This window comes from Rhinatrema bivittatum, chromosome 10 (assembly GCF_901001135.1).
Source record: "Rhinatrema bivittatum chromosome 10, aRhiBiv1.1, whole genome shotgun sequence".
Lineage (NCBI taxonomy): Eukaryota > Metazoa > Chordata > Amphibia > Gymnophiona > Rhinatrematidae > Rhinatrema > Rhinatrema bivittatum.
In genome coordinates, this window is record NC_042624.1 from 86744794 (window position 1) to 86849958 (window position 105165).

The following is a 105165-nucleotide window of genomic DNA, read 5'->3' on the forward strand; positions in this document are numbered from 1 at the left end:
CTTCCTCCTCTCCTGCTTGAAACGCAGGAACATGAAGTGCCGGCGCTGCTTGTTTTTGATCTCCGAGACGCTGAACGTTGGCGGGAAGAGAACTTCTCCCTGCGCCTGCTGTTCCGCAACATTATCCTTTGTGTTAGCTCCACTGCTGCCACTTGGCTCTGTCTTCTGCCACTTCTTCACCGACTCGTTTCCGGCCTGCACCTCGTCGCCCGCCATGCCAGCAGCTCCAGAGCTCTCAACATTATCGCCCTTCGACCTTTTCTCGCTTTCCCTTCCGAGGTTATCCCCTCCCGCCGAACTTCCGGCAGAGGTCAATTGAGGCGTGACGTCACGCACGACTGTTTGCAGACTGAGCCCTAGGCTTACGGCGTTACCACTCTCCTGTATTTCTTGGGAACAATTTTCTTTTTTGTGTTATAATACATTTACACCCTTGGTATCTATTTCTTTGCATATTTGGGAAGGCAGCCTCAATTTAAATACATTTGCAAATGTTGGGGAAGTATTGGAGGAGTACTATTTATTATTTCATTCTTGAGGTTTTTGAGGGTAGATTATGGGCTGTGTATTGCTATGCATTAGATTCAACATGAACTTTCATTGCCTAGATTGTGAAGAACTTGATATCTTGGGGTAGGCAGAATTACCTTAAAATGAATATTTTCCCATGCTTCTTGAGCCGCTTTCAGCATGTCCCCTGTAATGTTACTGATATAGTGTTCATTAATGACTATATTTTGCAGAATAAACATGCAAGAATTAAGCTTTGCACTCTCTGGTTGACTAAGCAGCAAGGTGGGATGGCATTACCCAATTTAAGAATGTATTACTAGACTAGATTGATGATGATAGTGACTCAGTTTGGCATTTGTTAGAAAAAGGGTAGGCGAATGAGGTGGAACTGATGACATTTGTCTGCATTTTCATGTAAGTAGCTCATACTCTTCAAATTGGTGTCAAGTTAGCAACTTTCTGGGTCTTGCAATTTTGCCTCGTCTCCAGTATTTAAGAATCCATGTATCTTGGGATGCACCTTTACATCAGAGGTGAAAGAGTGGCAGGCTAAAGGGTTTATTTTCATATTTTAGTTATGGGGTGATGAGGGTTTCAAATCTTTTCAATCTCTTTGACAAGAATTAGACATTGATGAAGAGTCTTCTTGCATTTATTTCAGCTGAAGCAAGCCCTGGAGGTAATAATGAATATATATGGGTCTTTCACATAACTTCAGTCTTGGGCCTTTTAGGAAGGTGGGATAAATCATTGGTACCCCCACAACAGGGGGGTGTTGGTCTCTCAGCTCCTGTTGGTTGGTTGTTTTATAGCTGCTACATTTTGGAAGTTTAATGTTTGTATTGGCATAGATAAATGCAGAAAATTACTGATACTGAAAGACTATGATTTGAGTTAGCTGGGGAAAATTTAAATACGAACAAATCTGGGTTTGTTACAGAGCTTATTATGGTCTAAATTGAAAGAAAAGTGTCTTACCTTTCCTATCCCTCTATCTCATCCCTTTCACCTCTTGTCCCTTAACTCTCTTCCAGCCCTCCAACACTTTCCTTATTGTCTCTTAGCCCTCCATTTTCCTGTCTCCAAACTCTTTTCCAATGATCCCTCCTCCCTTCCTCCTTTTTTGTTCATTCTTTTATGTTTCTTTCTTCTGATTCCTCCAATGTCTTTAATCTGCTTTCTGTATTCCTTTAATATTGTGAATTAGAAGTAATATTTTCTAGCTACATGCTATGGCACTTCCATCCTACTGCCTATGAATTTTTTCTAAATAAATTCTGTATTAATGCAGAAGCAAATTTGTTACTAGAATTAATATTTTTAGAAACATGATAGATTACAGATAGTGGCAATGACTCTTCATATAAAGGATTAAAAACTAAATACTGTAGGGCAGGGATAGGCAACTCCACACCTTGAGTGTCACAAACAGGACTGGTTTTCAGGATATCCACAATGAATATGCATGAGATAGATTTGCATGTACTGCCTCCATTGTATGCAAATATCTCATGCATGCTCATTGTGGATATCCTGAAAATCAAACCTGCCCCTACTGTAGGGGGTCCTGTGTCTATACAGAATTAGGAACAACCACCGTTAATCATTCGATTTGTAAACTAGCCAGTGTATTTTGGCAAACCTAGTCAATGACCCTTTGAAAGATGAAGCTGTAGGGGTAAAGTACAAAAACAATAGGTATGATTTCCTAGTTATTGAATCACTGATGCGGAATAAACTTGCAATGTAGGGTATAAAAGCAGCTCATGAAAACAGAAGTTTTAGCATCTTTCCTAATTTCTGCCTTTAAAATGCACACAGGATCTGCTAGAGAAATAGTAAGTGATTCAAATTCCTTGTATATTTTGATTTATTTTAAAAAAAAAAAGATTTGTAATACGCACATTTCACAGTCGTTCAAGGCAGCTCACATAGGAACATGCATAATTAAAAACAGTTAAGAAAAAAAACACAGAAAACGATACATTTCTATGTAGGGCAAAAAAAATCACTGCATTCAGTCCAAGTCATCTTTTTTAAAGCTAGAGAAAAAAAGGTACATTTTCAAAAGCTTTTTAAATGACTTTAGTGTTGCGCAGCAATTCTGGTATAGAGTTCCATAAGCATGGTCTGGCAACGGATATTGCACCTTACGTACTGTGTTCAATTCTGGTCATCCCATCTCAAAAAAGAAATAGATGCACTGGAGAAGGTACAGAGAAGGGCAATCAAAATGATAAAGGGAATGTAACAGTTATCTTATGAGGAAAGGCTAAAGTGGTTAGAGCTGTTCAGTTTGGAGAATAGATGGCTGAGGGCGGAAATGATAAAGGTCTACAAAATCATGAAAGGATTTGAATGGGTAAATGTGAACCAGTTGTTTACTCTTTCAGATAATAAAGGACTAGGGGGATACTCTCTGAAGTTAGCAAGTAGCACATTTAAAGCAAATTGGAGAAAATTATTTTTCACTCAATGAACAATTAAGCTTGAGAATTCATTGCCAGAGGATGTAGTTAGGGCAGTTAGCATAGCTGGATTTAAAAAAAAAAAGTTTGGACAAGTTCCTCAAGGGGAATTCCATAAACTGCTATTAGTCAAGCTGATTTAGGGACTAGCCACTGCTTATTACTGGAATTAGTAGCTTAGGATCTATTTAATGATTGGGTACTTACAGGTATTTGTGTTCTGGTTTGGCCACTCTTGGAAACAGGATGCTGGGCTTGATGGACCCTTGGTCTGACCCATTATGGCAACTTCTTATGTTCTTATGAGGTCTAATCATGCTAATTTAGCAGTTGGTACGTCCAGTAAATTCTTGGTTGTGGAATGCATTTGCTTGGAGGGTTTGTATAGTCATAGGTTTGTACTGAACCATAAAGACAAATTGTTATTGAGATTATAAATAAGAGTCAGCACCTTATATTGGGTATGATACACAATAGGAAGCCGATGGAGAGTATACAATACAGGAGTGATGTGATCACAGAGAGACGACACAGAATCCTGGATGCTGAGTTTTGCATTATTTGTAGAGGACAAATAGCATTGGAAGGCCAAGATACAAGGAATTGCAATAGTCAAGTAAATTTATAACCAAACTTTGTAGAACTGAGCAAAAATTTGGATTGGATTGGCATAACAGTTCATTTTAGACTGCAGTAATTCCCAATCCCTTATCCTCTCTGCTCCGGAGGGCAGCTTGGGTCAGTCTGAAAAGTCAGCCTCAGCAGACCCTGAAAGAAATGGAGTCAGCTATTGACCACAGGTACTGACTGATGAGAAGGCAACTTTAAACATGTTTGATGTCAACCAATGGCAGGGCAGCTTTAAAAATACTCTGTAACTTCACGCTGTTCTCTGCTCTCCCTGAGACTTCAACTGAACTGGACTATTTCTCTAGATAATATTCAAAGAAAAAGGAATTCTAAGTGTTGGGGGGGGGGGGGGCCTCGAGGGCACATGGAAATAGTTTGCGGAGGATAATTTGGAGTGGCATAAATCTGAATGAAACTGGATGAACAATTCATAAGTTATTGGGGGAGGGGGGGGGGAAGGACAACCACCACCAAGTAAAAGGGACAGCAAAACACATTTTTTTTTGGGGGGGGGGAATGAAACTGTGCAGTACATCAACTGCATGGCTCCTCTCTTTGGCATTCCTTTTCTAGATAAACACTCAGATTGCTCAGTTCTGCTTTCAGGAGCATTCTGTTCTGCGGTTGCCTTGGAAACCTAACTAAACATCCTTCCCAATGACCCTTCCTCCCTCCACCCCATCTCAGCACAGGCACAGAGGAGGGGGGTTGCTCCTAGCTGTGCTGATGTCCGGGGCCCCTGTGGTGCCAGGAGGTTAACGCCTCCCACGCTCTCTCTCCCCGAGCTGTCAGTTTCCAGATCTTCTTCCTGTTTTTGGTCTGGAAACTATGATGCTGTTTTTCAGCCCTGGCGGACCCTGAAAACAGGGCAGATTTGCCATGGTGGAGGGTTTAAGGAGGGATTAGTTCCAATAACTTGTTCTCTCTTATTAAAATGCTATTCTCTCATACCTTGGACTGATGCATATACAGCCCGCAAAGGTTTGTCTGTTTTATATTTGGAGAGGGCCAAAATTAAACCCCGTGGGACACTTCAGGCCCAAGAGTATTTTTAGCCGGGCACTTTTAAGACAGATCAGTCTATCTGGGTAAATGGCTTCGAAAAATGCTCGGCACAGAATTAGTCTTCCAAAATAAACATTGCACTTTCATGAGTTCTTTTTCCTCTCTTATACACCACCTCCCCCAATTCCACACCCCAGAGCGCAGGCCCATAGCACTGCCTCTCCGGCTAACAGGGGTCACCTCTTCATTTCTGGCTAGGGTTGCCAACTGTCCTGATTTTTTTCTGGACTGTACAGAATTTTGAGATATTGTACTGAAAAAAAGAGAGGGCCAAAATGTTCTTAAATGTCCTGTTCCATGAACGTACCCGGATCAGTCCAGACTCCTGGGTTTATTCATCCCTACCAGCAGATGGAGACAGAAAAGCCTCACTGATACTGCTTGAAAGCCCTGGTGCCACCTGCAGTAGCTCAGTATTTCTCTGTCTCCAGCAGATGGCAGGTGCATAAACCTGCAGTCCTTCTTTACCCTTGATTTTTTATAGATTTTTTTGGGTGAGCCTTCCTCCCAGGGGACTGGTTCTTTTTGGGAACCATTCTCTGTTCGGTCGAGGTGGACCACTTGAGGTCCAGTTTGTTCTGTGGGGTGTACATCTGGTGGTCCAAATCCCTCCCCTCACGAGGCCGGCTGCGTGGCTTTCAGCCCTTCTTTTCTTTCAGGGTTTTTTTCTCTCCTTTTTTTTCAGTGGCTGATTTGAGCTGGACAGCTCCTTTCAGCTCTAGGAGAGAAGCTTCCCTCTTAGTTTTTGATAGGTTTGTTAAAGTTAAAAAAAAAATTAATAAAGAAGTCTACTGCTGGTAAGGCTTCGGGACAACTCTCCCCCCCCCCCCCCCCCCCCCCCCCCGCGGTTCGTGCCGGTTAATTTCTTAGATTTTTTTATTTTACTTTCTTTCACTTTGTTGTTTTGCCGGCATGGTTCGCGGCTCAGCTTGCCGTGCGTAATGGGGAGGTCCCAGAGCATCTCAGTAGGGCAGGCCTCTGTCCCGGGAGCGTTTTCAGGAGGGGGGGGGGAGGGCGGAGGGTCCTCCCTCCTCCCGGGTGCCTCAAAATGTCAGCAGCTTTGCAAACACATGGCTACCACGATCGGGCCACTTTTTTAAGCTCATGTAGACTCCGGCTGTGCTGGCCCCCTCGAGTCGGGAGCGGTGGCCATTTTGACGTCAGATTTGCGCATGCCGCCATTTTTTAAGGGGGAGGGAGATCTTCCGCTGCTTTCCCCGGTCCACCCCGGCCCCTCTGAGGGGCAGAGGCCCTCCGGAGGTTCAAGTCTGCAGGCCCCCTTACCACAGGGGCCTGGGGGAGACCAGGTCCCAAGTCTTCCTCTGGGTTCATGTCCCTTTTCACCGGATTTTATTCTCCTGCTGCACCAGGCCTATCTGGCACAGCAGGAAGGGTTAGGGGGTCCACAGTTGCCTCTGACACCTCAGAGTCCGGGCCTGCAGCCTCCTGGGACAGAGTCAGGGGCCGCGGGACTTGGGAATCCCGGTGGTACCCAGCCCGGGGGGGGGGGGGCAAATGGGGGCTTACAGGTCCCAGTCCCTGCGGCAGGGGCAGTGACAATGTCCTTGGCGCAGGATCTGACATCCCCGGATGTTGATCAAGGGGATGATGTGGGGATACCTTCAGTGTCAGAGGGGGATGACCCCAAAATTCTCCGATTGTTCCGGAGGGAGGAGTTAGACCCTTTGCTTCCTCAAGTTCTTGAGAAGCTTGGTTTGAAGTTCCAGAATTGGATGGGGCGGACCCTGTCCTAGTCTTCGGGCTCCTCCTTCTGCCTTCCCTTATCATAGGTCAGTGCAGCAGTTGGTGGAACATGAGTGGGATTCTCCAGATTCCGGCTTGAGGGTGGGTAGAGCTATGGCCAAGCTCTACCCCTTGCCGGAACAAACCTTGGAGCTTTTTGCACTTCCGCAAATGGATGCGGCAGTTTCCGCAGTCACTAAGAAGACTACGATTCAGGTGGCGGGGGCCGCTGCACACAAGGACATCCAAGATCGGAAGTTAGAGCTTCACCTCAAGAGAATTTTTGAGGGGGCAGCCTTGGGACTCCGCTTTATGATTTGGTCCGTTCACTGTCTCATGTTATGAGTTCGGCGGTTGCGGCCCAACGTTTGCTATGGCTTCATCACTGGTCTGAGGACGTATCCTCTATGGCCCAGTTAGGTTCCTTGCCTTTTAAGGGTTGTCTCTTGTTTGGGGAACAGCTGGAACAGCTGATCAAACAATTGAGTGAAACAAAGGTAGATAAGTTAACGGAGGATAAGCCTAGAAATCGCCAGGCGTTTCAGGCCCGTTCCCATTTTAGGGACGGCAGGCGGTCGCGTCCTTCTAGAGGTCCTGTTGGGTCGCAGTCACAGAAGCCTTTTCAACCACGGGGCTTGAATTGGGGTCAGTCCTTTCGCGAAGGACAAAGGCCTTTCAGGGCTCCCTTGGCTGGGGAAGCAGCTATGGTCAAGTCCTCCCAATGAAGCGAAGCCGGTCCACTCCGCCGTTCCCTATATAAGGGGCCGGCTAGCAGAATTTTACAGGGAGTGGACCAAGGTTATACAGGATCAGTGGGTTCTCTCGGTGATAAGAGATGGTTACGCATTAGAGTTTGCACGTCCCATTCGCGACCTCCTCTTAGTCTCCTCCTGCGGGTTCTCAGCGAAGCGTCGGGCGGATCAGGAGATTTTGCGCAGGTTGCACGAGTTAGGGGCAGTGATCCCAGTATCTCCACACGAATGGGGCAGGGATCGTTACGCCATCTATTTCGTGGTGCCGAAAAAGGAGGGAATGTTTCGACCCATCCTGGACTTCGTCGGTCAACGCGTCCTCAAAGATACAATGCTTCCGAATGGAGACTTTACGGTCAATAATTGCGGCAGTGCGCTCTCGGGAGTTTTTTGCCTCCCTGGATCTGATGGAGGCGTTTTTTTGCATATTCCCATTCGTCCGGACCATCAGCGTTTTCTGAGATTCGCAGTGATGGGTCAGCATTTCCAACTTCAAGCTCTTCCCTTCGGACTGGCCATGGCTCCTCACACGTTCACCAAAGTAATGGTGGTGGTGGCGGCAGCTCTTCGTCGCGAGGGAGTGTTGGTGCACCCTTATCTCGACGATTGGTTGATTCTGGAGAAATCATTGGAGGCTTGCCGATCTGCGGTCCAGAAAGTTATTCGTCTGCTAGAATCTCTCGGCTAGGTGGTCAATCGGGCGAAGAGTCATCTAGAGCCGTTCCTCTGGGCTCATTTTGACACGAGGCAGGGCAGAGTGTTCCTCACAAAGGAGAGAATGATCAAGTTACAGTCACAAGTTTGCCGCTTGTTGGCGTTGAAGGTGCCCCGAGCCTGGGTTTTTTTTGCAGATTCTGGGATCGATGGCCTCAATGCTGGAGTTAGTGCCTTGGGCCTTGGCGCATATGCGCCCACTTCAGAGGGCCCTGTTGGAGAAATGGAATCCTCTGTCACAGACTTTTCATTTACCGGTCTTACTGGATGCGTTGGCATGGAGTAGCCTCTCGTGGTGGCTACAGTCGTCCAATCTGCAGCATGGTGTCTGTCAGTCTCGAGGTTCTGGAGTGGGTGGTTCTCACTACCGATGCCAGTCTCTCTGGGGGGGGGGGGGGGGGGGGCGGTCTGCGAGTGGCAGTCGGCCCAGGGCACTTGTTCGGCAGTAGAAGCCTTGTGGCCTATCAATCGGTTGGAGACCAGGGCGGTGCAGCTGGCACTCCTGATTTTAGCCCTGCAACTGCAGGCTAACATCCAAGCCTCCCCTGTGATAATACAATACAATGTGCGATTAGGTAGCTACGCTATATTCAGTATGCATTGGATACATTTATTTTGTGTCACTTGCTTAGACTTCGGTTCACGATTTAATCATAGGCCTAAATAATTTACAGAACAGTAGTTTGGCTCCTGGACTGATAAAAGCAAACCTTTTTTTGGAGTTAAAAGGTTTGAGAGCTAGTGGTAGCATCGGGAAAATATTTCTTCACAGAAAAGGGTGGTGGATGCGTGGAACGACTTCCCAGTGGGGCCAACAGAGGCAAAAACAATAGCAGTTAAGAAAGCACGGGACGCGTACAGAGGATCATTAATTGCAAAGAAGCGAGAGGAAAATCCGAGATCAACAGGAGTCTATGGCACTGTAGCAGCAAGTAAACCGGGTGGACAAAATGAGGTTTTATCTGCTATTATATTCTTTTTCTGTTTTTCTAATGGTGAAGATTGTCAATAAGTTGTATACGTGTAAACTTCATAAGTAAAGATACTGACCAGCTTCTCCAAACGTTTGGAAGTTTGACGGTGGAAAGTTGACAACCCTATTCCTGGCTCCTGCTGAATGGTTATAAAAGTGAAATGCAGGTGTAACACAAGCCATTCTATTTTCAGCAAACGAAGACCGAGACTGCGTTACCTCCGTTCATCATGCCTTGTGTTTCATGCACTGATCAAGTTACTTCTCCAGGTGTGTAACAGATACTTATCAAAAAACTTTACAGTTTACAAGCATGGTCCCGCTAGGGGACAGATTTTTGCTATTCATGAAGAAAAAATAAAAAAAAAAAAGAACAGAAAATGGTATTGTTGAATCCTTTATAGGTGCCCTATGGTTCTACTGCTCCTGACCTATCTATGCCTATGGGCCTGATTCATCAAGGTATTTTCCCATAGACACAGAATGAGAGAAAAGCCTTAGTGAAGCAGGCAGTATGTTTGTAAAAGGGGATGTGCCTTACAGCCCTTGCAGCCCGTGCCTGGAAACACTTTGCCATGTGAGTGCGTGGTGAAACTCTAGGGAAAGTAACAGGCCGATGCAATGTCGTGCGCTGAGCCCAGCGCACAGGTTAACGAGCATGTGGATGTGCGTCCCTAACCCTCAATGCAATAAGGGGATCGGCACATCATTAATAGCGCTCATCACATGTAAATTCCATGAAGATGAGGCTATTAGCTATTATCCCACAATGCAAAAGATCCCCATGCGCCTGAGGCACACTTTTTAACCCGTCAAATTTTAAGCCTGCCTGGAGCAGGTGTAAGGTCTTCCTGTGCATCAAGGGCTCAACCTAAAAACAAAAAAACTGCTTTTCTGTGCTTCCTCCTACTTAATATCGTGACAATACTAAGTAGGAAGACCCCCAGAAAGCAGCACCATGCAAAAAAAAAAGTCTTGACGTAAATAACCCAAAAACTCAGGGTGCAAAATATACACCCACAATATAAACTCTGGGCCGTGAATATTATGCGTGCGTATTGTGCCAGTAAATTAGCTGCTGCGGGATGAAACGGACGCTCATAAATTGAGCATCCGTTTTGGTAACCTGCACACACAGGACACTTAGGGGTAGATTTTACACATGTACGCCCAATTTTATAATATGCGTGCGCAGGTGCACACATGCTATAAAATCGGGGATTGGCGCGCTCAAGGGGGTGCACAATTGTGCAGCTTGTGCGCACCGAGCCGCACTGCCTTTACCCATTCCCTCCCCCCTAGCCTGACCTTCCCACCCCTTCCCCTAACCTTTCCCCCCCTAGCCCTATTCTAATTCCCCTTTGACCTTTGTCTTACCTTTTGCACCTGCCTCCGGGCAGGCGTGAGTTGCGCGCACCGGCAGCCTGCCGGTTCGCGATCCCCCGCACAGCGGCAAATGGCCGCTGTGCCAGGAGCCTCTGACCCCGCCCTGGACCGTCCCACCCCGCCCACGCTCTGCCCCCTTCCCACCCCTTTAGTAAAGCCCCGGGACTTACACACGTCCCGGGGCTTTACTCGCATCACCGGGCCTTTTGAAAATAAGCCTGGCGCGCATAAGCCTGGTTACATGCGTAACCTTTGAAAATCTGGCCCTTAAAATTAATTTATTCACTGCTTCACTTACTGCTGATTGGTCCATGCGCTGACACTGGTCAGTGAAAAGGACCAATAGGGAACAGCCATGCTGGGGGGTGGGGTGGGGAGGGAGCTCTGGCCAGGCTCTTGTGGACACACAGCCATTTCTCCTGGGTGCCTGATGCAGAGCAGTAGGGAAGCACAAATTATCCATTGTGCGTCCCTTTTAGCATGGCAGCTCATTTGCGTATTGCATCGAGCACCCAGGAGAGGTGGATGTGCACACGTTCAAAAAAACATGCCTCCACTTTGGATGCACATTTTTTATGTGCAGGATATTGCATCGGCCTGTTAGGGTTTTTTTTTTCTCGTTTAGAGGCTGCAGGAGGAAGTAATAGAATCAGTGCCTATTTTGCTATGCTCTTGGTTTTCCCAACAGGGAGAGTTTCCATTTAATTTCCAGCTCCTAAATTATAGCTAGGGACCTTCATTTTCAGTTTTCATTTTATTTTTCCTGAGAATTGATCAGTGCTTATCTTAACAAAATAAATAGGAAAAAATGAATCAATTTTTTGCACTGATTTTTCTCCTTTTTTTATCATTATAATAAATACTGATAAATTCCTGGGGAAAATGAAACCTGAAAACAAAGGTCACTAATTATAGCTTACTTCAATGGCCACCAGGTGAATAATGCAGAACAACCTCTGTGATAGTTTTCCCCAGTGCAGCAGAAGTTTCACCAGTCATGTCACCTGGGCGGAGAGAGATTGAGCTTCTGTATTCCGTGCTGCTATATTGTTTTTCCTAGATGGATTGTATTAGCCTGATTGTGAATTCCTGCAGATGTGAACATTATTTCTACTGTTGTTGAAAACAAACATGGAGTGCTTCCCTGCATGAAAATCCACATCTGGGTTTTTCTAGCACTTATTCTACTACCGAGGGTTTCGCCATCCCTAACTAGAAAAGTTACACCACAGATCTGTGCACCATACCACTTGTTGACCACGGCCATCTAAGAATCTTAGTAAGCAGAGGGGGGGTGGAACTCACTCACCAAAAGTCCCGTTATGTAGAGGTCATATGGATGCAGTTTGGCTAAGTTTGGTACATAGATGGACAAATTGTGAGTTTTAAAATTCACGCTGTGCCAACCATTGCTGATTTATCTGCGTATGTTTTTTTAGCTGGATAAAACTCATCCAGATACATCGGAGGCATTCCAGGGCAGGGCTAACTCATCCGGATGATGCTTGTATTCAGCGTTACCTAGGCTGCTCTGGTCATGCTGCAGGCAAGTCCTAAAGTTATCTGGAAAAACTTGGTTTTAACTGGGCAGCCATGCTGCTGAATATCTTAAGTTATCCGGATAATGTACCTGGATAACCCGTAACTGAATATGGACCTCCCAGCTAGGGAAAATCCAACAGAAACTTGTAATAAATCTTCTTAGCTCATGAGAAAAGACTGTTCCTAAACTAGAAAAGCCTTCTTAATTGAGTTCTATTGTTATAAGAATGCACATTTGCACTCAAATTTAAGAAGGCTCGAGTTTTCTACTCTATAACACTAACAAATTCTCCCATGTAGTATCTGCCTCTCGATCTGTTCCCAAAGCATCCTGCAATCAGAACTCTTCCAAGACTCTGCTATGGCCCTTACTGCTGGCCAGTTAGCATTCTTCAGAGCATGCACAAAGCCTGACAGCACCTAAAGGGAGGAGAGAGGACCGTAGTGAATATTTCCAGCCAAGCACATTGATGTAGATGGAACGATGGATAAAGGAAGGGATTTAAACATCGCTCCTATTATTTTTATAAAGATGGGTGAATTATTTAATAATTAGGTATAACACAAATTCATAAAATATTAAAATCATAAAACACCAAAAACAAACAAAAAAAAAATAACCACAAAAAACATAAAGCAGGTACATGGTGAAAGAATTGTTGAAGAAGAACACGATCTTGCATGTGAGTTTACAATGCACATTAGCTGACTGTCACTTCATTAGTTGGTGACATTACAGCTTTTGTAGTAGGAGACCAATCCCCTGAAAGCTTTATAGATGTTCTGATTCTGGGTGCAAATGAAGCCACCGCTTCTCCAAGTCTGCTGTGTGGCCCGGTTCAGGTCTCCAATGCATGTCCACTGGTCTTCATACCTCCATGAAACGCACCACTTGGAGTGGTCATAGTTAGAATAGAAATAGGAATGAAATGGGATCTTTATTTCTTTGACATTGTAGACATGACGTGGAAGAGAGCAGTTGGATGGAAGATCCTGTCCCTGGAGCTGCCAGCTCTCTGCTAATAAATCAGTTTCCAAATTTTGAGCCATCCATGCCACATAGATATCTGTAAATTATTACAGAAATAAATATTAGAAAAATGTGCTAAAGCATTAAGAATCAGCACTATGTTTTGAACATACTTGTTCTGGTGGGCCGTACTATACGCCTTCTTTAGGGAGGCCTGGCAAGTGGAACTAAAGGCAAAGGAGATGCAGCCTGCACCATGAGCATGTGGCTCAGTTACAGATGACTTTGATGTCAGCTGCTTTGAGTCACTGTGAAAAAAGTGGGTTATAAATCGAGGAACAGAAGAGACCTGTAAAGTTGCAGCTAGAGGAATATTGCTTGGTGTCTACAACTAAAACCCACAAATGTTTCTGTCTGCCCTTGTCATCCAGCTACCAGGAGTTGAGGTACTGGGTGCCCTAGCTGCGAAGTGATATTCTGAGACTGTAGTATAAAACCCTGGGAAGCCACAGGGGTAGAATATCTGTAATGGAAACGTAAGTCAGATTAGTTTTATTGATTAGATAGGTTTCAAAGCAAAATTTTAAGTTAGTTACATTATTTTTACTGAGTTACTGCCTGAAAGTTAATTATCGCAGTCTATTACTGAAACAAAGCCCCCCCAAATTGTAACCTTTTGCATCTCTGACTCATTTAGCAACACATATGGGAGCAGAGTTTTCACTTAGTTCCTCTTTGCTGAAAATGATTCAGCTGGAGACTGTGAATAGTTACAGTAGACATCAAATAGACACTGTACTGTCTGGTTCTTCTTGGCGTCATCAAGAAGTTTGTCATTTACCCAGCAGTGCTTTCCAGCTGGCTGCAGAGCCAGTTTAGAACCTGAAAACCTGAGCTCCATTCCTGCTGACACCAGAACCATTTGTTGCCTTCCACATGCCTTGCTGTAAGCTTTTTGGGATGGGGGTTAATTGTACCTGCATATGCATAGCTTATACAGTGTTTTGTAGGAATAAGGCGCATATTCAGTAAACCGTCAACTTTAACATACAGAGCAATACATTACAACTTAGGTAAACTGATGATAAACTTCACAAGTATAATACCCAAAGAATCATATGGTTTATAATATTTTCAGCTCAGACTATACTTTACCAATGGCAATCAGAATTCATTTGTAATCATTCTTTTTTACATTTGTTAGCTTGCTTTCCGATCCATACTTGGGGAGACGCTCATCCGCTGAGATCTATGCAGGAGGCTTTTGGCTGCCGTACATAAAATCTAATAGAGTATAGGAAGTTACTTGCTGATAAGTATCTAACGTCTCCATGCTCTCTCCCGAGAACACCGAGGATGGGCATGCATCTGCCTTTACTCTTACTCGGGAATGTTGAACTCACCAGAGAGCACTGCTGTGGTCTGCTAATTAAATATAGTGTTAATGCACTAGAAGGAAGGAATGCTTGATCTGTCTGATTCAGGAAAGCGGGCAGGCACACCCTGCAATCCTCCAGCTCATGCTGAGGGCAGAGAGACGGCTCTGCATCCACTGCAGGTCTGCAGTCTCTGCTACAATCTGCTGCCCTTGTCTCTTCTAGTCTGTGCTTTGACAAAATCAGTTTAACGTTAAGCTCGTCTGTCTGATCAGGCTCCACAATAATGTATTATTTAGCCTAAGCCACAATGCAGCATAAAATGACAAAAAAGGAGCAAAAGGAAAATATCCTCGAAAGGAATTACAGTGTAGAGAACATTCTGGAGAAATGTTTATTAATGTTTTTTCATGTCTCCCCCTTTTTTTTTTTTTTTTATATGCCCATTAACTCAGTTACCTTCAGCTATTCCCAATTGGGCAACTGTGCGTTTGGCAACGGGTCACCCTTCATGAAAGCCTGGTCTTGGCTGCTGACCTGTTTCTCTTACCGTCAACGAAGAAGTGAGATTTAGCGAAGTGGAGGAAGTTCTCTCCCCCGGCTGATTTCAGCTTGGTGAGGTGCTTGACCGTTATCCAAGGCAGGCTAGAGCCCAGGCACATCTTCTGTAGATTCGGCAGGGCCTGCTGAAAGGGATGAGGGATGGAACAGTTGTAGACGTTGGGATTGTAGTATAATAGCTGTGTGACTGCGTGAAAGGGAAATAAGAAGGCAGTGATTAGGAAAAGCTGAAGAAGAAGAAGACTTGCAGAGGAGCAGTGCGCCTCCATGCGTCCTAGGCCGAATCAGAATTTTAATGCTCTTGTTTGCTACGAGAAAAAAAAACCCTTTGTTCAGCATTCCAGTTATTTCAAGAAAATGTACGTGGGCTCTCAAGATCGCAGAGGTCCCTTCTTCAAATCAGAAGAAGGGGCATAGGGAATCTCTAAAGCTCATATACGTCATCATGTTTCATTAATTCTTATGTTAGATGGGATTAGTAATTCAGAAAGTAAGTTTGGTATTTTCAGTACATTTAGTACAGTCATTTCATCAGACTAAAGAGGAATGGGTAATTTCTTAGTGTTTGTTTGATTTTTTTTTTGTACCCAATCTGCTTAACATTTGACAGCACGATAACTGCTCCTTTCGCTTCCACTCATTAATAATCATTTTTTGGACTCATGTGCACCACACCCCCTACTCCTGCAGTTTTGAACCCTCCCTCCCCCCAGGATTCTCGGATTTAGGGGACATACACTCCTTATAGGCTGCCCGACGGTGGTGATGCGAAAGAGCCTCTCATAGCCAGGATCTATGCAGTAAAACACACTGGCACATCACCATGGGGCTGATGCAATAAAGTGAGCCTAGCCCAGCGCACAGGCTTACGCATGGCTGGATGCTCGTTTTGGACACGCCAGACCAGCACCCGATGCAATAAGGAGATTAGCGCATCCAATATTGTGCGCCCAAACAGCTGTGTAGCCGATAGCGCCCATCATATGTAAGTTCAATGTAGATGAGGCTATCAGCTATTACCCACTGATGCAGAAAATTGGCGGGCACCCAATGCACACTTTTTAATGCAGCAAATTTAATTCCAGCCCCAGTGCTGGCGTTAAGTCAATCTACGAGTCAAGGGCTCATGATAAATTAAAAATTACTATCCTCTGTGGTTCCTCCTACCTAGTATTGTCGTGACACTATAATTGGTGTTTAATAACAAAGGTAAAATGTAGTGGCTAGATGTAAAAAAATAAAATAAAATTCTGGAAGCACCCTTTATACACACACATTGTACACCCACAATATACGCACACAATAAACATGCACACACAGCCTAAAACAGGCGCCCGATACATTTGAACGCCAGGGACCCTAGTGCCTCCTTTTTAATGCAGCACCTCATTTTAGTACTGCATCGGGTGCCCAGGGGATGTGGATATGTGTTAGGAAAAGGGGTGCTCAATTCGAGCACCCATTTTAACACATGCTTTATTGCATCGGCCCCCATGAGCACTCGGAGCTCTGCTGCAGTTATGATGACAATTCAGGATAACTAGAGCGGTATAACAAACCCAGAGGTGGAGGGATTGATCGCCGAGTCTCATGGTGGGGAGGGGATAACTGGGCAGGAGGCGGACCCCCCAACTTTTGGAAGGGGCTTGTAGACATCAGCTGTGACTAATGAAACTGCTTTGGGGTGTCCTGCTTGGTGGCTGAAACACCCACTAACAAACTAAGACAAAAGCACTTGCCACTCCTGACAATATGCTGATTTCAGTAAAGCTGCAGGCAGGTAACATTAACCATCCCCCTGCCTGATCTGGAATGAGCTCCCCTTTGCAGTACCTATTTCTGGAAACTGGTCGTATGTGTACGTAACACAGATGGCAGTCTGTCCATTTCGCCTCCCGCTGGCTGGATAGCCGTAGCCTTGCTCAGGGAAGGGAGGGAATCTGGGAATACTGTGAATCAGCCAGAACCCTTGTGATCTGTCCAAAAGCAGGATTCCTGTAAAATACATCCATTTGCATTATGGAGAAGGCTAACTGGCTAGGCATAACACATTATAGCACTTCCACTTCAACTAAGCCTTCACATCTGTTGCACAATCCAATTTCATACTGCAAGAAGCAAACATACAGTCAGAGCTGAACTACAGAGTCAGAGATGTGCTAGGAATGATCGAGTGTGATTTTTTTTTTTTTTTCATGCTGAACATATCTGTTCTGTTACTCCTGTGATCCAGGTACACACCATGGGAAAACTGAGCTCCCCAGGCATACTGACATTTGCACAAACAATAGAAGATCTCTGTAAAAGAGTTCTATTATTCCAATGGTGTTAATGCCACAACGAAGTCTCAATGAATCTGATTCCCATCTCTGAATGAGGCAATTGCCAACATCAATACCAGGATTTTTTCGGGGGGTGCAGTTATATGCAGGGGTCGGAAATGTTGTGGACCAGCAAGGAAACTCCCAGCAGAGCTGCAGTGCTGAGTCCCTTAAATCACGGGCGGGGATTTTGAAATGCAATCCCCCCCCCCCCCCCCGCGCCTTGACTTCCAGCTCCGCCTTTCTCATGCTCCTGGCCCCGCCCCTTTGCAGCATGGGTAACGCTCATTTCACAGCATGAGCGCGTTTACCCCCATGGGGAAGGAGGTGGAGAGCAATTTTCAGCCTCTGATTTTTGCTTGGGGTAAGTGCTTAATTGCCTGGGTACAATCCTTTGACAATGATACTCCCCGTAAATTAAATACATATAAGAGACCAGCGAACAAGGAAAATCAATCGGCGTCTTTTCATAGATCAAAGACTGCTGCAGGCCTGGTGAGAACTGAAATGCGGAAGGATTTTGCATCAATGTGCGCAAGATTGACAACTTCCCCCTTTGAGTCAATCCCATGCACGCTTGAATGCTGCCACTGGAGCTGTCCACCACCCTCTCGGAGAAAAAATATTTTTCTCACTTTCCCTTCAGCTTCATTTGACAAGCCCTTGTCCTTCAGCTTTTCATTCTATGGATAATGTTACCTTCTGGCACTTCCTGGAAGCCAGCTAGATATTTGAATGCTTGTGTTCTAGCCCCCCTTTCCCTTCCTTCTAATCTAGAGAGTACATCTTTAGCGTCTTCGGTATCTCTGTGTATGGCATTTCGGTGGCTGTCCTTTAAATTGTCTCTGCCCTTTTGTTAACACAGTTCTAAAGGTGGAGGTTCCACCAGAGATCTGTAGAGAAGTAACATTACTTCCCTTTTTCTGCTAATGACTTCTCGCTTTATGTACTTCCCAAATACTTTGTCACACTAACTGACTGCTTTGGCGGTTGTCAGAGATGATGAGCCTCGAGTTTCTTTCTTGTTTGTTGATTGCTAGTGCTTCACTTCCAAAAAGGTATTTGGCCCTTGGATGTCTGCATCTCAAACATATGAAGGCATAGTTGCCATATCTTTGACCGTATTTGAGTCTTCAGTCATCTTTTCAACCACTTCTGGCATGTCTACTCTGTTACACATTGTAATATCATTGGCAAACAGGCACATTTTTCCTCCCAGTCCTTCCCAAAGGTCACATATAAAGTCACTGAAGAGGATTAGGTCATCACAGATGCTTGTGGCACCAGGGCTGGTGCGAGGGAATTAGGCACCTTACAGCCATGCGCCCCTTCCCACCCCATCCTGAGCCTCACTACACACATTTTACATAAAAGAATATTCTGAGGTTTAAAAAAAAAATGACCTAAATGCTTACAGCAACTTGTATATCATATTTACATGCATGCACTACTATGGAGTCAGCTGGAAAGCCCTGCAAAAAAAAAAAAAAAAATCACTTGGAAACCACATGGTTTTAGGCCTCTTGTAATGCATGCTGGATGTGGGCTTAGCCCTCAGAAAGCCATGAGTAAACTGAATTGCAATTATAATATAGTAATCCTCCAATGCCAAAGTAGCACTAACTGCCAGCACTCGAAACGTTAATAACCCTCTCTATGAAAAGACAACAGCCCCCCACAACACCAATACACCTCCTGTTAGGAAAACAGAACAAGCCAAGATGCTATAGACCCCCTACATAGAAACCAAAAGTTAGCAAAATGCCTACCTCAGTCGCACATGCAGAACAGAATGAAAAGACCATAAAGAACAAACAGAAATGTGCAGTCCAAAATTGAATTGGAAACCACAGCACTGTCAGTCCAACAATGGAAAAATGGAATTATCATCATTTCTCAAAAAAGAACAAGAAAATGAAGAAATATAAAACATCAGCCATATTAATAAAACCATTCTAATAAAAGGGATAAATATTTCAAAACAGCTGACAAATATAATATTCTCCAACAATTAAAAATCCACACGCAATTTTTTAAAAATATTTCAAACACCAATAAAATATTTCAAAACAGCGGACAAGTCAAAGATCCAATAATTAAAATAAGATCCAATATATATAAAAAAAAGTATCCCTTGTTCTTCTTACCTGGGAACCTTTGATTTCCAGTCACCCTGAGATTGTCATAGATTAGTAGGTTGGGGGGAGGGGCACACTACCTTTCTCCACTCTCTCTCATCTATACACTCTCTCCAACACACATGCATACACACACGCTTTCTCTCTTCCACACAAACATACAAACACACACACACAAACATCGACTCTTTTTCTTACCTGCATACACACATGCTGTTTTTCTCCCCACACATAAACTTCTCTCCCTCCCATGCATAAACGTCTCTCTCTCCCACATATACACACACATGCTCTCTCTCTCTCCAAGTTACACATACTCTCTCCCACATGCTTTCAGATGCACACTCTCTCCCACATATTCAAACACATGCCTGCTCTCTTTCCCATAAAAACACACATCTGCTTTCCTTCTCCTCCACATATACAAATACATGCCTGCTGTCATCCCACATACATACACACATGCCAACTCTTCCCCCCCCACAAATACACATTCATGCCTGCTCCCACTCTCCCCACCATATACACAAACATGCCTGCTCTCTCTCCCACTTATTTAATTATTTCAAGTTATTTAGCAATTGCACACTCCAAAAGATTATGGTGGCTTACACGCATACATATATACACACGCTTTTGCTCACATATGCTGTCTCACATATACCCTTACATACACGCACACACATACTGTTCACACATGCTATTTCTCACACATACACAATGCAGTGCTTTTCTCTCAGCAGGTTCAGTTCGGGTAGAGGTTAAGGATCACATCCATACAGACCTGAGGGTTACACTTGTGGCTATTTATATATTTTAAGTGTGATCCTTAGGTCATTATGGATGTGAGCCTTAACTTCTTCCCAAATCATTATTAACCTTGTTGAACAGTAGGGATTAAAAAACTAATTAGGTTCTAGATCTCATTAACAATAAAACAAACTCCCTCCACTTGTAGGCATATTGCAATACACCATACAGCCCTTCCAAAAACATACTCAGAAACTTTGTAGTAAAGCTGCCATTATTTAAAATAAAATAATCATTCTCCCTTGCTGTTTTTACCACATACATATTGTGGCTGTGAACCAGGGAAACCAGGGTTCAAATCCCACTGCTGCTCCCACTTTACCCTCCATTGCCTCAGGTACAAACTTAGGGGGCTTTTCTCCCATTCTGCTTAGTACATCAGGCCCTCTGGGGACAGGGAAATACCTACAGTACCCAGAATATAAATCAAATAAATAAATATTACTAAATCTGGATTAGCCGAAAACAAAAAAGATTAAGCCGTTACATTATGCAGCCTTAAAAGGCATTCAGACAGTCTATAACATTATTCAATATATATTATTTTCCACAGGCGAAGAATAGACAAAAAAAAAAGAAAAAAGGAGCCTGTTCTGAAGATGGCTGTTCATCTCACTTAATCAGGGTCAGTGCACGCATGGTTTGCTGTGGTGCTGTGCTAGCTAACGAACGGGAGAGGGCAATGCCTCTACCGCTGACCCAGCTGGTCTTCACTCCCAGAAAAGAGGGGTCAGTGCAGGAGCTCCAAGGTTAAAAAACTTGCGGTCGCTTGCACAATGTTAACATTTCTTGGCCTTCAGCAGTTTCTCTTTAACCAAAACATGAAACAGTTACTGGATGTTCTATAACTGAGGCGGCGGGGACAGGTGAGGGGGGTAGTTCCTTTAAGCACTGTACTACTTGGTGCGATGCACTCTTTCAAAAATACCCATGTCTTATTTTAACTAGACAAACAATCTAATGTGAGCAAAAGCCAAAATAAAATGATGGAGCAAATAGCTGAATTAGTTTTCAAAAACCTAATCAGTATCCAGAATGTTCCCTTCGGGTGAGCCTTTTCACTAAGTGTGAAGGAGAACATAGTAATGACGGCAGGAAAAGACCAAAATGGTCCAGCTCGTCTGCCCAGCTTCCCAAAGCAGTCACTGCTGCTCCGTGCAGGTTACCCCCATGTTTCTCTTAAGGGGTAGTAACTGCCACTCCGTGCTGGTTAAGCTTTTTTATTTATTCCCATCCTTTTAGGGATCCACAGTGTTTATCCCAAGAGAGGGAATAAGGATGTGAATGTAAGGAAAAGTATATTCAGCTTATAATAAAAAAAAGATATTGTGCATGTTATAAATGAAATTCTAGTTAGGAGGGCACGCAAAACGGTTATTAATAGATGAGTGGTACAATCCCCAGCAGAAAAAGAAATATTGACCCTTTAAAAATGACCTTTGCTTGGGACAATTTAGCCAGCATTCAAAAATGGGGTAAGGTTACTAAAATATGATTATAGGTGTTAAGTAAAAGAGACAATTTGGAAGGTTTGCTACTGTATGGGGCAGGAGCCTTTATGCACAACTCCCTAGGCTTTTTGGCTCTATTTTATATTTCCCCCTCCCCATTTACTATAGCCCAGCCATCACAGCAACAGTGGCAAGGGACCACACACCATAGCTCTCCTTCAGGACATTTAATCGTTGACCCTTAATATGGCCACTAGGTGTCACCAAAGAGTGATGGCTGGAACTCCCTTCCTCTGGGGGCTCTGGATGCTACTGCCAGGCATCCCGAGTCCCAGCTAGGTCAGGAAGCAGATGGATTTTCCATTTCAGATGCACTGTTGATTAATATTAATAAATGTCACCAGATACTAACAACAACGATACATTTTGTAGTGCCTTTTGAAGCACACATTATGATTGCTTCCCTTTTTATCAGTCTAGAAACCCGCTTTGGGTATATTTTCCTGCAGCCTGCAAGTCGTGTGATTGCTTAGGTGCACTTTTAAAATGGTTTTGTTGCATATAAAAGTTTATGAAACACTTCATACATAAATGGTCAGTCCAAAAGCATTATAATGTTTTTCTCTGAATTTTAAACTATACCACCACAGATAAATGTATTTGCCTGACATCATTTTAGGAAGCGTACATCTTAAAATGAATGAGCATCATTGAGTAATTAGCGTAAGTAAAATTGTATCGGCTGCGCGGTCTCACTTATAAAAACGAAAGGAAGTGAAACCTTTGGTGTGTCCTCGCCTGGTGCTGTAATTTTTTGAGGAAGGGATGGCATCGTTGTATATCATGTAGGCGCCGGCGGTACTGTTTTCCTGAAAAAAAGAAACAAACACAGAAAATATTATTTGAAGGGGCTCAACCTGACACAAAATGAGAAATCCCAGGGTTTAATCCCAGTTCGTTTTATTCTTTGTTCTTGCATAAAATCAGCATGAAAGATCTACTCGTGTTTTTGTCTTTTCCAGTAACTGAACTGTATAAAAAAGATTATACCTAAGGTATTCGTTATTCTCACAAACCTCTGTTTTGCCAAGTTGGCATTGTCCTTTCTGGGGATTCCTAGGTACCTGGGGGTTACTTTCCTCTCTGGCTTGTTGTGAGCTGGAGCCTGGGGCTGTTTACTGGAAATGCGACCCCGTCTGTTTGTGGGATTATAGCATTGTATATCATTGTCTGTTTGACTCATTGTCTGTATTTGTATTTTATGCTACTTTGGATCCAGTTTTGGGAGTTTACATAGAAACATAGAAAAGGACGGGAGAAAAGGACCAAACGGTCCATCCAGTCTGCCCAGCAAGCTTATGGTAGTATCTGCCATGCCATACAAGTCACCTTTATAATTATCAGTTTCCCAGACCATCAAAGTCTGGGCCCGTGTGGGTTGCTGTTTGAGTCCAGTTCCCTGTTACCTCTTGCTGTTGAAGCAGAGAACAATGTTGGAGTGGCATCCAAAGTATCAGGCATGTTGGTTAAGAGTAGTAACTGCCACACCAGCAAGTTACCCCCATGCTTATTTATTTTACCCCATGCTTATTTGTTTCCCCAGACCGTAAAATCCAATGTTTTTGTTGGTTGCTAACTGAATCTAATTCCTTTTTTCTCTTTTCCCCCTACCGTAAAAGCAGAGAGCAATAATGAAGTTGCATCAATAGTATGAAGGCTTATTGGTTAAGGGTAGTAACCGCCACACCAGCAAGTTACCCCCATGCACTCTTTTCTTAATTTCCATCCTCTAGCCTTTAGGAATCCGCAGTGTTTATCCCATGCCCCTTTGAAATCTTTCACCATTTTTGTCTTCACCACCTCTTCCGGAAGGGCATTCCAGGCATCCACCACCCTCTCCGTGAAGAAATATTTCCTGACGTTGGTTCTGTGTCATCCTCCTTGGAGTTTCATGTCGTGACCCCTAGTTCTACTGATTTCTTTCCAATGGAAAAGGTTTGAGGATCGTGCGTCATTAAAACACTTCAGGTATCTGAAGGTCTATATCATATCTCCCCTGCACCCCCTCTCCTCCAGGGTATACATATTTAGGTCCTTCAACCTCTCCTCCTAAGTCATTTGATGGAAACCCCCCACCATCTCTGTCACCCTTCTCTGGACCGCCTCCATCCTGTCTCTGTCCCTTTTGAGATTCGGTCTCCAGAACTGAACACAGTACGCCAGGTGAGGCCTCACCAAGGCCCTGCAAAAGGGGATTATCACCTCCTTTTCCTTACTGGTTATTCCTCTCTCTATGCACCCAGCATTCTTCTGGCTTTAGCTATCACCTTTTCACATTGTTTCACCATCTTCAGTTCGCAAGACACTATCACCCCCAAGGTGCTCCATGCACAACAGCCCTTCACCCCCCAAGACGTACAGCTCTTTTGGATTACCGCACCCCAGCTGCATGACTCTGCACTTCTTGGCATTGACTCCCAGCTGCCATATCTATGAGAGAGACAGGATAAAAAATAAATAAAATGAACTCAAGTTCTGCATCCGTGGGGAGGGCTGAATATCTGGAAGCATTCAGCCTGGAGCGTTTATTTTCATGTTGCAGGAACAGACATTTAGGCTGGTTCAGGGGGAATGCTTCACTTTCTAGAGGAGATTTAGTGCCGTGTGCCATTTTTGTACTCCTCAGATCTTCACAGAATGGAGGCTTTAAATATATATATATATTTTCACTCAACTCTTTCCTCTTGATCCTTTGGGCTTCCAGATCATGTGAAACCAAGGCTGGGATTGAACATTATGAGCCTTCATTTGCAACTTCATGGGGATTTCCACCCTAATTTCTATCCCCTCCCAACTCATCGGACCCAATCATTCCAGTGACAGTCCTGGGCCAGGACGCGACTGCCAGAGCCTGCAGTCGCGTCCCTAAATCCGGCCACTAGGTGTCAGCATTGTGAAACAACCATAACTCCCTTTCCCCCCAACCCCCTCCATACTATGCACAGCCCTGACTGGCCCAGCAAAGAGAGAACTGAAGGACGAGAATTGAACCTGGAACTCTCTGCAGGGCAGTGTGCGGTAGTCCCCGGGCCAGCTCTGAGAGCCTTATTATTTATCTCTCGGGTTTATAGCCCAGCTTTTTTGCACTCGAGATTCACTCAAAGCGGGTTGCAGCACATTAGAAAAATTAGCTTACAAATGCATCATTTGTAGCGTCACATTATAATGGTGCTTAAATATTAAGCCATCCGGACTTTGGGGACGTGTTGTTTTTATTTCTTACATTGCCTCACCATCATAGGAACTTGATGAGGACAGGAGAGTTTCCTAAGAGCTTAACATGAGTTAAAGAGTAACCAGTGTCCAACATAAAAGATACCCTTCAACCTTTTTTTTTTTTTTTTTAGCAATGAACACTCAGCTTATGTTATAACCAACCTTTGTAAATTAATGCAAACTTCCTCAGCCATACAAGTGACTCTCTTGATATTTGGCCGGCAGCCTCTTTCTCCCCTGCTCAGATTTACTTCTGTATGCAAGTCTTTGCTTGCAGTGCAGAGGCCCTGAGGAGCGCTGCTGTATTTGCAAATCTCATTGCATGACTTTAAAATCATTGCATTTAAAGCAACGCAGCAATAGAAGGAGGTTGCTGCCTCCTCTTCATACCCAGGCGCCCCATCCGGGAGTTCATTGCTGCTGTTAGCAGAGCAGACTTTAGAATATGTGCACAGTGTATATGGATTGTATATCCATTATCCTTTTTTCCTCTTTACAGCTGATCTGGTTTAAAAAACCTAATTGCCTTGGGAATTTTTCTCGAGGACCAGGAGTAATTACAGTAATCCTAACTGGGGACTAATTACCTGCCAGAGCAAGGCTCTTGAAAAACAAAAGAGTTTTTAAGGGCTGGTGACAACGGCCCTCCCGTGTCCGTTTTCCTGGTGGCGTTGGACTGGAGTAGTGTAAAGCGAGGAGGGGCCACTTGCCTGGTCTTTATAGGTCCGGTAAAGCTGGTCTAAGGTTTGCCCCAGAGCACTCTGGCTTGTGTTGATGAAGTGTCTGCTCAGCTCCCAGTTCCTGCTGGACGGGTCCAGGTACATGTAGTCCAGTCCGCTTCCCGCACTCGCGTTCATTGTATATCTCGGCAGTTTATAGACAACGAACCTGCAGAAAGCAGAGCACACAGAAGTGCATACAACAGCCCATGGAGATAACCTCTGGTGCCCACGCTAACGGGATGGCACTGAAGGATTTCAGCAGCTCGGGCATCAGCAGGAGCGTTCGGCCGGGTCGCTGCTTGGCTGGCAGGCGGCACAACCCCATTTCCCCCACAGGACCCGGAGCGATTTACTCCACAGGGTGGGGAGAGAGCCATAGAAAGCCCTGCAGGCTTCATTTGGCCTCTTGCTTACAGCTTGGCAATGGAAATTTTAAAAAAACCCCGTGGCTCTGCCAGTGCCAGAGAGCTCTTTATAAATTCAAGATCAGAGATGGGCTTACTTCTACGCACTTCACTTATTGGCTTCCCAGATTGGGTCTTCCACAACCCGGGCCTGCTGGGGATGCTGCAGAGACAGTGAGCAAAAGATCCAGTGGGGGGCAGGGAGTCAGAGTCATTGTTACTGGTGTTAACCTTTAGATCCATGCCACCTCTGTGGCTGATTGTTTATTTGTTTATTAAAATATTTATTATCTGCCTATAACATAACAGTGCTAAGCGGAGTACAAACATTCATAATACAATCTTAAAATAGAATTTGTGACAAAATATAAAACTAAAACTTAAACATTTTAAAAAATTGAACAAAAATTTTATATTTCACTGTTTTTACTTCCAGCCTGTATTGTTAATTTAACCTTCTGCTGGATAATACAGTGCAACACAGCAGCCCTTCACTAGCAGCTTTCAGTTGTCTTATTTCTAAATTTGAAATGGTCATTGTTAAAGGTGATGCCAGGTGGATGGATTTAAAGCCCGTGATAAAGAGCTCTGGAAGGTGCCTGGCTCTCAGCCTCAGGACCTTTGTTGCAATGACCAGACTAGGAATATTGGGAGACAGGGTCTATTAAAATGAGGAGAAAATCACCAGAAGTTATGAATGAAGGCTCCTGGAGCCAGAATCCCAGCCCTGGTTCAGACTGAGCTGGAAAAAAAAAAAAAGAGAGAGACAGGAGAAGCTAGCAGGCCAAAAAAAAAAAGATAGACCAGCTATAGTCAGGAGATAATCCCATTTTGGAGCCGATGCAATACAGTGCGCTCAAGCGAGCACACTGTTTAACCCGTGGTTGGACGCGCGTTTCGGATGTGCGTCCACAGCGCCTTATGCTACAAGGGGATTACCATGTTCAAAATGCACGTCCAAACCCCCCACCCCCGCGAAACTAATAATGCTCATCACATGCAAATGCATGTTGATGAGGCTATTAGCTAGTACCTCTGATCTAAAAAACAAATGTGTGCTTGAATGGCACATTTTAATGCTCAAAAATTAACGCCAGCCCAGAGCTGGTATTAAGTTTTGAGGCTCCCAAAGCCATGCTCAGAAGAGCAGAAAAGAGAGCTTTTCTGTGGGTCCTCTTGCTTAATATTGCTGTGATACTAGGCAGGAGGAACCACAGAAAGCTGCAACAAAAAAAAACCCCAACAACAAAAAAAGAGACTTGACAGTGGTCAGGTTAGAGAAAGGGATGCTCAATGGCATGGACAAGCTAGGGATGCACAAATAATCCATTGCGCGTCCCTTTTAGCGCACCGACTCACTAGACTATTAGATCGAGCGCCCAAGAGCGGGGACGCGTGGGCATTAAAATACGTGCGTCCAAGTTGGACGTACGTTTTTTGGTGCGCGTGATATTGCATCGGCCCCTTTGAGCCTCTGAGTAGTTGCTTAGAACCTCGGGTCCTGGAGGACACATGTTTTAAGGTCTTGCTCTTTCAGAAACAAAAAAACAAGTGCTTTTTTTTTTATCAGAAAAGAAAGGACTCCTTTCTGATTCTAATAAAAAAACAACATATAGTTCTTATTTAAGCATGTTAAAACAATCCCTAATCTCTAATTTACACTTTGAGGAAACGGAATAGCTTTCACATATCTGAGTACTATTAGTCGCTCCCTGCCCTATGGAGCCACTGGGACAATTTGTACGAATAGCACCTACAGTCTTGGAGAAAGAGTGACAACAAGGCACAGACTCTATGTTGGCTGCAGTCAAGGCACAGTGGTCAGATCCTAACAGCACACACTGCAAACACAGTTTACAAGACCACAAAGAAAGTCAACACGAGTGAAGGAGGTTATCTGCCTGACATGCTCAGAAGCCATTTCTTGTTCTTTCTTTCTTTTCCCAGCCAAACAAATACAGATTGTGCTCACTGACACTCTGGGCACGCTGATCATCCCTCACCAGTGCTGGTGATTTGACAAAACAGAAGCGGGGAGCGACGACGCTCGTCCAGGAAAAATTGCAAGCTGCGGACATGAATGGCAGAAGAGACAGCAGTGGAAGGTGCCTGGCCCTCAGGAGTCTTCCAGTGCCTGCGAAGCTCCCTAAGCTTTGTACACAAGACATGAGGGCAGCTTTCCTTAATGCCATGTGACCGAGGTGAACTTAATGTAAATCGCACCAGCCCTACCCTGCACTCCTGTGCTCTCTGTAAGTGACTTTGCTGCACCTGCCATCCCTTGCCTTCCTGCTTCTCTGCATACACCGGTACCTACCAATCCACAGCCTCCCCTGCTTCATTTCTACAGGAAATCCGAGCTGCCCAGAGGAGCACATCAGGCATTAGCACCAGCAGGGACAATCGGTACCAAACAGCTCCTGCACTCATCTTCTCTTCCTGCTGACAGATGGAACTATTTGAAAAAGAGAAGTTACGCTCTTTCTCTTCCTTCTTGCGACTTACGAATCCTGACGTTTGGCTTGGTTTCATTGTCTTGTGTAGGGATGTGATTTCACCACATTGTGGTAAAGCAGCTCTTGGTTTCTCTTGGCTCAGATACTCCGGTGAGAAGAGCCCCCCCGCCAATAAATAAATAGGCAGCGGATCCGGTTCTGGTGAGCTGGCTTAGATTAAATCAAACTCCCCCTGTTCCAGAGCTGCCAGCTGGTTCCATCCCCTGAATGGCGTGGAGCCGGTTCTGATTCTGAAACGCCCTATGTGCAGTAGTGGCAGGCAAGTCCAGTCCTTGAGGGCTGCAAACAGGTTGGGATTTCAGGATTTCAATAATGAATAATATGCGTGCCCTGTATCTCATGCACATTCACAATCACTGGGGATAAGCCAAAACCCAGGCAAGTTTGTGGCCCCTGAGGACTGGAATTCTCCATCAACAAACTGCGGTGGCAGAGCAGAAAAACATCCCAGAACGCTTGCCAAAGGGAGCCTGAGCCCTAAACCTGGTGTGGAGTGCCACTGGTGGCTTGGTGTTAGCGGCTCTCACAACCACCTGAGTTGGATATGGAAGCCTTTGGCCTCTCTTAAACATCTTTTTGAATGTGGCAGCCCTTTGGGATCACCCAGTGTCGGGACTAGGGGGAGGCAAACGGGGCGGCTGCCCCTGGGGTGCAGCACCCACAGGGGTGTCAGCGGTGTCCTTCCCACCTTGCTTTATGCATCTCTATAGGGCGGGCATCAGCATGGCCATGGGCTTCAGAACAGGAAGGACTGCAAGGGCCGTCCCTGACAATGACGACAACTCTGCCCCTGCCCCCTCCCTCTCTCCTCCCCTCCTCCCGTGCTTGTGATCAGACGGGTGGAAGCAGCCACAACTCCTACAATCCCTTTCCTCTTCCCCACTTGAGCTACGGCTTGCTCTCAGGGGAAGTTACATTTTTAAAGACTTAACTTCCTGCGTGCAAGTTTAAAATAGAGCCTGGAGCACGCGTAGGCCCTTTTCTTGGTACTGGTGTGTGCACCCTGCTGACCGTCGTGCCGCTGGGACTCGGGAGGGACTGCCGCCGCCGCCGGGCCGGTTACTGTAGCTCCCCTTTGAACCTGCAGAGCATTGCACCTCGTTTTGCAGCCATACAAAAATAAGTTCAACGTTGCAAAAGGTTCTGAGGGACGAAAAGTGGCGGCAAACCCAGAAGCCCTGCCAGCCGCCTTGAGCCACTGTCATTCCCTCTCCATCTCTCTCTCGCACACGCGCGCATGGCTCTTGCCTGCATGGAGCGGCTGTCTGAAGCACTGCTCTTTCCTTCCAGGCTGCCGCGTATCTCTCCAGGGACTTCCCCAACTACAGGGGGAGCCCAGCGGGAGTGTTCCCGCTGCTTATCAGTTCCTCGGACGTGGGGTGCTGACTCTGTTATAGCTGCTGGTCTCTTTCCCTTGGCCAGAATGTGGAGAGGGAGAGAGAAAGAGATGAGGCAGAGTGTGTGGGTAGGGGCAGAGCATAAGAGAGGGTGGGCAGAGTATGAGGATGGGGAGAGGCTGGGCAGAGTGAGGGAGTGGGGAGGAGAGAGAGAAGCTGGACAGAGAATGGAAAGACAGGCTGGACAGGGTGTGGAGGTAGGGGAGAAACATGATAACAGAAAAAGACTGTATAGCCCATTCGCCCAGAGAGAGAGGCTGGACAGCGGGTAGGGAGTGATGGGGACAGAGAGAGGCTGGACAGACAGAGTGAAAGAGGCTGGGCAGAGTGTGGGGGGAGAGACAGGCTGGCAAAGTGTGGAGAGACAAAGAACGAGAGAGAGGTTGAGCAGAGTGGTGGATGGGAAAGACAGAGGGACAGAGAAGCTGGATAGAGTGTGGGGAGAGACAGACAAACTGCAGGCAATTTTTATGACAAACCTGGATTATTGTAATTCACTATATATCAGTTTGACAGCCATAGCATATAGAGCGTTACAGTTATGAGAGAATACAGCAGCAAGATTTATTTCTGGGAAATAAATGAGAGAGCGTATCTCTCCAATACTTTGCAAGCTTCATAGCTCCCATTTCAGTCAAAAGTCATTTATAAGGTGTCCATCCTTGTACATAAATTGTTAGCATGTGATTCCCGCCCTTGGGTGAATGTACTCCTATGTATTTACAATCCAACCAGTGAGCTGTGCTCTTCCTAAAGGGGACAACTAGAAGTTCTGACAGAACGTCAAGCCCGGTTAGTAGAGAGAAGAGAACGATTGTTTTCTGTGGCTGCTCCAATCTAATGGAACTCAACTCCCTTACAAACTGCGAGTAACATTCGTGGACCCTTCTGCTGTGGCAAGGTTGGCTCAGCCTACAGGGAAGGTCCCATAGGTCCTCACTGCCGGCTGGCAGAGCTACGCTGGGAAGAAATGTATCAGGAACTTCACCTATACCAACTCCTTTCCCCTTAGGTTGAACTCTTGGCTTCCGGGGACCGGCAGGTCTTAAGCGGGAATCTCATAGGAGATGGCGTGGGCGTAGGTCCAGTACCAAGCGAGGGTCAGAGGCAGGCGGCAAACTAGAAGGTTCAATGTCCAGGCAGGAGTCTGACGCGGGCAGCAGGCAAGAATGGTCAGTGTCCGGGCAAAGGTCAGATCTAGAAGTCTGTCCAAGGGCAGGCAGAGGAGAGAAGGAGGAGGACAGACACAGAAGGGCGGGAAAGAAGGCAAGGCTGGATAGGACGAGGCAGGGTTACAACAAGCCGGCACACGGAACACTGCACATGATAATCTGTACAAAGACATTTAAGGCAATGTTACAAACCCATCTTTATCGGTTAGAGTTATTAGCCGTGATATGGCTGAGTTGGGCTGATGACATGCTAGGATGCACTGACTTTGAGCAGTTTTTTATTGCTTTGTTTGATAGAGGTTTTTGTTTTGAGTTGTTTTAATTTATCTTTGTTTTAATTATGTATTTTCTTCCTTTTCACTGCATAGGGCCTTGGCATGGGCAGTTTATAAATATCAATAAATAAATAAATCACATGTAGGATCAAAAATACCCAAACAGAGCAGCTAATTAGTCCTCTCAATCGAGTAGGCTATGCGCATCGATTTTAGTTTGTGACGGTGGTTTATCCTTATTATTAATATATGGGTAGTTGTGTTTTACAGTTCATAAACAAAAATAATTGCCCAGTTGTGGTTATACACCAACATCACTTTCGCTACCTGCGGGCATAGCAAAACTCCTACTAACCACTCGCATGGTTCCTGGCTCCTGAGAGTGTTCACAGCATGAGAAAAGCAAACTTTTGTGTTGTAAATACCCTTGGTGACTGCCAAGTGAAAATATGTGCTTTCATCAGTAGAGCAGGTAGTGGGCTGGCTGAAGCAAGAAAGATAAATATTGATACTCTGGTGTAGTCCTTAGGAAGTTTCAGCAGCCTGTCTTTGGAGAAGATACTAGCACTCCCTTCTGAGTCCATCCCACTCGCAGCTCAGGAAAAATGTCCCGCTACTACACAGGAGCTAAGGTGAGCGGGTGAAACCCAACAGGATTATTATTTATTTATTTAGTTCCCACCTTTTCCGTGGTTTCTCAAGGTGAGTTCCATTCGGGTACTGCAGGTATTTCCCAGAAGGCTTGCAATCTAAGGATCCTATTTACTAAAGCTTTTTGCCCATTCTTTCCTATTGGGGAAAACACAGCTTAGTAAATCAGATCCTAAATTCATACCTGGGGCAATGGAGAGTGAGGTGACTTGCCCAAGGTCACAAGGAGCAGCAGTGGGATTTGAACCCTGGTCTGTAGCCTGCTGCTCTAACCACTAGGCTGCTCCTCCACTCCAGGTGCAGGATACAAAATTTAGCTCTCCCATATGACCATATCTTGTTAACATTCATTCCACACTTCACAGCTTTGCAAAATGTTGCACTGAGGTGCCGTTTGGTTCATTCATGTGTTTGAAGGAATAATACCGGTAATAATTAACTGGTCTCAGGACATTGTTACACCTTTTTTATTTTATAGTCCGAAGTGTACTGATTGTTACACGTCTACATACATAAGCCATAACTGTTCAGGGACTTTTCAGTGCCCTATTTTCCATCAAGGATAGCCATGAAATCTTGAGAGGGGAAGAGGCGGATGCCATTGCAGTAACAGAGCGGGACACCTCGGGCCTTGCCAATGTGGTCACTCCCTATTTGATTGGAACTGTGCTGAGAGCTTTCAGGAATGTTTGGTGCAGCAGCAGAGAAGCAGAATCACGATGTCCTCTAGCGAGAAAAGAGGCCACAGGCTTGGGGGGGAGAGCATGGCGATCAATAACTTGGTTAGTTTATAGTAAAGAAAAGGAGGTCAAGGTAGACAAGACGATGCAGTGCAGGAAGGCCGAAGAAACAACAGGAGTATGGTCATGAGAAGATAACGATCCTGATCCAAGGTCCAGCGAAAGTACCGATCAGTGAATCCTGGGGAAGGAGAACAGGAATTTCTGTAAGCAAGCAACGTGCCAGTGATCAAACAGCGCTTCTCTAAAATCAACAATGATCTTTGGAATACATAAGCAGAGAGGTCTAAATTAGAAGGGCACACTCCAGTTTGAATACTTTCACAATCACCAAACCCATTAACCATATGTAAGTATTGCCTTGAAAACCGGGTTACAATTTTATTCCCACTGATTGTCCTATATTGAAAATGCATGTAAAAACGAAGCGAACTTGAATTATTTCTTTTCCTCACAATGTCTTGTTCTAATTTTTTTTTTTCAGAAGCTAAAGTCTGTTTTGCCAGAAAGACTGGCAGTGTGGGAGAGAGTACAGCAGAAATCAATGACAAGATATAAAATTCCAAACAGTAAGAAAGTTCTTAGCAATGGAAAAAGAGTTATTTCTTTGACCTGGAGGCTTCCTCCTGTTGCCTTCTACTTGCAAGTCAGTTGGAGCCAGGATTGGGTTCTGACACCAAGAGCTTTCATTTGCAAATCCCAGGGAATTTTCCCCTATTTTATATCTCCTCCTGGAACCCTGTGATCATGGGCCCTGAATCTGACCACCAGGTGTCACCGCCGCGCGACTGACCGACTCCCTTTCCCCAGGGGCTGTGAATACTGACCCCGTTGCAACCTCAGCCCTGGCTGACCCAAGCAGCAGAAAGCCTGAGCCCAAGTCCCACTCTGTGGCAGCTGTACCACTGGGCCAGTCTCAAAGGATTTTTTTTGTTGGAATATAAGTTTTAGCCAGTTTCTCCAGCTGAACTAACCCAGCTATCGCTGATATGGTAGTGCATGGGCCTGACTCTGGCCGCGGTGAGCACGGTAGTCGATCACGCCTTCCCCTCTACATACATGATCTATTTTAGCAAGAGAAGCCCAGAAAACATCTTCTTTCGTTTCCTTTAAACTTGCACAGCACAGCTGTTTCACTTCCTTACAGTGATCACGCTGATCTTTACTGTGGCTACAGAAGAAGCAGTGGGTGTATTATTTACAGACTTTCTGTTTCAGCAAGTGCAGAACTTGCATCCTTTCACCTATTCATTCTGTAGTCACCTCCTCCCAGTTACAGGGGTCATGGAGGTGCTGAATTGGACCTGAGGGCAGGGAGCCAAGAACAGCAGCAGGGACGTACTCCCCATGGCTTGCGATTATTTTGAGGTAGCAAGGTCCAGATATTTGCATTAGTAGGAGAAAACAGTTTATTTACAGTCGATAATTCTTATCCGCACTGATCAGGGTTTTCTATGCCTCTTGCCTCTTTGCCACAACTGTGAGGGCCTCTACTTTCACTAGTCAGGAAAGGGTTTGGAGTGAGCTTCCCCGAGCACAGGGAATATCTGTTTGGTCAGGGCAGCACAGATTCCATATGTGTCCAACCCACAAGATGCCCTCCAGGAATATGCTGCTTTCTGGCCACCATACCAGTACGTGTGGATTGTCCCCTTTGTCCTTCAGAAGTAGAGACGGGAACTTCAGGGATACTGGGGCCCAGATGTCAACTACTCAGTTCCCCACTTCTCTATGCAAAAACATTTTAATTTTTATCTTCAAATATTTCTCTTAACAGAAGTCAGTCATCTAGCCCAATATTTAAAAAAATGGTAAAAGAAGAAATGGTAAAGGAAGGGGAAAGCATACCCATTGAATGTCAGACTGATGATTTCTAATGGTGCATGAAGCCACTTTGAGCTGCCATCACTGGAAGAAAAAAACCTTCTGCATCTATCCACTTCAACATAACCATTGCTTTAATCAATCTTTATAACTTTCATTTACTTTTTGTCTTCTGATTGTGATGCAACTCCATGTATAGTTCTTTTAGATGCAATGCAATTCAGTCTTATTGAGCCAACAGTATTCAAACACAAATACTTATCTTTTCAAAGCTTATGCAGACTTCTGGAAAACGAACAACGCCGACATGGCCAATGTTTCGCAACTTTAAACCGCTACTTCAGGGCGTTCCGTTTACTTACTTCATTTCCAGCCACTCGAGGGAGTCTGAAAAAGAGAGTCTACTTCAAAGACTTCACAAGTTCGCATTTTAGCCAATCAGAGAGCTCTGGAACCCCCAGAGCCAATGAGAACCTTCCCTTAAGTTTAAAGCCCACTCAGAAGTACCGACCATGTACTCACTCCATACGCACAAGTATTTGAACTTAATACAATATGATCTTGCTTAAAAGGCGATATCAAAGCTTATCTTTTTTCAAAAACTTATAAAAGCTTCTGATGAAACACCACCAAAATTAGCTTTTATTTAAAGTGATGCCACTCAATAAACGCATTCAACCCAGCAGGGGACACTGGACCTAGTCAAAAAATCCAATCTATGATTGACTATTTATAATAAACAATTATTCTAAATGGCTGTATATAAATTTGCTCTTGCTTTGAATGTAAATTCACTCTCACTTTGTATACAAATGCTATCTATGGGCCTGCAACTAGGCTAAAGTGCCAGCACGACTTTGGTATGTTTTAAACATGACTCTGAAATACTGTGGCCTAATAATTTTTAGCTTGTACAACACTTTCTATCTAGCATTTTCCCTTCTGCAGCAACTGTCTGTCTAGCAAAGGCAAAGCACAAAACTGAAGATAGCTAGAGGTTTATAAAATAATGAGTGAAATGGAATGAGTAAACGTTAATCAGTTGTATACACTTTGAAAAAATGCAAAGACATTAAAAAATGATAATAGAAAATACTTTTTTACTCAATGCATAATTAAGCTCTGGAATTTGTTGCTAGAGGATGTGATGAAAGATGTTAGTGTAGCTGTGTTTAAAAACAGTTTGGACAAGTTCCTGGAGGAAAAGTCCATAAATCATTATTAAGGTGGAGTTGCAGAAATCCACTGCTTATTCTTGGGATAAGCAGCTTGGAATCTCTCTGCCCCTTGGGATCCTGCCAGGTACTTGTAACCTGGATTGGTCACTGTTGGAAACAGGATGCTGGGCTTGATGGGCCCTTGGTCTGACCCAGTATGGCAAGTCTTATATTCTTAAATGCCATAGAATGCTTCTAAGTAATTATAAAGCTACTTATGATCAAAAATAAAAAAAAAAACTTAGGAGAACAAGAATAATAACTTCTCGTGTGACATGGCAAAAAGTGTTTCACTGTCTCTTTACTGCACTCCTTCACAAGTTTTAAATGTTATAGGGCCCTAAGCACTACATCATCACACTTAAGAGAATCAGGAACATAAACAAAGAGCCTAGTGATGGATACCGATGCATGGATAGATAGGATAGGGCTAGTGCAAGGAATCTCAGGTAACAGATAACAGCCCTCTGCTTTCTTATCCAGCCCCTTCCCTCCCGGGTAGTCTGTAGGGAACAGGAGAGGAGGTGGTAAGGCTGAGGTTGGAGTAGACTGAACAGAAAGGAGAAGAATCACTCTGCTCCCTAATCCAGCCCCACTTTTCCTGTTGCTCCCCCCCTCCCCTACTGTCCTACAGGCAACAGGAGAAGAGGGGTGACTTTGGAGTGGACAGAGCAGAGCAAAGAATGGAACACCCACCGTTCCCTCATCCAGCCTCTCCTCTCCTGTTTACTCCTCCTCCCAGGCAGCCTGTAGGAAACAGGAGAGAAGGGGGGTCAGATTTCCCAGGTATGTGCACACACCCTGAGCAGCAGAGGCACTGGTTATTGATGGTGACACCCAGACTGGATTAGGGAGCAGAGTGGTTCTTCTCGTGTCTGTTCAGTCTCTGATTCTTACAAGACCAACAAAAAAATCCAGCATCTCAGTCTCCTTCCATGAATTATTACCAAGTTTTCTCATAATCCACACAGATGCCAAAACTAGCAAGCCATTGTTCAGAAGTATTTGGCCTCCACAAGCTCCTTGAAGTTTAGGTTTTAACCATGGCCACTCTGTATAGATTATCTCAGTACGTTTTTGGTAGCCTGATACTGTCATACCATTGCTATGGCTAGAAGGAAATGAAGAGCTGAGGTAACCTGTGGTCATTTTGGTGTAATATTTCTGCATAAAAGTGACCTGTGGGGGTGCGGCAGTTTCAACCCTAAATCAAAGGCACGGGGTAACTTGCACAGAGCGGCAGTGACAACCCTAAACACTTTGCTGGGAAGACTGGATGGACCTTTTTGGACTTTATCTGCCGCCATTTACTATATGTTGTGTTACTACAATAGAAGTAAACTTGTTGCTTCATGCAGGTTGCTCTGTGGCTACCCTCATAACCTGTGGTACCAATTAAGTCATGCTTCCTTGTAGCCACTGTAGTTCTAGGTGAGTGTGACTGCCTGTACTGGTTCTGCTGGCTGTGTAGCCTCAAGTTAATGAGCTGCCATGATCTAGGAGATGGAACATGTCTAATAACTCCATGTTGCACACACACCTAGGTATTAATTGTAGGGGAGATGTACAATATGTAACTGGAATGCATCTTTATTTTAGAAAATACAGTAGCTTATAAGTCTACACTGTTTTGGAAGATGAGTGTGTGCTTCATTAAATTCATATTATATGAGTTCAAATCAATATTTGTTATTTTGTATACCAAATTGCCAGTGAATGTACAAGTGATGGGTGAAAGACCCAATTCTGTCCCACCATTGTTGCAACATAGACCTACAGAAATTAACTCACACAAATGTTTAACAATTGATTGAGTTCTGCAGTTTGGCCAGTTCCACACTATGCATTGTTGATTGTGAAGTTTTGGGTTAAAAAATTGTGCCTCCAGATTTTCACGACAGGTTGATCCAGTCCTACTTTTTACCACGCTGCATGCATGAACGTGTAGTCTTGCACTTCTTAATGAATACAAAGGTAAATCAGAACCACAAGTCCTAGCAATCGATGGGGGTTAACCAGGCCTGGAATAGCCTGTCCTGAAAATCTGCAGCCAGTTGGCAACCCTAGCATAATAAGTGCCCACCTCGGACAATTGCCTGAGATTTTGTTTTTCTCACTTTTGAAAGGAGCACAGATCTCTAAGAACTTCACATGTCTTATTCTGACAGATAGTTATCACTGTGGCTAGATGTCAACATGGGCCACACCCATACATTCCTACAATATTATTCATGTTAACTCTGTGATCTGGAAATTCAAGTTTTCATGAAAATCTGGGACAAAGGTGTTGCCCATTTATTTAAGCCTGATACAATACGGCCAGAGCTTCATTCCTAAAGCATCGGCTTTCTTCTTTCGATCAACCTCTTAGGTGCTTGGCAATGGTAAGGCTATTTGGTAAAATTGCATCCTATTGCAAAACCATTGAAGAGTTCATCGTGTGTGCATGTGTGTATATATGTATGTATATTTGTTGTTATAGGAAAGTAAGTCTCCTGTTTTGAATTAGAGCATAAATGGCTATATATGTGAATATACTTTTGTGAATATAATCAAATTGTTTGAATATAATCAAATTGTTGAAATATAATCCACAGTGACTAGAGTTATACCTCCATTCATTCTTGCGAACAGGGTTGGATTACTGTACTGGGACACCAGGGCATTTTGCAGTTGGACGGTGCTGTGGACAAGCCCTGCTCACAGACCCCATTCGATATCAGAAGTGTGCCTTTTCCATCTTTTATCGTCTGTTCTCCACTCCCTTCTCAGTCCCTGGTCTGGCCCTCACATTCCGCCACCTTCTCCTCTTTCCTGCAGTTAAAGTCCTAGAGTGTGCTTTGATCCATGCAGAACCTGGTAGATCTCGCATCGTTCCCTCAGACACGGTTAGCGCTAAGAGACTGGCATGAATGGAGATCAGAAGCAATTCAGCACATTTTTCTCCTGCCGGTTCAGAGTAGCAAGGAATGAGATATTAGCAGAAAGAGGAAACTGGACCAGGAAATGATGGGGGGGGTAAGAGGAAGCGGGACGGGAAAGGAGAGCAAGGAAGGAACGGATGGATTTGGAAAATAGAAAGGAGGGTGAAGAGGGGACTGGACTTGGAATCAATGAGGGGAAGAGGGAAAAGAGGACTGAGGATTGAGATGGTGTGCTTATGTTGGGGGAGGACCTGAAATTAGCAAGGAGGGAGAGAGAGTTGTAAATTGAATTGGAGGTGTAACAGGAGGAGCAGAGTGATAGGGAACATGAGAGAGAGATCAGGAATCAGTTTGGCAATGATGGGGAAGAAGAGAGCTCTGGGGGATCAAGTTGCTGGAAAATAGAGGAGGAAAGATGATGGGGGACCAAACTGAGGAGAGAGGACTGAGGATCAGGTTGGTGGGACATGAGGGAGACAAGACCAAAAACTGAGCTGGGCGGAGGAGAAGGGAAAGGAGATAATATTGAGCAGAGTGAGGAACATGAAAGAGGCAATGGGGAAAGAGGTGAGAGTGATGGTAGGAATGGGTGAGACATGAAGGGATGGGATCATGGGGAAGGAGGAAGAGATGAAGGCTGTGAGGGGCAGAGGATATTAAGTGAGGAGATGGAGTCTGGAATGGGGATGATGAGAGAGTAAGGGCTGAGAAGCAGATGAGAAGTAGAGATCAGGAAATGGAAGGTTGGATGGGGTCATAGACGAGGACTGAGGAACTGGGAGGGGATGATGACAAATTACTGATACAAGCAATGGAGGAAAATATTCAGAAGAGGAAAAGAAGTAAAAGAGGAGGAGGGGAGAAGAGGGCAGAGAAGAGAAAAAGATGGTGAGAAGTGAAATATAAGAAGTTGAATGAATGTAGGAGGGATACATGAAAGGAAAAGTAGAAATGGAAAAAGATGAAAGAAGCAAAAGAGAACAAAGAAAAGGAATTGTAGAAGATAAAAACAAGGGAGAGATTGAGAAAAGTAAAATGATAAAAATACTACTGACAATTGGTGGGTAAAAACCTTTATTTTTTCAATTTAAATACTGGATTATTTGACTTTTGAAAGTTTTAAAATTCATATCTACACCTTTAGTTTTTTTCATAGGCTGTATTGCTTTACTCAGGTTAATTCTGTCTCCTGCTCTAGTTAGCACATTTGTGACATATTTTTCCAGGGGACAGAGTCATTCTGTATTAACTTTCCTCTCCTTCAGCCCCTGAAGTCAAGAGGTGGAATTTGAGCTGTCTGGAAGTGGAGGAGAGAGGGTGATGGAAGAGTGAGATGAGTAGTGAGGGAAAAAGGGGGAAAGAAGTGAGGAATATAGACAATGGGGGTAGAGGGGTAAGACAATGGGGGTAGAGGGGAAGAGAGGAATATAGGACAATGGGGGTAGAGGGGTAAGAGAGGGAGGGGTTCGGATAAGACAAGGCAGAAGCACTGGTGGCGCGTAGGGGCCTAAGGAGAGGTGTTGTGGCAGAGAGCAGTTGGGGGGAAGGGGAAAGAGTGGATGAGAAGGGCTGGCCCTGTGGCTCATTTGGTAAATGCAGTGCCCTGCCATGTGGAAGCTGCCCAGCTCAGCCCCACAATTAGGTCTCCCGCCGCAGAGGGGGATGGGCTGGAAAAGAGGGCCATGGAGCCAGGAAGGAGAGGGAAAATAGCAAGGTTGCTCTGAGCAGGTTATGTCAGAGTACGGATTGGGGAGATGAGATTACAGGGTTCAGGCTTAAAGTGGTGAAGGTGTCAAATGTCTGGGACGGAGGTGATGGGAAGGGGGATGGGGGTGTGCTGGGGTCTGGAAGCGAGGGGGTTCAGAGTGTGCTGGGGCTGGGCTGGGGAAGGGGGGAGAGTTCTGGGATCAGAATGGGGAGGGTGGGAGTTCTGGGCTGAAGCCAGGAAGGGGGCCTGGCATGTGCTGGGCTTAAGCTGGGGAGGGGATCAGAATGAGCTGGGGCTGGACTGAATAGCATATCAGCTAGTTTGCCTCGATATTTGCCAACGCCACTACTTGACATTTAGTATTACTATTAATATCCTATCTAAAATCAAGGGGGCAGTTTACAAAATGGGGCAAAATTATATTAAAGGAAATTGATTTTACAAGCAAAAACTGCACGTAGACACACAGAAAGCTATGTAACGTGCACAGTCCTCAAACAGGGCTTCTTGTGACTTATTCATGGGTACGCCGAGGGTGGGCAAACTACAACCTGCGAGCCAGAACCCGTCTGCTACCTCCTTTTTTTGTGGCCCACCTAGCTCCTTTTCAATCTCCATTCGCTCCAGGCCACCGATGTTCTGACCCAGGGCGATCATCAGTGGCCTGACATAGCCTGCGTTAGTGGGTCATCTGGGGCCTTCGAAGCTGATGTCGGGCTGGCAGATCTAGGGTGTCGTGGGCATGGGCGAGGAGCCAGCCGCCGCCAACGTGTTCCAGAAGAAATGGGGAGCCAGCTGCTGCTGCTGCCGTGCGGAAGAAAAGAGACGGCCATTGGGGGGGGGGGGGGGGGGGGGGGGGGGGGCAGGAAGAAAGGAAGCAAGCGTGGGAAGTATCAGGCTGGATCCTGTTATCTAGATGGGAGTGTACTGGGGGCCAGGGAGGGGAGAGTATCCCAGGGTCTGGCTGGGGAAAGTGGGGGGGGCTGTATCTATGGGGGATGGGGAAGAAAACTATAGTCAATCAGGTCCAAAGTGGTAAAGCATTGCTGTTTCTTTGCCAGGATGTCACTGGCCCTGCAGCATCCAGGCGCCCAGCGGCTCCGGGGTCAGGGCAATAGCCTGACTGGAGCTCTGCGGGGACCCCCCCCCCCCCCCCCCCATCTCCCCAACCTGCTCCATGACTGAAGATCCGAATGGGACTGCCTTCTGGCCCCTGGTGCACTTGAGAGCCATAAATGTGGCCCAGCGTAAAATAAGTTTTCACACCCCTGAGTTAGAAGCAGCGTTGCAATATCCTTCTCGCATTCATGGCTATTGTACTACCTATGCATTTTACTGTTAACCGCTTAGCACAGTTTTTTGGCTAGTGACAGTATTAAAAAAAAACCTGTAAATAAATAAATGTAACGAATCCCTTGAGGCAGAAGAAACGTGTTAATGCACAGGAGCCTGAGATGGCCTGTTCACTTCCTGCACGTGGACTAAAACAGTTGCTGGTTTATTTACTGTCTGTGAGTACCACCCTCCTTTTCGAGACAATTGCTGGCGTTGGGTCTGGAGCATCAAGTGAGAACCCCGAATAGGATGCCGGCAATTCCTGTTCATGCATTGTCTTCTCTTGTAGGACGGGGATGTGGAATTTGTGTGCACTGCCTATGGAAAGAATGCGGTGAAGGTGCTGCACATTAAGAGAGATGGGAAGCGGCACGCTATCAAGGAGGTGGAAGCCTCGGTGCAACTCACCTTGAAATCCAAGAAAGATTATCTGCATGGAGACAACTCTGACATCATCCCCACCGACACCATGAAGAACACCGTGTATGCCTTGGCCAAACTGAAAGGGGTACTCTCTGTAACTTTTCCCTTCATCCTACGCTGGTTTCTATTTAAGGCCGTAATGCCTCATGTGTAGTGAAAAATTAGCATTTTCATTGTATTACAGGTTAAACCTATGGGGGTGGAATTTTGAAAAGGTCTTCTGCAGGTAAAACAGTGCCCTACACGCAGAATGGCCTTTTACAAAACTGCATGCTCAATATGGGGGAAACATAGGCATGGACAGGACCTACGTGCGTAAGTTTCCCTGGACTGTGTGGAGGCGTTTTTTGGATTTGAAAAAGTGCATGCATAAATATTTCAGGGAACACCTGTGTGCATGTTTTAGCGGGAGTAGCTTGTGTGGGTAAATTTGGTGGGATAATGTTCGTTAGGTCCGCTTTGAAAATCAGTGTAACTTGTGGGCATATTTATGTGGGATGTAAGTGCACTGTGAGGAATTTCCTGACTCTGCAGTTTTAGAGGATCAGCATAAAACACACATTGCTTCTCCCTGAATTAGTGAGGAAGTAGGGGCAACCTTTCTTTACTGCTTGAACTTGTCAGACTTTGTCAGGGTCCTGGTATTTTTTTTGGGGGGGGGCTACAGGAGGCCCCATCTGTGGCCTTGGCGTGGATAAGATGAGTTTGGCCCAAATGTTCTTCAGGCACTTGGGATTAACTAAAAGCCATACGCTATAGTTCAGCCCGATGAACGTGAGTCACGCGATTGATCATTTCTTTACAAGTTGTTTGGGGCAGGTTTAGTTTTAATGTAGCACACACTTTCCACCTTCTAAACAGTGGCTATATATAAGCATAGAGAGACTGACCGATTACGCAAACCCAGCAGATTAGGGTGCCATGTGCAGTTTACTAGTAACACATACACTTCTTATACAAACCCCAAGATGACTACAAATGTACCTTTTAACATTTTTATTTGTAAAGTTCTCAAGTTGCTCCCCTTCAATGTTCACAAACCATCTTTCAAACACTGTCACAAACTACATCATGCACACTGTATTGGATTAGCTCCTGGAAGCTACTTTATGAAATGTTATCATATACATGCACCAGGAGCCAATCAGATCGCATCCTGTGTGATGCAGTTGGGTATTGTGGCCACCCCCATGAGTATAGAAGGAATACAGAACTGAGTAACACAAAGTATTTGATACAGGATAGGTAATGTACATCGATAATATCCCTGGTCTAATGCATGTAATACCTTAGTTGACTCCTTGTCTGCCTTAGGGTTTGAATTAATTATATCTGGTCCTACACATAAAGCAGGGCATTCTCTTGATTTAATGTTTATTAATTTTAAACCAGATTGCACCCCATCCATGAAATATACTCATGTACCTTGGTCAGACCATTATCTAATGCAATCCTCATATATAATTAAAACATGTCCCACAGCTGTAAGCGATTATCACGAATCTTTTTCCTATCATCCGCCGATAAACACTGAGGACCTTTCAGTGGGAACAGAGCAAAATTTAAATAGCATAAATTACTTACATAGCGAAAATGCCACCATGTCTTGGCTGCACTTTTCTAATAATACAGCTGATAAACTAACTCTCGTGAAAACTGTAACTAGAAAAAATAAAATAAAAGAGCACAAACCATAGTACAATAAAGAAATTAAATGCACAAAAAAATCCTTGCGTAAAAAGGAAAAAGCTTGGAGGAAAAATCCCACAAATTTGAACTTGGCAGCATATAGAAGTCTCCTGGCCTATTATAAGAAGCTTATTAATGAATCTAAAAAAGAATTCTTTAGTAAAAAAAATTCAAAATTATCTTCATAATCCAAAAATCCTGTTTTCGACGGTTCAGAATCTCATTAGAAATCCATCTGAAGATAGTGGCTCTCTGCCAGAATCAAAATGAACAGAAATTGTCAATTTCTTTAAACAAAAAATAGTACATTTACTAAATGGATTAGATAACAACACATCGGATAGAATTACCATGGGTATCAGGGATTACACGAAGTGGTCCAGCTTTGAGGAGGTTTCATCTCTAGAAATAGAAAATTTGATTAAAAAAAACATGAATCCTGCAACGCATCCTCTTGACGACATCCCTATCACGGCATTAAAAGCAACAGCTCATCTGATCTCCACTCCTATAGCAAAAATAATCAATCTTTCACTTCAGGAAGGTCACTACCCCCCAAATACTGAAAAGTGCAATAATTAAACCAATTCTAAAAAAACCTTCTCTCGATCCTTCATTACTAAACAATTACCGCTCAATTTCAAATGTATCTTTCCTAGCAAAATTAATAGAAAAAGTAGTACAAAAACAACTAACAGATCATCTTGAATGCAATAATATTTTATTCCCCTCACAATTCGGCTTCAGAAAGCACCATAGTACTGAAACATTACTTCTGGCACTCACTGATACAATCCTCAGAGGATTCAATAGCGGACAAACTTATTTCCTTATATTGTTAGACCTTTCTGCAGCTTTCGATATGGTGAATCATTCAATACTCATTGATAGATTAACTGAAATAGGGCTGGCTGACAACACAATCAAATGGTTCTCCTCTTACATTAAAAACCGACATTTTCAAGTTAAAATTAAAAATACAATTTCAGATGAAATAGAACTGAGCACAGGAGTCCCACAAGGGTCTTCCCTATCAGCCACCTTGTTTAATATTTACATGATTCCAATTTGTCATTTCCTAAGTGGACTAGGACTTCTGCATTATGTATATGCGGATGACATTCAAATTCTAATTCCAATAAATTCCTCTATTGAGTGAGTCTACTATAAATCTGATAGCTATGTATCTTGCCATGATTAAAACACTTTTGACTAACTTGAAATTAATACTGAACGTAGAAAAAAACTAAATCATTTATTTGGATAGGAGAACATGCCATGCTAAACTCCCGAACGTAACACTTGAAGATAACGACATCAATCTTGAAATCGGAAGCAACACACGTGATTTAGGAGTTATTATTGACTGCGAACTCAATTTCAAAAAACACATCTCTATTAAGTTAAAAGAAGGCTACAACAAATTGCATACACTTATGGGCGGATTTTCAAAGCCCTGCTCACGTAAATCCGCCCGGATTTACGCGAGCAGGGCCTTGCGCGCCGGCACGCCTATTTTCCATAGGCCTGCCGGCGTGCGCAGAGCCCCAGGACTCGCATAAGTCCCGGGGTTTTTTGTCGGGGGCGTGTCGGGGGCGGGGCCAATCGACGCAGGTATAGAACTAAATTGGCTCTTGTAGAATGTCAGTACAACAAAGAAATTATCACTGTATAACATTTTTATTTCTGTTTTAATAGATACAAACTATAGAAGGATTTGCCATGGACATCTGTGAACACTTTCTCTCATCCTTTAACCATGTCACCAAAGTCAGAATCCTTATTACGGAGGCTCCCTGGAAGGGCCTGGAGAAGGTATAACCGCAGAGTGTCGTCCCCCTGAATAATCTGTCCTGACTTCTTGTGTGACCGTTTACAAGGCAGCAAGCCCTTGTAGCACAGCACACATGGTCTTAGGCTATAGTACAGCTGGAGATCAGAACACTCTGGAGTCCATGGAGCAGTTCTTTATTCACAGTGCAGAAAAGGTAGAAGCATAAGTAGTCTGTTATCTCAGCAACACAATTCAAAGTGACAGCACTCATGGTTAGGACAGAAATGTTGATGGAGCTGCCTTCTCCTTATCCCCAGGGCCTGTCTGACCCCTCCTGGGTTTACTCTCTTATTCCCCTGCTTAGGGAAATGCCCTGGGACAAGAATTCCCTTCTGGGCTGTCTTAGGGTGGACAAGACTGGTCTTTTAAGGGGGTCTTGATATGCCCTCCTTTACACCCCTTTGGATACACATACACGTCACTTTATGTCTGGTTTATTATTTTGTATGTGTGTTTGCAGAATGGCAGAGGTCACATCCACGCGTTTATCTACACTCCTGATGGAATTCGTTTTTGCGAAGTGGAACAAAATCGAGGAGGTGAGCCAAAGATTTTCTCAGATTATCCACAATTACTGCCCGAAAAAGTTTTGTTTGCTGGGAAGGAAGCATAGAGACAGGAGAATTACTCCTCCTTCTTCATGAGGAGATAGTATTCAGTACTCACACTCTTCATATCTCTTCTTTGCTGGTCAAGGAATGAGTTCCGGCCAACTTGGTAGTCCATGATTCCTCCCAGATGGTTCGGTGGCACTGCCCAGGAGTCTACCATTGATACCCTGGAGCCATGGCCATGCTGGACACTAGCTAGATAGCTGCAAGGAAGGAGAGAGAGAGAGACTCCTCTACTCTGACTTCACTCCAGCTTTTAGCCCCTAAAGAAAGACCCATTTCCGCTCTGAGCACCATCCTAAATGGATTCTCAAGGAAATTCCCTCAAGCGGTTCTCCCTCAAAGCAATCACTTAAAGAAATATACCAAACCCCTTTAATAAACCTCTGCCATAATGACACGTCACCATAATCCCAAAAGCACAGGTTATGTGACAACCTTTAGAATTCCTTCAAGGTCAAATTTAAAGTGACAAGGATCTGATTTAAGGCCTCCATCACACAGGGGACAAGGGTGAGGCCAGGATGGGCTGGGGCTCTTCCCAGCAAAGTATGTGTGGTGAGTTAAAAATAAACTCCCCACGCATGCTTTCTGGTAGGGAGTTTGCATCTGCAAACTCTGCAGTTACTTTTGAACCCATGGTCGCTTGCAGGCTGAAAGTAGCCGTGGACTTGCAAGCTTACATGGAGCGTGTGAAAATTGTCTTCTTAGGGGGTAATTTTCAAATAGCCCATATAAGAAAGTCGGCAATGCCGCATGTGAGTTAGACCAATTTACAAAGCGGACTTACACACATAACTGCTCTGAAAATGATGGTTGTTCGCCATGTTTGAGGAGTTTGAATGTTGTGTATTGTGAGAGACTTGAGACGGTGTTATTTGGTGAGCTTTCACCCCTGATGAAGGATTGAATCCAAAACTTGGCCATGTTGGGAAGAGGAAACGGTGCTACTAAGTAATTTTACAAGCGTCTACCAACAACAATAGTTACAGACATTTGAGGAACATCACTCACATAACAGCTAAGTAACATCAAAGATATTCTATATGGAAAAACTATTGTATTTTGGGACTATTACAGTTGGATTTTTCACGGTTCCAATTTAGTGTGTTCAACACTTTTGATTCACATTTGATTTATACATATATAAAAAAAGGGGGGACGGTGGTCTGTTCATGATTATAATCATATCGTGGGTAATCTGGATGGTAACTGTATATTCATTATATGAAACTACCACTGTTCTCACTCAAAGAATTTTTGGAAATTTTTTTTTTTTTGATATAATGGCTGAAAATTATCCTTGCAAATTTATTCCTGCTAAAATGGGCGCACAAATTTTCCATGAAAATTTACATGTGCATATTTTAAAATCCAAATATATGCCCCTCCCCAACTCTGCGCCTAGGAATACTTGCATTCAGTCCAGGTACCCTACTGCGTCAACCTGACATATGTGCAATCGGAGCAGGTTATTAAGTAAAAGTCTGTTTTATCTGCAGACGTCCCTCCCTGTGCATGGCAGCCCAGAAATCTTATCTCGTATGCCTCATCTGTGTGAAGCTGCTCAGGACTAACCTAGGCAATGTGAACAAATGACAGTCCTCCGGGTGTTTCAACATTATGCTCTATGAAATGCATACATATAATATTTGTTGGATATTCAAATAAAAACTCAAACTCTCATTTTCTTTATTATGTAATCCGCACAGTGTTCCATCAGAAGATCGAAAAAGATGGACATACTTGATTTTTCAACTAGCTTCCATGAGGCCGAGGCTCAAACTTCAAAAATCAGTCTCATTGTTTATGATGTGTAAGAATGGAGCTGGTCTTTCTATTTTTCATAAAAATGGAGCTAATCTTTTTTTATCTTGAGAGTATCATCTGACAGTTTCTTCTTGCTCTTTTGAGCTTCCAACTCAATTGAAATTGGCCTGTATTAGACTGGACCTTTCATTTGAAACTTCCCGGGGTTCCTTTTCTGTATCCTTCTCCCAATTCAGCCTAGTCATCGCAGACACAATCCACACACAGGGGCCAGAAAGCATGGTTCCCTCCAGAACCCAGCTAACATGGATCCTAACTAGGTGTCTCCATTGAGCATTAACAGGAACTTCCCCCACCCACAGAGGCTGTGAAGGCTATCGCTGCAGTATCCCCAGTCCTGGTCAGCCCAAGGAGTGGACAAGCTGACCCAGCAACCGAAAGCAGGTCTCCTGCATGTCAGCGCACAGCATTTGCCACTGTACCACCAGACCTACTTCAAGATTCTAGATTCTGTAGCACATTATGCGATGAGATTCTGGGCAGGGTTTGTTTTGATGATTAAAACTGAATGTTCATGGAATATTGCAAGGAAAAAGTGCTAGAATTGTGTTTGGCAAAGATGGATTAATGGAGCAGGTGTACTACCATTTTTCAACTGTTTTTATGCACAGAGCCTCCTGTCATTCGATCTGGAATTAAAGACTTGAAGGTCCTGAAGACAACGCAGTCTGGGTTTGAAGGCTTCATTAAAGACCGTTTCACCACACTTCCTGAGGTGAAGGACCGCTGCTTCTCTACAGTTGTAAACTGCAAGTGGACCTACAGCCATTCTCAAGGCATAAATTTTGATGCTGCATGGTGTGTGCACTCAATATACTGAATTAAATGCTACTTTTAGCTAATTATCCTAAACTTTATTACATAGATGCCTATGCACTAAAACTTAGCTTCTACAAAAATTAGCAAGCTATGCCCAAAGGCGCTTGCATGCATGCTAAACCAGACCAAAAAAGACATGTTAGTATTAGCATCAGATTTATTGGATGCATACAAATATCATGGTACGCTGTCCTCCACAGGCTAACTGTGAGGGCAGTTCTTACCTTCCACCAGCAGTGGGCCTTATTGACTATCTGGGTAGTCCTCCAGCACTATGGCCTGTTGGTTAGACACTCTAGGTACTCTTGGCTCTATGGCATGTTCATCCTTCTAAAGGCCACGTTTGGCCTGTTGTTTCACATTTAACCCAGACTCTCTATGCACATTGCCATAGCTTGGTTGGTCTCAGATCCAGTTCCTGAAATGGTTCTAGTTTTGCTCTCATGTTTTGTCTTGCTTATGTATTCTTGATTCTTGCCTGTCTAGTCTGCTTCTGCCAGAGCCTTGGATCCTAGTCATAGGCTTGTCTTGCTTTTTGTCTTCACTATACACTCAGACTATAGTTCTTGTGGCTTTAATCTGAAGCTTTTCATTGGCCATACTCTCAGGCCATATATTCTGTTTTGTCTTGTCCTTTTCTGTTCTGTTTCTTTGTCCATGTCTGTGTAGGTATGCTTCTGTTCTCATTCCTGCAGCAGATTTGTCCTGCTCCTCAGAGTGCCTTTCAGTACCCTTATGTGTGTCTTTGCTTCCTATCTTAAGTCCTGCCAGCTACTAACATCTGAGGCTCAACCCAAGATGAAGATGGCCAGTATAGACAGAAGACTTCAGTTTCAGCATGCTCTATCAGCATCCAGCTCTGATCCTGTCCCTGGGGTAAACACGAGCAATATGCCCTTAAACTAGTTTGCACTTGGTAATCCATAATAGTTAATACCTGTCTCAGATCAGATGTCAATATTTAGCATATATTATCGAAAGAGTTTAGCTGCCAACAATCATTGTGGCGGAAATATGAAGGTGATGTAACACTCTACAAGGTTTTTAGGGGGCAATTTTCAAAACAATTTCCACTGGTAGAACAATGTGGGTAAAAGTAAGTTTCCCTGTACGTACCAGGATCAGTCCAGACGGTGGGTTATGTCCCCCGTCCAGCAGATGGAGTCAGACGAAGCTTCGGAGGGTGCTGCCTTATAAACCAGTGCACCCTCTGACACTCTTCAGTATCTTTCTGACTCCAGCAGATAGGAGCAGGGGAACCTCTGTTTCCCCAGTACTTGGATAGAGTACCTGTTTCTTTCCTTTCTTCTCTTAAGCTTTGTTAGATGGATCAAGTTATTTAAAAAAAAGAAAAAGATCATACTGCTTTAACTTGCCGACAGAACTGTTCCTTCTCTCTTGTCTGTCTACTTTCCCTCATTGGCTGTTGGGGTACGTTTTTGTGTGATTATTTGCTTCTTTTAGGGTTTTTTTCTCTAACGCAGCTCTACTGGGGGTGCACGTTGGAGGTTTCAACCTCTGCCCCCCCTCCTGCTGCGTCCCAACCCGCAGCCCCAAGAAAGCGCATTCCTTGGGGCTGCTGACCGCAGAGAGGTAACATTCCTTTGCTGGCGCTAGTGCATCTCCCGGGTCGGTGAGTTTGTAAGTGGAGGCGCTTTCCCGCTCCCCGCAGCACTGCCTGTTATTCCTTGCGGCTCTCCCCCCCCCCCCCCCCCTCCTTCCATGCCGAGGGCTTTCAGATGTGCAGCATGCGGGGAGCCGGGATCACGGCTCTCCCGCAAGGGGATCTGCACGAGGTGTCTCCCTGGTGGGGAGGGCACCTTGCAGCTGATGGGACGTTCTGTTTCGCGCGTCCAAGCGCGCCTGCACAGGCAGAGGCCGGCTCCAATCCCACTTAGCGCGGGAATGGTGGCCATTTTGGATTCAGAGCCAGCTGCATCGCCGCTCTCAGGAGAGGATTCGGAAGATGTTTCTGCACTTTTAGGACCTTTTTACCTCCTGGGGATCCCCCTGCTTTGCCCCCCCCCCCCAGGGCCCGCCTCCGTTTTCCACAGACTTTGTGCTCCTCATGCACAATGCATATCTGGCCAGAATGTCCCAGCCCCTGGATTCCGCGACAGGGTCTCCGCCTCCCAAAGTACTCAGGGAAGCTGATCCTCCTTCTGTGGGAGTTCCCCAGGGAGTAGAGGCCCCAGTTGGGGGGGCACTGGGGGCCCCTCAGGGGTCTTCCCGGGTGGTCTGGCTCTCTCCCCTGCGGGAGGGGTAGACTTGGTGCCAGACCCTGCATTGGATGATCCCCTGCTTGCGGCCCAGATGGAAGGGGACGACAGTAGGGTGCTCCGCATCTTTCAGAGAGATGAGTTGGACACCCTTATCCCACATATCCTACAAGAACTGGACATTGAGGACCCCAAGGATCCACCTGGCCCCACTACTTTGGGGAAGAAGTGAGACCCAGTGCTGGCGGGTCTCCGCCCTCCGACCAGGGCCTTTCCTACCCATCCTACCTTCCTTCAATTGTTGGCTAGGGAAAGGGATTCGCCTGAAGCCTCACTGAAGGTCAGCAGGGCAATGGACAAACTATACCCTTTCCCTGAGGACTTCATAGAACTACTTAAGGTCCCAAAGGTCGATTCCACAGTTTCGGCTGTCACGAAGCATACGACCATTCCGGTGACAGGAGGCATGGCTCTGCGAGATCAGCAGGACAGGAAGCTAGAAGTCTATCTCAAAAGGATGTTTGAGGTTTCCGTGCTGGGAGTCCGAGCCACCATCTGTAGCTCGCTTGCACAAAGAGTGGGACTTCGCTGGGTTCAGCAGCTCCTTACCTCACAGGAGCTACCGCCGGAGGAAGCAAGATAGGCAGACCATCTGGAGGCCATCATAGTCTATGGAGCAAATGCCCTGTATGACCTCCTCAGAGTTCTAGCCATATCACTGGTCTCGGCAGTCTCGGCCCGCCGTCTCCTCTGACTCCGCAACTGGTCGGTAGATTCCTCATCCAAGACGCGGTTGGGATCTCTTCCATTTAAAGGGAAATTCCTTTTTGGGGATGATTTGGACCAGATTATCAAGTCCCTCGGAGAGAATACGGTACATCGACTTCCAGAAGATCGGCCCCGAGCCTCGAGATCGTTCAATACCTCCAGAAACTGGTCCTTCGGTCAACGCCGTTTCCGCACCACTAGACAGACGATGCCTCGGACGCCTCTTCCCGATCTCAGTCTTGGTCCCGTTCCTTTCAAGGCCACAGACCGGCAAGGGACGGGGTGGCCCAAGGGGCTCCCTCCAAGTCCTCGCAATGATGCCAGACTGACCCACTCCCCGACCCCCAGGATCGGGGGACGTATTTCTCTTTTCTACGAGGAGTGGATCCAGATCACGTTGGATTTGTGGGTCCTAGACATTTTAAGGCACGGCTACACACTGGATTTTGCTCAACCCCCAAGAGACAGATTTCTCTTCTCTCCTTGCGGACCACCCCAAAAGCAGCTCATTGTACGACAGACTCTCGACAGACTTCTAGCTCTCGGAGCAATCCTTCCAGTACTGCCCATGGAACTGGGCTCAGGCCATTATTCGGTCTACTTTGTGGTCCCCAAAAAAGAGGGATCCTTCCGCCCAATTTTGGACTTCAAGGTGGTCAACAAGTCACTCAAGGTCCCTCATTATAGGATGGAGATTTTACACTCGGTGATCGCTGCAGTGCATCAGGGAGAATTCCTTGCCTCCCTGGATCTGACTGAGGCTTATCTTCACATTCTCATCCTCAAAGCGCACCAGCATTTCCTCCGCTTCAAGATTCTAGTTCAGCATTTTCAGTTTCAAGCTCTACCTTTTGGCTGGCTACCGCTCCCCATATATTCACGAAGGTAATGTTGGTGGTGGAGGCAGCTCTCCGACGAGAGGGAATTCTGGTTCACCCATATCTGGACGACTGGCTCATCTGAGCAAAGACCTTGAATCAGGGTCACAGGGTGGTCGACAGAGTTGAACATCTCCTACAATCTCTCGGTTGGGTTGTCAACTTCGCCAAGAGCAGTCTTGTTCCATCACAATCTCTGGATTTCCTGGGAGCGCTGTTCGATACGGCGATGGGCAAAGTCTTTCTGTGACCAGATCGGCCCCAGTCGCTCTTGGTGCAGGTTCAGCGCTTCTCTTGCTTCTCCTCTCCCACAGCCTGGAATTATCTACAGGTCCTGGGATCCATGGCATCCACTATCGATCTAGTACCCTGGGCATTTGCGCATATGCGTCCACTGCAGACAGCGTTACTCTCTCGCTGGAAACTGGTGTCGCAGGAGTATCAGACCATCCTCCCACTCCCCCAGCAGGCCAGAGGCAGCCTGCTTTGGTGGCTCAACCCGTTCCACTTGGTGCAGGGAATGCCCTTGGAAATTCCAGACTAGGTGGTAGTCACCACAGATGCCAGTCTCTCCAGCTGGGGGGTAGTGTGCCAGACGAGTTCAGTTCAGGGGCAGTGGATGAAGTCTCAGGCAACTTGGCCGATCAATCGCTTGGAAACAAGAGCAGTCTGTCTGGCACTGAGAAACTTCCTACTCCTCGTTCATCATCGGGCAGTCAGGATTCTCTCGGACAACGCGACCACTGTAGCATATATCAAGCGCCAGGGGGGCACAAGAAGTCATCATGTCTCGTTGGAAATGGACAAGTTGATGGCGTGGGCGGAGGTCCATCTCTCTCGACTGGCGGCCTCCCACATTGCGGAGTAGACAACATACAGGCAGACTTCTTAAGTCGACAATGTTTAGATCCCGGGGAGTGGGAACTCTCTGAAGAGGCGATGCAGCTTCTCATTCATCATTGGGGGACCCCTCGTCTGGATCTCATGGCCACCTTCCACAATACAAATGCACCGCGGTTCTTCAGTCGCAGAAGGGAGCATGGGGCAGAAGGCATGGATGCGCTAGTCCTTCCATGGCCACATCACCTCCTCCTCTACGTGTTCCCACTGTGGCCCTTAGTGAGCAAGGTTCTCCGGAGAATAGAGGCCCACCAAGGTCTGGTGATTCAGGTGGCACCGGAATGGCCCCGACGCCCTTGGTTCGCGGTGGATGGTCCTCTCCATCTGGGACACCTGTCACACCTACTTCATCAAGGTCCAGTATTTTTCGACCAGGCTTTTGATAGGCGTAGACTGAGATGCCGTGGATACCCGGAGGCCGTAGTTTTGACTCTTCTCAAGACTAGGAAGACTTCAACGTCCATCGCTTATGTACGAGTTTGGAAGGTCTTCGAATCCTGGTGCACTTCCCAGGCAGCAGACTGCGTACGGCTTCAGTGCCTCAGATTCTCGCATTCCTCCAGGCAGGTCTAGAGAAGGGCCTCACTTAGAACTCTCTGAGGGTCCAGGTTTCTGCCCTTGGATCCTTGGTCCATCTCCAGGAGGGACTCTCGCTTTCCTCTCACCCAGATATTGTCCGGTTCCTCAAGGGAGTGAAACACCTGAGGCCCCCGGTTCAGGCTCCTTGTCCTTCCTGGAACCTCAACTTAGTTCTCCGGATTTTGGGCGGCCCTCCCTTCGAGCCTATGCACGCTGCTACCCTCAAGGACCTCACCCTAAAGACTATTTTCCTCATGGCCATTTGTTCTGCCCGCTGGGTTTCCGAACTCCAGGCACTGTCCTGCAGAGAACCTTACCTCCGTTTCACAGACCCTGGTGTCTCCTTGCGCACAGTGCCCTCGTTCCTGCCTAAGGAGGTTTCTGCATTTCATATGAATCAGACTGTGGAACTCCCATCTTTCTCCGCCGATGATCCACGAGATCTCCTTAAACTTGATATCAAGCGCATCCTGATTCATTACCTGGAGGTCACTAATGATTTTCGTCTGTCGGACCATTTGTTTGTCCTTTGGTCTAGCCCAAAGAAAGGATTCAAGCCTACGAAGACAACGATCGCTTGCTGGCTCAAAGAGGCTAGTGTGACAGTGTGTATAGGTGCGGGTCGACAGCCCCCCTTGGGCATCAGGGCGCATTCTCTTCGGTCTCAGGCTGCATCCTGGGCAGAGCACCAGTCCGTCTCATCTCAGGAGATCTGTCGAGCGGTGACCTGGAAATTGTTGCATACCTTTGCTAGGCACTACCGTTTACATCTCCAGTCGCCGACTTTCAGCTACTTTGGCGACAGAGTCATTTGAGCAGGGCTATCAAGGGCCCACCCTACGTAGGGAAGCTTTGGTACATCCCACCGTCTGGACTGATCCTGGTACGTACAGGAAAAAGAAAATTATTCCTTACCTGCTAATTTTCGTTCCTGTAGTACAATGGATCAGTCCAGATGCCCTCCCTAAGGATTCTGGGAATTTTTTGGGGTCTACTGCTCGACTTTCCTTCGCGTTCGCTCCTCTGTTTTCACCTACTCCTGTGGTAGCCGCTCTGTTATGGGGCTGTTCAATAGTTCTTTTTGCGAGTTTGCTATTTGGCACCAGTTGGTGTTTTTATTAGATATGCACTGTTTTTCGTAGTTATACGTTGGTTTTCTTGATCCATCCTCTTCTGTGTCTACTGCTTTGATATTCTGTATACTGAAGAGTGTCAGAGGGTGCACTGGTTTATAAGGCAGCACCCTCCGAAGCTTTGTCTGACTCCATCTGCTGGATGGGGGATATAACCCACCGTCTCGACTGATCCATGGTACTACAGGAACGAAAATTAGCAGGTAAGGAATAATTTTCTTATATAATTCCACATGTATACTTTTCCCAGCATTGTAGTGGAGGCATTCCTGGGGCAAGGTTGTCTAGGAAGGACCGACATGTATAATTTTGGATTTTCAAAACTATGTATATTGTTTTAGTCAGAAAATATATGCACAGCAGAAGTAGGTGAAAATCTTTGTGGATAAATTTTCCTTGGGTGGTTTTCATAGTGAAACTACACACATAATTTCACTGAAAATTGGTGCAAAGACTGAGTAAAAAGTACCTGTGGACTGTGCAGTTATGTAGGTAGTATGAAAATCAGCCCCTTAATGGGGCCAATGCAGTAAAACATGCACACAGCCACATCCCCTGGGCGCCCGCTGCAACATTTAAATGAGAGGCAACATTAAAACGGGTGCGCTAAAGGAAAACCATGCGTCTGAAGCGCTCAATAGTTTATTGCATTGGGCGCCCGATTGTAATGGGTTTCTTTTAATCAAGTCAAAATATACTTTTATTTTTTTCCACTGCAAGTAGAAAACTAAACTGTCACGTTGATTCTAAGGAGGACACACAGAGAACCCTATTTTTTATTTTTTTTCATGAGCCCTTGACTGCGAGTTGACTTTAATCCACCTCTGAGGCTGGAGTTAAATTTGCTGCATTAAAAGGTGTGCATTGGACGTCCAGCATGGGGGGAGGGGGGGTAATATTTAATGCCCTTATCTAAATGGAATTTACATCTGCCGGGCGCTATTGGGTACACATTTGTTAGGGAGCGCGTTTTGGATGCTCTAATCTCCTTACTGCATCGGGCACTAGTCTAGCGTGTCCAAAATGAGCACCCAACCACACTTAAACCCTTGGGCTAGGCTGGGTGCTCTTTATTGCATCAGCCCCACCGTGTCTAATGAAGAGCTGTTCCACAATACAGTGGCATGATTATAATGATTGTTGTTTTTATGAATGTGGTTAGTTCATTCAAAGAATGGTACAAGCATTCTAAATCTTGAGCCAGAACAGTAGTGTGGGCATTGAAAGTTTCTTTGAGGGCAACAATTTTTGTTTTGATTGAATACATAGCTTTTTTTGTTTTCTTTTAGACCATTGAGGCTCTCCCAGAATGTGTTATTTAGCATTCTCTCTCCCATGCAAGCCTAGCACCATATTGGGGGGGGGGGGGGGGGGCACCTTCAACTGATTCTCTGTTCCCATGGGGCTGCCCCAGAGAAGCCCACCAATTCTTCATATCATCCACACAGGGCATCACCAGGGCTACAACCAGTTCTAGCTTCAACATTATAGGGCATGTTGAGTGGGATGGTTGGATGCTTGTGGCCTCCAGAATCAGGGCTGTCAGATTTCCCTTTCTGGCATCAGCAGGATGGATGTGGCATGATAGGGATGTTTTGAGAGAATAAATGAAGGAGATGTAGCTGCTGCAACATGAGATGATATGGGCGATACAGAATAGAGGACAGGCAGAGGCAAAGGAGGAGAGAGTGGCAGAGAGAGAGGAGGAGGTGACAGAGGAGAGACACCAACACACCTGAGCACTTCAAAAATATATCCATATTTATTACACAGTGCAAATGTACTTCCAAGCACTAAGTTAACAGAAAACAAAGATCTTTGCTACCATTGACATTGTTAAAGACCACAGTAGCATTCTAAGACTTGACCTTGGCCTCCAGAATCAGTGGTTTAAGCCTCAAAAGCTTCTTTGAGCTGTCCAATTGCATTGATTTGAGTACAGAACTTTGTTCTGTCAGCATTGAGGCCCTGGTTGCCTGTGTCATTGCTGGATCTATATTACATGATGTTCATGAGTTCAGGGAATGATCAAATGTTAGTGATCTTCTGAATCAGGGCAGCCAGATTACTTCCTGGGTCAGCTCTTCCATGCTTCTCTTACCAACCCCATTTTATCACTCAACTCTGTTAAGATCCTTATTGACTCGGTAGATGTAGAAAACCACCCTCATATCTGGTTTGTCCTCTCCTGCAGCTCTCTGTTCTCTTTTCACCTCCATCCCAGAGGTCCAGATGCTCTCCCACTTTTGCCTTCAAGCAGCCCCAAGTGCTAGGCTTATTTTTATACAAGATTTCAGCAAGGGGACAGAGCCATAAAGAAAATAAATTACACATGCTCAATTTAACACATCTATCCTATTTAGCTCACAGACACCTAGAAGTTACATGTTCATGGGCTAATGTGTGTGATAATAGCTTGTACTCACTGCTGTCATTTTTTTACTGCTCCTTTGCAATTACACAAAAGCGTGTTATGCATTAGAAAGCAAAAATGCACATTATGTAGGACAGCACCCATTATTTCTAATAGGACCTATTCATTACAAACATGCATTTTAACGTGCACGGTAAATGTTTAGTGATCGCACATCATTTTTGGAGTGCATAGGCTCCTTAATCAATAAACAAGTAGAACATCAGTCTCTATTGGAGCAGAAAACAATGCTGAAAAGCAACTGGCATGGCCTGTGTGGTACCTTTTTTAAATCTTCTGTTGTGCTGAACTTGATAATCGTTGTGACTATCTAATATTGGTCTATAGAAAGCCATTACAGAATATTTTAGCACAATAAACATTGTATAACACTGATTAAATACATACAATTAAAATGCCAAGCTGCAGTTCTGAAAAAGGAAGGAGTAAGATGCGAGTCAGTTTCTTTCATACTTACTTACCAATGTCTAACTCTTGTCATGGTAAGAATAATTGTTTTAGTCCGTGCTACATCTGAATTTTAATGTTGTTTTTTCACCCTTGGCCAATGCTTTCCTATTACAAAGAAGCTCTATAAATCAGTAAATAACAAAGAAAGCACTATTAAAGGAAACCATTAGGTGTCTGAGGGAGATTGATGGAGATACAGAATGGGAGGCAAAGCTTATTGAATGGGGCCTTGGAAAAAGGGACAGTAGAGTCACTCTTTTGTTATTATTATAATTATTTTTTAAACCTTCATGCTCACAAATTTGGCGGCATGCAAAATGTCATGCACAAGGTTATTCAAGGGAACTGCGAATGTGTATTAGATTCAAATATAGGACCCAAGAGATGAGGTGCAGCAAAGTAGTCTCAGCGTTCATGTGGCTTACAAGCCCCCGTCTCTGCTCTAACCCACGGAGTATTTTAAATGTGCCGTGAGAAAGGAAGAGGCCTGGCTTGTGTCTTATGCATACCCCCCCGCGCCCCCCCCCCATGATTTGAGAAGCAATGGCAGGAAACTGTGTGAGGGACAGCGGCTGCATCCTCTCTCATGACGAACTTTGAAGTGCTGTAGTGCTGCCACGGTGTTTTTATAAGGAAGGGGGGGGAAGGCAAAGGACAGAAGGAAGAAGGACAGAGGGCTACAGGGGTGAGAAGGGAAGAAGAGAGAGAGAGAGTCAGAGGAGCACATGGCAGGGAGGAAGCAGGGCAGAGGAGAGAAGGGAAGAGAGAGCAGAAATTGCCTGTCTCAGTTTGTTGCAGTTATAACACCCGTCATCTGAATTTCAGATACCACAAGGTCAACATGATATGTATGTGCCTTATTTTCAAGGAAAACGGTGTGGGAGAGTGTTCTAGAGAAGTTTGCTGGCCCCTCTGACACAGGAGAATACTCGCCCTCTGTCCAGAAGACGCTCTATGATATTCAGGTGCTGTGCCTGAAAAGAATCCCCGAGGTAGGTGTTTCTCTGTACTGAAGTGCACAAGCTTCCTGATCATTCGGCCCCCACACACAGCCTGCTCAGTCTGTCCCGATGCACACACTCCATGCGCTGAAAATGTGCATAAAAGCTGCTGTGAAGCCAAAAGAAACCAGTTCTTTAATTAGCAGCGTTCTGTGGCTAGCTTCTAATTTTCTTAATTTAAACCTGATTTGAAAAGCTCTCAGATCATTTCCACACTCAAAATATATTTCAATACTTTGTCCTCGGTGACTCTTTGCTCCTGAAAATGGTTTCTTTTTCTTAATGCCTACCGTTGGTCCATGAATAATAATTCACTATCATACAGGTCAATACAGTAAAGTGCGGCCGCGGTTACCCCGCTCTTAACCCGCTTTCTACTCACTTTCCGGCCGTGTTAGCCCTTCCTGCGATACACAATCCCCTTTAACCGATTCTTACCGCCTCTTTAAATCACCGGGTAACCCCTTCCGCCCGCGGCATGTATATTAGATGTAAACGATCGAATTAGCTATTCCCTCCCATACAGTAACGCGCGCCCCGACTATCGCTTTTTTACCCTGCCATTTTGCCACGCGTTTAACCTGCTAACTTACTGCCTACCCTTACCCCTGCGTTAAGAGGCAGGGGTAAGGGTAGGCAGCAAACTTACCCCCAGCCCCCGCTCACCTGCCCTGGCCGCGTCAATGGGTGCTGGTCTCCGGGGCAGCCCCAGTCCTCTCCCCCCTCCTCCCGAAGCAACAAAAGTGGAAAACATCTAAAAAAGCGAAAAAGCGAAAAAAAAAAAAAGTTGCAACAAAGTGGACGGTTCTCCTATGCTTGGGATTGCCAGTCCTCTCTCCCCTCCTCCCAAAGCAAGGCGCGTAAAGCAGCCTTGCTTCCGGGAGGAGGGGAGAGAGGACTGGCAGTGTAAAGCAATGACTTACTTTTCGCAGCCCTCCTCCGGAGACAGACATCGGCAGAGACGGGTCGCGGCTCCCCTGCCTCCCGGAGGCGAAGATGGATGCCTGCACAGGCGAAAGCGGCCCCTGTGCGTGCAATTGGGCTGCTCAAGGCGTGACGTCACGACGTTTGGCGTCACGACATGTGACATCACGTCTTGAGCGGCCCAATTGCACGCACAGGGGCCGCTTTCGCCCGTGCAGGCATCCATCTTCGCCGGGAGGCAGGGGAGCCGCGATCCATCTCCGTCGATGTCCGTCTCTGGAGGAGGGCTGCGAAAAAAGTAAGTCATTGCTTTACACTGCCAGTCCTCTCTCCCCTCCATTTCCTGGAGTATCCTCTAGTCTTTTTTTTTTTTTTTTATTCTTGGTCTTTTTCTGCTGTCATTTTCTGTGTTATAATACTATGACCTACCTCATTTTTTTTCCATCAGCACACAGCATGCCCAACACATGACTTCCATTTTGTCTTCCTTCCGCATGAGCACAGAATATACTGGTATCTTCCAGCTACCTATGCCCAGACTTTGGCATAGGCAGCTGCCTACGGTGCCAGATTTTAAAGATGCTATGCTGCCATCCATGCCTATGGTCAGTTGGCATTCCTCGTAGCAAGAAAAAAGAAACGTCAGCATGGTGCCTGTGAGCTGGCACACGCTCTGCAGCTGCCCTGCCCCTTGCACAGACTTCCTAGGTAACAGTAAGCCTGTGGGATGGGGACTGCTGCTGGGAACATCCACCGATGAGGGAAGACACGGGACCATGGGGAAGTCCCAGGTGGGGCAGGGAGCATTTAGGAAGGGGAGGATTCAGGTGAAGGGAGGGAGGGTGTCTCCCTAAATGCCCATAGGCACCAAACTTTTAAATCCAACCCTGCCTGTTGTTCTCAAAGCAGCCAAGAACCAGTCCCCAGAGGGCAGTACTCGGCTCAAAACCGCTCAGGGTCTGTGAGCGCTATCTTCTGCAACCCTGCATGAGGCCTGAACAAGGAGAAAACCCAGGTTTTCCGGCAGGCAGCACCAGCACCAATCACTGGACAGGGTTAAAGATTCTTCATAAGTAACCAAGCAGCATATGTTTGAATTTCAGATTGAAAGCATTGAAATCGTCTTGCCAAACAAACATTACTTTACCATTGACATGTCAAAGTTTGGACTGGACAACAAAGATGAGGTAAGACAATGATGTTAAATGACACTGCATCATAACAGCCTAACGTTTAAAACTGCTTTAAATAGAGCTGAGCAGACTAGAAATTTAACCCAACTAGCTTGTGAACTTCGCTTTAGAAAGGTGTTATTGTCAAAGAATTATAACTTACCCTGTCATGCATTATAGGCTAGTGGTTAGAGCAGTGGGCTATAAAACCAGGTGACCAGGGTTCAAGTCCTGCTGTCGCTCCTTGTGACCTTGGGCAAGTCACTTTACCCTCCATTGCCTCAGGTACAAACTTAGGGGCCGATGCAATACAGTGTGCTCAGCTGAGTGCACTGTATAACCCACAGTCGGACGCAGGTTAAATAGGTGCTAATCCACCCCCTAATGCAATAGGGGGATTAGTGCCTGTTGGACGCAGAGTGAGTGAGATAGCGCTCATCAAATGCATATGAATGAGCCTGGAGCAGGCGTTAATAGCTGAGCACAGGTAAAAAAAAAAAAAAAGTGCAGAAAAAACTGCTTTTCTGTACTTCTTTTATAAAGTAAAAAAAATAAAATAAACTAACTCGGCAGACCCCGAGTTATGAAGACCAACGCCGGTAAACTCGGCTTCGGTTTTCATGACTGCCCTTCTGCCAGAAATGAAAATGGCCACCGATAAACTCGGTGGCCATTTTCATTACTGGCAGACAGGCAGGTTATGAAAACAGAGGCCGAGTTTACCGGTGTCGGTCTTTATAACCAGCAGCCGCGGTGGGTCGCGACCCTAGCGCCTCCTTCCTAGCGCAACCCCCTAATTTACATATTGCATGGCGCCCTTGTGGGCACCATGCGTGCGTTAAGAAAGCGGGCGCTGAAAAGTCAGCGCCCGCTTTCTGCGAACATTATTGCATCAGCCCCTAGGGTTGTGCACCTCCTCACAGAAACTCCAATACTGCTTTCTACTCCACCCATACAGCAGCTTAAAGTCCGAGTCACCGACATACATATGTGCCTTGTATTCACTGTCTAGGACATTCAGGTCTGCCCTTGGCTGGAGAAACTCCAGGCCAGACTGCTGCCACAGCCACAAGCCTCCATTACTTCCTCTGGCCTAAATTTTGACATTTTTAATAACTAAAGATTTTGCACTCCCACCGGGTCTATGCATGGATGGGAACAGCGTTCATTCGGCACCATAACCGTAGAACCAGCAGACACTTTGTCCTACAGGTACCGCAGGCTGATTCAGTTTCCATGGATGTAGACCTCATGCCCACCATTTTGTGTGCATAGAGCCTGCTCAGTGCAGGCAGCAGTCAGATACCGGGCGCTAATGCTGACCGGAAGGAGATGAAAGGACAGGGAAGCTGAAAACAGGAAAGCAGTGCCACCCAAACATTTCAACTGTTCCATCTCCACTGTTACTGCAAACTGTTTCACTGGTCTGTCTGTTGAACCAGGCTCACAGGCAGATGGACTTGATCTCCCCATTGGATGTTCTTTACTTTATAAACAAATATCTAAAAAAATTGCTTTCACTTGGTGACAAAAAAATTGAGCTTGATCAAATCCTCCTTTTTTATTCTATCATGCAACTCCCAACCAAAAGTAACAAGCTTCCCCTATTTTTAAAGGCTGCCTAAAGCAGAGCTTCCTAAACCTGTCCTGGGGACCGCACAGCAAGTCGGGTTTTCAGGATATCCACAATGAATATGCAGGAGATGGATCAGGAGAAACTCAAATCGGCCCTTGTGAATCCCCCCCAACTTCCCAAATTTTCAGGATACATTCATGAGTATGCATGAGATTTATTTGCATGCAGTACCTCCTATGCATGCAAATATCGTATGCATATTCATTAGGAATATCCTGAAAACCCATCTGGCTGGGGGTGGGAAATGCCAAGAAGTGGTCTGAGCATCCCTTAAATAGATTTGCATGCACTGTTTCCATTGCATGGAGTTGGGGGATGTATTGTTTCTGAGCAGCCCATTTTGTTTTTTTACTTCTGACACTGTTCGGACTGGTATCATGGGGGGGGGGCCATGCTTAGTGTACTTCTGCCTCATTCCAGATGTTGGTGACATCAGGCCAGCAGCTCTGCATATCAGGAAAGGGATGATAAGGGTCATGGCTATTACAATGAAAACTCCCCAGGTTTGATACAGTCGCTGGCTTTTTAACTCAAGCTCGCTGGGAGGATTCTCCAGGCCCAAGGACTTAGGAGTTAAAAGCCCAGAGGGTGACGGAGCAGGGGAGACGTATGGCAACCACTTTTCTGTAGGGATACAATGGGAAAATCCTTTAGTAAATTTAGCTCTGGCAGAAGGATGTAGAAAGTTGTAAGGTTAAGCTTCCTGTATATTTATATTTTGCTAAGAAGCAGATGATTAGTTACTGATGAAATGCTTAAACACAACTGTTTAATAAAAGAAGGCTTCTGCTCCTCAAGCTGGCCGGGGTTGGTGATGCTGTGGAGGTGGTGCCACAGCCCTCGGGTGAGGGCGTAGGTTGGAGTTTTGGTCATTGCACACTGGTGCCACCTAGTGGCCCAACTCAGGGTGCCCATGGACCAGGAGCCCCCGAGGCAGCCATGGTCTGTTACCCAGGCCAAGCATGGGCTAGACTGGAGGGGGGAAAAGATTAAACATGGGGGTAAAATGCTAGCTAGTTGCAAATGAATTGTCCTAGTACTATAATCATTGCTGATTAAGCTGGAAGCCTAAAGCAACACCTCCTGCCCCAGTCCAAACAAACGCACAAAATGTAACAGCACAAGAGGCATGTAGACTGTTATGGAGACAATGACAAGGGAGATAATCTCATTTTAGATTTTTACTAATAGGATGTTGAAAGTTTACCACACGCATGGAATGTCCTACTAGCAGGTTTAGCTCTGAAGAGTAACATTGAGCTAAATACTGAAAAAGCTAAGAACTTTTTTTTTTTTTTTTTTTACCTGGCACCTTCCTTTTGCAGCCTTTGGCTTCTAGCTGAATCAGAATCAGGGCTGGGATTTTCCCCTATTCTATATCCCCTCCCGATTTCCTTAGTCCACTCAATAGGGCTCCTTCCAGAATCCTGCAATCATGGCCCCTGGCCACTAGGTATCACACTTGCAGGATGACTGTGACTCCCTTCCCCGGGAGGCTGTGAGTGCTGCCTATGCAGCATCTCTACGTCGCAGTTACTCAGTGAGCAGAAGGCCCAAGCCAGGAATTGAACCCAGGTCCCTCCACAAGGCCATGCTCAGCCCCGCTCCTAAGGTACTGGGCCAGCCTGAAGGCTGAGGACTTTTCCACTCCAGTCAGATTCCGTGTGCTATCTTCTGCTCTCCTAACTGGCAAACAGCTGCTGCTGGATTGCGGACTATGAGTGCGGTGCATTACTTTTCCTTAATCTCATCTAGTACTTTAACAGCTTCCGAATGCCACTGACTAAAGAGTGAAAAGAAATGTAATTTAATTAAGTCAAATTAATTAATTTATAGGCCTCAATTCCAAGAAGCTCAAAGCAACATCCCATTAGATAAGGAATAAATAATACATTAAACAAAATCCTCTGCATAGCCTGTGAAGATGGCAATGATGTAATCCAGGAGCAATTTCATGCATACTTTTACACGATTTGAAAGAGGCGTTCCCCAGAGAAGAGTTAGGGCAGGAAAACCATTTCCACGCATACTTCCTAAAATCAAAAGTATATGCATAAATGTACATTCATATCTGCTCCTGTGCAGGCAGAAATGTGTGCGTGTGTATGGCATACAAGGGTTTGCGCATACCCACTGATTTTCAAAGTGGACATTTCGCACTTAAGTCTGCTTTAGAAGTTATGGATGAAATACACGCAGACTTCAGTCCTATGTTACAAAACTGGGCTCGATATGTAGCACCAACATATTCAAAAAGGAAGTCATTTTTAAAGGGGATTTGCTTTCAAAAAAAAATCCCTCTGCAAAATTGCCTCTTCCTCTGTATATGGGGACAAGGATCAGTGCCAGGACAGGGTTAGGTCGGGCCCACAGATGTACACAATCCCTCTGCCCGCTTAACCTACAGTGGCTGCCATGTGATTTTCAAAGGAAAACTCCATGGGGGGGGGGGGAGGGTTTCTTTTGAAAATCGACCTGCAGTACCTGCAGGCTTCCCCACGGGATCTATTACCCTCCCCGTGTGCCACTCATCTTCCTTAGAAAAAAAACACTAATTCTTAAAACTACTTCCTTGAGTCAGTGAAAAAGACTAGATAGGATCATATTACTAATAGATTAATGTTTCCATATTTATGTATGGTTCAATCTTAACACCTTCTCTCTCTCCTGCTTTAATCTTGGAACTGTTCTGACTTATGCTGAATATTCAAACCTTCAAAATTGCAAGTTAAAATGAAATTTTAACTAATGATTTGAGTAATTTGAAAAAGTTAGTTTCCTAAAATGATAATGGGCATGATCATCAAAGGGCTTTCTTCCATTTTGGAAAGAGTGCATCCTGCGGCAGTGCCTGTGACTTTTGCACCACTGGCCTGGGGAATTATTCGAGACCCATGAGCTCCTTTTGATGCTGCCGTTTGCCTTTCATTTTGAAAACGTTACTGACTGTGCATGGAATTTTATCACCAGGTGCTGCTGCCTCTGGACATCCCGTTTGGTAATATCATGGGCACCGTACGGAGAAAGCCGGCTGCAAAGCTCTAAAGCGAAGAACTGTGGCTTAAAAAGACATTCATCTGCACCAAGAAGTGATGAATCAGCACTACCGCTGCATTTGTGTTTGGGCAAACCAGAACTGGCCAATTTCATTAGTCAGCTGGGGCTTTTCCAGTTAATACGGCCTCGGTATGTTATTGTTATGCAACTGCATAGAATGTCTTACCAGTGCCTGCAGTGCATAAAACAACACTAGTAACAGCTAGAGAGCTAGAAACTTATTTCCATTTTCACAGTGTGAAAATAAGCCAGCGCCAGTGGTGATTTGGGTGTCTGCAAGGGCTATAACCAAACACAAGGCTTCTTTTGTTTTTTTTCTCTCTTATGCATTTGCATTACTTATTTGCAGGAACCTTCATTTTCAGCTTTTATTTTTTTTCTGGAAATTTATCAGTTGTTATACAATAAAAACAGGAGAAATTGTGGGGAAAAAAAAAAAAAGACATCATTTTTCCAGATAAATATCTTTTTAATTCTTCTAACAAACAGTGATAAATTCCTCAGAAAAATATAAACCAAACTGAATGTCTTGTGCACCGGGACCGCCATAATCTCCTTAGGAGGTTCCCAAGCATTTTGTGCCTGGCATCCTCCTCTGTTAACTGTTATGGGATGGCTTCCACCATCACCCTCTCAAACTCTGCGAAGGTCAAGTGCTCAGGCAGAGACTTCCTTTGCTCCTCTTGAGGAGAAGGGTCTGACGGGAGACACTTGGAGCCCTCGGAGAAGGACTCTGAAGCATCACCCCCCCCCCCCACCAGGGATCACAGGGTTCCTCATCCTCATTGTAAGCAACAGGGGATAGGTCTCTAAGTGCTTGGCCTTCATTCAGAGGTACAGGCACCAATAAAACTGGTTAGGGGGGAGAGGGCGGCAGGCCTCAGCGTTTCTGCTGGCCTCAGCGGTGCTTCCTCCTCAGAGGAACCGGTGACAACCACCATATTGATAGGGGAAGACCCTGATGCCCCACTGGGCACCGATGCTGTCCTGAGAACTGATGCTAGCTGGGTCGGTAATGCACAGATGAACATGTTGAGCTTCTCCAGAAGTGGTACAAGAATGGGCAGCACCAGGTCCAGTGCCGTCTATGCCACAAGACTGAAGCCCTGCAGTGCTAGGTCCACCTCTAGCTGGACTCTTGTGCTCCAGCTCCTCCTCAAATGTTGCCAATGCCAACACCAACTGGGAAGGAAGAGGGGTGGCCAGATCCTCTTTGGACCTTGAGGTGGATCAGTGATTGGCATCAGGACCGGTGGAAACTGTCGCGGACCCCCAGCACTGATGGAGGATTGGTACTCCTTGCTGCGGAGTTGCTTTGGGGAAATCGCGGCATGAGCCGGTGTATCCCCGTGTCTGGCACCATGCATCGACGAGGACCTTCTTTGGCTTCCCTTGATGCTTGGCTCAGTCCTTCCCTGGTGCCGAGGATGGCCAGGAGGAGATTGGGATGGTCCATCTCTGGCACCACTACCCTATCCACTGACTGTTCCACTGATGTCAATAACTGTGTCCATCAATGAAGCTCCTTGGTCCTTCGATGCTGATGTCTGACTTCTTCGACCCGAAGAGCTACTCCATCTTGTTGCGACAAAGCAGAGACGTCCCTTTGGGGTCATCTGGGCACAATAATGGCAAACCTGGACGTCATGTGATGTCCACAGGCAGAGGATACACATCTCATGCAGATCAGTGATGGACATGGTGAATCGCCAAAAAATGGATGAGGCCATGTTGGACGAAACAAAAGGGCCACGAATCGAAACTGATGGCTGTGGGACATTGATGGCTGGTGGGCACCGATGCATCGCCACCACGGGGAATCAACCGCAAAAGAAAAAAAACTTACCAGAATTGCCTAAAACCCCGTCTAGGAGCACTTCGGGAAGGCAACAAGAGGGACCTGGTGATGGAATAACATAGAAAAAAACTGCAAAAAACCGCGAGAAGGAAAAGTTTTACACAAGGCAAAAAAAACAAAAAACAGAAAGTGAGCTCACTCACACTGCAAGGCTTATAGCTTTGCAGAAAAAGAGAGACTGAAGGCAAACCCTATGTGGGCAATCCGGGCATGCCAAGTGTGCCTAGTCAAAGTCTCCCTTTGATCCTACTTAGCTTGCAAGCTGGCTGGGATAGGGGGCCAATACCCTTCTACTTGTTGGACTCGTGCTCATAAATTGTTCTAGCGCAATGCTAACGGGTCTCTATTGACCTTGTACTGTGGGCACCATCAGTGATGCATAAAAATAAGATAATGCTTGGGACAAAGTATTCCCAGTATGAGGAGTTCACTGGAGACATGAAAATACATTGCACTTATGTTTCTTAACTAGAGAAGTTAACATTTTAATTCAGTGTTGGAATTTCTATTCCTCCCTCAATCTGCTTAGGTTTTAAGAGGGTCGTTTGCAGGGGCCTGCGGAGGGCTACGGTTTTCAAAGCACACGTGTGACTTTCCCCAGAACAGCTCTCTCTTGTCCCGGGAAAGAGTATGGGCAAAACTGTCTCCTGCATAACATTCAAAGGCTGATTTAGGCGCATCAGCTGGGGTTTAATGCGTATAAATCTTTTGAAAAAAATTATCCAGAATACAAGATTTTAGGAAGATCAGAGAATTAAGGTACAGTTAAAAAAAAAAAAAGCCCCATTACCCAACTTTCAACCAAGCAGAAAACTAACCGGCATCTAACAGTGCAAATCGTCCTGTCAATGGCAGCACACAGAGCACTGGGTGAAGGAAGATCACCAAAGTGATGTAACAGAATGCATCAACGCTGCAGAAGAGAGGAAAAGCACAAAAAGGCGAGCGCTCTTAGATAATTGGCATGTTCTGTTAACTGGCATGGGCTGTTGCTCCTGCATGCCGGATAACGGGCCTTGTGCTGTGCAGAGAAGCACGAGATGAGGAATTTCTTTTAAGGAAGGGAGAGGTGCCAAAAAGGAAATCCACAGTATTACCGTAATTAAAAATCAAGCAGATGCAGAATTTGTGCAACATTTCTATCAAAACCCACCGTAAAGGGCACTGCGCACTGGGGTTAGGAAGGAATTTAGTGCTTTGCAAGAAACCTATAAAGGAACACTCCGAGCATACAGGATGCAAGGGCTCATGGGGGATATAGCTCATTCCCCGTCCACAATCCCCATTCCCAAAACCTTTCCGGGTTTTCCCTCTGCCGCGTGCCAGTTGCCCAGTAGAGACCCAGTCATTAGCTTCTCGCTCATTGCCATGGAAACGGTATGAGCCATGCAGCTATCTCCATGACTGCTTGAGGGAGACTCTGCTTTTCTTCATGCTTGCAAACTGCTAATCTTTAGAAATGATTCCAACAATGAAACTGAAGTAATCATCCCAGGACAGGAGAGCTCCTGGCATTTGACTCCCCTCCCCCAGACAGCAGGACACTGGGTTTCCCTTTAGGAAAGGAATTTAAGGTTACAGCTTGACCTCTGTTTTATAGGAGTATATTTGCCATGTCAAAAGGTTCCTGTATGGAGTGCGTCTCGCTTTATACAGGAGTTGTACTAGGACAGCTTGAACTGGAAGCAATACAAATGCTGTTTCTTTAACAAACATCTTTTTTTTATTCCCCCCTCTTAAAAAAAAAAAGGGAGACCAAAAAAATGAAGCACAGCAGCCTGTCACATTGTAAGAGATTTATTAAAAGAAAGAAACACAATAGCAACAGGCAGGAGGAAGGTAAGAAAATGTAAAATCGTCAGGCATTTTATATCATCCTGTTCTCTATTGCTCATATATGAAAAAAGTGAAAAACACCATCTTTAGTTACTACTAAAAAAAACACAACAAAAAAACCCAAAACGGATATCAAAACTATCTCAAACCAAACTGGGGTAAAATACACTCATTTCTCTGTAAGCAGGCAGCTGGGTCCTCCAGTAGCACCAGCACAACTTGGGTTGACAGTACTCGTGCTCTTAATTCAAAGTCAAACGCACCCCTGTGTTCCTATTCGTCTGGTCAAGGGGAAAAGCAGGACCATGAGCTCTAGGATGCTTTGAGATGAAAACTATAAAACCACAAACTATAAAATGGAGTTCCATCAATGACGACACCATCTCTTCGTTACATGGCAAAAGCTCTTCACAGCTAAATCAGAAAAGGGATGTATGCAAGTCCAGTACTGTCCACCAATCCAAACCTCTCTTTTAACAGAGATGCTGCAAGACACAGTCGTCTTGTTTGCGTTTTTAGTAGTGTACAGAGCATGAACCAAACAGAATATCAAAAAGTCACTCATCACTATACAAACCACAAGATAAAAATGTAGACAAGAATCAAGTATTTTTTTTTAACCACATTCAGCAAATTTCTTTGCTCAAACACGAGTTTTTATAAATATAAACAATAAAATGGAAAGGCTTTTTTTTTCTGCAATAAAATGGAATTTGTCATAAAATAAAATTTACAAAACTGCTTTTAGGACTCGGCAAAAAGTGTTGATTGGGTGAAAAAACGTCCAAACTCCACAAGCAGGTCTTGCCCTCCAGCGGTACATGCCGACAGCACTATGCCTGGGTGCCTTCAGACCTTGTCATGCGCCACCCACATAAACCTTAGAGTGAGGTCAAAAACAGGAGCCTTGACATAAAAGAGCAGGTTGGCAATGCCGTCCCAGTAACACACAGAACAAGGTGCAGAGCCTTCAAATGAAGTCCTGATTTAGAAGGGGTGGCAGGGGGCAGAAGTAGTTGTGCTAATTTTCTTTGGATTACATTTCTTCACGATTCTTAAAATGTAACCTCCTACCAAAATCTTGTTTTTATGTGAAGCATCATTAGCTTTCACTCCTTGCAGGCGTGGTCTTATCGTCATCCGACAAGCAGCCCAAGAAGGAAAATTATTATAAACAAGAACCATAAAATTTCTCTTAAACTCAAATCAAGTAAATATTGCCCGATCTATCCAATAGGATATAAAGTTTTCATTTGGTTTAAACTCTTAATGTACATTCCCTGGTATTTTTTTTTTTTAAGTTCCATTATCAAAAACCAAATTATTGATGAGGCTTTACCACCTCAATATGCTGGAGCCCTAGGAAGAGTTGTTCTTCAGGTGTTGAGTCTGCAGAGGTTTTACATGAAACTCATAGATTTTGAGGGCTGGGCCCAGTTTTAATGAAAGTCCCGTCAAGACATCACTTCTTGTCATAAGCAGCAAAGATTTGCCATCAATCTCCTACAAGAGAGGTCCAAAATTAGTTTGAACAGAATACGCATCTCTCAAAGCTTAGGGACCGCTTTGCTCATTTCCCCCTGTATTACTCTGCTGACCCACCTTGTGCAAACTGGAGACTTATGAGACTTGTTTACCTTCTGCCTGGGCATCCTAACGGCAAGTGGGCCCTTGTGTCTCTCCAGAGGCAGACACAAACTCTTTGGCTTTCAGTTTCAGCACAGGAACACAATGACTTAAAAGTGAATTATTAATTAATACAAGCAATACTAATTATTTAAACCAAAGAAAATTTCCCCCCCCATGGGAGATAGAAAGGAGTTTTACTCATCCAACAGTTCCACCGGGATTATAAAAATACAAACCAGAGGATTACACTGTTGATAATTTGGCTTCAGATTGCCATGACAAGCTTGTGTCTTTGAATTGCTATGCTCTTCAAAATTATGCTGTCCACCCCATAAATCACTGATCCTGGTACTGCTTCCATGCAAACACACACTGGGTTTCTAGTGTTAATTTAACAAGTAGCCAAATTCACATGGAGCAAAGTAACTTTGACGAATAACAAAGAGCTCAAATGTTATTGAGCTTTAGATACTTGGGGGAAGTTTAATATATTGTGGAATCTTTATATTTTGGTAGTACAGTTAGCCCTACAATTTGTGCAAAATGCAGCCCTTAATTTAACTATGCAGAGCAAACTACTGGTTATCAAGTCCAACTACTTTGCTCTGTGATGATACTAAAATAGTGCCCTGATTTGCTCAGTGTACACAATATTCTGCATCTTTAAGAACTGCACTGCTAAACAAGATATACAGAACCCAGATAGCCATGTGATAGCAGCACAGTTATCTAAATTAATCCAAAGAATGATATATATCCAATGGACACCATCCAAGCCCACTGCCGAGTCTGGCCTCATAGTCTGCCTATTGCTTGGCTTTCAGTGACTGACAATAATGGATGCTCCTCAAGTAAAACATTCACCTGCTCTTGAAAAGCACTGGCTTGCTCCTCGAATCCCGCAGATTGGAAGTAATTGACAACATCTGCCACGGCCCAGTCGGCAGGGTCAGGCGGCCTTCCATTCTCTACCGAGCTGTAATCAAAACCCAAAAGACACTGTTACCATGTGTACGCAAGCACAAGAGAAAACTAGATGCAACAGGGTGTGTGAGCTGCGCTTCAAATCAGCCCATCCGGGTCACTGCACAACAGCCGCCATCTCCAGCTGCACCCCTCTATCAGCTCTCCAGAGCCAGGAGATGCCGCCCATGGTTACAGTACAAGGGACCATGTGGTAAGCCAGGATTGTATTGGATAGAAACTGGAAGTAAATGACAGGTAATGGGGGGATATGACTTTTGTGTATCAGTTTGGTCTCTTTTCATTAATATGTTACATGGAGGAAGACACCAGAGTTAGTTCATTCAAGCTAGAGCAGGAGAGGGAGAATTCTGGAAATGTCCTTTTTACATTAATTATATATTTTGTTTCTCCCAAATGTCCTAAAGTGTGCTAATGTCGGACATTAATATGCATACATGCAAATGAGGCAGATGCTAAAGTGTGTGTGCAGACAGTATCGCAAAAAAACCTTAACCTGGTGGATTTATAGCTAAGATTTTTGCTTTAATGCATCTGCAAAGCTATTTGCATGCATACCTTTTCACTGTGCTACTAGGTAATGATTATTTTGCATTATTTAGCATCTCATTACATCATTAGTATAAATTTCATATGATGCTTTGTGAACTCGGTACTGAGACTGTTGCACTGAATTGTAATGAAATGTACTTCTAACATGCTATAGTTCTTCAAAAATTAAGAGAAACGTGATAAAGAAAAGTGTAAGGAACCACCTTGGATCTGGTGAATCGCAGCTGGAACAGACATGAAGCACCTTGGACGAGCATTTTGGACAGGCATCCACAATCCCTTATACAATAAGGGGTTTTAGCATGCCCATAATGTGCGTCCAACCCCCCCCCCCCCCCAGGAAATTAACAGCGCTCATCACATGCAAATGAAGGTTGATAAGGCCATTAGTTATTCGCTCGGGATACAGAGAAAAAAAAATGTACGCTCGATCTGCACATTTCTGAGCAGCCCGGAAAAGTGTACAGAAAAGCAGAAAATACTGCTTAATATCGTGGCGATATGTGTGTGTGTTGTTAGATGCTGGGACAAATCAAGCAGGCCACAGCTCTGGGTGTTAAATTAAAAGTTTACTGATTCTTTACCATTTAAAATGAAACCTTGTACGCCAGATTCTGAGGTCTTCTCCTTATAAAAGTATTTTTCAGCAGGAGATGTTAGTTGTTAGTTGTTTAAGTCACTGGGTGGGAGAAATTTTATTTGTGGTTTACACACAGCTCCCACATTGCCTATATTGTTTGGTATATTCCAGCTGTGACACAAAGACTCTGCAAACAACTAAACTATTAAACATACATTGTTTTAATTTACTGCAAAAATATTTTTTTTATTTAAAATTTTATAAAATCGATCAAAAAAGATTTGGGGCGGATTTTCATACTCCGCGAATAGGCCTACTTTTGTTTGCGCTCCAGGCGCAAACAAAAGTACGCTGGATTTTAGTAGATACGCGCGGAGCCACGCGTATCTGCTAAAAACCTGGATCGGCGCGCGCAAGGCTATCGATTTTGTATAGCCGGCGCGCGCCGAGCCGCGCAGCCTACCCCCGTTCCCTCTGAGGCCGCTCCGAAATCGGAGTGGCCTCGGAGGGAACTTCCTTTTGCCCTCCCCTCACCTTCCCCTCCCTAACCCACCCACCCTCTGGGAGGCGTAAATCCCCGCGCGTCAGCGGGCCTCCTGCGCGCTGGGACGCGACCACGGCCCCGGGCCGCAGCCACGCCCCCGGGCCCGCCCCCGGAACGTTCCCGACACGCCCCGAAAACGCCGCGCGGTTCGGGCCCGCCCCCGACACGCCCTCTCCGAAAACCCCGGGACTTACGCGAGTCCCGGGGCTCTGCGTGCGCCGGTAGGCCTATGTAAAATAGGCCTACCGGCGCGCAGGGCCCTGCTCGCCTAAATCCGCCCGGTTTTGGGCGGATTTAGGCGAGCAGGGCTCTGAAAATCCGCCCCTTTATCTTAAAATGTCTTCTTGATTAAAGACATTGCTGCTAAACCGGCAGATCAGCAACAATTTCTTTAATCAAGAAGACATTTGCCAGGCACAAAGTTAGTCTTGACATTTGTCTACACATCAGGAAAATCATTTTCAGTTTATAAATTCTAAAGTTTCATATACTGCACCCAAGTTTAGCCAACTGGAGACTTGGACTTTTTCTGTGTAGTGATGTTTTAAATATAGTTTTCATAACCTGGAGGATCAGACTGTTGCTTTCGCTTGATGTATGAATGTCTCATGCAGTTATCCAAATGTGCCAGAGTGGACCTGTAAAACTGAAATGTGTGTGCCGGGTCACCGAGCTGCCTGCTGAATGCTGTCACAAGTGGGAGACCCAAGACTTATCTCGTGGTATTAACAGCTCCGGGGCTGGCTTTAAATTTGCAGTGTTAAAAAGGGTGTGTTGGGCCGCCTGGCGATTTTCTGCATGGGGGGTAATAGCCAATAGCCTCATCTACATGGAACATTACATGTGATGAGCGCTATTAGCTACGCGCTTGTTTGGGCACACGTTTTGGAAGCGCTGATCCATTGAGTCAGTCTAGCACATACAAAATGCGCGTCAACTGCACGTTAACCTGTGCGCTGGGCACAAGTTATTGCATCGGCCAGAGTGTTAGGTTGAGAGAAGACCAAAGGCCCATCGAGTTCAACTTTCTTACTGGCTGTAGGGGGGAAGGCAAAACAGCACTGCAGCTCTAGCCAGTTCTGCAGCAATGCAAAAATTCCTTCCTGACTCTGAACACGGTGAATGGTTCAGAACTTATGGATTCGCACTTTCCCCTGGTAAAGCTACATCATCAGATCCACTTCTAAAAATCTCTCCAGTTAAGCTGAGAGAAGGAAAGGAAAACCAGAAACCCCCTTTGTTGCCTTCTCCAGTCTGTCCTGAGTTAACTTACTTTTTTATCTCTAGTGATCCATTTTCCTTGTTTTCCATACTGACCGAGAGCATGGGGAGGCTTGGGCTGTCTTTCACTTCTGCAACTAAAGTAAAGACAGATTTTATAAAATCAAAAAGGCAAGATCCAGGTTAGTTCTAGCAGACACTGCAAGCACAATATAAAAGCATGACTAAGGGGCCCTGTGCTGTTTATCTACTGTAGTTTATCCATACAACATAGGAATATTCCCTGGCAGCAGGCCTCCATTCAGAGGACCCAAGCTTATTAATGCCTTGCAAAGATACATAAATCCCTGACTTTCCTGACGACTTACGCACAGCTGGTAACAGAAAACAGATGGCAACCTGTCTGGCAGAAGCCGCTGGCATTCTCTGCCATGCCTCTGGTGTTTACAGCCGAGATGGGGGACTCACTCTGCACCCAGTCGCAGTTATACCTGATATAGAGAAACCATGGGTGTGGGAGTAAGGTGAGATGACCAAACCTACTGCCCTCATTCTTATCTCTCTCTGTATTAAGCAAAAGGCAGATAATGGTGAAGAAAAGTGAATTAAACCTGAAACAATATTTACCGCAGTTTTATCAGCGTGAACTCATTATGTGATACAGCGAAAGGCTCCTGGAATACTTACAGGAGAAATCCTAAAATCCTAACGCTGTCACACGTGCCGCACCCATGCACACAGAAAAAGTGACACAGCAAATGCATGTGCTAGTTATTAAGAAGGAAAACAAAATCAACAAGGCAACCTCTGTATTTTCCAACTGGGGTTTGCGACTGCCTGCTAAATGGGAGTGGGGGATTATCTTATCATTCTGCACCGCTCGGTGTTAAACTGTTGAGAAAGCGAGCTCAGAGCTACTTGCATTCGACATGGCTGAGAATTCTCCCGGATCCTTCCCCCACCCCTCCTCTTTCCTTGCAGAAAGAGGAAACCCAGCAGCTACGGCATGCACTCACCAGCAGCAATACCGTGGAAAAGAGCAAGGTACAGATCGCAGCAATTTTACTTACAGCAAATGTGCGTTGAACACACACAGACACAAACTTCATTTTTGGTACTTCCTGAAATATGCAGCATATTATACATACACACTCGTCTAGAAAAGTCTCTCTCCGTACGCAGACATGATTTGCCCACAGCACAAGTAGGAGAGCTTTATTTGATTTGTAAACTGTTGTTGCACATTCATTTGTGCTGCATTCACAGGCATCAGAGCAAGGCTGCTCGGCAACCTTCCACTCCACTGCCCAGAGCCGTCAGGAAGAGCAAAAGGAAGACCTACCTAGGTCCTAGGACCCACTCAGACATGGCACTGGTTCTAGGATTAGCAAGGGCAGCAATGCTTTCCTTTCATACAAAAGTAGGCGGGCAGCGAGGTTCAGTGCGGCGCTGCCGTTTGACAGCGGGGAAGCAGCGAGCGCAGGCTTGGCTCAGCGCCAGCCTGACGCCGGGCGCCCCAGCAGAAGCCGTTATCAACGGCCTCCTGGCAACATGGCCGACTCTTTAAAGGCACAGTGCGCTGCTCTCCCCTGGCTTTCAGAGCCCACCGAACAGATTTTCTACGAAAATCTACTGAACTTCTATTAAAAGAGGAAAAAAAAAACCCAAAACCCCCACAACAGATTTTCTTCACAGGAGATGGAGTAAACGTTGTCCCTCTCGTGTTTAGCACATTTCCCCTGCCTCTGTCAGGCTGGCTGAAGGCGTCAGGAAAAATAAAGCGAGTAGTTTCATTGAGCAGCTTCACAAAAGCAACCAAGAATCACTGTACAGGTTATTTCATGCACATAAACAAACAGGGACTATTGTCCCCGAATACTAAAAATACTGTAAACGGCCTTGAACATTATTTGGAAAGGCAGACGAAAAATCTAGAAATTACTATTTGTTTACATCACGGCTAACAAGATTTCTTGCACACTGTCAGGAGAATCTTGTAAGGTGTCACTAGGCACCAATGTTGCCAACTCCAAGAAAATCACCAGATCCACTGTGAAAAGTCTTCAAATTGGATTAAAAAAAAAAAATAGCTGAAACTGCAGTAAGGCTGTTGAACACAGGAACATGAGATTTTTAAATGATTTAAGGTTTATTCCCTTTAAAGTCTTCAAGAAAAAAAAAATACAAAACTGTGATATTTATGTTGATTTGTAAAGAATATGTTCTTATAATGGTTTCAACAGATTCGTTAACAAAATTGTACAACTGTCTTTGCTGCTTTAATAAAACAAAAACGTTTTGCAAAAAAAAAAAAAAAAGAAAAAGCGCATTAATAAAAGCACCAGATAAAAGGAAAGGAAAAACTAAAAACAATCCCTGATCCTGATTGTGTTCGCTGGATGTCCCTTTGGCAGGCAGGGGGTCATTCTGGAAACCACCTGAGGCTGTAAAAGGATTTTCCCTCAGTAATGTCCATCTGCTACACACTAGGAAATGGGGGATTTCTCGCTCAAAGCAATAAAACGATCCCAGAGAGCCATGCCGGCTGTGCATTTATTTATTTATTTTTCTGCCATGCACTAAGAAAGACGTATCGCCTGTTTGTTCTCCATGGCAGGAGTAAGCAGGACGCTCCGGCTTCGCAGGCTACCCATAGCTCGTTGGATTACAGAGGTGGTCACGGCCGGTTATGTGGATGCTGGAAAACCATTACCTACTCAGGTTAGGGCCCATTCCACTAGGGCTCAGGGCGGAGGTTAGTCTGTTGCCTCCCATCTTTTGGATGTGCAGGCCCGGGAGGATGCAGCCTTTGCACCTGTGATGTTGACTGGACCATGGGCAGCCTACCACCTTATTGCGGAGTCTCTTTGGTATATCCCACTGGTCCTGAGTCCATCACACGCTAGGAAATGGAGAAATTACTTACCTGATAATTTTGTTTTCTTTAGTGTAGACAGATGGACTCAGCTACCCACCCTCGGCTGCCGCATGAGTGTGTCAATAGTTCTTCTGTGGGACTCTGGATCCCAAGGGATTACTGGTAAGTGTTCATCCAGTCCCTAGCTTGGGGTACCTAGGATCTTACGCGAGTTCAGTGTTTATGGTTGGTTGAGTACAGTTGTATTTACCTGTTTTTAATCAAGTTTTTTGCTAGTCTGTCCACAGTGACCCCTGCAGGCTGGGGTCACTGCAGGGCTATATATACTGGGAAGTCAGCTTGCTCTGTCTCCATCTGCTGGCAGGGGAGCATAAACCCACTGGTCCTGAGTCCATCTGTCTACACTAAGGAAAACAAAATTATCAGATAAGTAATTTCTCCATTTAACATATAACTTCTCCTATATTACTACTCATGTTATAATATATTACAGCTTTTCTGCCATATGCCCTTTGAAAGTAAAAAACTTTATGAGCATGTTATTTTCCTTATAACTACACTAGGGCTGTCTAGGCCTTACTATCCTCTTGAAGTATGAAATTTCCAGAAATGGGAGGTTTAGGAGGCATGGGTGTTTGAAATGAGTGATGGGAGAAGCCATCCCCTAAAGGGGGAGGGGTCAGCAGATGTAGGGTATATATCTTGATTCTTGCGTTTAAGGTACTGCGGGAGAATGGCCCCCTCTTATTTGGGTGAGAGAATCCACCTGTACTGTCCAGGAAGAGAGATTCAATCATCTTAGTCAGCACTTTTAGAGCTTCCATTTAAGAATGGACTGAGAAAAGTGCAAGGGCGTTACAGGAGGTTTTCCACAGTAGCGCCCTGGCTTAGGGATGTTCCCACTCATATTACTGGAAACTATTTCCATAAACTGCTGTTAATCAGTTAAGGAATAGTAGCTTGGGATCTACTTAGTTTTTGGGTACTTGCTAGGTTCTTATGGCTTGGATTGGCCACTGTAGGAAACAGGATGCTGGGCCTGATGGACCCTTGGTCTGTCCCAATACGGCAATTTCTTATGTTCTTTAGGAAGCAGTTTAAAACGATCTTAATGAATACATAAATAAATAAATATAATGACTTTCTTCGAGTCATGGGGTGGGAAGTCGGAGTTGGAGTTATGGGCTAAGATTGGAAAGGCATCTCAGAGAGCACAGGCAGAGGGTCGAGTTCTGCAGGAGCGAGGCGTTCTTTCCGGTAAGCGTGAAGACCACTCAGAAAATATTCCAGCCCTAGTTTTCAGGGAAGGATTATACTGGGGAAGTCTGCAGCCAGTAAGTGATTGGAATACAGGAAAAGGAGCTTCCTGCCTTTCATTTAGGTCTGAAGGCCTTGCCGAGAGTCTGAAGGGAATATTCTTCTAATTGATTTAACTCAAGCAGCACGAGCAGGTTGTGAATGAGAACCAGTTTTTGAATTTGTGAATTCTATGATTTTTCCTCTCTGCTTAATTTTTTATTTTGAATAAATTAATTTTGAGTTGAAACACCAAACCTGGTGTGGACTGTTTATTTACTGATGATCCTGTGGGCCTCACAAGTTAATTCTACTCCCCACAGCACGATTCCATGCAGTTTCCAGGCACTATGCTGAGTTGTTCATGCTCAGCAGTCTGAGTATACTCTGGTATATTCCCATTGAACATACTGGGGAAAAATTTCAGGGAGCCTGCAGGTACTTTTGACACATGTACTTTGTAGGTAACACAGTACTATAATAATAATGGCACAAAAAGACCAAATGGTCCAACAAATTTCTTATGGTAGTACCTGCCGCTCCATGCAGGTTACCCCCATGTAAACATGCCTGTGCATGGGAGAGAAGGGGAGGAGCCAAGATGGCAATGTGACTGGGTGCAGAGTGAGTTAGTAGGAGTTTGTCACCTTGATGAGATGCCTCCAAAGAGAAAGAGAAGAGTGCAGGTTTTTCCCTCGCGAGCCCATGGAACCTCCTAGTTCAGCAGATCATCGCTTTCAAGACTCAGGATTTGGATGTGGAGTATGCTGGAAGCCCTGCTGAGGTGTCAGGTTCGCGAGCATCTGACCCTTCTGGGGCAGTTGCATTGTTGAGCCCTCTGAATAGATGGCTCTCGATTTGCAGAAGACCCAATTTGGGAGTACAGTTGGCCCTGGCGCAGGCTGGGAGCGTGAGCGCCGAACAAGTCGCATGAAGGATTAGCTCCAGTTCAGTGTCCTCAGGAATGGATGGAAGTGTGTTATAATGGAGGTCTGTGAAGATCTAGAGAGAGAACAGAGAGATGTAGGGGGATCCCATAGATCCTGTGTAGGTGAGCTGGACCTGGGGACGACCAGTGCCTCCTTTCCACCGATGAAACCACTGGTGGTGACCTTAGATTCTATTTGGGATGACCTGGTAAGACTGGACTCTTAATTGGGAAATCCTCTTTTGACAAGGTTCAGAAGGTTGAAGGTATAACCCAAGGACATGATTCTGGCACGACAGAATTTAAGGAGAGAAAAGATGCGATGGAAAATGAAACTAAAAAATGTGAAGGGTGTGAGTGTTAGTTTATCGCCGACCCAAAGGTAGGCGCTAATTTCTTCCGGCACCGGGAAAGTGCACAGAAAAGCAGTAAAAACTGCTTTTCTGTGCACCCTCAGACTTAATATCATGGCGATATTAAGTCGGAGGTCCCGAAGAGTAAAAAAAAAAAATTTGAATTCGGCCCGTGGCTGTCGGGCCGAAAACCGGACACTCAATTTTGCCGGCGTCCGGTTTCTGAGCCCGTGGCTGTCAGCGGGCTCGAGAACCAACGCCAGCAAAATTGAGCGTTGGCTGTCAAACCCGCTGACAGCCGCCGCTCCGGGCTAAAAGGAGACGCTATGGACGCACTAGTGTCCCTAGCGCCTCCTTTTGCCCGATTCTACCGCACCACCTCATTTGAATACTGTATCGCAAGCACCGGCAAGTGGCCGGTGCGCGCGCTGGGAGAGCGGGCGTTCGTCCGCTCTCCTGCGTTTTTATAGAATCGGCCTGTCGATTAGCTAGCAATCGCGAAGGCCTTTTATATCCTGGATGCATGACGTCATCACAGGGGGACGCCACTGAAGGTACTTGAAGCAGGGCCGCGCGGCGTGCGCACCCTAAGGCAGCTGAACAGCATGGCAGGAGGCAGCACCCAAGCCAATCCAGGGACGCCAGAGAGGAAGGCAGGCAGACGCCGCGGCAGCCAAACGTCCGTCAACCGCAGGAGGAGTCGCCAGAGAGGTAAGGAGGGCGGAGTGGAGACGTCGGGCAGTGACAGTCGTAACATATGGGCTGCCTGTCTAGCCTCCGTCCGCCGTCAGGGCATTAACTGCACCTAGTGGAAGGTTTCCGCCACTTCTAGGGCACGTTCTAACGTGAGGCCTATGTGTCAGCAGACCCAGTTCCTCCTGGGCCGGCCAAGCCCATCTAGGAACTGTTCCAGAAGCACTTGGGCTACTTCAGTAAAACAGATTTCGGGGCTCTTCCCAGGCTGCAGGTAACCTTCCACATAGGTAGCTCTCCCATCTGGGTTGGCGGGCTTGAAACGCCAGGTGATTTCTGCCTGTGAGCACATTAGCCAAGTAGGTCGTCCAGCTGGTTTCAGGCCAAGCTGACAGGCGGGCGGTCCTCTCAAAGATTTTCAGGAAGACCTCCGGGTCCTCACCAGCCTTCACTGAAGATGCCTGCAGGATCCTGCTCAGAGCAATCTGCATGGCCTCTGCCATCTGAGTTATTACTATGTGTTGTTGCTCTAATTATTCTTGCAGCACCCGCTGCCCATCAATTTGTGATTGCATACGTCCTGCAACTGCTGCTGTCCTGTAACCAGGTTCTGATCACTTGCTCCATCTTCTCGGCTCCTTGAGCCAACTCCAGACTGGGTATTTCTCTGGAGAAGAAAGGAAAAAAATAAACCCGCTCGCCTGTCCGGTCTTGACTCACTGCTTGACCCCCCCGACTTCTCAGGCAGGGTTACCAGCTTGGCCTGTTAAAGCTTCAGTAGGCTAGCAGAACTGAGGTCCCCAGAGAGAGGGAAAAAAAACAAAACAACTCATGCTTTATTTTCTCTGCTGCAGCAGTGGGCTTCTGTTTGTATTTCAAACTTCCGCGTTCTGCCCTTCTAGCATCATTTCTTCTTTCCCAAACCCACGGCCTTTGGTAGGGGACACACAATAGGCCTTCCCACTTTTTTATCCTCACCAGGGAGAGTTTTTTGTTTTCTTCTGTGCCAAACTTAGGAAAAAAAAGAATCTCACTTCTGACACCATATTTGGTAGCTCGAGTGGTAGGCGACTTGATAACAGCCAGAGGAAAAAGGAGGCAGACTCTGGCTGTTCCTTAAGTGCCTTTTATTTACAGCAAAATACTCGAAACAGTTATGGCAGCACAACTTTACTTCAGGAGTCAAAATAATTCATACAACTTGCCTTACTTCAGGTACAACACAGTCCTTAAACTTAGCAGATCCTTACAAAACGGTAGCTCTCTCTCTCTCTCTCCGCTCCCCCGGACCTCCTGGTCCCTTAACCCTCATCTGCAGTGATCCACCCTAGCACAGAATCCCTTGCTGGGTTGGGACTTAAGGAGGACTGGTACAGATAGCTGTGGCCGGTCCTTTAAGGTGTTCTGAGGGAGTTTCTTATATACTCCTTCACACCATGCAAATGTATAATTTACTGTTGTAATGTTCAGTTTCTGTCTTTTATACATCAACAGTTTAGGTTTTTACTCGAGTCCAAGAAGACTACTGGGCCCTTGCTAAGGAATGGAGTCATTAGTGAAGAGCCCGCTCTGTTTGAATTTTGTTGTGGTGCCTTGCCTTTTCCAATATTGTATAACTTCCTTGTTTGTTTCTGTGATTTCTGCTCCTCCCCCAATATTTAGAGTCTAATTTTGGGATCATCATTACAGTATTATTTTTCCCTATTTATTTGTATTGGAGTGGGTGGGGGTTGTATCTTTGAACATGGTAATTCTTTGTTTCTTATGACAAGTTTCATTTTTTTGGATGAAATTGAAAAAAAAATACATTTTTTGAAAAAAGAGCTTGTGTAATTTGCATGTATTATTTGTGCAAGCAGCGGGGGTAAAATTAGGTGTATACTTTTGAAAATGCCAAGCAAACATGCTGTTCCCTCCTCCCAACCTGGACACATTCCAAGAATGCCTTTGTGTAACCTGGCTAATGATCCTTGCGCCGTGGAAGCCTAGGACTACTTTTAGCCAGGCAGAGGAAGGACATTTTCACACTGGACCAATTTACCTGGGCAAATGACTTGGAAAACTGCCCTCCAGCTTTGAAGACATCCAGCTTTCACAAGAGGCCTTGGTGCAGCTGTGCTCTGTGTCACTGAGTGGCACATGTGTACCACAGGCAGCTGGAGGAGCAACCAGCTGTGGGCTGGAGAGTCCCAGGGTCTGGGGAAGGTGCTCTTCTGCACACACTAGATCCAAAAAGCAGGCAAGAAATGCTGCCTGGTAAAGAGACATTTTTATTGCTAAACACTGCACAACCTTATAAAACATTTATTGTAACACAGAAATGGATGCCTGCTGCATTGGTGCAGGCTCCCACTTTGAAACTGGATATGCACCAGTGAGCATTAACAGAAGTGTCACACTGGGTCAGACGAGAGCTCCATCACGCTCTGCATCCTGTTTCTGACAGTGGACAGTCCGGGTCACCTGCAAGTACCTAGCAAATCCCTCTAAAATTGGGCATTTAAACAATGCTACAACCAAATGGGACTCTCTACGCCATGCATTTCATCCCTTCTGGATTTAGTGCCAGGGTGTTTTGCCCAGCCGTGCAGAGTTCTAGTAGCTGTACTGGGTCTGGAAGAAACTGGATTCTGTTTAGGCTGGGATACCTTGTACTGGACCAACCACAGAATCAGCCAAAGAGCTCAGAGGTCTGGGACTGCGGAGCAATACCCAGGCCCGCCAAGAACGCTGCACGTTGTATGGATGAGCATTCAGCTAGGTATGAGCAGCGGTAGCTTGTGGACTTTGTGGCTGAGCAATAACATTAGATATACCCAAGCCAAAGCTGGCTTTCTAGTCAGCATTTTATTGACAGACTAGCCAAGGAACAATAGGCAGTATTAAATGACAAACAGTAACATCATTAATGACAAAACCAACCTCAACCTAAAACACTTTCTCTACGCAGACGATATCCAGATCCTGATCCCCATCAAAGGCTCATACTCGAAAACCCTCGACTACTGGGAATCCTGCCACCAAGAAATCAAATGTCTCCTCAATAGCCTAAATCTAGTACTAAACTCCACCAAGGCCGAAATACTACTCATATCTCCAGAGAACAGCAATCTCACCGCTTCTCATCCAACCAACCCACCAACCACTCAAGTGAGAGAATTAGGAGTGATAATTGACAACAGGCTGAACTTCAAAGCCTCCATCAACAGAACGACCAAAGACTGCTTCCACAAACTCCAAGTTTTAAAAAGGATAAGACCTCTCTTCCACGCCCAAGATTTCAGAACAATCCTCCAAGCAATTATTTTCTCAAAGTTAGATTACTGTAACGCTATCCTACTTGGTCTCTCTTCCTCCTACACCAAACCGCTCCAAATGGTACAAAACACAGCAGCCCGTTTACTAACAAACACCAGGAAAAGAGACCATATTTCCCCAATTCTAAAAGACCTTCATTGGCTACCAATTCACTTCAGAATCATCTATAAATCCATATCCTTGATATACAAAATCATCCATCAACACACCACAATTGACCTACAATTTCCTCTCCGCTTACACAACTCCACAAGACCTACCAGAGACGCATACAGAGGATCCCTCCATGTACCCCCTACTAAAACCACTAGTCACATTACCTTCAGGGATCGAGCCCTCTTCACAGCTGGCCCACTGTTATGGAACTCCATCCCTCCCTCCTAACCTTTAGAAAAAGACTCAAGACTTGGCTGTTTATTCAAGTTTTCCCGGACTTAAATTAATGCACCTCGCCATCAACATATCCAACACAGCAGCTGTACCTCTTCTCCTTGTATATAATTTAGTCTCTGCTAAACTATCTTTATGTCCTCTGATCCCAGTTCAATAGTCCTTGTTAATTGTAACTGCTTTCTTCGACACGTTATTTCTGTTTTTGATGTATTTATTGCACCCCTGTTTATTTGTAAACCAGCATGATGTGATCATTTCATGAATGCCGGTATATAAAAACCTTAAATAAATAAATAAATAAATAAATAAAATAAAGGCCAAAATGGTCCATTCAGTCTGCCCAGCAAATTGTTTAGGGTAAGTACTGCCGCTCCGTGATGGTTTTCCCCATGCATTCTGTTAAGGGTAGTAACTGGCGCTCCATGCAGGTTACCCCCAGTGTCATCTGCAAAAAGAGCAATTTTACCTTCTAATCCCTTTGCAATATCACTCTCAAAAGATATTGAACAGAACCAGTCCCAGAAAGGATCCTTAAAGAACTCCACTTATCACTCTTCTCCCTTCAGATAGGTTCCATTTACCACTATTCACTGACATCTGTCACTCAGCCAATTTGAAAGCCATTCCACCACCTGAGAACTCGCTCCCAGTCTTCTCATTTTATTCCCGAGCCTCCTGTGCGGGACCAGATCATGCTACTATGAAAGGAATCGCTGCCAGCAGAGAGGACACCATTGGGCAGGAAGTAGCTGAACTGCTTGCACTTTGATTCCGGACAAGGGTGGTCAAGTTCAGTCAAGGGCTCCAAACAGGGTTTTCAGGACAACCAATATACGTGAGATGTAATTTAAATTATCTAAAGGTTATCCTTTTAGGATTCCTAGATGTACACTGCTTAGAATGGATTATTAATGTATGTTAGCAGTATAAACAACAAACAATATATGCAGACTACCTGATTCTGAGATAAAATTATGAATAATTTTCATCAATTTTGAGAGGAAAAAAAAGCAGAACAATGTTTAGAGGTTAATTATGTCCACCCCATTATTTTTTTTAAAGTGCTTGGAATTTAAAAGCATCATCACTGTAATCGACTGGAGCCCATTCCTGGGTATAGCAGGCATGGATGCTTCCTACTGCAGAAGCATTCAGAATCATTATGAAATATCTTCGCCATAGCCAGATCCTCCCAGCACAAGTGTATTTAATTTGCTGCTAAAACTGAAGAGCACTGGAGTATTATAGATTACACAGCACTGTTCATAATAAGGAAGAGATCATATGCTACATTTATTTTATGTGACTACATCAATTATTCCCCCAGCATAAAATGTAAGGACACAAATAATTTGCTTCAGCTCTGAGGAACTTTACTAGCTCTATTCAATATTGCTATACCATTTAAATTAAAACAATATGTATTATTAAAAAAAAAATCACTTTCTCTCATTCTGTTCTTCGTTCCCTCTGCCTATCCCTGCTTCACTGTTACATCCTGGATCCTTCTTAAAACCACAGAGTCAGTTAGAAAGCAGAACAAGCAGCCTTAAACAGGAAAAATACAGGAAGCATTGTCAATCGTTTGCAATCACAACTTTAGAACTGCTGCAAAAATTGCAGGTAGTGCAGACATGTTTCAGCACAGTTCCAAGGTTAAACCAAGAGTCAACCATTCCGCAGGCTACAGTGAGTGAAATTACACAAAAACATACAGAAGACTTTATTCTCTTTTCACAGATTTCACTGCAACTATAATCCAACTTGGCATCAATTTAAAGAAAATGAAAGAACAAGTTAAAAACAAAAAAGCAACCACACCTGGCGTAAATGTCATGTGCAAGGAACAAAACTCAGTTTCCCATAATGCACAGGATGCTGTCCTGCTTAGGGCTGTCCGCTGGGAAACTGGGTGTTCTAAAAATATGCAGTGGATTTCCCCCTCTCACACAGACAGGCTGAGAGAGCTTCCTCCCCCCCCCCCCCCCCCCCCCAAGCCCTTTTTTTTTTTTTTTTTTTTTTTTTTAAAGATGGAGCACTGATTTCTACTGTACTATCACTTGCTTTTCACTGCCTTGGTTTCTCATACTTGAAAAAGTACTTAAGAACTTTTCTGCTCACAAATCTCACACTTGTGCTAAATCAGCCCCTTTGCTTTGTACGACTGATAATTGAAACAACTGGAATAACCCAGTGACTCCATTATTTTTAACAATACCTGAGCACACAACACCTCCTTGTGTCCTGTCATATTGTATTTCCAGAGCACAAACTACTTAAAAATACTGACTCCCCCAAAGATCATGTATTAATATTATACTAAGGATACCTCAAGAAAGGATCATATGACACTTCCTGCTATACAGGCCTCTATGTCATAAAATGCTTTAGGGGCTATGAAGTCAGGGCTCATTTTAGAATATTTATACTTCAAGAAAAAGGCAGTATATGTAGTTCTTTGAAAAAAAAAAAAAGTGTACTACTAGTAGGTATCAGATTATTAAATTTTCAGAAAGTTTGTTTTGGAAGCCAGAGTGAGAGATTAAGAGAGCTGGATAGGAAGAAAGCAAGGCACCAACAGAACACGGATGTGTCTGGTTTCTCTGCTGGCTGTAAACCAAAGACTTCCGGGGAAAGACTGGGACAGCGACACTGAATTCTACAGCAGCCTCAAATGTATCTTTACACCTGATAAACTATTTGAAAAGCAGGGAAGTGAAGCAGAGCCATACTAAATGCCAGTTTAGCAAAAGGTTTAATTTCTGGTCCTTTATTTAAAGTCAAGTTTTTCAATAACTGCATTTTCCCCCCACTGTATATTAACGGGATTAAACGCAGCAATTATTCTGCCAATGGGTTTTTAGAAACTACACATTTGAAAAGCATCTATTTAACCTCATTTACAGTAGCAGGAGAACTTCACAGCTATCATGTACTCTGAAAACTCATCAAGCTTCCTGTTCTACTAAGATTGCTTTGACCACCTCGGAGCTTGGAAAGCAGCCTGGAAAGCAGACAGACTCAAAGGCATTTTATTAGAGTGCAGCAATTTTCTTTCTTTCAAAACAAGCCTTGAGTTTTATTTTTGGCTCATCCTTAATGCAGCAAGCACCCACATGACTGTGTTAAGTTCCTTGCCCTGAATACAGTTTAATATGCACATACATGCTGAACGCAATCCGCTCCAAGGGGCAGACCAAACAAATGGCACAAGAGAAAACAACAAAGGATACATTATTTTTCCCCCTAAATTATTCGTAACCCTTTTTGAAAATGCTAAAGTGCTTACCTTTTTTCATAATCAGCACACAGAGATAGGAGCCTCACTGGGCTCAACCATGAGGCCATAACGTGGCCGCGTGGCTGGCCCGGCACCAAAGTGGGGAGGGCTCCCGATCGCGGCTGCTGACGCACCTGCTGACGCGCTGGGTAGGGGGCGGGACTGCCTTGCCACGGCTTAAAGGGAGAGCGCTGGCTTCCTTTTCCTCCGCGGCGGGCTCGAAGGAAGCAAGCCTCCGGAGTTGCCGGCGGGGCTGCAGGGGGGGGAGGTAAGGACGTTACTCACCACCACAGCGAAACAGCTCGGGCTCTGCGCCGCCGGCCGAGAAGTCAGCTATCCCCGGGTGGTGGAGCCTAGAGCAATCGAGCCCAGAGCAGGAAGGCAGAAGCTGGTCGACTGCAGAGGAAGCGAGCACAGGAAGAGGAGAAGCAGCAGAAGGGCTCAGCTTTTGGCGCTTCAGCACGTGAGGACGAGCAGCGGCAGCACTGTTAAGGCAGGATCCTCGCTCTGCAGCTCGGAGGCGCTGTGCAAAATAGAACAAAGCCACGTGTCTGCTGAGCCTCAGGAGGAAAGCGTGGCCTCTGCCGCGGCAAACGACCACCGGCAGAGAGGGAAAAGGAGCAAGAAGCCGGCTCCCAGTAAGGAATGGCCCCCTGTCTCCAGCGCTCCTACGCCTGTAGCTAGCAGGAGTGCTGCCTGAAAATTGAACGCAAGTGCCAGACGGAGTCAGCAACCGGCATCGGACCAAGAATACACAGGAGGACAACCTAGAGCCGCTAATTCTGCAGCTCAGGTGAGACCCGGTGCAGCACGGTACACAGTGGATTCGCGATCGGGTGGAGGCTGTAAGAGTACAGAGTGGGGGACCACCGGCCAAAAGGAGTGACACCAGGGGGGCGGGGGGCTCGATCCCGTGGTACCATGTCAGTCCAGAGCGATACCGACGAGCAGTCTCCTCTGGGTGAGTCTCATGGGGTAGGGAGCCAAGCTGAGAGCGAGTTGGGGAGTCTGCGGAGTACAGTATGGCAATTTCTTATGTCCTAGGAATAAAGGCTTAAGTAAGCTACTGGGCAGCAAAATGCAAGCGGCTCGGAGGTGATTTTAATGTGTTGGACTCATAGCTTGAGAACTAATATTCTGCCCATAGGTATGACCCTGCATGCAGACAGCTACTGCTGGGGTCAAGGCAAAGCATCACCACGCATGGCTATCAAATGGCCTAAAGAAGGACTTGTAAGTTTGGCAGGTATTTCTCAACCACTATAAGGGAGTTTCACGATGGCAGAGCCAGAGGTCACCGACACAGACTCCGGGTTAGTCTCTGATGCATCGGGGGGACAAGGCTTTGGTGTAACTTTCTAAGGGAGTTGTGCAGGGAGCCCTGGCCAGCCCATTGGCGCAATTTGGAGATAGCAAGGAACAGGTAGTTTTTTGTTTTTTTTTTTTTCTGTTTTGAGTTCCTGATTCTTGTGGCATTAGCGTTTTTTTGAGGTGGCAGACTTTGCCACCCAGTAGAGGAGTGTTTCATTTGGATAATGCTGTGGTAATAGAAGCCGTACATAGGAAAACAGATGCGCCTTTTTAGCGGGACTTATGAGGGCAGTAGCTTTGTGAGTGCTGTGTTTGAATCTGATGAGGGCTAGGTACACCCCGGGTTTTTTGCAATGTAGTTGCTGAAGTCTTGTCCTGCTTCAAGTGGAGAATCCACCCAGCGTTTTGGGTCCTTGGGGACAGGATATTGAGAGTCTAATATCGAAAGCCCTGGCGCCCAGCACCTGGAAAGCTTAGCGGAGAGGGTGGCAATTGTTTTTATCTTTCTGCACAAAAGGCGGTATGGATCGACAGACATGTCGGTGAGAAGACCCTAGTCATATTTCTGATGCAAGTGTGTGGTTCAGGGGTGCTATAAGGACAGTGCTGGCTGGCATTGCCGCCTTCTGCAATATGTGAGGTCAGCCGGACACCATAGGATCTTTCCTAGTACGGAAGATTGTACATGCATGGGGCTAGGAGGGCACTCGCTGGAAGCACCAGGATTATAGGAGGCTGATAGTCCTCCCCCCCCCCCCTCCCAAGTATTGGAAAAAATCTGGGGGGGGGGGTGAGGGGGAACAGCAGCAGTTTGTCTCCCCTTATGAGACTGTTTTATTTCAAATGACGTTTTTTGTTAGCATTTTTTTGTGGCATTGAGGGTAAGTGAGTTAGTGCTTTCCTCCAGGTGACAGCCCATGGAAGTTTATGGGAGGGAGATATTTTATTACTCAAAAAGGGCCTACAAGCGAGAATTGGGCTAGGATGGTGTGTGGGACAGCCTACGGGAAGTTGTGGAAATTGTCACCTGCCCCATAGCAAATGTGAGGTGTTTTTATGCAGATCTGGGGGGGGGGGGTGCTTTGAGGCATCGGGACTGCTCTTTTCACTCTAGATTCCAGTTTGCATCGGTTTTTAAGAAATGTTTAGTGCACGTGGGTCGTGACCCAGCAGCCCATGGCACCCACTCCTTCCATATTGGTGCAACGGCTTTTGCAGCACAGGAGGGCCCGTCAGCCATGAAGCTGAAACTGATTTGGTAAGTGGAAGTCAAGTCGGGGCAGGAGCTATGTGAGGACACACAGCGTAGTGATGGGTTAGGAGAGGTGTGCAATGCTTGACATCAGATATGTGCACTTGTGTATATGTATTTATGGGAAACAGTGGGGGACTGCTAGTAACTGAAGGTGTCAGTGTCGTAGGTCGGTTGAAGTGGTCTTCATTCTTAAGAATGAGAGGCCTAAAGATCTGAGCATGTACATCCTAGCGGAAAGGGGAGATATTTAATTATGTTAAAGGATTCCCTGCACAGTAGTAGTCTAGTTATGTTTTTTTTAAATAGGAGGCTGTAGCATGAGGAGGGGGGGGGGCCTCCAATGGGCTTAGGGTGAAATGGGGTAGACTCAGGTGTAATCTTTGGAAATATTTCTTTACAGAGAGGGTGATGGATGTGTGGAAACAAACACTATCTGAATTCAAGAAAGCATAGGATAAATACAGGGGATCTCTCAGGGAGTGATGGGAATTGTAAGGCGAGATAAATTGGATGGATGGGTAGATGGGGGGGCCATATAGTCTTTCTGCCATCGTGTTTCTATATTTTTTTATTGTTAATTACCAAATGTTCTTTGTCAAGTTGTGTTTTCTAGTCTTCAGAGGGCTAGCCGTGTTAGTCTGGTGTAGCAAAAATGACACTAGGCGGGTGGCACCTTAGACTAACCAACTTATTGAGCTTTCCAGGACAGAGTCCACGTCGGCAGATGTATTTTATGAAGTGAACTCTACCTCAGAAGCTCATAACTTTTTAATAACTTAGTTTGTCTAAGTTGCCACCTACCTCTTGTCATGTTTTCTAATACAAATCTGTGTATATACAGTGGCTTGCAAAAGTATTTGATCCCCCTAAAAAGTCACTCTGATGCTTTCTGGCAAACTCCAGATGTGGTTTTTCTTCAGTAACTGCTTCTTTCTTGTCACCCTCTCATGCAGACTGATTGTATGCAGAGCTCTTGATATGGCTGACTGGTGCAGCTCCACTCCAGTTTCTGCCATTGAACTCTATAGCTCCTTCAAAGTGATTGTTGGCCTCTGTGGCTTCCCTCACAAGTCGTTGTGTTGCTTGGATGCTGAGTTTGAGGGACGGCCTTGTCTAGGCACTGTCTGGGTGGAATGATGCAGCTTCTGTTTCCTCATAATCGATCCAACGGTGCTCACTTGGATATTATTTTGTAGCCTCTTCCTATCTTGTGCATGTCTATAACTTTATCTTCAATTTCCTTAGAATGCTCTTTGGTTTTCATTTTCACAGCTTTCCTTCAGGTTCATGGTCTGTACAATGGTATTGGAATTAGGGGGTTTTATCCAGAAAAACAGACCCTTTTTTAATGATTCACAGGTAGAGAGGCCAATTGTAAGTCAATTGTTAGGACAATATTTTTCATCTGTGTAAACTTGGAGCTTCCACAGCACAGGGGTTGAATACTTATGCAAGTAGCATTTTTATTTTACAAAAGATGCAGAGAAATAATTAATTGTGACTTTGAAAATGTACTTTAAGAGCAGACTGGTTTACAATAAACATGCTATCTGGAACAATCTCTGTAAGTGTCATTTGTAATCTACACATCTGACTTTAGGAGAATGAATGTATTGCAAAATCTGTGTGAGTTAGAGAGAGAGAGAGAGTGGCTGTCTCACTTCTTGGCAACTTGGTTCATGAGCTAATTGGTTGGCAAGAGACTTAACACCCAGCTGGAAACCAGGAGATACTGTCTGAATATAATGAGAGATGAAATCAGATGTGGGGAGGGATGGGGGCTAAGCAACTGTTTTTGTTCAGGCTTCATCTAGAATGGGCTCGTCTTGGTTATGTAGGAAAAATGTTAATTTGTGTTTGAAACCTTTTGGCTCAAGTCTGATATAGAGATGGATGTGTTTCAGGTCACACAGTGTACCTCCCAGGGGTCAACTTGGTGTGCTTTTGGATGTTATTGAATCACATGGGCCTATTTTGAAAAAAAATCACCTGGGCTGATATCTTCCTATACTTCACCCCACAAATGCAGGCTTGTAACTCATTTCACTGTGTTGCAGAAAATAAAATAACAGCTCACGGTTACATTCACTTTTTTTTTATTTCGATATCTTATATACTATGGTTCCATGCAATGATCACAACCGTTTACATATGTAACATCCAAAAACTTTTTTTAAAAAGTACAATCTTCACCAATGTCTCTTCTTATGCACAGCTTTGCAAAAAAAAGAAAGAAAAGCCTTTTGCTAGACTTAACCAGAAAAAGTTTAAGGTTTTATGCTGCTCTGTTCTTTTCCTGTATAAGCCTTTCCCTCTTAAGTGACGGTTTGAGCAATAAAATAGATGTTGTGCATTATTCCAATGCAAGCCCACACTAAGGCATTATTCACAAGTTTTTGTAGGTTGTTTCGCCTTTGGAACCACCAAAGAGACTAGGAATGACTAAACATGTTGGGTGTGTGGAGGTATAAAACAAGGGCCAGTGAAGGCTCTTGCTGCTAGATCTCAGCCCTGATCCAGACTGAGCTGGAAGTACAAAAGGAGCAGGGGAAAAATGTCCATATTATTGAGTTGAGGAAAATGGAATCCTGCTTGCTCCTTTGTAGTAAAGTCTCCATAATAACTTCAGTACACGTCACAGAATGCCTGGTCCCATAACTGAACACAAGAAAGCAGCTGAAGAGCCATAATGAACTCAAAGCCCATCCTAGAGTCTCTGGCTTGCATTATAATATTGTGATTACCTGTTCTGCACAGCAGTATGAAAGCTTATGCCTATTTATCCTTGAAATGTCTTGACAGTACAAGTTATGTTACAGCAGTAGATGAGGACACATTGTACAGTTGCCAAATGAAGAGTATCAAATGATTAGACAGGTAAGCAGGGTCAGATTTACATCTCACGCATTCCTACGAGCAGGATCTTCATCTTACTTGTCTGCCGGTGGGAGAAGACTGCACTGACCCTTAATATCCTTAGGCATTTGGCCCTGCGGGTAAGGCAAGTACCAAAATTTGACATGGACACTAAGATTAAAGAATCTTAAGTCATTCCAGTAGGAGTCCCAGCCCAAACCCTACTTGTTTAGGTTTAAATCAGTAGGTTCATCTTCCTAGAGCTGCAGTCTCCCAGCTTCCATACTCGGTTGGATTTAAGGTTTTGGTGGCTGTAGTCACTAAATTTAGAAATGGCTTCTCTGGCACTTCTAAAATTAGTCACCCTGGCCTGGTATCTACTTTTATCTTCCCCTCTTCTCAGCATCCCTGCTTTCTCTTATCTACCAAAGGCCCCTGCCCAGGATTCATTTTTTTGTTCCCTGCCCAGAATACTCTTCTTTCTTCCCTGTATCCTGACCACCTCACTTCTTGTCTCTCTCCCTTCCCCTCCTCTACCACTGGGTCTTGAAGTCAGTTACACGCATGTTAGTAGGGCGCCAGCGCAGGAACATGGAGCAGCATGGCTGGAATTCAGCAGAACTCAAGTTGTCTCCCAAGGAGGCCCTAGGTGAGCACAGGAGGGTGCAGTACCTGCAAAGTCTACATCAAGGTACATCAAGAAGTTTTTTGCTCAGGTCCATCATTAGCTTCCAGATTGCAAGTTGAGCTTCATGGAATAATAATTGAAATGGTTTTATTTAGCACTTCCATATAGTTCATGGGCAGCCTCATTTTATGCTGAAATGATCCCCATGAACGTAGCACTATTTAGGGTGGTGGTGGTGGCAAACACCTGTCCTGGAGAGCCATAAATGGGTCAGGTTTTCAGGATATCCATAACTAATGTACATGGGATAGAGTTGTATCTCATGGAGGCATTGCATGTATTTTCATTGTGGATATCTTGAAAACCAGGCCTGGGTGTGGCTCTCAAGGACCAGGGTTGGCCACCCCTGACTTGGAATGTGGTTCTTTTCCAGTTGGTCACTCCTTTTTTCCAGCTGGCTTGGGCTTCAGGGAAAGGTTTTAACAACTATTTCCTAGCACCATGCACTCACTCTAGTACTACTTGACAGCCATCTCAGTTTAATCAGTGAATGTTATAAATTAGTGCAAGGATACAGATTATTCCACTAATTGAGCATCAGTTCAAAGCCAGCTCCCGTTGATATTACTTTTGCTCATTTCAGGTCTCATTGGACATCTAATGTTGTACTTGTTACAATGTATTTCCCGCCACTGTGGCGGCAGTTCAGTTCCATGTAAACCGGTGCGATATGTATTGTATACAGGAACATCGGTATATTATAAATAAATAGATACTTGGGGGAGGGAGGATGAAATTCCCCTCTGCTAATCAGGCCTCTCTTGCTTTTGACTCAGTAGCAGGTTACCCTGGGGGATTTCGATAATGCTACAGTTGTCTTAGGATTTTTTTTTTTTTTTTTTTGCACATCTGCTATAGTGGTTGTATTTTAGCAGTCATGCAAATGCATTACTCATTCACATGGGGTTAGCATGCACACTAAAACAAACAAAAAAAAAGTTGCACATGTTTTTAGTGCAGAAGGAAGTGAGGAAAGGGGGAAAAAAAAACCCTGAAGTGTTCAAATAAGCTTTTTAAAGGTTTTATGTGTGTAATAAGACCAAGATGATTGTTCCTGCCACTTCTAACAGCACACTGAACATTTTTCTTCTGATCACAGTAAAAGATAACTTATCCTCCCTTTGTCCGGCAAAGATGCTCTCATCTAGTTTGATTTTGACTATTTTCTGATGGGTATCATTTGGAGTTAATATAAATGCCCTGTGTTTGAGAGTCAGAATGAAAACACTACAGTTAGCCTCTGTGGAGACTGATGAACAACAAGATCCCAACAGAGGTATGCACAGCAGGACCTCATAGGATGACAAAGTTTGTTTGTTTATTTATTTATTTAAAATTTTTATATACTGACATTCATCCAGGATATCACATCGGTTCACAGTGTAACACAAACAGACGCCAAGTTATTGAAAAGAAGAGACGAGACCGGAGTTGAAGAAAGTGACAAAGCAGATTATTTTTAGATGGCAAGAATGCTATTGCTGCTGTTATTGAATATCACTACAAAGTTAGTTCAGCTGTCCAGGGCTGAGGGGGGCATTGGCTAGCAATTTTATGCACAAGCCACTGTGACACTCCAGTCAAAGTCCAGTTTTAGAACTGCAAGTTGTGGCTTACATGCTCAAGCAGATAACTATTGTACATCCGAGTTGCTGTCACAGGAAGTTCCTTCCTCTAGATAAGGCACTTGTTTGTGAGCTGAACAGGGGGTGATCATGAGGGTCTCGACAGTTACTTGTGACCAAATTAAGCATCTGAAAAAGAGGCTGGTTGCAGGGTGTAAGCATGAGCTTGTGATGAGAAGAGTCCATTTAGTCAGATACAGGAGCAGTAATGGAGGAAGTGGGTATATACTGCTGGAGAAGGTGGTGGGAAGGAGGATGCAAAATACAGAGAGGGTAGCAACAGGGGCAGAGCATGGAAAGGAAGTTATAATTTCAGCTTCATTTTATACAAGCCAGGCAGCCCTTTGAGATTGTATTTATTTAAAATATTTCTATCCTCCGGTAAAGGTGAATAACAAAATTAAAACTAATTAGACAATCTATGTTATGACTATCAATACAGTAAATTTACATAAGCCATCACCATCGAACAGACATACAAGCAGCAGTAAACCAAGGACTAATAAAATTACATAGGGGGTCATAATACTCAATACAGGTCTTAACGAAACCCTGCTACCCACTCAAACAGCAGGATGAGAAACTAAAACCTCTTCAATGAGGACTAGCCTTACACACAGTAAAGGTTAATCAGATGCCTGAGTAAATAAGGCTTGAGCAGTTCCTGAACCAACTCAATAGTTTCAAACTTGAGCTCTTTGGGCAGTGAATTCAAGAGGAGAGGTCCAGCAACACCAAATAAACACTCAAGATTCAGCCAGTCTACCTAGCTTAACCCATAGAACCTCAAGTAAATCTTGAAAAGATCAGCCGAGTAGGAAACAAGGTGGGTACATCTTTAACACAGCAAGGAGCTAGACTGTTAATAGCTTTAAAGATTAATGTCAACACTTTAAATTTAACCCTCCATGAAAAAGGAAGCCAGTAGAGCTTGTGGAGGATGGACATAATATACTCCCAAATGGGGCTTGAGATAGTAAATAAGTGGCAGCGGTTTGGATATATTATGTTTCATGAATGGGACCATCCCAAGACTGTCAAGCTTCTCTGAACTGGTTCAGGACTCAAAACATGTAAAGTAAAAAACTTCCTCAATACTATCCTTTAACTTTGTCAATATTCTTCAGATTCTCCAATATTGTTTATGGTTCAGGATTGAGATTCAGAAAACTTGTCCATCTGTTTGCTAATACTCATATAATGAAAATATGGAATTCTAAAAGTGTGGTCCTAAAAATAATATTGTTAGATCATTTTTATTAACTGTGCACATAAATAGCAGTATAGTAAAGAAAATTACAATTAAGGTGAAATTAGACCTTACCTGCAAATTTCCCTTCCCTTGAGTCCTGACAGACCAGTCCAGACCAATAGGTTTGCCCTCCTACCAGCAGCTTAAGGCAGAGGGCAAAATCTGGCCTGATGCTATCCCTCTATAAAACCTGATTCAACAGGGAAGGTGTCATTATTGCCCAACCTGATGAGCTAATTCCTACCAGATAGCCAGGGGTAATTTTATTTCCTCTTTTACCTCCATTTTTATTTTTTTGAAAGGAAAATATTGGTCCAGTAAACCAAACAAAAAAAGAAATTGAACCTTTAATTTCATTCTTCTCCCACCTTGGGACGCCATATAATAGAGAGTATTTGCCTTTAATACCCCTTCTCATATGTATGTATCTAAGGGCCAGATTTCCTTTTTACTCTCTTTCCCTCTCTGGGTGGGTTCTGGACTGGTCTGTCAGGACTCAAGGAAAATTAGCAGGTAAGATCTAATTTCACCTTTCCCATCATCCTGCAAACCAGTCCAGACCAATGGCAAGTACCTAAGCTGCTTCCAGGATCCCTCTAGCAAATTCTGAATCCTTCTGCTCCTGAAGGTACAGTCTATAATGCTTTGTGAATGAGTGCAGTGACGCCCACATACCTGCTCTGCGAATGTTCTCAGGCACCACCATCCTAAACTCTATTCAGGATGCTGCCTGAGCCTCATGGAGTACACTCTGCATTCTGGGACTCATATAGCAAAAGGGAAACAAGTTGTTGCTATTTCTTTCTTAATATATCATGTGATAGCAGTTTTGTATGCTGCCCTGCCCTTACAGGTTCCTTGCAAACAATACGAAGAGTTTAACTGTCCAAATTGATTGGTTAACTCTAAATATCTGCGTATTCTTCTAACATCTAGCAGCCTGCAATCCTTCTTACTGCCTGGATCATGCCTTTTTGTGAAGCCTGGTAATGTAACCACCTCATTCCTATTGAAATGTGCTATCACCTTTGGCAGATAGGAGGGGACTGGCCTGATAGTGACTTTCTCCCTGGAGAAGAAGAGATATGATCTCTACATGCTAGAAGCTGCAGCTCTGAGTTTCTCCTGACTGAGCCCACTGCCACTAGGAATATTACCTTAAGAGTAAGATCGTTTATAGAAGCATTCTTATTTGGGTCAAATGTGCCCCCAGGAATTAAAGCTGGTGCTCTTAGGACCAGATTTAGGTCCTAGGGGGGGGCTCATTTGCTTCGCTCATTTCAGAAACTGGTCCACATCCGTGTGTGCCATCATTCATAATTTAAACTACAAGCCAGCATCAGTCTGCCTATGTTCAATACTAAGGCTTTACAAACCAGCTCGACAATTACGCTCCATGGACAAATTAATCCTCGACGTGTCCACCATCAAGACAGCAAGATTAGACTTGACTCGTAAGCAAGCATTCTCGGTTGCTGGTCCGGTTTTATGGAACCTTTTGCCTGAAAACATCTGTCTCATATCATCTGGGTCTGGGTCTCCCCCCCGAGGTCTCTGCATGTATTCTTCTCATGAGATGTGGCCTGGGAAAATTCCCCCTAGATATGCTTCTCCTGCCCTCTGAGGCTTTGACTAGCCAAGTCCTCCTCAAAGAAGAGTTCTCCTTTAAAGAGTAACCTACTTAATTTTGCCATAGAAGCTGAGTCTGCTGCTCAGGCCCTCAGCCCTAATAAGCATCTAGACATCACAGCAGTAGCCATTTGCTTAGATGAGTCCTGAATCAAATCATACAAGGTGTCTGCTAAGAATTGTATTGGTATCTCCAGGAGTGCCTTTTCTTTATTATCTAGCTCTGTATATCCTCTGGGTCAATGGCTGATTGGCCCTGTTGGACCTAGAGTATCATGGCCCTAGAGTATCATGGCCCTTGCCACGTTTCCACCACAAATTGCTCACCAAATCAAATTATCTTTTCATTGAAGTCTCCAGCTTGCAATCCCGATGATCCCTAAGTGCTGAACCACCTTCACTGGAAACATGGTTCTTTTTGCCACTGTTGAAACAGCCACTTGTATCTTTGGTGTCCTGAGCAGCTTTTGTCTGTTGTAGAGGGTACAACCTTTCTATAGGCCCTAAAGCTTCTTAGGGCTACCGCTGGAGAGTCTCAGTCTGACATAATTGTATCCAGAATGGCGAAATGCTTTTGCTGGGTTAACGCCCATGAGGATTGGATCTCCCTTGAGGGTCTCCTCTTTCATATGGTCCTCCAATTTTAATGACTGGGAGACCTTAGCAATAAGAGCACTCAGTTCTTACTGTCTGAACAGCCTGACTACTGAATCCTGTGTCTGGGACTGCAGCTCCCCCTCCTCCCTTGAATCTCCCCAGCGAACTGTCCTCCTTGGGGGTAGGGGGCTCTTGATACGGTAGGGACTTTTCTCTAACTCCATGCAGGGTTTCTTTAGAAAGGGCACACCATGATTTTGCCCCAGGCTCTGGGATGGCCATTTGCCTGTCCCTTTAAATCCACGAATGCCTTGTGCATCAATCTAATAAATTCCATGGAAAACTCTGGCCTCTGAGCCCCTTCTGACCCCAGGGAGTTATGGCCATCCAAGAGTGACTCAGACACCGCAGGAGAGCACTGTACACGAGTTGCTGCTGGGGAGCCGTACTCTCATAAGCAGGGAATGCCAGGGCAGTGAGGCCAATGCATGGTCTGCATTAGCTTTTCCCCATTGCACAGTCTGCAAAATGAGCTGGCAATACTTGCCACTTGACAGGCCCTGCACTGCCCACATTTCTTTCCCCGCTCCATGGCTGTGAGGGAGAAAAGGGCTAAGTCTGCTACAGACCTGCTGCGGGCATATTTTCCTTTTTTTTCTTAAAGAGCCCTAAATTGGAAAGGTAGGAGCACTGCCCTCCTGATTGCCCCGGGCAGGGGAAGAGCAATCTTCAATGGCCATCATCCCTTTAGAACTCCCCTAACTCAGCCTTGGCCTTGTGTGGAGGAACTAAGCCACTCTTTGGGTTATCTCTGTGTTCTTTCCTCCACTTCTGCTGGATCAGCCGTCCTACCATCTGCTGGAGGCAGAGGACTTCCGATGCCTTCTCTGCTGTACCAAGATAGATAGAGGGACAGTGTCAGGCCAGAAAAATTTACCCTCTGCCTCCATCTGCTGGTAGGAGGAACAAACCCATTTGTCTAGACTGGTCTGCAGGACGAGGAGGAAAGTGTTTTTTTTTTTTTTTTTTTTACCAGAGTTTTCCATGGAATTTATTAGATTGATGCACAAGGCATTCGTGGATTTAAAGAGAAAAAAAAAGTAAAGCTTTGAGTTTTCATGCATGGCCCACATTTGAGGCCAGGGCTATCTTTAGGACAGTGCAGTAATATAATATAAGGCTTTAGAGACTGTACAAATATTGCAGAGTGCTGCTGGCAGTACAAATGGCCAGATAGGGCACTGGGCACGTAGGCAGGAAGTGTTCATCTCTCATGCGGTTACACAGAAGCAGCCTTGGGTTTGTGCGTCTGTGCTGGCACTTAAGTCGAGATAACCACATTCAATGGCATGTTCCTCATCAATCCTGATACGGGATGCAAAATAGCCCTTCCAGACTCATCCCTATATGTATGAGATATTCCTAATCTTCTCTTCCATCATCTTTTTTTTTTTTGTTGTCTCCACCTTGTATCCTCTTGCCCATCTCTCTGACCCCCATTTCCATTGTCTCTCTTTCACCCTTTCCAACTCCAGCCCTCTCTGACCCTCTCCATCTTTCAGATCTTTATTTCCTTTGTCACTTTCTTACCCATTCTCCCTCTCTTACCTCTCTGCCTCCAGCTTCTTCTTGGCGTTGGGCAAAGCCTGCGAGCCAGTCTTGTGACTCTGAGCTGCGAAGCAGTGCTGGTCATCTCCCGACACCAAGGCCCAGTGCAATTCCACCGTACGCACTGGCCCTAAAGATAATTTTGTTTGAGAAACAGAAGCAGAGCCGTCATAAACTCAGTCTTCTGTTCATATATATTTGTTTTTTACATTTTCTGCAGTTTTACAGTATTTTATTTTGAAAGCAAGTGTAACAGAGGCCATTCTTCCGTTACCACTATGCCCAGGGAAGCATGAGCTAGAATAGGTTAGTGGATGGGAGAGGATCCATTCAAATTCCAGTCCCTCCCCTTTGAGGGGCCCGGGAATGGCCGTCCCCCAAGGTAGCATTTATAGCAGTGCTCTCCTGGGAGTCTGGATGCAGTCCCTTATAAGTTTTGCAGAGTAAGGAGGTAGTGAGGCGCTTACCTTTTTTCTGCTTTTCAGGCCCAGTCAGAGGAAAGAGAGAACCCAGCCTGGGCTTCCTGAGCAGGTCGGGAGGGTGGTCCTGCCAATCTACTCCACAGCTGGTTGGGATACGCGTCCGTGTTGTTTTCAGGATTTTGAGATTTTTCGTGGTAGGATCTCCACTGGACAACACCTGGGCCTTTCTTGGAGTCAGGGCACGAGGCACCCTGTGTCTGGGATGCCCAGGGATAGGGAAGCCCTGCCCCAGAAGTGGTGGTGACCTGTAGCAGGGAGCAACTCCAGTGTTAAGGGAAGAGACTATTAGACTGCCAAGAGGAAGCTTTTTGGCTGTCCTTTCTTATCTGCAGAGGAGCAGGGTAAGAAAAACCTGCATCCAGGGATCCTTCCCATAATGGATTCAGAGGAGAGTCAAAGACCGAGACAAACTAAAGAGTGGAAGAACTGCTGTCCGTGAGTTCAAGAGCTGTAAAGATCCTACAGGACACCAATCTGGAGTTTTCAGGCCCTGGGGGAGTGAAGAGAGATTGCTCTCTGTACAAGAATAGGATTTTGGGCCATCGGTGGAAGGGGTTCTCCTGCCCATCTTCAAGGTTGCCCACTAGGAGGGTAGCAGGATCCCTTGCCCATGCAAAGATTCCTGCACAGATATAGGTAAAGATTGTAATTGAGGAGATAAAAGACTGTGGTGCTGGAAGCATATTTATTGTAACGTGAACTAATGCGTGGCAGACATAAAGCCCTGATCAATAGATCTTGGCAAGCTTTGCTTTATCTGTGTGCTATCTACGCCGCCCTTCTTGTGAGCATATTTATTGTGCCATCTGCAACTATCTTATACAGGGAATTTAATTTTTTTTACACTAACTCAGTGACTCCAGCATCTTTATTTGCACACAGAAAGAGAAGTGACCCCTCTCCCAGGGATAACCAAGAGGAAGTTAGCCAGTCCTCCACTGAGACCTGAAAGGCCACCTTTCTTCCCCCAGCAAAAAGGTTTCACATCCTGGGGAAGAGGTATCAGAGAAGAGCTAGTCAGGGTTCCTGTCCCAAAGAACTTACAAATACTTTTATGGACCCACCATGCAAAACAGGCACACCAGGGTGGGATTACACAAGGTGCTACTTGTGGCTAGGACCAATGCAGTCTAGACAGGATGCACGCACAATCCACAAGAAGGCCCGACGCACACATTTTAACCCTCAAAAACTAACGCCAGCCCAGAGCTGGGGTTACATTTTGAGGCACCCCCAAAGCCATACTCAGAAAAGCAAAAAGTACAGCTTTTCTGTGGTTCCTTCTACTTAATATCATTGCGATACTAAGCAGGAGGAACCACAGAAAGCTGCAACATGAAAGAAAAAAAAAATCTTGACAGCGGTCAGGTTAGGAAAAGGGAAGCTCTGTTTACGAGCATGTCCGTTCAGTGTCCATTTTCCTTACCTGCGCACACCGCCACTTTTCTCCTGGGCGCTCGATGCCGGGGCCATGCTAGGGACGCACAATTTATCCACTGCGCGTCCCTTTTAGTGCGCCAGCTCATTTGAGTATTACGACGAGCGCCCAAGAGAGGGGATACGCACACATTCAAAAAACGTGCTTCCAACCTGGAAGCACGTTTTTTGCATGCATGATATTGCATCGGCCCCTATGTTCATTAAAAGATATAAATGTGTGAGAAACTTGGAAATCATTTTTTTTTAAATAAATATGGTAAGAATTACCTGTATTACATATGTGACGACTGCCACTGCCTGCAGGATTTTTCTAGAATGAGGGGTAGTACTATATGCAAATATGAAAAGTAATAAAATGCACGGCCCCTTCACAACACTTAAAATAAAATCTTGTCCAGCAGCTTGATCTTCCTGAAAGGGAAAGATCTGTGGTGATCCCCCCCGCTCCCCCGTTTCTGAGCTGTTCTGCTACTTACCGTAGTTTAGCCGAGCACGAGAAACCACCGCAGCGCAATTTGCAACCCTCTACTGATTTGTGAATTACTTTAAAGCAAAGCCGGAAGACAGTTATTTAAAAAATATAGTGCTTTCCACTCCCTAATAAAAAATGTGCGCTCAAGTGGAACAAAAACCTGCAAGCCGCCCACAGTCAGCACGAATCACAAGTGCTCCTTTTCTTGCTGGCTCGCCCACACTGTACACCACTCTCACTGTAAGCACTGACAAGTTAACACACTTCTGCTTTACAATGCTTGACGAAATGTTTTGCATGCAAAGTGTACAATATGCTTCCATGGCCTTATACATGTACAAAAATTCAGAATTGCACTTTCTTCACCAAATTAAACCAGACTCCATAGCAAACTGTAATTAATTAATTAACCTAAATACAATACAATCCACTACAGATAAAGGTCTCTTTCTTGTGCACGTGACCCCCTTATTCAGAACCCATCAAAAACTGAAATCCTTTGCTTCCTGGCATCTACCCTCTCTCTCAGTGGAGTCTCCTCCTCTGCTAAAAGTCTTGTGTGTTTTTGGCCCCCTTTTTCTCTTAGTATCCGCAATCCCAAATTGTTCTCTTTCCTCTTCCGTCAGCTTCACAGCATTGGTAAACTGAGCTCCGTTCTCAACTCTGAAGCGCTACACTTGCACGCAGTCTTTTCTCCACATTAGGTTGTTGCAAACAAACAGTCTCCTTGTCGGGTTCTGTTCTACGCTTCAGTTTCTGAATTCTGCGGCATGCTCTTTGGCCTCCTTCACCACTCTGCTCACTGCACTGGCTCTCAGTCGAGCACTGTGCTAGCCCATACTCAAACTTCTTGTCTCCACCTTTAGGTGCATCCATGACTAAACTCCACTCTCTGCCTTGGTCTTCCATAATGTGCCTACCCCGCTCTTTGTTCTGAACCATGCATTCTGCTGTAGCACACACTACATCTCAGTTTGGCAACTTCTCTCCCCTAGCACCCTGTCCATGGAAAGACCAAAAGGCCCCCGATCTGGCAGTCTTCCACAAAAGCTCCAAACTCATCTGTTCAGACTGGCCTGCAGCATTAATTAATGCCTAAACCTCTCAGATTTGGTTGCATTACTGTTCATCTAGCACTTTACTTTGTACTGGCTTGGTTTTATTGTTCACAATTGTTGCTGTAAGGTGCCACAAACACCATAAATAAATATTTTAACATTCTGCCTTCACTAGGATCCAGCCTTCTGAGCTATATTTCCCATGCTGCCCTGCAAACTTCATGTTTTATCTGAATGTACTGCCAACATTTTTAGTCCTTTCTCCAATTACAACTACTTAACTGTAACGGAGGTCACAATAAAAACACAGTCCAAACTATAAGCATGGACCTTCTATTAAAGAAGAATTTGTAGGGCTCTAAAGTATAGAGAACTTTGATCTCTAAGCCTTCACCGACCCACCAGACAATCACTAGTTGTCCTTCACGCTTACCCGTTATGATGATTATACTCACGAATGGACTCTGACTCTCCCAGGTTAAAGCACCATTAAGCTTTAACCCGTACGCCCTATGGCATCACTTCATATTTATTTCCTGCCTTATCTTCTTTCCAGCTTGTTGCAAGCTTCCAAGTTCTCTTCCCTGTTGATTGTAACTTTGACTCATTCCTACTTAC

General features: G+C 45.0%; 4 protein-coding genes across 9 annotated transcripts in view; 1 reads left to right on the top strand and 3 right to left on the bottom strand.

Moving 5' to 3' along the window:
• The window catches only part of RPF1 (ribosome production factor 1 homolog), a 22748-nt gene extending 22468 nt beyond the window's left edge, over positions 1-280 (bottom strand). Inside the window, exon 1 of the mRNA XM_029617961.1 lies at positions 1-280. Within this exon, the coding sequence (XP_029473821.1) occupies positions 1-216 (216 nt within the window). The 5' untranslated portion in view covers positions 217-280.
• Positions 281-2297: 2017 nt separating this feature from the next.
• LOC115099933 (uricase-like) lies at positions 2298-68602 on the top strand. Of its 4 annotated transcripts, XM_029617962.1 has the most exons (9): positions 2316-2351; positions 20516-20587; positions 41864-42082; positions 45385-45501; positions 45981-46059; positions 48573-48759; positions 59010-59133; positions 61170-61253; positions 65845-68602. In XM_029617962.1, the coding sequence occupies exons 1-9, from the start codon at positions 2325-2327 to the stop codon at positions 65917-65919; spliced, it is 984 nt and encodes a 327-aa protein (XP_029473822.1). In that variant the 5' UTR covers positions 2316-2324; the 3' UTR covers positions 65920-68602. The 4 variants fall into 4 exon arrangements, with proteins under 4 accessions (XP_029473824.1, XP_029473822.1, XP_029473823.1 ...); XM_029617964.1 differs by lacking the exon at positions 20516-20587 and having other exon boundaries at positions 2298-2351; XM_029617963.1 differs by lacking the exons at positions 2316-2351; positions 20516-20587 and adding an exon at positions 31702-31807.
• Positions 12303-28389, bottom strand: DNASE2B (deoxyribonuclease 2 beta). Its single transcript, XM_029617960.1, has 6 exons — positions 28133-28389; positions 25400-25577; positions 22195-22282; positions 16527-16688; positions 14683-14880; positions 12303-12853 (listed from the first exon to the last, which is right to left on the bottom strand). Exons 1-6 carry the CDS (start codon positions 28345-28347, stop codon positions 12507-12509), a joined length of 1188 nt encoding a protein of 395 aa, XP_029473820.1. The 5' UTR covers positions 28348-28389; the 3' UTR covers positions 12303-12506.
• A 2252-nt stretch (positions 68603-70854) lies between the features above and the next one.
• Positions 70855-88694, bottom strand: SAMD13 (sterile alpha motif domain containing 13). 3 transcript variants are annotated; one of them, XM_029617969.1, is made up of 4 exons: positions 88560-88694; positions 75188-75272; positions 72119-72230; positions 70855-71128 (listed from the first exon to the last, which is right to left on the bottom strand). In XM_029617969.1, the coding sequence occupies exons 2-4, from the start codon at positions 75238-75240 to the stop codon at positions 70985-70987; spliced, it is 309 nt and encodes a 102-aa protein (XP_029473829.1). In that variant the 5' UTR covers positions 75241-75272; positions 88560-88694; the 3' UTR covers positions 70855-70984. The 3 variants fall into 3 exon arrangements, with proteins under 3 accessions (XP_029473829.1, XP_029473827.1, XP_029473828.1); XM_029617967.1 differs by lacking the exon at positions 88560-88694 and adding an exon at positions 88284-88431; XM_029617968.1 differs by lacking the exon at positions 88560-88694 and adding an exon at positions 76478-76659.
• Positions 88695-105165: the final 16471 nt, after the last annotated feature.

What these genes read in the sequence shown, in the direction of transcription:
- LOC115099933 (XM_029617962.1), top strand. Translation starts at nt 2,325, where the DNA reads ATGCACACAGGATCTGCTAGAGAAATA. An exon ending in CAGGATCTGCTAGAGAAATA is followed by an intron (nt 2,352 to 20,515) that starts GTAAGTGATTCA and finishes TATTTTCCACAG; the next exon opens with GCGAAGAATAGACAAAAAAA. An exon ending in ATAAATTTTGATGCTGCATG is followed by an intron (nt 48,760 to 59,009) that starts GTGTGTGCACTC and finishes CTTATTTTCAAG; the next exon opens with GAAAACGGTGTGGGAGAGTG.
- DNASE2B (XM_029617960.1), bottom strand. Translation starts at nt 28,347, where the DNA reads ATGAAACCAAGCCAAACGTCAGGATTCGTAAGTCGCAAGAAGGAAGAG. An exon ending in CAGGCGAGGACACACCAAAG is followed by an intron (nt 16,689 to 22,194) that starts GTTTCACTTCCT and finishes TGTATTTTACAG; the next exon opens with GAATCCTGCTTTTGGACAGA. An exon ending in ATCTCACTTCTTCGTTGACG is followed by an intron (nt 12,854 to 14,682) that starts GTAAGAGAAACA and finishes AATAATTTACAG; the next exon opens with ATATCTATGTGGCATGGATG.
- SAMD13 (XM_029617967.1), bottom strand. An exon ending in GGATCACTAGAGATAAAAAA is followed by an intron (nt 72,231 to 75,187) that starts GTAAGTTAACTC and finishes TTTTGATTACAG; the next exon opens with CTCGGTAGAGAATGGAAGGC. An exon ending in CCAGTGCTTTTCAAGAGCAG is followed by an intron (nt 71,129 to 72,118) that starts GTGAATGTTTTA and finishes CCTCTCTTGTAG; the next exon opens with GAGATTGATGGCAAATCTTT.